Source organism: Tamandua tetradactyla, chromosome 14 (genome assembly GCF_023851605.1).
Source record: "Tamandua tetradactyla isolate mTamTet1 chromosome 14, mTamTet1.pri, whole genome shotgun sequence".
Taxonomy (NCBI): Eukaryota; Metazoa; Chordata; class Mammalia; order Pilosa; family Myrmecophagidae; genus Tamandua; species Tamandua tetradactyla.
In genome coordinates this window covers 31,747,583-31,888,677 of record NC_135340.1, presented here as the reverse complement: position 1 = coordinate 31,888,677, position 141,095 = coordinate 31,747,583, and the positions used below count along the sequence as shown (strand labels likewise).

At 46.2% G+C, this 141,095-nt stretch overlaps 8 protein-coding genes across 10 annotated transcripts; 2 read left to right on the top strand and 6 right to left on the bottom strand.

The window, feature by feature from the left end:
- Nucleotides 1-2,344: 2,344 nt before the first annotated feature.
- On the bottom strand, nt 2,345-6,332 carry PSMB5 (proteasome 20S subunit beta 5). Its single transcript, XM_077127196.1, has 3 exons — nt 6,098-6,332; nt 5,096-5,402; nt 2,345-2,840 (listed from the first exon to the last, which is right to left on the bottom strand). The coding sequence occupies exons 1-3, from the start codon at nt 6,293-6,295 to the stop codon at nt 2,554-2,556; spliced, it is 792 nt and encodes a 263-aa protein (XP_076983311.1). The 5' UTR covers nt 6,296-6,332; the 3' UTR covers nt 2,345-2,553.
- A 5,141-nt stretch (nt 6,333-11,473) lies between these two features.
- On the top strand, nt 11,474-12,265 carry PSMB11 (proteasome subunit beta 11). The gene has a single exon (XM_077126523.1). The coding sequence runs from the start codon at nt 11,474-11,476 to the stop codon at nt 12,263-12,265; it is 792 nt and encodes a 263-aa protein (XP_076982638.1).
- Nucleotides 12,266-16,055: 3,790 nt separating this feature from the next.
- On the bottom strand, nt 16,056-24,948 carry CDH24 (cadherin 24). Its single transcript, XM_077127195.1, is given in 15 exon segments — nt 16,056-16,337; nt 16,441-17,476; nt 18,013-18,261; nt 18,528-18,639; nt 18,721-18,842; nt 21,287-21,423; nt 22,369-22,622; nt 23,013-23,200; nt 23,379-23,546; nt 23,620-23,739; nt 23,884-24,178; nt 24,366-24,421; nt 24,424-24,441; nt 24,444-24,685; nt 24,870-24,948. Coding segments are annotated over 13 exon segments (2,340 nt in total). The 5' UTR covers nt 24,565-24,685; nt 24,870-24,948; the 3' UTR covers nt 16,056-16,337; nt 16,441-16,976.
- A 2,934-nt stretch (nt 24,949-27,882) lies between these two features.
- Nucleotides 27,883-60,486, bottom strand: ACIN1 (apoptotic chromatin condensation inducer 1). The gene is given in 39 exon segments (XM_077127199.1): nt 27,883-27,942; nt 27,945-28,016; nt 28,019-28,156; nt 28,159-28,228; nt 28,942-28,979; nt 28,982-29,013; nt 29,015-29,039; nt 29,143-29,195; nt 29,197-29,263; nt 29,266-29,298; nt 29,301-29,354; nt 29,357-29,398; nt 29,401-29,460; nt 29,683-29,806; nt 29,936-29,977; nt 29,980-30,045; nt 30,436-30,481; nt 30,483-30,513; nt 30,516-30,579; nt 30,937-30,988; nt 30,990-31,075; nt 31,610-31,646; nt 31,648-31,689; nt 31,691-31,714; nt 31,716-31,743; nt 31,834-31,880; nt 31,882-31,969; nt 32,837-32,879; nt 36,131-36,200; nt 36,202-36,270; nt 43,811-43,926; nt 44,439-44,657; nt 45,090-46,358; nt 47,018-47,106; nt 54,147-54,266; nt 54,678-54,789; nt 58,680-58,745; nt 60,174-60,332; nt 60,334-60,486. Coding segments are annotated over 39 exon segments (3,981 nt in total). The 3' UTR covers nt 27,883-27,907.
- Nucleotides 60,101-63,639, top strand: C14H14orf119 (chromosome 14 C14orf119 homolog). The gene is made up of 2 exons (XM_077127198.1): nt 60,101-60,820; nt 62,493-63,639. Exon 2 carries the CDS (start codon nt 62,494-62,496, stop codon nt 62,920-62,922), a length of 429 nt encoding a protein of 142 aa, XP_076983313.1. The 5' UTR covers nt 60,101-60,820; nt 62,493; the 3' UTR covers nt 62,923-63,639.
- Nucleotides 63,640-63,798: 159 nt separating this feature from the next.
- CIROP (ciliated left-right organizer metallopeptidase) lies at nt 63,799-68,525 on the bottom strand. Its single transcript, XM_077126680.1, has 14 exons — nt 68,228-68,525; nt 68,009-68,102; nt 67,866-67,917; nt 67,429-67,572; nt 66,989-67,114; nt 66,690-66,774; nt 66,403-66,548; nt 66,148-66,319; nt 65,883-65,952; nt 65,712-65,808; nt 65,332-65,604; nt 64,890-65,119; nt 64,529-64,708; nt 63,799-64,006 (listed from the first exon to the last, which is right to left on the bottom strand). Exons 1-14 carry the CDS (start codon nt 68,523-68,525, stop codon nt 63,799-63,801), a joined length of 2,175 nt encoding a protein of 724 aa, XP_076982795.1.
- Nucleotides 68,526-80,827: 12,302 nt separating this feature from the next.
- On the bottom strand, nt 80,828-82,510 carry CEBPE (CCAAT enhancer binding protein epsilon). The gene is made up of 2 exons (XM_077126522.1): nt 81,858-82,510; nt 80,828-81,237 (listed from the first exon to the last, which is right to left on the bottom strand). Exons 1-2 carry the CDS (start codon nt 82,365-82,367, stop codon nt 80,902-80,904), a joined length of 846 nt encoding a protein of 281 aa, XP_076982637.1. The 5' UTR covers nt 82,368-82,510; the 3' UTR covers nt 80,828-80,901.
- Nucleotides 82,511-92,962: 10,452 nt separating this feature from the next.
- SLC7A8 (solute carrier family 7 member 8) lies at nt 92,963-140,847 on the bottom strand. Of its 3 annotated transcripts, XM_077127192.1 has the most exons (11): nt 139,916-140,847; nt 124,837-125,041; nt 123,717-123,868; nt 105,533-105,658; nt 104,025-104,178; nt 103,367-103,490; nt 101,688-101,791; nt 96,870-96,966; nt 95,181-95,330; nt 94,751-94,928; nt 92,963-94,202 (listed from the first exon to the last, which is right to left on the bottom strand). In XM_077127192.1, the coding sequence occupies exons 1-11, from the start codon at nt 140,064-140,066 to the stop codon at nt 94,036-94,038; spliced, it is 1,608 nt and encodes a 535-aa protein (XP_076983307.1). In that variant the 5' UTR covers nt 140,067-140,847; the 3' UTR covers nt 92,963-94,035. The 3 variants fall into 3 exon arrangements, with proteins under 3 accessions (XP_076983307.1, XP_076983309.1, XP_076983308.1); XM_077127194.1 differs by lacking the exons at nt 123,717-123,868; nt 124,837-125,041; nt 139,916-140,847 and adding an exon at nt 112,948-113,467; XM_077127193.1 differs by lacking the exons at nt 123,717-123,868; nt 124,837-125,041; nt 139,916-140,847 and adding an exon at nt 112,875-112,973.
- Between the last annotated feature and the right edge of the window lie 248 nt (nt 140,848-141,095).

Genomic DNA, 141,095 nt, shown 5'->3' with positions numbered 1-141,095 from the left:
TGGTGACCACCACTGACTGGGCCTAGAAACTTGCAGTTTTCTCCTACCTTTGCTCTAATTTCTTTCCAGAAAAGCTTCCACAAATAGATCTCTTCCATTAAATGAGTCTTTCTTCTCCCCAAGACTCAGGGAGGCAGAGAAACAGGGATACGCCTGGACAGAACCCAGGACTGCAGGTTATGCATTTTCTAGCCTGAAATATCAGGACCCTGCCCACGTAGAATGTGTTTAAACATTTAGAACACTGCCTGTGAGGCAGAAACAGGGAAAGGGGTAGAATTTCTAGATCATCTCTCTTGCACAGGCTGAGAGTAGGGGGATGTTCTAGTTTGCTAGCTGCCAGAATGTGACATACTAGGAACAGAAAGGCTTTTAAAAGGGGGAATTTAGTAAATTGCAAGTTTACAGTTCTAAGTCCGTGAAAATGTCTAATTTAGAGCAAGTCTATAAAAATGTCCAAATTAAGGCACTAAAAGGTTACTTCCACTCAAGAAAGGCCGATGAAGTTCAGGATTTCTTCCTCAACTGGAAAAGCACATGAATATGGCGACGTCTGCTGGCTCTCTCTCCAGGCTCCAAGGGTCTCTGGCTGTGTGGGTTCTTGTGGCTCTGAAGCTTTTTGCAAAATGACTCCTCTTTTAAAGGATTCCAGTAAACTAATAAAGACCCACCTGGAATGGGTGGAGTCACATCTCCAGCTAATCAAAGGTTAATACCCACAACTGGGTGAGTCACATCTCTGTGGAGATAATCTAATTAAGTTTCCAACCTATAGTACTGAATAGGGTTTTCACAAGATGGATCAGGATTAAAACACGGCTTTTCTAGGGCACATAATCCTTTCAAACCAACACAGGGGTCTTATACTCTCTGGGGTCATGCAAAGGAATTCCAAATTTGAATTCTCTCTACCCAGGATTTCCCAGGGCATTGGTTTTCAAGTTAGGGCTCTAAGGAGGTGCAGGGAACACGTATGCATCTGTGGGGAGGCTGAGAGGCAGTGTTGCACGGAGTGGCAGAAGGGGAAAACTCAGTGATTGAGGCTCTTGACCCCTCAACTGTGAACTCTGATTCAATTTCTTTCAGTTGGACTTTGTCCTAAGAGTTTTTTTTTTTTTTTTAAGAAGATCTGTGTCTTACATGAGAGGAAGATGACTGTACTTGTGCCTCTCACTCAGCTAACAATTTACTAAAGGTCTCAACAGAGAGAGATGCAGCACAGCTCCTGCCTGGTGGAACTGAGTCCACACTAGCAACTCCCTGACTCACTGTAGGGGGTCCTGAGGCACTTTTCAGCAAAATCAATCTCCTTAGGCTCGAAGGTCATTTGTTTTCCAAACTACCTTTTCCAATCTAATTCCCAATTTCCCTGCCTTTGGTAAATGCAATTAACAAGCCTCAATCAGCTCCTGGCCGACAGACCTTATCAATCAATAGAGATTGAACAAGGCTTAGAGGGAAGAAACCATAGCCATAGTGCAGAGAAGAGACTTTACCCCCCTCTATTTCTCTGTATGACCCCTCTCCACCCCTCAGTCTCAAAACATAACACTGCCTTGACACCCTCACCCACTACTTTATTCCTTTTTGCTAACTAAATAAGTGGTGCTGTTTATGTTCTTTTCTCTCATTTTTTAAAAAGGTTTCTCTCAACCACCTCCTCTATCTCCCCTCAATCTTTTCTTTAACAGAAGACCTTGCCACCTGCAGCCACCATAACTTGGGAAACAAACTGCTCTACTGGGTATGATAAACCAGAAATTTCTGCTCTCAGCAGGGCCTCTTTCCCAACCCACAAGTTCCAGTGACAACTTTGTGCTGATTTCTGCCCAGGAGGCTAAGAGCCCACTATCACCTCCCTCTGTCCCACACATACAGGGACTGGAAAACCAAAAGGACAAGGATCACCAGGCTGTGGTTACTACTTTCTGACTCACGTCTTCATCCTCTCTCTTTCCAGGGCCCATGCCTTCCCTTCCCAATTGGTTTCAGATTCAAGACTTACCCTCTTCCCTTTTCTGCTCTGCCAGTAGCATAAGCCTTCCCTCCCTCACCAGGATGAGAGCTTTTTCCTCTGCAGCCTTGCTTGGTATAACTGTGTGCATCTTTCCACCTCATCAACCTTTTATCTCTTTGCAAACTGAATCAGGAAGTCTCTCCCTCCTCCCTGACTCTCTCCTTCTCCTTTTTTATTAGCCTCATGAGTGGGGACCCATGTATGCTAGACAATGTCTTCTCAGCACTGTTTCCTATAATTACAGTCGCTTCTCTCCCACTGTCTTGGCTTATTTGACTGTAAAGTGCTTGGAGGAGCGACAGCGTGGACAAAAGACGCTACACAGGCTAAGGTTGAGTAGTGTAATGTTAACAGCAAAGAAAGTAAAACAAATAGTTACCTCTGCAGCAACTTATTAACAACTGATAAACAGAGGTCAACATACGAAAGCTAAAAAAAGTACAATCAGGGACCCTTCCATCAGAAGATGGGATGTTGCACCCATATTACCAATAAGAATCACCCTAAGAAATGCAAGCAGCCACATCAACCCTCCTTCAGTGGGTAGACTGATTATATTTGTCATGTAGATCAGCTACATTGTCACTGGAGACTCGGATCCAGCCATCCTCCCGGACATGGTAGAGGTTTACTACACCTCCTGAGTAGGCATCTCTGTAGGTAGCTTGGTAGATGGCTCGACGGGCCAGATCATAGGCCTGTTCCACTTCCAGATCATAGGAGTAGCCCCGATCCATGACGCCATAGGCATACACAGAACCAGAACCTACGGAGAAGGTGACCCCTGAGATCCGGTTCCCTTCACTGTCCACATAGTAGAGGCCTGGAAAGAGAGAGCAGTTAGCAGTTAAAAAAAAATGACCATTTTCTTTTGCCATCTAATTCAATGTCTGAGGCAGTAGTTCTCCAACTCTCCTGAAACCCAGGGGAGACCAACAAAAATACAGAAAATAGACTTCTATAAAATTACCTTAAGAAAAAAATTAAGACTCCAGGATTCTACAATAAAATAACCAACTAATTAAAAAACAAACAAAAACAAAAACAAAAAAATAACCCACTAATTTTGTACAACCAAAAAGTACAATCCAAATAATTTGTTTCCAGCACAGAGCTAGGCACCATGGGAAATAATGTTTAAAACATAACCCTAGCCCTCAAAGAGTTTATGTGGATCAGTGCATATATCAGACAGTAAGAGAATAAAGCCTCAAGTTCTTCACTGTACTGTAAAGGCCTACACTGTCCAACATGGTAGCCATTAGCCATATGTGGCTCTTGAGCATTTAAAATGAAACTAATATGGGTTAAAATGATAATATTTTGGATATACTGGGTTAAATAAATTATTAAAATTAATTTCCCCTTTTTATGACTTCTGAAAATATGGCTACTATAAAATCTAAAATTACACGTATAATTTGTATTCTATTATACAAACAGGTCAGCCCAGGCCAACTACTTATTTTTATAAATAAACTGTTATTAGAACACAGGCGCATCTATTTACTTATCTATGGCTGCTTTTGTTCAGAGTAAAGTAGTTGGGACAAAGGCCACATGGCCAGCAAGCCTGAAATATTCACAATTTATCCCTTTAAGAAAAAGTTTGCCAAACTCTTGAATATACTATATGGGTTGTGAAAACTCAGAAAAAGGAGTTCAATAAAATTTTTATCAATTACAACTGCTGAGACCACTGCAGATGGATCCTTTTCTCGAAGCCCAGATTCAAAATTCATAAATCTGAATCCCATCCTCATACATTTGCAAAGGATTCTCAATTACCCAGTAAGTTCATCTCTCTCTGTGCCTCATCAACCCCATACTTCCTCGTGTTCTCAAATTGGGCCAATGGAATCACCAATATTCTTCCTATTTCAGAGGTTCTCAACCCTCACCGTTCATCAGAATCACTTAAGGAGGCTTTTTAAAAAGTGCGAATCTGCTTCATCTGGCTTGGGGTAGGGGACAAGCACGAGCTGATTTTTTAACATCTTTATGTAATTTCAATGCAAGCCAGGTGGAACACCATTTTTGCTGTTTTCAAGTTCAGATGATTCTAATGTCTGCTCCAAATCCATCTCTACCCTCTTCTCAGTTCCACTGCCACTGTCTTCCCTAGCTGGCTTATCTTGTTCTAATTTACCATTGTGGTTTCCGGCTCACTACTTCCCTTCATATACCCTTAGCTCTGATTAAACTGGACTTGCAGCTATACCCCCACAATTTTATGCTTCTTCCTTCCTCCCTTTGCTCACTATGTTTCCTTTCCCCTTTCTTTTCACATCCAGGATAGCTACCAAATATCCATGAAATCTTCCCTAATTCTTTCCACCAGAAGTAATCTCCTTCAGTATTTTATTGGTTCTTTTTAGCTGACTGGATTTGCCTTCCTAACCAGTCTCTGTGTATGTTACATTTTTCCCATCACTGTAACAAATCCAATAATTAAATGTGTATTGGTTTGAATTTTTCAAAGCAACAAATGCTTCCCTGGACCAAGAAAGTTTTATGGAACTGTTCTCTCACCCCTTTCAAAGACAAAAGTGTCTCGGTTTTCAAAGTAACAACTGTGCTCTTTTCTCACATCCAATTTTTACTCTTTTCATTCACCCTCCATTAAGTAGTGAAATTGATCCCCTTAGGCCTCTTCCTATCTTCACTCCAAAGCTGGTGAAAAAGTGGTAGGTATTCTACAGGGTAACTGGGCATTTAGTAAATAGGTATATGAATGAGGAGGAGGAAAAGTTAAGTATTTTAAAGCACATGGAAGGGAAAATTACACAGAAAGTGTCTGAAATTACATGTGCCTCTAGGGCTGGCTAGAGTTTTTCACATGTATTCTCCAATTCAATTCTCCAAGGCAGCTTGGTAGGTCTTATCATTTAATGAAGATGGATGTGCCAGACACTGAGCTAGATACTTTTCCAAAACTCTTTTCTTTAAAAAAGAGAAAGCAGGGCTAGGAACCTAATTACCCTCAGCACTGGCACAAAGCCCTTTCATTCATTTGTTTATTCATCTCCATCTCTCTGTACTGGCAGCCAAAGGACCATGTGGTCCAGATGAACTCACCAGGGCCTCTCTTATCCCAGCCACAGATCATGGTGCCCATGGACAGCCCCATGCCTTTATACTGATACACCATGTTAGCAAGCAGTTTGGAAGCAGCTGCTACTGAGATGCGTTCCTTGTTACGAAGCTCGTAGATTCGACATTGCCGGGCCAACAGTCTCTCCCAGAAGCTGCAATCTGCTGCACCACCAGCCATGGTGCCCAGGAGGTAGGGGTTGATCTCTATCACCTTCTTCACCGTCTGGGAAGCAATGTAGGCACCCGCTGTGGCCCGGGAGTCCACTGCAACAACGACTCCATGACGAAACTGTTAAGATCAAAGCAACACACAAAGCAGATCACAACAGCCCACAACAACACATCTCTGACACTTCTTTTTGTACCAATGCAAACGCAGTACATCTTTCTCTAGCGTTTTATACTTCACGTATATTTTTCTACAAATTAATGTCGCTTGAGCCTCATATCAATTGCTTGGGCATAACAGCCCTCTGGGCATAACCAATATTCTTGTCCTTCTTTTACAGATGAGAAAACAGGTGCGTTGAGAATGAATGACTTGCCCCAGATTGTAAGACTAGTTATTGGCGAGCCAATCCGGGAAACCCCAATTGCCTGACTCTTGGGCCAGTGTTCCCTTGACTTCACTACCCTACGTTTGTCCCTCATGACGCAGCATTTAGGTTACCCTCGCCTCCAGGGGCAAGCCTGGTTTCCAAAAGGAATGTTTTCAACAGCTTCCCCTCTGTCAGTGCTAACTGCTGCTGCGGCTTCCCCTTTCCCGGTTGAGAACGCCTAGACACGAGCAACCTAGGGCCCAGGAAACAACCCCAGCAGTGTGGGCTACTCCCCCCACATCCCCCTGCCCCACCGCCTCCGTCCCAGGCCACAGACGGCACCGAGGTCCCCCAAGGCAGTTAGACAGCGAAACCAGTCGGGCTGGGAGGCCGGGTAAGAAACCGGCGCGCAGCATTCTGCCCGGCGCGGCGGCTGGATCTGCACCTTGAAGGCCAGGGTCGTGGTTCCGTGAAGCATTTCGATTCCAGGCTCGTCTGGGACATCCCAGTTCGGTACGGTCAGACTCAGCCCATCACTGGGACGTCCTGGACCCAGGTCCAGCAGATCCGCGCGACCCCCAAATCCGAAAAAGCCGTGTCGGTTCACAGATAGCGGCTGCTCCAACACACTGGCCAGCGCCATGTCTACTGAGGGCAAACGGAAGTAAGTCCGAAGACGCCTAGGAAAGAATGGCCGGGCAACGCCTCACCGTTACAGCTTCACTTCCTAGTAAAACTATACCAGCGAGGAGCCATTTTGACTCCTGGCAGCCACGCCTCCAAAAACGAGAGCCTGACGTAAGGGACCATTTTCACCGGGGCGGGGGTGGTGGGTGAGAAATGGCTTGGGAAAAAAAATAATAAGTAGCTTCACTACCCTTAAATTCTAAAACGATATGGCTGCCATCTTGATTTCGGCCATCCAAGTAGTAGTGGGTAAGGTTAACTTCAAATTCATAGGCGTTGGAAACGTCCATGTTGAGCGAGGGAGCTGAGGCCCGCCATCTTTGAGAAGGGCGTGACTCGTTGAAAATTAGTTCTGAATCTTTAGCGGAGAGTCCTACCGGTCCGCCGCTTCCACCCCAGCCTGCTGTCCAGGAAACCTTTTACATCCCTACAGCTGCAGCCCCCTATCCACGGGACTTAGGTTATCATTTTGTTTAAGGGCATTTCTTAACTGGGTAAAATAATGATCTACCCTGAGGATGTTTTCCTGTGAAATTAAACCACAGTAGTTTGTGTTTGTTTTTTTTTTTTAAGCCAACAAAATAAAACCTTCAGTAAGTGCCAAACTTCTTGTTTGATAGCATTAATCGCCACACCGCTCCCCCCTTTTTAAAGTAATCGATTTTTAAGATTCAGTAATCTCTTTACTCCTACCCTCTGGTGAAAATTATAATAAGTAATACATTCCCAAAAGGAGATAGAAGAATAAAGAAGGAAAAGCAAAGGACCCAGGTAATCCACAAGCTAGTTTATCAATTCAGCACCTGAAAAATTGACTCAGTAGTAATTACTGGCTCAGAGCCTAGGGGAGAGTTCCAGGACTCCACGAAGATGTACTAAGAGATTCTCTAATTTAAGCCTCTTAAAACGAGCTCTTTATCCAGGAATGTGCTATATTTCATTGCCTCCCTCTTCTTCAACCCACTTTTATTTTTCTACCTTTTGTGAACCATAATGAAGCAAAGAAATGGGGATAGGTATGAAATGTTGCTTCCTGCTTTATGATTGTACGAAGTCAGTGTCTGGCCTCCTTTGTTGCGTTCCAAGGACAACATTCATCAACATACAAAATTCCAGTTTCTTCTGATGCCCAACTCAGCACTACACCCCACCACACCCCCACTCAATAAATGCTGCATTGTGTTCTATTTATTAATTAATTTATTTTTTAACATAGGCAGGCACCCGGAATCGAACCCGGGTCTCCAGCATGGCAGGCGAGAATTCTGCCACTGAGCCACCATCGCACTGCCCTGTGTTGTATTTTTAATGCTAATTTTCCCAAGCCCAAACATCAGAATATAATTAAGCAGAAGATCTTTCTCTCTTTCTCACACTTGGATAGTATGAGAAATGCAAAGTGCCTCTGTTAATTGAACACATATTCGGCAATCACCCCTGCAATAATCCAACCAAAACTCCTGCTGACTTCTCTGAGTGGTTCTTTCACTCCACCACCAGTAGCATTTGTACCTCTCTTAAGTCACTTTTCACATTTTTCCTGCTTATAAGTGTACATTTATCTCTCCTACTGGATTGTGAGCTTTTAAAGACAGGTATTTCTCTATTATTCTTCTCTGTTCCTCACTCTGTGCTTAATACTTGTTTGCCCAATGAGTAAATGAAAGAGTAACTCTTTTCTTCCTATTTCAGAAGCTCAAAACCTTTAATCATCTCTGACAATTTCCCTTCCTTTTCCCCAAATCCAGTAAGTTGTCAAGTCCTGTTTCTTCCTCGGCAGTGTTTCGCACATTCTTTTCCACCACTTTTGTCTTCTTCTTATCACTCACTCCTGACTTACTGAAATATTCTCCTAACCCGCTTTCTGTGCCCCAACTATCCATCCTACAGAGCATCCGGTTGATTTTCCTAAAAGCACCATCTTGATCTTGCTGCTGGCCTGCTTAAAAAAATTTCTGTAAAGTTCAAGCTTCTCAGGATGACATTCAAGGCCTTCTGTAATCTGTCCTTAACCTACTTTATATTCGTGTTATGTTTCAAGGTCTCTACTCATGAGGATCTCACAAATGAGAGGTAAAAGTAATAGGTGCTGTAGTTCAGAGGTGGGAAAGGTGGTCACTGTAGGATGGAGTGAGATGGGGGACCAGAAGGGATTTGACGATGGAGTCTGGATTCATTTCTTTAAATATTCACTTGCATCCCAACACTCCTTAAACTCAAGTCTCTCCTCTCTCAGCCACTACCTAGAAAGTCTTTTCAGAATAGGTGGGACTTAAACCAGACATTCAGTTAGGTGAATGGGGAGGTGAGAGATGTATTAGGCATAGAAAGAGGTTGAGGTGGATGGACTTCGATGGGGCCTTAGTGGGCCTTAAATGCCAGCTTGGAGTGGAGGGAGTGGTTTGCATTTAATCTTACAGCTCTTGAAGGAATTCAACTTACTGGATCTGGGGGAAATGAAAGGAAATTGTCAAAGATGGTCATTTAGGAAATTATGTTTGGGTAGAAGATACATCAGAGGGGAAGAGATTGGAAGGTGGCCAATTAGGAGGCTATTTAATAGTCTACACTTGACTTTAACAATGGCTTGAACCAGGGAGGGGTGGTAATCCACATACACATATATATAAAGAGTCTAAGATGTAGTCTCTAGAAAGTTCCTTAGAAAAAGGAGACATTTTTATCTCTCCAGTTGTATTCTCACATTCTCCTACCCAAAGGAAGGGAGAAGGACTGTTTGGACCTTATCATGCCCTCTTGGTTTCCTGAGTCTTCCTCTGACATATTTACACTCACCCTGAGTACTGAGACTCCAGGAAATACCACCATTTGTGATGCCGAGAGGGTCTTTCCTTTGCATGTGGTTCTATTAGGTAAACCCATCCTCACAGCATCCCCTTGAGCTGAAATTTTTATTTTTTTTTATTTTTTTATTTTTATTTTTTTTTGCAATGAAATTGTTTTTTTATTAATTAAAAAAAGAATTAACAAAACAATTAGAAATCATTCCAATCTACATGTACAATCAGTAATTCTTAATAACATCACATAGTTGCATATTCATCATTTCTTAGTACATTTGCATCGATTTAGAAAAAGAAATAAAAAGACAACAGAATAAGAATTAAAACAATAATAGAAAGAAAAAAAAACAAAAAACAAAAAACAAAAAACCTATACCTCACATGCAGCTTCATTCAGTGTTTTAACATAATTGCATTACAATTGGGTAGTATTGTGCTGTCCATTTCTGAGTTTTTATATCCAGTCCCGTTGTACAGTCTGTATCCCTTCAGCTCCAATTATCCCTTCTCTTTTTTTTTTTTTTTGTAGTTAACGGAAAAAAAGAAATTAACCCAACATTTAGAGATCATACCATTCTACATATGCAATCATTAATTCTTAACATCATCACATAGATGCATGATCATCATTTCTTAGTACATATGCATTGGTTTAGAAGAACTAGCAGAAGCATCCTTTTTTTTTTTTTTTTTTTTTCCACATGGGCAGGCACCAGGAATCGAACCCGGGTCCTCTGGCATGGCAGGCAAGCATCCTTGCCTGATGAGCCACCATGGCACGAGCTGAAATTTTTAATAAAGCACACTCTGTATGTGCTAGAAGTTGCAGCCTGCCACTCTGCCCCCATCTGCCTCAACTTTCTTTCGGGTCTACCAACCCCACCCCTGGCATCCAGAGTGTCCTGGTTAGGCTAAGACTTAGCCTCTAAGTTAATTGTTTCTTCCACCCTGGGACTACAAATCTCCCTCTTACAACTGTGAACTAACTACTGAACAGAAGAGGGACCAGGAGACAGAGGGCCATCTGATCCTTTCAGCTGTATCACCAGGATTTTTTTTCTCTTTTGTTTAAAATTTTTTTATTCATTTATTAATTAAAAAAATTAACAACAAACAAAACATTAAGATATCATTCCATTCTACATATATAATCAGTAATTCTTAATATCATCACATAGTTGCATATTCATCATTTCTTAGAACATTTGCATCAGTTCAGAAAAAGAAATAAAAGACAACAGAAAAAGAAATAAAATGATAACAGAGAAAAAAAAAGATTATACATACCATACCCCTTACCCCTCACGTTCATTTATCACTAGCATTTCAAACTAAATTTATTTTAACATTTGTTCCCCCTATTATTTATTTTTATTCCATTTGTTTTACTTGTCTGTTGATAAGGTAGATAAAAGGAGCATCAGACACAAGGTTTTCACAATCACAGTGTCACATTGTATCACCGGGATTTTAACACCAGTCAGAGGAGCTATCCCACTACAGAACTGCCAGAAATGCTTCTCTGAATGCAGATAAAAGGACATCTTCCTTCCTGGGATGAATTCCCCAAAACAGAGGAGAAGTGCTCCAGTTATGTTTCCTTTTACCCTCACCTCGAAGTAACATGCCTTTTAAAGAGATATTTGAGCCTCTTTCCCCTTTCCCTCCCATACAAGGCTCTCTTGCTCTTTTCCCTTTTTGTCCTTGTCTCAGTCCATTTCTTTTTTCCCATCTTGGTCTTGAGTTAAAAGTATGGACTGAGTTTCAGAGTTTCCTGGTCTCAAACCTCTGAAAAGAGTCCCCCACATCAAGTTCTTCTGCCTCAGTGGGCCCAGAGCACTCTATTCTGACTACCTGCTCCTTGGCTCGGGGCTCTTTCAGGGCAGCGATGGGGCCTTATTTGGCCTTGTCTGCCAATGCCTTGCACAGAAAAAGCAAGGGAAGCCAGTTTTTCTCCTTCCACTTGTGCCCCCTCTTCTTTGCAACCACCCAAACCCCCAACTCTAGGTTGCTGCAAGATGACAGACAGGTGACTCCCCGGGGGACTCTAAGATGCGTCACGGGCAGCAGAAGGTGAAGGACTGACTGACTGACGGGACAGCGTCTTCTCAGCGCTGGAGGCTCCACGCTGGCCTCATCCTGCCTCAGCAGCTCTCCATCAACCAATCCCAAAGCCTGATGTGGGGTAAGGGGGAAGCGAAGCATCAGATCACATGCCTTCCTCACTGATGCTGGCTGCAGCTCAGCTTCTCCTTGGCGTCCCTCTTCCCCCACCTGACCAAGCCCACAAACCCTGACCTGCTCCTTCCAACCTTCATTCAGCCCCAGGGATGGCTCTGCAGGACGTGTGTAACTGGCAGGCCCCTGAAGCCCAGGGACCATCACCTCACCTGCCACAGGCCGGTGGCTGGGCTGTGCCTCGGGGCTGCGACCCGCAAGCTTTCCTGCAGATCCACGGCCCCCAGCTGGCCCATGGCACCACCACCCTGGCCTTCCGCTTCTGTCATGGGGTCATTGCTGCAGCTGACACACGTTCCTCCTGTGGCAACTATGTGGCCTGTCCAGCTTCTCGCAAGGTCATTCCTGTACACCGGTACCTCCTGGGCACCACCTCTGGCACCTCTGCCGACTGTGCCGTCTGGTACCGGGTGCTTCAGCGGGAGCTGAGGCTGAGAACCCTGAGGGAGGGTCAGCTGCCTAGTGTGGCCAGCGCCGCCAAACTCTTGTCAGCCATGATGTCTCGCTACCGGGGACTGGATCTGTGTGTGGCCACTGCCTTGTGTGGCTGGGACCGCTCCGGCCCTGCCCTCTTCTATGTCTACAGCGACGGCACCCGCCTGCAGGGGGACATCTTTTCGGTGGGCTCCGGCTCTCCCTACGCCTACGGCGTGCTAGACAGGGGCTACCGCTACGACATGACCACCCGGGAAGCGTATGCTCTGGCTCGCCGGGCCGTGGCCCACGCCACCCACCGGGATGCCTACTCGGGGGGTTCTGTGGACCTTTTCCACGTGCGGGCAAGTGGGTGGGAGTATGTGTCCCGCAACGATGCCTGTGTACTGTATGCCGAGCTGCGGGAGCCCGGGGCGCCCGAGGAAGAGCCCGGAAGGGCCGCGTCCTGAGCCTGCTACTCCCAGGAGCTGCGGGAGCTGGAGAACTGTGCGTGGGCCGGCGGGCTCCGGGAGGCCAGCGCAGACGCGGCGACGCGTACGCGGCAGGGCCTGGGGGCGGGCGGGGGCCGGGGCCCGCGGGGGGTGGCAGCACCTCCTCCGGCTCCGGCGTTTGCGGGTTGCCGGCTTGTTGGTTCCAAGTCTCCATCTCTTTCTGCCTGCCGGAGCTACGGATGGCTCTGTCCCACACCTCCCCATTGACGCCCAATAGATCGGTCCAGCCTCCTTCACAGCATGCAGTCCTTCTTTCGGCAAATCCGAACCGCGTGCCTCCTGCACGCCAGACACTGTGCTAGGAGGTGCTAGACCCTCCTTCTTGCCATTCTCTTCTAGGCTTTCCCCCCATCCCATCCCCTGTCTCTGCTTTCCTCCCGTTTTGGCCTTCTATCTCGTTTTCAAAGTCTTTATCTCTTTCTCCTGGTCAATTTCTCTCCCTGGTGAGGTGGGGCTGCTGGGAGGGGCGTAGCTGCTCTCCGAGTAGGTGCAGTTCTGCAGCAGCAGAGCGGTGCTGTGGCCAGCCCGGGGGGTGGTGCTGAGCCCCTCCCCACACCTGCTCTCCTTTCCTGCCCCTTCCCCATCGTGACTATAATGATAGAGCGATTACTCCGTTACTAAATCCAGTTCTCATGCTATTTTTAAGGTAAATATTATCCTCCCTTTATAGATGAGGAAACAGGGCATTAGGGTTATTATGTGACTTGTCCAAGGTCCCATGATAAGTGGCGGAGATGAAGCTTGAACCCCACCCTCCAGAGCCCAGGTTCTTTTGGCACTGCTCTTCCTCCCACCTCCTCTTCCCCCCATTTCTTTTTGCCCACCCGGGCACAGCAGAGAGCCCCGCAGCCTTCCAGGCGGTGATGTGGAGGGAGAGAGCAGCTGGACCAAGACCTGCCCCGAGCCTGGAGGAGTCCCAGCGCCTGGAGGGGGAGCTCCAGAAGCCCATCCTCACCAAGCAGCCTCTGGCACAGCTGCCAAGGCCAGGAGCCCGGGCTCCCCGCAGCCCCATCCTTGCTCTCTAGCCCTTCAAGCCTGTCAGGGCCTTTGCCAGGCTTCCCCTCCTCCTCTCTTTCCTCCGCCTCCCTCCGCTTCCTGCAGCTCCCCGTGGGGAATGAAAGAAAGAGGGAGGTGATGGTGCCAGTGGGGACTGTCAGGTTAGCACACCCTCTCCTGTCCTCCCCCTGCCAGCCCTCTCCCTGTAAATCCTGACTTGGAGATCCAAGTGGACAGCTCCAGGAGGGACAAGCCCCACTCTCTGGGCCAAGGGAGAGAAAGGATGGTTGGACCTAGGGATGAGGCCTGGCCGTGACCGCCCCCCCCCCCCCCCCCCCCAGGTCACAGAACCTTTTTGCCCATCCTGTCCCTTAAACCTTCAGTCCTAAGAATAATAGCCACTTTTGTTCCCTCCTGATGGGAGCAGGCGTGTGCCTGCTCCCATCCTCCAGCCAGAGCCCTGAGTCCTAGCCCAGCATTCCAGGCTAAGAAAACCTTCAGGTAGGAGCTGACCAGAGAGAAGGAGGAGCCCTCCAACTGTGACCCCAAAGGGATGACTGCTGGGGAGGAGGGAGAAAAGGTCAGGGAGCCCCAGGAAGGAAAGCCGTGGAGATAGAGCGGGAAGGAAATTGTGGTGGTCAGAGGGGCTTCAGGAAGGTGCCCAAAGCACTGGGGAACTCGTCTTCAAGCCAGGGTCAAGGAATCTGGCCAGTGACCTCCCTAGCAATGCTTCTCAGCCCATTGCCTGATCCCCAGCCTCGGAGCGGGGGTGGGGGGGGATGGGGTGTCTCTGGGAATGTTCAATGAAGTCAGGGACCCCTGTGACAGCCTAGTCCTGGGGAGCCCACGGGGGAAGGCGGCTTTGGCATGGGTTTGACTTAGGCGTGAGAGGGAGCACATTCATGTCCACAGATGCGTGTGGGTCCCGCGTCTGGGTGTGAGTGAATGATTCTGACATGCTTTCAGGATGGGTTTGTGCAGGTGGGTGGGGCAGGTAGGTACGTGTGGTTCCTGTGTGCAAGGACAGACACTGGAAACAGATGGGAAGAGAAAGAGCAGACCTGGATGTGGAGAGCAGCCCCTTCTCCAGGGAGAATGCGGGGCCTTGCACTGCTTTTGGGAAAATATTCCAGGGTGAAGAAGAGGTGGAGGCAGGGCTCACTCCACCAGCTCACCCCTCCCCAACCGTCAACCCTACCCTGAAGCCCTTAGGGGGAGGAAACAAGTCCAGAAGGGAGCAAGGCTGCGGGTCTAGAGTCTAGCCAATGGCGGTTCACTACCCCCAAGACATTCTCCATTCTTCCACCTCCCATAACCTGGGAAGGTTTGAACCCAGAAAGAGAGAGCAGGAACAGGAGGGGGAAGTCCCCCTTCTTACTCTCATCTCTTTCTCCCATTGCCTCTGCCCATCCCTCTCCTCTCTTTTCCTTCCACGTGCATGCTCTTCACTCCCTTTGGCAGATTCTTTCCTCCCAGATGATGTACTTGAGACCGGAGATAAGCCTGAGGGTCTTGCTGACAATCCTGTTTCTCCATGCCCTCAGCCCCCACCCCTCTCCCGCCCTGCTCCCATCCTCCCAACTCCCCACACCCAACAGCTGTTTTTATAATGATTTGAAGGAAGACTTTTGGTGGGTGTCAGGGAGGTCAAGGAAAGCAGGCCAAGGATCTCATCCCACCCCAATGCACTCCTCACCACCTAGGAGTGGTCCCTGGGTCGGTTCTTCCTTTTCTTCAGTTATTTCTGGAGGTTTGATACTGGTGTCAGGGTGAGACCAAAGGGGCAGAGATCTTTCCCTCCCGGCCGCAACTGCAAGACCTTGCCCCCTCTGCTGCCTGGCCTGGGGTAATGCCTCCTGACACTAGCCCCAGGCCTTCACGGGCTAAACAGTCTGTTCTCACACAGGCCCTTGGGCGGTCAGGTTTCCAGGGTTCCAGCCTTCGGCAGAGTAAATTCACGTACAGCCCTGGGGCCAGGGGCCTTGTTCTCCCAACACCTGGCTGCTCTAACCAAGCAGGCATAGGTGGAGAGGAGGCAGCGTCTCCTTGAAGCAGCTGTCCCTGATTGCCAGCATCCCAGGTTTAGAAGGCAGATGTGCTGTCCCACCTACTGGGGACAGTTCCCACTCAGCCCCTACCCCAATTGACTGTCCTGGACAGAACAGCCTGCCCTCCCTGGCCCTCCCCCTCCTTCTTTGTGCCTGGGAAAAAGTAAGACCACGGACTGGGAAGGGTTAAAGGTGGGGCAGTGTGACTGTACCATCTCATCCCTGCCTGCCCTTTCCTCTGTGGACATTACAGGCCCAGGAGAGGCTGGCTTACGCCTTTCTCTGCCAACCATCCAAAATTTCTCTCTGGTTTTGGATCCCCTTTCTCCTCCTGATATTTTATTCTCACCTCCTCTCTCCTCAGTAGCTCTTACCCTCTATTTCTCCTTCTCACCTTCTCTTCTGGCAAATCCCCACGCCTTAATTTCCTTGGGCAGTTTGATATTAACAGGGAATGCAGAGAGTTGATGGTGGTGCTGGTGGGGAGGCAGAGCCATTATCTTCTTACCCCCCATATGAAATGAACCCAAACCATCCCCTATCTAGGGGACTTAAAGTGGATTTGCCCCCAAGGAGAGAGGAGAATAAGCCAGGAGGGGAATAAGTTTAGTCCTCTCCTGTCCTTCAGCACAGTGAAGATCTGTATAGAAGCCTGAGTGCAGAAACAGAAGCAGGACTCCAGTTTTACAAAATAAAGTGTTTGTTTATTATGAAATTAGAGATGGAGGCCCCTCCCCTTCCTCCCTCTTTCCCCCTCCCCCCTTTCCTCCCTTTCCCTTCCTCTTGGGGCCTGGGAAGCACACAAGACAATGCCCAGAGCTGGGATGCCCAGGGCAGGCTCCAGCTGGGCAGGCTCCAGGGAGGTGGCCACCTGGAGGGCTGGAGCTCTCGCCCTGGGAGGTGGGGCTGGCTCCCTCTCTCCGTGGCTGGAGGCTGGTGGAGCCAAGATGAGGCCGTGAGTGATGGATGGAACCATGCGGGCAGGTCTGTAGGGACAGGAGCGCAGGATTGGAGGTAGTGGTGAGGGAGGGGCTTTGGTTCCCCCCCACTCCCCGCCCCCCATGCCTCACACAGTGGAGGGGCACTGACCTGGGGCAGAGCGTCCCCTGCAGGAGGGTGGGCAGCAGTGGCTGGAAGTTTCTCTTGCTTTTGGGATGGACAACAGAAAAAAAAAACAAACAAAAACCAAAAAGCCAGTCACAGGGACCCGGAAGAACGACGGGGAATGTGGGCAGGAGACAGACACAGACCATGTGTGCGGGCAAGGGAGACAGAGTGTATGAGAGACAAAAACGAGTGCCGGCAGGAGAGATCACAGTGAGAGGACAGAGAGGTTCAGACCAGAGCCAGACAGAGTGTGGGGCCATCAGAGGGAAAGTGTGTCACAGACAGGGCCAGAGAGAGGCCAGACACACGCAGAGACAGAGCCCTGGAGAGAGACACAGAGAGAACTCAGGAGAAGGAGGTAAGGGCCAGGTTGTCTGGGGGTGTGGGGGTGGAGGGCAACAGGGTAGAGTGAGGTCTGGGGTTCCCGGGGCTGCTGCCGCCTGCCTGGACGCTGTGGGGCTCACTCAGAGGGCCTGTGCGGGCTGCCCCACTGTGGCGGGCAGGGCCAGGGCCGGCTCTCAGGGGGCAGGGGGCTCTTTGGCCCCATAGAGCTCGGCCAGGGTGCGGAAGAGGGGGCCCCAATCGTCCAGCGGCTCGGCGGGGCCCGGGGGCCCTCCGGCCTCGCTGCTGGAGCCGAGGGAGCTGAGGGAGCCGCAGGAGGAGCCGCGGCCCTCGTAGCCGTACACCTGCACCGAGTCGTAGGGCGGCACGCTGGGGTCCTCGTCCGCCTCGCGGAGCCGCAGCGCCAGGAGCTGAGCCACGTCGGCGGGGCCTGGAGGCCGGGGCTGGCGCGACGCCCGGGCCCGGGGCAGCACGTCGCGGCGCAGGGGCGGCCCGGGGACCGGCGGGGCCGCCCCGTCGGGGTTCTGCAGGGCGGCGATGTCGAAGGCCTCGGTGTCCTCCTCGCCGCCGCCCTCGTCATCGTAGGTGATGATGTTCTCGCGGACGTCCTCCTCCTCCAGCACCATCAGGGCTTCCTGCTTCTGCCGCCGCAGGGCCACGAAGAGGACCAGCAGCGCTACGGCGACAGGCGCACAGGCGGCTCAGGGGGCGGAGGGCCGGGGGGCCGTGTCCACACCGAAGGGCGGGCGGCGTAGGGGCTAAAGGGGGTGGGCCTGACACCTGGGAGGCCTCAGTTTAATCCTGCCTTTACCACTTACTGCCTGTGTGACCCTGTAAAGTTGCTTAACTTCTCTGAACCTCTCTGACCCTCCGCTTACTCGTGTGTGAAACAGGAAAACCATATTCACCTCACAGGGTTATTGAAAGGAGGAAATGAAATACCCTAGTGCTATGCCCAGAGCAGTACTTGGCAGAAATTAGGGGCTCAATAAACAACTTTTATGGCTTGTTACTTGTCATTACGGGTTGGCAGGTTAGAGAGATGAGGCCAGAGCTTTTCCCTTGGACACACACATCAGACAGTGGGGAAATCCAGGCCTGAGGGTTTCTTCAAGTGCTAGGGTAGATTTCTCCCTGTCCAGGGACCTGGCTTCTTCCACACTCCTTGGGGGCCTGGACCTTGCATCTGCATCCCACTGAGGCCTGACTTACCAAGCAGGGTGCCCACACAGGTGACGATGGCAAGCAGGGCCCCAGTGCTGAGCCCAGCGGGTGAGAGCTGAGCCTCAGGCCGGCAGGATGCCACAGAGCCGTCGGGCCGGCAGCGGCACACACTGACTGTCACTGTGGCAGTGCTGCTCAGTGCTGGCTGTCCCCAGTCCCACAGTTCTATGGGAACTAGGTAGGGTGCCTGGCGAGGTGGAGCAGGGCGGGCAGGCAGCAGCAGGCTGGCAGAGCCATCTGTAGGAAAGGGAGGGGTTGGGGCACCTCTTGGGACACCTTCCTGTTATGGTCAGTCCAGCCCATGGAGACAGCTTCCCACGGGCAAGGTAGGTGATGGCTGCTCTTGAAAGAGCAGTAGCAAAATAGTGCAATTCCGTGCCTACCTTCTGTTAGGTGGAGGGCACAGAGAGGAGGGGCAGGAGCCAGGCAGGCTGGGCTGGGGGTGGTAGTAGAGGAGGATGGAGGGAGGCAGGCATAGGTGTGTCTGTACCCAGGCCACCTACCTCGGTTGTCCCGGACTGTGAAGTTCGCCTCCGGGCCCAGAGGGCCTTGGATGGAGACCCGGCTGCTGTTGCCGACCTCGTCCCTGTCCAGGGCCCGGATGACTTGAATCAGCTGGGAGGAAGAAGAGAGGGCTTACAAGGAGTGGGCAGCTGTGGACCTTGAGGCCCCAAGCCCTCTGCCACAGCTACTCACCTGGCCAGGGGCTGCAGAGTCACATACAAAGGTGTCGTAAGGCTCAGCCAGCTGGGGGGCATTGTCATTCTCATCCAGGGTCTGCACAGCCACGTGCACTCGGGAGGCCTGTGCGGAGCTGTCTGAAGCCAGAACGGGACACATACACTCCACACACACGCCACACATGCAACAGTTTACACGCAATGCACATGGTGTACAGACATGGATGCCACATACAGCACATAGCATCAGGCGCAACACATGAAACGTGCATGCAACATACAAGCAGCATACAAGTTGTGAAGCGAATGGAACGATACCAGGTGCATACGACATTCACGTAGTACCCAAGGCATGTGCAGCACACAATATACATCCAACAGGAATGCCATCCCCGTGGTACACATATGCAACAGGCCAAACATAGGGTGCATTAAGCGTCAATGAAAGGTATACAGAGGGTGCATACGGTTGTACATAAACAGCCATGAAATATGACACATTCATACCATATAGCCAATGCAACAGTCAGCATTAAAAACACATGCAACAGACACGAAATGGATGTTCAATATACAGTGGATGCAGCATCATCCAATGCACATCCAGGGTCCAGAGAAGGCATTTCATGCATAAAAACCATGCACAGCACCGGTGGGATGGACACACACACAAAGACACACATAGACACACACAGGCACACACACACACACATCCCATCAGTCTGCGAGGCTGTGGTGCAGAATGAATATAGTTTAGAGTTGACCTTGGGGAGGGAGGAGCTGCATGTCTAGAAGGGGCAGAGCCCAGGCCAGCCTGGGCACCACAGCCAGACACAAAGGTCTCCTCCTGACCCATCCCTTCATCAGGTGGCTCCGCACCATTACCCTAACTTGCTCCTCCCTGCCAGTGCCATCCAAGAGAAGGGGGAAAGGTGTATCTCTGCCCAGGCTGGTACTCACCATTCCAAGGCCGAGCCCCCCATTTCCTTTAGTTTTTCCCCGGCTAGGGGGAGAGCTGGCTGGGCCTGAGGATCTAACCTGTGCAGGGGAGGCTAAGTGGACGGCCTGGCTAAAGGGTCTGAGGATGGCTCAGAGACAGGGTGGGCATGGGGTCTACTCCTCGACTGCAGGAAGGGCCCAGGGCCATCTTGTGACTATCAGGGTGGAGGGAGGAACAGTATTTGGCAGGACGGTGAGAGGACAGTGAGGGAACCACACATACACGCAGACACAGAGCTATGCGAACATAAACAGCCACAAACACACCGTATCTATCTACACACGTACATATCCACATAGGGACACTCACACGGACACACATAACCACAGACACACACACTGCCATACAACACAGTTGCACATACGCAGACATAAACCTATACATATACAGTGTAATCCATTTGCGAGGCAGTGTGCGGGAGGTGATAGCAGTTCAGACTGTGCAGGCTGGCTGGGTTGGAAGGCTCCACCACCTCATCTCTGCGTGACCTTGGAAAGTTGCTTCACTTCTCTTTGCCTGAGTTTCCTCATTTTAAATTGGGAAATAATAGTATCTATCTCATAAAGTTGTGGTGATAATTAGATGAATTAATCCATATTTGGTTTCTAGAACAGTGCCTGATATATTATACGTAATCAATAAATTATCTGTCCACAAACACAAAACAATATATACAAACAACTACCTATACACATCACTAATACATATCCAATTGCACATACACACAAATACTATAAATACAACTCCATATATGAACACTCAGCTATGTACATATACTCACAAATATGTTGTGTATGAATATATATATGTTTCATGCATACGGAATTAAACACATACACAAAGACGCATCTATGTGTTCACATACGTTTAACTGGACGTACCCATGTATGCACATCTCTTCACCGTCTATACACACAGCCACACACAATGGCAACTTCTATGGACAAGACACATGCAGCAGGGTGTGGGAGACCCTCAGGCTTCCCCGGGGAGCCTGAGCTGGGGTGATGAGGAATCGGTTTACAGAAGGGAAGGAGGTCTCCTGCCTCCGTGGCCCAGGGGGCTATTCAGAACCCCCATCCCGGCTCCTCAGCCCCTGCCCCGTGCCCAGAGGCAGCCTCACCATCCTGCTGCTGAGTGACTGGTAGGGGAGAGTGAGCACATGGAGCCAACCCCTCTCCCCTAGGTTGGGGCTCCCCAGCAGGGCTTCTCCAGGAGGGGGTGCTGGAGCCCTCTCATTGCCTAGCGGTATCTTCCTTCTCAGGCTCCAGAGGAGATGCCCAGCTCTCCCCTGGCCCCCAGCTCCCAGACTGAAGCAGCAGGGTGGGCGGGGCAGAGCCTGCCAGGTCACAGATCAGGGATCTCTAGGGGTCGGGCTAGTCAAGGTCTGGCCTGCTTCTGGGTTGGGGAATGTCGGGTCAGAAGTAATTTCAGGGTCAGTGTGGACTCACTGTGCTCGGCCAAGCCCAGCCCAGGAGACCGGGATGCCTGCCCTGTGGTGAGGATCCAGGATTGGGACCCAGCGCCCACCCTGCCGGACCACCCCTCCTGCGGGAGCCTGCTGCCTCCTCCCAGGCCTCACCAAGCTCCGTGGCCAGCACGGTGAGGTTGTGCCAGACGTGAGCCTCGCGGTCCAGGGGCGCCGTTGTGTGGATCGTGCCATCTTCCGGCTCAATAGAGAAGCAACGCTCAGAGTCCGAGTGGGGAAGGATGGAGTACCTGGGGAGGAGACCCCAGGCTGGGGCTGATCTGGGCGCAGGACCAGAGCTCGAGGGCAGCTCTCCCTCCGGCTGCCTCTCTGGGCCTCTCACGGCTCATCTGGGCGGGGGCTGGAGCAGAGCCTGCACCTCGCACCCAGAACCACTTTGGGTGGGACCCCCTGAAGAGGCAATATCCCTGGGAGGCCGCAAGTGTTTACGACTCCCGTCCTAAGACGCAGAGGGATGGGCTTCCATGGGGTGGGGGGAAGAGACAGAAAACAAAGAAGCAGAAGAGGGGTAACCACTGCCTGTCTTCCAGACGTCCATGCTCCGTGCTGGGGCCCCAGCGGCCTGTGTTCTAGCCCCTGCTCTGCCTCTGACCTTGGGCAGATTGTTTAACCTCTGTTTCCTCACTCAACTGCAAAACAGGAACAACCCCAGCGCCTCTTGCTCAGAGCCATGGTGGGGATGCTGGCTGGTGAGGTGGGCAGAGTGGCTGTTCGCGGCAGACAAATCTGGGTTTGAATCCCACTTACTAACTGTGACCTTGGGCCAGTTACTTAAGCCTCTCACAGCCTCACCTCTAAAACGACTGGCCGTGATAACAACTAATTCACCGAGCTGCCATGAGAATGAAGTATCAGCAAGAAGTAAACCGTGTAGCACCAAGAGAGTGATCAGTTGCAATGGCCAACACATGCATAAAATGAGACCCCTTCCGCTCGCACTGTCGCTGGGAGGTGCCAGCATGACCCACCCAGAGGATGGGTGGAGGGGTGGGGGTCAGTTTAGTCAGGTTCCCGGAACCTCGCCTACCCCCTAGGCCTGTACCTAGCAAGCCTCCCCGGGCCTGGCGCCCTGGAGTGGGACCTCTGTGTGTGTGTGGGGGGGGGGTGAGAGTGACTTGCTGTCGAGGGGGCACCTCCCTGAGACCCTACTCCTCCCGCACCTGCATCCAGCTCACCTGATGGGGCTGGCCGGGGAGTCCAGGTCAGCGGCTGAGACCTGGCCCACCAGAGTGCCGGGAGCCTTGTTCTCAGGCACGGCCAGGAGGTAAGCCGCCTGGGAGAAGGCGGGTGGCTCCGGGGCGTCCTGCACGGTCACACGCACTGAGGCCACGTCCTTGAAGGGCCCTCGCCGCAGGTAGGCTGGGTCGATGAGCGTGTTGGTAGCCTCCACACGGAAGGAGTAGAAGCGCCGGGTCTCAAAGTCTAGGGGCTGTGGCGAGGGGAGACGGACAGAGGGTGAGGGCACGTGGCAACCACGCAGGCCCCAGGCCCATGGAAGGTGAATGTCCAGGGCTCAGTCTGCTGCGGGGACAGGTGGACATCGCAGGGCCAGTGGCCCCAGCAGCGGGGTGGGGGCTGGCAGGTTGCTTAGTCGGCAACTCCAGGTCTTTCCCCAGCTCAGACTTGTGCGTGACCTTGAGCCAGTCACACGACTCTCGGGCCTCAGGCCACCCTCTGCGAGGCGGGAGATGGCTGTGGTTTGTAGGCTCACACGCAAGGGCCCCAAGCCTGCTCCAGGAGAGCAGGGAGCCATGTGCCCAGTGCGCAGCCAGGAAACAGGTATAAGTGGGTCTGCAGGGGTCGGCAGACAGTAGCTAACCTTGCGGGTGGTGAGGAGCCCATCGCGGCCCTGGGAGTCGGTGCTGATGCTGAAGGCCTCGGACCCCTCCCCATCCAGGATGCTGTATGCCATGAGGGCGTTGTCGCCCAGGTCTGGGTCCTGGGCCTGCAGCCGGCCCACCAGGGTGCCTGGACCAGCCGTCTCCACCACAGAGAACTGGTACAGGCCTTGGAGGGGAATGGAAGGGAGACCCATGCTCAGAGAGGTCCACAGCCCTCCTCTCAACCCCCCGCACGTCCCCCTCCCCAGGCCTGGCTGGGGTGGAGCAGGGGCAGGAACGCTTCTCCAGAGGCTGCTGGGGTCGAGGGTGAAAAGACAGCCCAGGTGGCAGCACCAGCCCCTTACTCTGAGGGAACTTGGGGGGGTTGTCGTTGACGTCGCTGAGGGTGACTGTCACCGTCGTGCTGCCCGACAGCCCCCCCATGTGGCCGCCCATGTCCTTGGCCTGGATGACCACCAGGAACTCCTCCTGTGTCTCCCGGTCCATGTTGGGGATGGCCGTACGCACCACTCCTGGGGAGAGACAGTGGTTCAGGCGGCATCTGTGCCCATGGCTGCCCCACCAGGACCCCAGACCTGTCCTCACCGGTCTGGGGGTCCACAGAGAAGAAAGGCAGCCCATCCAGCACGGTGTACACCAGCTTGGCACTGTTCCCGTAGCTGGGGTCATCGGCATCGTAAGCAGTCACCTGGATCACTGACGTCCCTGTGGGGGACCCCAGCACCCCACTCAGCAGGGCGAGGGGCCCCGGGGGGTGGGGAGAACAAAGGGGGTAGGCTCTGGGGCAGGCAGAATGGAGGAAGAAGACCCCAGAAGAAGGGAACTGGGAAGTTGAGACGGGGCACTCACCGACATTGGACATCTCGGGCACCGTGGCATGGTAGGGCCCGAGGGGGAAGACAGGCGGGTTGTCATTGATGTCCTGCACCTTGATGATGAACTCTGATGGGGGCTCCAGGGGCCGGTTGGAGGCTCGGTCCACAGCCTGGGCCAGCAGCACATACTGTGCCTTCTCCTCCCGGTCCAGGCTCTTGGTGACATGGATGTTCCCAGTGGCCTCATCGATCACAAAGACGGTGCCTGCCCCCTCCCCGGTCAGCAGGTACTTGGTGCGGCCTTCACCCCGGTCCACATCTGAATGCAGCTGTAGGAGTCGAGGAAGAATGGCAGACTGCTCACCCCAAGGGTAGGGGCAGAGGGTTAAGGAGCCTAGGTTTGGGTGGAGCGTTGGGACTCCTGGGGGCCCAAGGCCACTACAAAAGTGAATTTTCAAAGCAGAGGTCCGTGGGTCTGAAGAGTTCAGGGTAGACATGGGGAGTGTGGATCCTTACCTTGCCAATGAGGACGGGCTCTGGACCGGCATATTCCTCAATGACAAAGAACTGGTCCAAACCCAGCTCCTTCGGTCCGCAGCAGTCCAGGCCCTGGCCCACCCCGGGATCCTGCCCAGGCCCAGGCTGGGGCTGCCAGGCGTCCCACGCAGCCCCAGCCACCCAGCCAGGCCAGGAGGAGCCTCACCAGGCTCCACATGTTTGGGCTCTGGCCAGGCTCTGTTCACCAGCCCTGGTGTTGAGGCTGGGCCAGGCTGGGCGGCCCATGAGCAGGCTGGGTGGAGGGGCAGATGTGCTGGGGCTACCCCATGGATCCACACCTGCAGGACAGGTAGCTGCTCAGGGTCAAGGAAACACTTACAACCCCCCTCACTCCTACCCCTCTAATTTAGATACTGAGGACCAGACTTCCAAGGAACCAGACACCCCACTGACCAGAACCCAGACAAGACAGACAGCAGAGAGTCCTATCATTCCCTCTACTCAGGCTCTGCCTGTATTCACCTCCAGCCCTCCAAGCAATAAATCTTCATCAGTCAACTCTGAGCAGGATGCTGGAGAAGGATGCTGTGGAAGAGAACAGAGCATGCTGGAAGGGCTGGAACTCCAAATCTGAGCCCTGTCCTCCCAGGTGGGCTTGCAGCCAGCTGGCCAGAGGAGGTGGGAAAAGGCTTAAAATCAAGGGATTGGAATTAGTGGAGGTGTCCTTAAGTATCTAAGGTCAGGATGAGAAATGACAAGGAGTGCAGCCTAAGGCACGAATGAAAGCCTGAGAAAGAGCCTCTCTCCCAGGGGATCCCTAGCTCTGCAACCCTGCCCCACCCACCTCCCGCCCACTCTGGCCTGCAGTCCCTCAAGAGCAAGAGAGGGCCAGAGCTGAAGAGGGGACAGCATGGGTGTAGGGCAAGGAGACTGAGGTGTTGGGAGGGAGAGGTAACCCAAAACCAAAGAAACAGCATGATGAGGAGAGTAAGATGCAGGAACTGTCCGGCAAATAAGAAGTCTGGATGAAGAGACAAATGGCAGAAGAGACAGAATGAAAAAAGCCTAGAGGCTGAAAGGCAGAGCAAATTCATGATACCACCAGGCTTGGGAATAGGTCACCAGGGGCAAGAGAGTCTTTCCCTTGTGTATCAGGCAAGGAGGGCAGCCCTTGGTTGTGAGGCAGACCAGCCCTGGGAACTTCATTCTCCCAGCACGAGCAGCCAGGAGGGTTGAGGTCGGGAGAGGCTGCAGAAGGAGCTAGAAAAGACTCTTTCCACTGCCCTCTCTCCTTCCCGCCTTCTCCTCGAGGACCCTTCAGGTAGCTGCCGCTGCCGCCCCTCCTTCTTCCCCAGCGCAGGCACACACCTGGCAGTCTTTCCCTCCTGGGGAAGAGGAAGCCCGAGCAAGCCCGGGTCCAGAGAAGGAGGCGGGATGAGGAGTAGAGAAGGAAGGGCGACAGGGAATGGACAGGATAGTGGGAGGGAAAGAGAACGGGAGGGAAACATGGGAGGAAAATAGCGGGAGAAGGAAAGAGAAAACAGAAAGAAAGAAAGGCAGAGGAAGAAAAGGCAGAGAAGAGATGGAAAAAGACAGGCAAGACGGTGAGACAAGGGATGGGGAGACAGAGACAGGAAAGGGTAGAAAGCAAACAGCAGAAAGAAGGAAAGTGAAAAAAATAGAGGAGAGGAAAATGGGAAAAAAGAGGAGAGAGGTGCGAAAGAAAAGGCAGAGAGAGCGCGAGCACGGAATCGCATGGGCTCCACCGCGGAGCGCACCGCCGGAAGACACCCAGCAGGCTGTGGGGCCCCCCGCTGCCCCTTCGCGTTCCCGACTCCTGGCTACCCCCGGCAGGCGCTCTTACCTGGCAATCCGAGGGCCCACCTGCAAGAGCGCCCCCGCCCCTCATCGCGGGGTCCCGGGGGCGAAGCCCGGAGCCATTGAGCCGGCCGCGCTCCGCTGCAGTCTGAGCCCCCCGGAAGAACAAGGGAGCGAGACGGAGGGGCGGGGGAAGAGGCTCCGCCTGCGGAGGAACGAGGCGGCTCCGCGCCGCGCGGGAGAAGAGCCCAGCCCCGACCCTCCCCGGCCAGACCCGGCCCCGCGCGGCGGGCGGGGCGCGCTTCGAACCCGCCCCCCGACGCTCCCGGCTGCCCGGTGCATACCGATGCGGCGCCCTCCCCACCTGGACCCGGCCTGCAGAGCCCCGCCGGCACTCCGACAGAAGACGCCCAGCCAGGGCGCCAGTCGTTTTCCGAACAGGCGGGAAGGGTGCACGGGAGTGCGCGAAGCGGCCTGCACGCCCCCCCAGCTGGGCTAAGAGCGAGTGCGCCTAGAGGCGGGATTTAGGAGCCCAATGCGGAGAGGCCCGGCTCCTCGCGCCGGACCTGCCTTTGGAACTGGTGAGACCCCAGCTTCCAGGCGGCTGCGTTTGGGGAGCCCGCTCTGCCTTCTTCTGAACAATCTGTAGCCACACAGGTGCGCTTGAGGACGACAGAAGGGCCCAGGATGTCAGCCGGCTGTGGGTCAGCCCAAGGAAGGAGGCGCGACATCGGGGCGGGGGTGTCAGAGACGGAGATTGGGAGTGGAGCCTTTTTTTGGAAGCTCTTTTGAGCGACTACTGGGAAAGGCGCTGCCGCCCCCTGTGGCACTCTGGAAAGCACCTCGGAGCGAGCAGGTGACCAAACGCAGTGACCTAGAGCAGACTTTGAACACGGAAACAGCCTGGCCCTCTTAGCCTTGTTGGGTGCCGCCACGGACAGCAATGACGCTCCACTGCCATTTCTATGGGGGGTCTTCCTCTCCACCTCAGTGAAGAAGAGCTACAACTTTGGGCTGGTTAGAGCCTAGGAAAGGATGGAGGGCGGTGGGAAGTTCCTGCTCCAGATGCAACCAGGGCTGCAGGCACGGTCTCAATTCACTTGGGTCTCACTCAGACCCTGCCCAATGAAAGCCATTCACACACTAGTTAAAACTAAGTCAGATTTTTCCATAGACCACATCATTTAATAATAAAAAAAATAAAAATAAAAATTGAACAAAAGGAAAAAGGTGGATATAAAGTGGAACCGTGGGCTTGAGGCAGGGGCTGCAGGACAGATGAGACTGGGAACTGCAGGGGCCCGGGGACTCAGGAAGATGCTATTCAGCTCATAGGTGACCCAGTCCTGGCCCCGGCTGTTCCAAGAGGCTCTGAGACCCAAGGGGGGTAGTGATCAGGATCTGGAGGAAAACTGCAAGAGGTATGGGGCACTTGGGGGTTCCCCAACCCTGTGCCAACCACCTCTGCCCCTAGCTTCACTCTTCCCTCTCTTCTCATAGACTTAATGGGACATGAGAGGGAGGAGAGGGCTAAGTGCCAAGAGATAGGCTATGGGATGGGGGGTGGCAGATGGCCACTGCCCCACTTGCTTTGTGGGAACAGGTGGCAGCCATTTTCAGCACTGGGCAAATGGTGTGAAAACCCTTGGTTCAAGGGTGGTGGAGATTGTACCTAACCCTCCATGGCCTTACCCCCTTGGGCAGGGTGGCTATGCCTGCAGCTCTCTCTAGTGTTTCTGCAGCTAGCGGCGCCCACCCCGGTCCCGTACAGGTGTGCTCGACTCCGGCTCCTGCTGTGGCGCTTGGTGTCTCGCCGATCCCTTTCCCGGCCTCGTTCTCGGTCCCTCTCTCATCCCGATCTCGATCGCCCCTATCACGCTCCCTTTCTCTCTCTCTCCCTGTCCCTCTCCCGGCTGTTTCCCGACGTTTTTTCCCGTTCCACTGTCGGGTCCGTTCCCGCTCAGCTTCCTTCTCACGTTCTTTCTGCTCTCTTCTTCCTGCTCCTTTCGCCGCTTCTCCCGCTCCTTGGCACGTTCAGCCCGCTCTGCCTCCTTCTGAACAATCTGTAGCCAGATAGGAGAACAGAAGTAGCAGGCATATTAGCCCTACCCACAACAGTCCACTTTGCCCCCGCTCTGTGTTTGGAGCTTTGCATTAGCTCAGGGTCACTGTGAGCTTTGCTGCTGCCTCTGTGTTAAAAACAAAATGTAACTTAAGCAGGAGGGAGGAGGCTCAGCAGTCACATTTGTCCCATCTCAGAGCATCCCCTCCCTCCAAGATACAACTCTAATACCGCCACAGTGCTGGCACAATCTGTACCAAGACTCTGGTTTATTTCCCTTAATACTTTCAACCCAGAGGCCCACAAATTTCTTTTCTCTTTAATTCACACCTTAGGCCTAAGATTCTCAAAAGGCCCATCACTAAGAAACTAAATTTAACAAGTAAAAACTCAAGAATTAAAAAGCAAAGAATGGGTAAGTTTATAAAACACAGATTTCTTAGTTGACTAAAACCAAGCTCCAAATAGCTTGGCAAGCACACCAGCTTCCCAGGACAACAAACTTCAGTTCCTGTTTTTGCAGTCATCTTTGCACCTCAATTTGCTTTTCCTATGGTACACCCGTCAACTGGTTCTTAAAACTGCCTCTTTCTGTGATGCTCAGTTTCCTCCCTTATTACCTAAGCGCACTCACCTCACAGTCATGCAAACCTGCCCCTCGCACTGACCCCAAGCCTCAATGCCACTGTGAGCAGGGCGAAGGGCAGCACTCACCTGGCTGTCCGTCAGTGGGAGCCAATAGATGCAGGGGCTGCCTTGGTCTTACGGAAAAGGTCATCTAGCACTGGCAGGTGGTTCTTCCTGGGCTTTCTCTGAGGTGGAAGAAGGTGAATCAGATTCAACACAAATGACCCTGTGTCCCATCCCATTTGGGTCCCTTTCCCTCCTACTAGTGGATATGTGGCCCCCACATACCTTTCTTCTCACTCTTCTTTTCTTTAGATTTTGCACGTTCCTTGCGGCGGCGTCACGGATCGTGATCGGGAACGGGGCCCTTCTCGAACTTTGTCCCGATCCCACTCGCGCTCTGATCGATTCGCTCCCGCCGCTCCATTTCCCGTTCCCGCTCTGCCACTGCTCCCGCACCGCCCGCTCCTGCTCCCGCTGTTCTGCCCGGGGATGCTGAGTGGCTGGGCTGGGGCGGGGGTGGGGGGGTGCAGGGGCCGTGGACTCCCTGCTCCTCTTAAGTTATTTCAGAGGGACGGTCCACCAAGAGGCCTCGGTGATATCCAGCTGTGGGTAGAGGAGGGACAAGGATAGTCAGGCGCAGATCACATCACTCTCCCTGCAGGAGCCCGGGAGGTAGCAGGTGCAGATTTTGAAGCCCCATGCCATAAAGGAACCAAAAGGGAGGGAGAAGAGGAAGAACAGACTCTCCTTCAATGACTGCAGGTTTGGCCAGGAACATGGCTGGGTGCAATAACGGTTCTCCCCATGCCCCTCCCTCCACAGCACCTTCCTTTCCCCAGGTTCTTACCTCATCTTGCTCAGCATAGTCAGCACAAAGGAATTTGGTGGACTGGGGCCATTTGACCCCATGCAGGGCTGTGCGATGGCAACGGCTTCTTCTACTGTAAAACTGGTAGAGGAAGGGAGAGGGGCAGAACATTCGCCATCCCTCCCACTTACCATGATGCCCTTCACCTGCCCGCACTGGGTCACAAAGGAAATGTATGCTATAACCTAGAGAATCACTTTTTGCCCTCACCGTTACAAAGCAATGAGATTTGATCTTGTCAATCCAGAAGGCTCTTCCACTACCAAGGTTCCTGTTCGTCCCAACAATTCCTTCAGTTGGCCTAAAGTGAAGGGACGGACCTGTCAAAGAGAATGGAGTTTCAGGGTCTTTGAAGAAGGCCAAAAATATCCATGTAACCAGCCTCAGATTTCCCAAGCTGCTGTCACAAGTGTTGGGGTGAGGGTTCAAAGGGAGAAGGATGTGTGAGGGTAGAGATATAAGGTACTCTCTAGTATGTGCCAACCCCTCCATTAAGCTTTACATATATTCTCACATTAAATCCTCAAAAACAATCTTACAAGGTGATGCTCTTTTAATCCTCTTTTTTGTTTCTCAGATGAGGTAACGACCGAAATAAGTACCTCGCTCAAATCAGCAAGTAACTGGCTGATGAGAACCGAACCTAGGAACCTGAGTCCAAAGTTTCAAACTCATTAAATAAGGCAAGAACGTAGGAAACAATGACTTACCAAATTGGAGATGTGGACAATGTTACTGATCTTGCCACGGGGTGGAGGGCACCTGAGCAGTTCGGACAGGGTCATCATTGTAATGGAAACTCCAGACTTCTGCTGGCTAATGGAACGTCGGGTTAAAGTATCTCCTAAAAGTCACTATCAAAAGAGAGCACACAAAAGACGTTTAGTAAGGAGCAATGCTGGCACTTTCACACTCTAATAGGATTCTCACAGCTCACTTTCTTTTACTCCCTACCAATTATTCTTCTATCTAAATGGGCTGAGCACCTATAAAGCAAAGTTCTCTACTAGGCTAATCTCTCATTGTTCAGATTCAAAGATTTAAAAGATTCAAACTCAGCCTAAGCAGCTTAATGTCTAGGAAGGGCAAATAAGACAGATACATAAAAATACTGTAACACAAGGAAGAAAACCCTAAATATCTTACAAGAAGGGCAGAGGCTCTGGGAATTCAGTGGGCTGCATTATGTTTTACTCATAATGTATCACCACCTTTCTTACGTCTCGACATGAGGCAAGAGGTGGGCGCTAATCTACTGAAACCTGGAGCTACAAGGTTCTGCTTCAGCTCCTTCTCTCTCTTTTCTCTCTCGCTTCCATTCTTCCTGCCCTCCGCAGGTACACCGTAAAGGTATCATTTAAAGGGGGTCTGTTAAACCCAACTGGCATACCTCTCAGCTTCAGGTTCCCTGTAAGAGAGCGTAATAAAAACAACCTAGCAATTTCCTTCCATGGGGGTCAGGGTATTCAACCCGCCACCAGACACTGAGATTGTTATGCTCCAACTTTGCCACTAAAGAACACTAAGGCTAGGTCAGCAAACATTTTCTGTAAGGGCAAGATATAAATATTGTAAATTTCTGAGCTATATAGTATGTCAACTACTCAACTCTGTATGCTGTAATGCAAAACAGCCCTAGACAAAATAAATGAATTGGCGTGGCTATGTTTCAATAAAACTTTAATTTGCACAACAGCCACAAACTGATTTGAATCCACTGACCCTGAACTATGCAGGCATGAAACGTAACAAGTCAAAGCTGCTACAGCCAAACTTCTGCCTGGTAAAGATGGAACAACGTTTATTTCTAGAACTCTATCTTAGCTCCTTATTTGCCTCCACAGCCCCCTCTCTCCTTAAATTGCCATGAAAAGCTTACCTGATGACTGTCCGGCATATCTTCATTCTCCTTTCTGTCCCTCATCACCATTCGCTCCGTCTCATCCTCGGAGATGCGGGAGTCACACGTGAAGATCCACAACAGCCTCCCCCCGCCAGGGGTTTGATGTCGGGAGGCTCTGGACACAGATACCCCCCCACCCCTTACACTGGCCCATGTCTATTCCCACCTTAACATGCCTCATCCTCCCTTTCCCCGCGCCTCCCACCACCACCTGATGATTCAGTGGTGATACTGATGGAAGGTTCTTCTGTGTGGTGCGGTGCTGGCTCCCCAACGCCGTTTCCGACCAGGCTGGCCCCCCTCTGTATCACTGTTTCCAGCTGGTACCCCCTTGGTAGCTGCTGTCCCCAAGAAATAGTACCCAACAGTTAGACGGCCTCAGTCCCCTGCTGGTTCACACCAGGTGCCTTTGGCTGGAGTTTCAATAAAGATTAACTTAAGCAAATTGTATTCGGGGACTGGGCAAACTAAACAAAAGGACGGTGCCACTTCCTGACAGTAGAAGCTACCTCTCTGAAGGCAACAGGGAGGGATGACTAGTTTAAAGCTTTAGAGGTTAAGTAGAACTATCTAAAGTAGTGGGGAAGAAAGACTGAAAAATTCATGGGAATACAAAGAGACAAGATAACTATGTGATTACTAAAAGCCAGTTAATGTAATTGAAGACAATGAGGGGATATGGTCATCCTTTAGATTAATTTTCACATTACAGATAGATTTTTCAAGTTATAAAGATCTGTTGTGCTTTCCTCAATCTAAAATTAATTCTTCATTGGGAAAATGTTATAAATGTTACTGTTTGAAGTATGGGGTGCTCTCATTTTCTCAGATAATCTTTTAGAATAAAACGTGAACTAGTAAAATCCCCACTATTATAAAGGAGTCCCTCAACCCACTCCTGACTTTTAGGGTCCAGAAGGCTGAAAGAACAAATACATCAAGGATTACAATGGGAAATAAATGTGAAATATCTTAAGGTGTACCTTGTTAAAATAAGGTAGGAATACGACGAGAAAATGACATTGTGTAAAGTTTAAATCTTAAAAATATATAGAACTTTTGATATGTCAAGAAGATATAGATCTGCTGGAGGGAGGATGGGTCAGGGAGAACCCAAGCATGCTGAAAGAAAGGGAATCTATTTTCCCCAGGAACCCTGATTTTTATAGCCTTCTCTGACCTTTTTCAGGATTTGGGGCTAGACTTACAGACAACGGAGATCTTCCTCTTGAATGATTTGGGCAGCGAACTCTGTATAGAGAAGAAAGGGGGGAAAAAAAGAGACACACCCCACGAAAGGGGGGAGAGGTTAGATGGGGCAGTCTTAGCATAGGCTCCAAAGACACAGAGAGAAAGAGACACAGAGACAGAGACCAAAACAGAAGCGGCAAACGCAAAAACGAAGCGAATCAACGCAAGTTAGAGAAAAAAAAAATAAAACCAAACATCAGAGCAGGAAAAAAGTCATCTAGTCCATACAACACCTGTGTGTTAGCTAACCAGAAATAAGCTAGAATGGAATTATTCAGTAGCCTCCCAGCCTCAAAGATTTTGGTAATGCCCTCTTTCACTGTCTCTGTGGGTTGACAGGCCAAGCCTAACACTCTGCCCAGAATTGGGAAATCAAGTCATCTTCCTGGACCCTTCCTTGCTAACTTGAGGAAAACAAGGAAACAAGGAAGAGCAACTTTGGAATAGTAACCCTTCCCTTCTTAATGGCTAGCCTGACCTACTGAAAATGGCTTTAAGTCACTTGGAGAGCGGACTGTCAAGACTGCCCCCCACCACCCACCCCATGGAACAGGTAGTACTAGACCCACTAGAGATAGGCCATGAGCCAAGTGCCAGTAGAAAGGATTTAAAGGTCTGTAAAGGAAGATTTCTATCAAGGGCAACTGTCCCCAGGGAGATTCTCAGATCTTTCAACCTAGCAGAGCCTTACTGATTCCTCTCCACTCAGGACTCAAGCCTTAGGGGCTCTGCCAACTACCAGAAGGCAGCAGGGCGAGCCCCCACCCCAAACACTCCATGGAGAAAGAAAGAATATGGACAGATCAAAAAAAGGAGACAGAAAAGGGCAACAGAAAACTTTTACATGTAAATGCTTATTTCTGAAAAACTAAGACCACCCTAACACCCTTCTAAAGAGAGCAGAACCTCTTGATGAAATTCCCTTTTCCCATCCACCCCCAGCCCCTTTGTTTTGTCGTCTAACCAAGTCTCCTTGGTCTCCGTTAAGGGCCAACCTGACCCTAGCCAGCCGCTCTCGGTGTAAGTTAGTGAGAAAAAAAAGGTCTTAATTAAAACAGAAAAAAATGAACCAAATAAATAAATAAATCCAACAAAAAATCAGAAAAATAAAGAATAAAAAAAAAAGATTAAAAAAAAAAGAGAGAAGATAGAGAAGAAAAAATAAAGAAGAAAATAAACTAGGAATATGACAATTTCCAGTACCATCTCACACCTGGGATCTTCAGTTCAGCCAATCGCACCTCACTGTACGTATCTATCAACCGCCGTCCAATCAAATGACCCTCCCTGCTAGGCGCGTGCAATTGGTGGGGTTGGTTGGCAAAAAAGGTGGGCGCACGGCGTGGTAGTCAGCACGGCACTGCCAGAGTCCTCCCAGGGGCGCAGGGGGGCGGGAGGGAAACGTGTGGGGGGGACGCTGCTCATTTCCATGATGTCAAGACAGTTCACTGGATCCAGGCTCAGCGAGGGGTAAGGGGAAAAGGGGAGTGACATCAGTCCCGCCCTGTAGGGCGTCATCTTGCAGTCCCTGATGAATGGCCTGTGAGTACAGCCCACCTTTTATTGTGAAGGCAGGACTCTATGTCCACCAGTGCAAACTGCCAACCCACCACCTGATACTCAAATCCCAGTGATGACGCCAGAGTCCCTTTCTCCTCTGCCTGTAATGAACTGGAGGGTCCTCTCTTCGAGTGGGATCATGGAGCCGCTGCGATGATGAACCTGGGGGTACAGTAGGTACCCCAGACTTGGCACATAATCACAGCAAGGTCAGTATACTTTCTTCTGAGAGTTGTAGGCAGCATTTCCTCAGGGAACTCCAGTTGAGATAGTGGTTCCAGTCACGTGATGGTGAGCCCCTGGCCTCCAGATGGAGGAAATTGGAGCAACCAACATGCTGCCCCTTCACCATGGACAACAGGGACCAAAGAAAAGTCCATCGATGACAAGAGTGATACATGGGCTTGGGGCACATCAGCATTAAATCCCTGGGCTCAACCCTAGACTCCTCTGCAGGGTAGTCCTAGTCGTCACAGCTTAAGCCAGGGCCCCACTCGGAATTTTACAGCATTGCATGGTGATCACAACATTGACTCTTTAGGAGGTCATGGTCCCTAATGGGGATCCCAACAGTCTGTAGCAAACAACAACCCACAGTCCTCAAAAGGGCAAGTGGGCACGCCCCAGCACTGATACAAGCTCTTCTTGGGGTTTCCCAAGTAGGAGATGATTCAAGTCCACCCCTTTCCGAATGCTTTTGTTTTCTCCAACAAGTCTCTCCAGAACATGCTCTTCTTGGCCCCCTGATGTAAGCAAGACAGGGAGGCAAAAGGGGCCAACACAGAAGCCCATATACCTGCCCCCCTCTGGCCAAGACACCTGGATAGCAGACTCAGCTCTGATTGGGCAGCCAGTAGCAGCGGGTGGGTCCAGAGGAAGAGGCGCAATCACGATTGCCAGTTGGGCAGGCTATATTTTAACGGCGATTACCAGTACATGAGGTACGTGGACAAAGTTTTACAGGGAAGAAGGACCTTGTAATAAATAATATTCTGCACATCAAATCACTTTCACCGCCCCCACCCCCGCAACACACACCAGAGAAAGCTACACACACAACAACCCTCCCACCCATTACCCCACTTCCAAACCCAGCTAATCTTTCTATTACTAGAAAGCCAAGAAGACTTTGCTACTCTGATAGGGAAGCCCCATGAATTGGGTGCAGGATACAACGTATATGCCAAAAAAGGAGTTAAGTGTTACAGATACGAGAAGGGGCCTTATGGATTGATCACCCAGATCCCAGCTTCTAAGCTGGTATTTTTTCTGCCATGAGACCACTGGGGGGCAGATGAGAAACAAAAATTCCTCAGCATGCTGTCTGGGGAAGTGACCAGAGCCCACTAGATGCGCTGAGCCCCATCAGGCTCTTAAAAAAGGAAAGCTAAAGGAGTTACCCAAAGAAGCTTGTGAAGACAGAAGGAAAAGCTGAGCCTAGATGTTAGATAAAGGACCAGTAACTGACTTTCCAGTTAGCTACAAAATTCCCGGGGTCTGGACTGTACTAACGCCCCAAATAAGGAAAGAGGAATGAGTAAGCCCTGCCACCATCATAAGCGTGGCCCTATTCTTGATGCAGTCCCTTCTTTAACTTATCCCGCTATGTAAGAGGGATCACCAGAATGGCCTACTCTTTCCCCTAGGTCCACCCCAGCCCGCCCACCCCAACAGGTGGCTGGGATATTTACCTCTTTCTTCTCCTCATCTTCGGCACTGCCCTCAGGGCGGTCATCATTGCTGACTTGATCGGCAAGAGCATGGGGGCTCTGGAACCTCATTTTCAGGTCTGCTTTCAGTTGTGTCCATGGTCACTTCCTCCTTCTCCTCACTGACAGCATGGGGAGAGGTTGGGGGGAAGGGTAGGAAAGAATCAAGGAGGAGAGAGCAAGACGTTAGCTTTTGAGTCAGGAAACTCGGATGCCTCATCACCTGGGTGGGTTAGAGGGCGATGCTTTTAAGACCGGTCCAGAGAACTTCCCAGAGGAAAACTGCAAAACCATTCTCCTTGGGCAAACAGCATGTATCACAGCAAACACATCCACCCACTGCCCAGATGGGATAAAGCTGTTATGTGTGGGGTTAGGACTCCAACTGTTCTGAGGTGACTCACCAGAAAATTCTTATTACGAGTAGAAACTTCCCTCTCTGAAAACAGTCCCTCAAAAGTGACTATGATTTGACCACAAGCCTGTGGCCTTCCAATCCCCTGGTCCCAGGCCCCCATTTCTGGCTAAACTGCATTAGAAACTAAGGGAAGCCTGACTCTTAAAAAGAAGAGAAAGTATGGCGATGGTTGTGGCTGTAGCAAATAATCCTGACCCTGTGTTTAATCAACTTAATAAGCAAAGGCCAGCTGACCCATAAGATCTAGAGGCAACGAATGGGGAAAACGGTAGGGGTGGAAGCAGTAAGAAGAAAAGAAAAAACTAAAGCTTAAGAGTACGAAAGCTCAGAAAATAACCAGGACACTTTTTACTTGTTCAAAGTGTAGGAACCATTCTTACATTGAGTTTCCACCCGTTTCTTACACTCACTCCCTCATTCCAACTTCCAAGTGATAGGGAGAGCAGGCCTTCCAAATCAGGACACATCCTCCCCCCACAAACATTGAACCCACCCCCGACTCTTAATAACAAATGTTATCTTTCGTTGCAGGCAAAGAATCCCAGAGATTGATTTCAGATAAACTATCTTCCCATCTTTTTCTGACTTCATCCCCAACTTCTAACTCTAATTTCACACCCACCCCTAAATACCAGGGCTAAAAATCAAATCAAGATGACCAGGGGCCTAACTCTCCGAAGAGGGGAAACCAAGCCTCCCAAGACATATCACCACCACCAGAAAATTCACCATTCTGGATAGGCTGACACTCAGAGGTCAAAACATTCTCCCTAAAGCAGCGAGGGAAAGATGCATGGGAAGGGGGGAGGGGAAATCGGAACTGTATCCCCCAAAACAGGCCCCTACAGAAACACACGATTCAACTGCCTACATCTAGAAAAAAGGCTTTTCCAAAAAATACCTTTTTCCCACAGAGAGAGGGCAAGAGGAGCCAATTAGAAATTGTGCAGGAAGGACAAAGGGGGGAAAGCAGAATGACTGAAAACAAACCAAAATGAAAGACGGAATGAAAGCCATGGGAATGAGATGGAAAATGAAGGAGGCTAGAGCGATGGGGAAAAGGGATACGTGGAAATGTGAAGCTCTCACCCTTCTTTGCTTTCTGATAACATGATTTTTTTTTCTCCCCCTGGAAGTGCTGTTTATCCCTTTCTGGAATGGAAGAAATAACAAAACCAAACAAAAAAAAATGCTAAAAAATTAAAAAAAAAAACCTTCCTTGTCCCAAGATCCCACCACCTCTTCCCCAGCCACCCGATCCAGACAGAAAATTGAGATGCACCAACTGGGGATCCAAAAAATGGTAAATGGAAGGGGAGGTGGTGGTGGTGAGGGGAGGCTAAAAGAGATCTGGCTTTTAAGAGATAAGCGTTAGGTCCTCACGGCAAACCCCGAGTTCAGCTGGATTGATCTCTCTGGAGGAGGAGGAGGAAGAGAATCAGGCTGCTGGTAGTGGCTGGCTCTATTGTATTGGCGGAGCGGCAGCGATCAGCCGGAGACATGCAGGGGAGCCATCTTGCCACTTACCCAGCAGCCCGTGTGTGCGGATGGGGGAGGGCCCTGCAGCAGGGAGGGGAAAGAAAAGAGGGAGGGAGCTGAGTGAGCAAGGCTCTTATCCACTGGCAGGCCACAGGGAGCTGACTGCTGGCTCAATAGGCCTGGCCTTTTTCCTTTTCTCAGGTTACAACAGCTACCAAGGCCTAACCACACAGGGAGAGGGTGCGCTCTCCTTGTCTTCCCAGGGTGCGGGGGAGGGGGCTGGGTAAAAAGGACATACAAAGTTACAGCTGCTTGCTTCGAAGATTCCAGAGTGGAAGAAAGGAATGCAGCAGAGCTGAGTGAAAAATGGATTAAAGAAAAAAAAAATGGCTTAAAGGAGGAAAAGAACAAAGCCAAAGTTGAAAGAGACATGGAAGGTGGGGTCATGAGCAGTTTTTTTTTTTATGGCCCACCACCCTCAACCCAGGAAGCCAGGCATGGAACACTGAAACCAGATGAGCCAGTCAGATACTCACGGTGGGGAGATGGGATGGGAATTGGCACTATGCAATCAGTATAATAACTGGCTGCACACCCCTGGCAATGACCAGGTGCTACCACGCCAATCTAATTTTTCTCCAGAAATGGTAAAATTCTCCCTAAGCAGGGAGAATTCCTTTTCAGAGTACCAGAAGGGGTGGGATGGATGGTGGTGGTCTCTGAAGAGATGACAGACAACTTTGTTTCACAGAGTCTTTAATAAGGTTGCTCTGCCCCAGGGTCCACTGGAGCCAGAAAGGAAAAGGAGAAATAGGGCAAGGGGACCTTGGGTAGCTGAAGCATGAAGGCCACTTCTTGGAGCATAAGTTCCAAGGTGAGGGCTCTGAAGTAGATAAGACAGAAGGACTCATGAAGACACCGAAGTAAGAGCTTTGTTATGTGGGGCGCAGAGAGGGGTGAGGCATCTGTTATGCTAAAAACATTAATTATGGGTATCTTCATTAGACCAAATGTGAAGTGGGAAGCAGATCCCAATCATTTAAAAAAAAGTATTCTGAAATTAATAGATGGTTATTTGCTTACTGCTAAGGCAACCTTCTGCATCTTAGCAGCAGATGCTTAAACTAAAACAAGCTTCTGAGAACTTAACCAAAAGCTTGGTAGCTCATTTGTTAATATAAGAGCTTTTAGCTAGAAATGAAATTTCCTCCTGGCTGCTTAAAATTCTAAACCTATATGCCAACCACATGTTAAAGTGGTCATGTTTATACCTTACTTTAAAAATTCTTTCACATAATGCACAATGATCCCTGTGTTTTCAGAGGTAATGTGGCAGTCAAGAGTGAGAGCTCTGAAGTCAGACTCATTAAGGTTCCAATCTTAGCCCTGGCTCCACTCCTTTAGAAGTTTGTGATACCTGACAAGTTCCTGACCCTCTCCTCTCTCTCTGTATATCTGTTTCTTAATCTGTAAAGTGGGGATAACAACAACTGCTATCTCATGGAGCCATGCCAAGCATATGGTATGTATTAGTAAATGCTGGCTCTTAAAGAGTCTGGCTTGGAGGCCCTCAAGTCAAGGATATGCTTAATAAACTTTATACACCTAATGGGCAATTATCTCATTTGATGCCAGCTCTGGAGCTTTTTGTTTGTTTCCTCAAGGAGTAGACTGCCGTTAATGCTGGTGCAAAGGCATTCAGTGATTGGCGTGAGTTTTTCAGCAATGCCCTTATCACTGTGTTTAAGAAACACTGGTTTACTTTCCACCCAGTTCTACCCCGCAGAGCTCTTCAAAGGCAGGGACTGCACCCCTTGGTCCCTAGCCATAGACTGACACAAAGAATAGTTCAATAAATATTTCCCAATTTGGGTGTCATTATGATTACAAAGTGGACACTCAGTAAATCCTTATACAACTAAGAGTTTTCTTCCTAAAAAAAATTGGGGGGATAGATCCTCCAAAGAGAGCGTTACCTTTGAAAACCTTCCCCTACCACCACTGTCCTAAAATGCCTGCAGCTGGTAATATGCCTCCTGGAAGTAGCTTCACTTGAGGAAGAATTTTCTGTTACTGGAAATTCTCACTCTCTTTTTTTCAAGAATAATTTTACTATGTTCTCCTTGCCCTTCTTAAGACACACCAGGTTTGTGCTTTCTATTTTCCCACAATCAATTCTGTTGAGATGCAAGAATTCTCAAGACTTTATTTTCAGAAAATGAGGGATCCTTGAAATGACCTTAAAAGGGAACTCATAACTACTTGTCAGGCCAGTCCCAAAGTGTCAAGAGCTCCATATAACTTTTCTTTGTAGTCCCTTTTAGCCAAAAGCATCTCCCTTATTCCTTATTTAAGTTATTGTACAAATGTTCTCAATACCTTGGAAAAATGTATGAAATTGCACCACATGGGGATAGGGGAGGCTCTAGAGAACTATAATTAAATAGCATACAAAGCATTTGTAACCCAAAAAGAAAAGGACTGAACAAGTTGAAGGCTAATAACATCACATTATAGTTCATATTTGAATATGAATGAGATCAGAGAAGCTAATGGAAAAGGAAACTTATGCAGATAAATGTTTGAATTTTAGTTATTTTAGGAAATTCATGAGGAGCTGAGAACTTTTGTTACTAGAGTGATATTAATGTCATAAATTCAGTTAGGTAGCGTTCCTTTTTCCTCAACTTTTTGGAAGAGTTTGAGCAGGACTTGATGTGAAAATTTAGTAAGAAATAGTGAGACATGACTGCCCTTGTGCAGTAAATTTAAATACAGAATAACCTCAGGACCATACCAATTCTAAGATAACCAAAAACAGTATGTATGATGTTGAGGGTATATCCTTAGATACCTTTTTTTCAGTGAGCAAACTCCATAATGACAACAAATTCTACTTCCTCAATATGATCATTTGGGATAGTAGCACTGTAGGTCCCCTGGGAGAGTATCAATTATACTGGGAGAGTATATCAATTATATGTCATATTGGCTTAAAGAACCATTCCCTTCCTCCAACACAGGCAAAAGACAAATATACATAGTGTCAAGAACCTAACGTTGCTACTGCCTGTTAGGTTTGTGTACAGAGGAAGAATGCATTTAGACAAATACAGGTTTTGAATCAACTACTGCCGAGTGACAGACGATATAGTTGCTGACACCAAGTTCTTTTTTTTCCTTCTCCTTTTCCCCTTATTTTTTTAATGTAAAAAAACAGAACTATTATATTCTGCTATATGAGGACATTTCTGTTACATCAATAGCAGGCAGAAGATCGGCTTTTGGATCAGAGTTAACTGAAATTGGACTAAGGGTTCACAAACTCCTGCTCCAAACATTGAAAAAGACAACCCTTCCTCAGGGTACAATCAGAGTCAGGATGGATTTAACCAAGCATAGCAAAAAAGTTAGACAACCTCTTCAAAATAGTCAGAGATCCCTGAGGTAAAGTCTATTTTTTTAATACTTCCCTAAATCAAATCAGTAAGCCCCAACTTTCTTTTTAAAATTATGCGACTTCATGTTAAAACAGAAAGGAAAACCAAGGTTAAGCCACAAATGGTCTTTTCCAATTAGTACTGTTAATGTCACTTTAGAAAATGTCCACGGCTCCAGAGGGCCACCAGGCTGAACATTAGGACTCTAAAGATGTCAAAAACCGGAGGTATGTTGTGAACAAGCTGTAGCAGGGTTTCCAGAAATGTAGGCAAACTTCTCAAACTTCATTTATCAAACCCAATGCCAGAACAGCTGATGGAGTCAGGCCTTTGGGTGTGTATATATATATATAGTATATACATATATTTTTTAGGCTGCTGTATAGAAAACCTGGCAGGCAGGCAGAAGGAAAACAAGCAAGAGAAATTTGTGTGAGTTACTCCTGGGCTCAGATTGCATTTCTGTGTGTGAGCTACTCCTGAGCTCAGATTGCATTTCTAATCTACAGGCTGCTCCACTGAAGCTCGCCTGAGCAACCATGGACAATCTCAATATTTGCCCAATCACTGCCACTTGCCTACCACCTTGTCAGAATCAATGTGACTAGATTTATGACTTCAGTCATAAAATGAAGTTCAAAGTCACCTTTACCTGGGGAGAAAAACGCTTCATAGGATTCCAAACTTCTTTGACCCTGGGGACTTGTATGGGAACATCCAGAAATAAAGGTGCTCCAAAATAGCATAAAGAACCTTTCTGTCACTAGGATTTCATAGGCCCACAGAACAGAAAGGAGCTTTTCAGAAAATTACTTGCTTCTGAAGGTGTACAGGAGGCAGCTCCTCAGGCCCAATCAGTAGCAGGTTATCAACATCTACTATGAAATTGAATTACACAAAGGGCATGTTCTACCTCCATGGCAGGGGGAAGGAAGGGGAGGGCAGAGCATGTATTATCTCTGGTTGATGTATATGGAAGGAAAGATGTCACCCCATTTCCTCATCGATGGTGTAGCTGGGAATCCTGAACACCTTCCAGAGTCCGCTGAGTTTTCACTTTATGCTCCTGGAAGAAAAACCCCTTTCCAAGAAATAATGTACCCATCCCCAAAGGGAAAAACAAAAGCTTTTTAAAGGAAGTAAAGTAAACTCCTGGCTTTAAAACAAAAAATGTAATGGCCACAAGATGGCAGCAGAGGAAAGAATATCAGAATGGACGGTAGCAAGGGTATATATCCCAGGACAAAAGCATAGTAAGAAGCATAAAACTATTATTAAAGTCAAAGGGAAATGAAATAATAAATCATACCTCCTGTCCACCACCGTCCAAAAACCAGTGTAAAAAAAAAATAGCCTGAGGTTCCCCAGAAGATAATGTAAAATATTAGACTATTACATATAGGAAAAATTATACTCGGTAGCATTAGTGTTAAAATGACATGAAATACAGAGAGAACAATTTTAGGCCGACTATCTACCCAAGACATTCTCCAAAGCAGCTCAGGATTCCTGATGTTTAAAAGCTAAACACTCTTGTTTCTACAATGTTTTACCTTTCATATCCCATGGGAAGCCTCACTAGAAGACTGTGAAGGTTTGGACTGTGGTAGTGGCATCTTAACATTGCTTAGAGTAACTGTTTAATACTGCTCAAAATAATGAATGACATACCTGTTTAATGACAAATTTAACAGGACTAGGAATATTTCTCTGGGCTGAACACAAAGATTAAAAGGACAGGTAGGGGAGGGCCACGGTGGCTCAGCAGGCAGAGTTCTTGCCTGCCATGCTGGAGACCCGGGTTCAAGTCCCGGTGCCTGCCCATGAAAAAAAAATAAAGCTTACATAAAAAAAAAAAAAAGGACAGGTAGTAATATGGGAAAACGCAGAAAGTAAAAAAAAAAACAAAAACCTACTGTGTTTTTCTTTACACACCCTCAATATCCTTTATTAAACTGCTTTCCCAGGTTTAAATATAGGTAATATATAGCTACAGGTAAGATATAGCTGGTAGTGAGCTAAGATACCTTAAGTCAATCCCCTTACACTGCCTGAGTTTGGAAACAGAAACCTGATATTTGCTCCTTAAAGGAGTTGTTTTGGTTAAATGATCCCAGATGTGGGAATCCTTATGCCCTCACCACTTTTACATTACCTTAAGTTTCTGGCAGTAGCTCCCAATGTAGTAACAGAAGTCTAGCCTTTGTCCAGATAAAGCTTTGCCTTGTTTTAAAAAGGAAACTAGGACTGCTTACTTAAAGAACCCTAGGGAGCAAAGAATTATCCCACACTCAATGTTATACCCCAGTGAAGTATTTCACTTACACAGTGTGCTGAATCCTTTCTGATTCTGATAGCTGAGAGGGCTGAGCCTCTGAGGTTTGGGGCTGGGTGGTAGCTGGTGGATCTGTCTCTTCAGCATCACACTTCTTTGGGCTCCCCTGTAAGGAGACAGCAAAAACAAAGAGCAAAGTACTCAAGCTTGCTCAGTTTCTTTTCGTTAACACAAAGCTGGAAAAAAGACAAAGTAAGACATACACAGTACCAGCTCTACACACAGCCCTATACATCTTCATCATTTCATTTTAGAAAACAGAATGGAAAAAAATATGGATTAAAGATTGCCACATCAAGAATTTCTGTGCAAGTAATCGTTTCATTAGAATTTTTTTTTCAGTGAACTAAGAAAGGGTTTCCTTTTAGGCAGAAAAAGGAGTCCTTTTGAAGAAGGACTGACCCTCTCTAACTCCTTGAGATAAGGATCTTGTTGCTCAGCATCTTGTAGAATATTCATAAACCAGGAAAATGGAAATAACCGGAATCTAACAGGTATCCCCAACCTTCTATATTTCTATTAAACCTTGCCCAAACTGGCTTTTTAGTTTTGGAGCTAAGACAAAGGAAAATCATGTAATCCCCTGTATCCCTCTGGGGAGGGAGCATAATAGCCTACCCGCTCAGGCTGAAACTTCGGGGACCCACGCTTTTCAGCTGGGTCAGGCTGGCTCATATGCCTCACTTGGACAGAGGATGAGGAGGTGGCAGTCCTCTCCTTTGGTTCAAGGACCTGCTGTTGCGGCACTGGTGGAGTTGCAACCTCCTGACCAGAAGGGGGATCTTTGGTTTCAGTGTAGCTGGTGCTGCTGTCCCTGGAGACTCCAGGGCTCAGAGACTGAAGAAGTGAAACACATAAGGCAAATTATTTCACATGGTATAAATTCAGCATATCACTAAGATTTCCAACTTTTAATACTCTGGATCTTTTCGTCCCTATGTTTATTTCTGATTGAGTTAGTGATCTCCCTGATTTTCTGGATTATTCAACAAATATTTATTGAGTCTTAATTAGGTGCTGGGCACTAGGAAACACATGTAAAAAGACATGTCAATACTCTTACAAAGTTTACAGTCTAGTGAATAGACAAATGGATTCAACTTTTCTCAGAGTCAAAAGAACTCAGAATGAAAAGAACCCCAGCTAACTGAAAATTAGATTCTGAAAATGAAGGGAACATAATCAGGGATCTGGGGACTATAGGAGACTTTCCCTTGGGTTGAAAAACACAGGAGAACAGCAATGCCCCCAGGGTTCTCCCACACTCACTTTTCTGCTGTTGCTTGATGCTGAACGTGAACGAGAATGGGAACGTGACCTGGACTCTGATGTTGATCTGGAGCCCATCTTGGGTCTATCACCACGAGGGTTGGAGTGGGAATGTGCCCGGGATACATCTTTCTGCTTGGATCTTAGAGGTGAATGAGACTGAGAGCTTGAGCTGTCAGGAGAACGAGACCTTGATCTAGAACTGGAGGACGAAGATGAAGAGGACCGGCTAGAGGATGAGGAGTCAGCTGATTGTTTCAAACTGTGGCTTGGGAGAAGGGTATGTGAAGCTCTTCTACCATCCTTCTGTTCTAAAGATGGTTGTTTCAGAGATTCCTCAGTGATTCTTCTCGCTGGTGCTAATGCTTCGATTTTTACTGGGAGCGGCTGAACAGATTTTTCTGACTCAGTTTCAAGACCCTTCTGAGTTGAGGAATCAGCCAGTGTGCTTTTCTGAACTAGAGGGAGGACACTCTCCTCCGGCACTTTCTCTGCTGGAGATTCTGCTTTGGTGTCTGCAGGACTTGACATAGGGGACAGGCTTCCCACCAACTGGACAGTATGCTGAGATATAAATAGCTCTCTGGCCTCAGCATCTGTATTAGGAGGAGATAACTGAATGAGGACAGGGGGGGCTGGTCCTTCCATGGGCTCTATTTCTTCTTCACTTGGGAGCTGTGTATTAGGTGATGGGGAAGATGCTTCCTTGGTAAGTAAAGGTGGAGGAGTCTCCTCCTCACTGGCAGTTTGCTCCGGTTGTAGCACAAGAGGGACTTTCACCAGATCTTCAGTCAATCGAGGAGGGGAAGGGGACTTTGATTTTTCCTCCAAGCCTTTTGAAGATTTTATTTGTTTTTCTTCCTCCTCAACAGAACAAACTACTTTCATGTCTTTCTCCTGCTGATGTCTGACCAGATGACTTCTTCTAGCTTCTTCCTGAGACCTTGTCACTCTCCCTCCTCTCTCTAACCCCTCCTGTTCTTGGGATCTTACGACTTTGGGTCTTTCATCCATCACCAACTCCGGTTTTGCTTTGGACATCTCCATCTCTTCCTCCTCAAATTGTTTCAGGATTGGTGCCTCTCTAGATTTTTGTCCTTCGTCTTCCTCTTCCTCCTCCTCTTCCTCTTCTTCTTCTTCCTCCTCCTCCTCTTCTTCCTCTGTTTTCAAATTTCGATCTGCTCTGATCCTCAGATTTCTGGAAGGAGTTTCTTGATCTTCTTCCTCCTCGGCAGCCTGGCTGCACTCAGAGAGTTTAGCTGCTCTTGCCTGAAAGAAAACATATCAAATCGTTCCAAATGTACTCACCACAATCAACAAAGGAGAAAAACTAGCTCACAAGACACACCTAGGAAGGAGAAACTTGATACACACTTTTAACAACAGAGAAACAGGTGTGATAATAGACAATCATAACTAATATGGGCCTTTTGGGGAATCAAAATAGAACAAACAAAAGGAATACAATAATGAAGGTGCAACAAGTTCAAATAGAACATCTAGAAAACAGAGGGAAAAAACTGACCTCCTCTCACTTAATATAATTATTTTTATCATTTTGGTATATTTCTTTTCATTTTTTTTTCCTGTCGTATCTTTCGCATTGCCATAATTACACTATACATACATTTCTGTATTCTGCTCACTTAACATATCATACGGCTTTAAGGATTACTGGCAAAATTAATAATGTCATATCTTTCTTAATAATGTACTTTAGAATATAGACCATTCTGCTAAATTTCACAAGAAACTGAAGGCTGGACAGATTTAAATTTTAAATTTAAAAAAGAAGAAAAAGGTGACAAAAAGGAGAAAAATGACTGTAAAGAAATATAGATACAATTCTGAAACAAATCTGAGAAAGAAGAGAAGAAGGAGGAGATGCCAAAAGAGGTGATGGATACTTTAAGAGGTATCTGAATTACCTGTCTGACCCTAGATGATCGTCTTTCTCCTTTCCGTGGTCTCTCATCATCAGATTCACCTTTCTCTTCAGAAACAGAGGAACCTTTTCCTATCAAATAAAAAAAAATCAAGCCATAATCATGACGTGAACATTCAGGCACAGTTGCTTTCTAAATGCATATGAGCTGGTCAATGCATATCTACTATCAATTTAATTTCTACACTGAACAAAAGAATGTATAAAGGCCTAAGGTTAAAATCTTACTCCTAATTCCTACTGCGCACATCTAGAATATTTTTAATACTTCAAAGCTAATTCATCTATCATAAATAACTTCTAGGGGTTTCAAATTGTTTAGCAAAGATGTATAAATAAAAAGGCACTTCTTATTTCTATAAAGTGTTCTGGTAATCTGAATCAAAGCTCAAGACATCACTATCTTTTGTGTTCATTTTTGTTTTGTTTTTAGACTGCCTATTGCTACTACTTGCTAGTTTTAACCAATTATTATGATTAATATATCTGTAAATTTGTAAAACTACAATCTCATAAAATACTTAGATCAATGGTTTTCAGGACCCTAAAGTTCCCAGAAATCACATCAAGCTTCTCAATTGTGTTTTATATAGATTACAGTACGAGGTAAGAATTGTACTCTTAAAAGAAAGCTTGAGAATCACCCACCTAAGTCAACTTGAATAACAACTCCATGTCAAATTGGAAAAAAGCTTTCACTCACATTCTATGAAAAGGTGACTATGGGTAAGCCACTTAACTAATTCAGGTTTCAGTGTCCTGACTGAGAAAAAGGAAGGGCTAGATTAGAAGACCAGTAAGTTCCCTATCAGTATTAAAATATCAGAGTAGCAACGCAAATAATGGTGGGACAAATTTAGAAAATATCCTAAAGATAATCATATTCCAGATTCTTACTTAGCCAGACTGGGCTCAATTTTAATACAGGGCAGAAGGTTTAAATAATCCACAAAACCATGTTTTACAATAACAGTATTTAAACTAGTGCAAATAAAGCAGATGGTATAAACTCCAATCCAAGATCTTCTCCTTTCTTATTCTTATATCCTGACAATCTAAAATGCACTAGTTTTTATTTTTATAATTAAAACAATCACTACAAATGAAATGAAACAAAATCAAATAGAAGATTACACAGTTATAAAACTTTACTCTATGATTACTTGAGATTAATAGAATCTTTGATTATACACCATTTCACAACTGAGTAAGTGAATAAAGACTTGCAATCTCATTACAGGTATGTGTATAAGACTATAGTTAGAAAGTATGGTGACAGGCCAGACTGCAGCAAAAATTTGAAGAATAATCTGTAAGAGATCAACAGTGCAGTGGATATGACAATCAATAATAATTTCATAACTCAGCGACCTGGAATAGTCAAATTAAAAAATTAGTAAAATCAAAAAGCAAAGACATTTTCTATGAATTTTAGGCAAAGCACCTTTGCAACTCTTAGGGAAGGAAGCTGATGTATCCCTGTTTTTATTTGAATTTTTTTTAAAGGAAAAAAAGTATGTATAATGTTGGCCAGAGATAAATGATTTAAACAAGGACAAGTTAGAGTTTTAGAGCTGTGATTTTAAAATTAGGTTTGCATAAGCAAATCACCTTTTCTCCACCTATTATAAATTATGCACTATTTTACTGCATTACAAAGTTATTCTGACATTGTAAAACTGCAGAAATAGGATTCTAAACTAATCCTTTTGAAGCATTTGAGAAATAAGTAATCAGATAGAACTAGGAAAATGACCAGAGCTATTCAGAAAGCATTGGTCATCACTGTTTTGCAAAAAACCATGAGAACTGGAGGGGATGTTCAGACATGATATGAGAACTTAGTAAAGCAATGATATAAGGAAAAGACGAGGAATCTCTCTCTAGCTCCTTTGAAGGAACTGACATAATGCATATAAGCTCTTGGGAAAGCTGACATGTTTTATTATGAGCACATGGCCAAAAGAGCAACACACAGATAGTATGCATTGATACCTTAGTAACATGAAGAAACTGAGCTTCAGCTAAGGGTGGAGCCAATACTGATAATGGACTAGTGGATTTCAGGAGGTGAAAAACAAACAGGTGAATTTAAGATTTCCAAGATTCCAAAGCCAAAGGCCTTCAGAGAAAGGAAAAGGTGACTGCTAGACAGTGCAGGACGTATTAAAGTGAATAATGTTTAAGAGACATGGAAAAGCAGTTTCTTCATCCTAGAAACCAGGGACCTAAGGCAGGATTTGCAGAACCCAGGTAAAGTAGATAGAGAGCGCAGCAAAGTCTATGATCAGAAGGTATCCATGGGTGAGAAGTAGGAATTAAGAGAACTGAGATCTGACAAGCACGCCAAACCTAAATCTGGCTCATGTTAGCGGCATAATTAATGTATTTAGCATTTCTCTAGAATCTCAACATACAAATTTGATATAAGAAAAAGGAATGAAATTTACATATTCTGTAAATCAAGGATTGGCTTAAAACACTTGTGGCTATTCGTGCATTAAGGAATCTGTTTTTCTGCCTGGAAATGTAGAGCTGTGTTCCAGTAGCCATGTTTCTTGAAGACGACTGTATAATGATATAGCTTTTGCAATGTGACTGTGATTGTGAAAACCTTGTGTCTGATGCTCCTTTTATCTACCTTCTCAACAGATGAGAGGAACATATGGAATAAAAATAAATAATAGGGGTAACAAATGTTAAAATAGATTTAGTTTGAAATGCTAGTGATCAATCAAAGGGATCAGTAAGGGGTATGGCCTGTAAAATTTTTTTTTCTGTTTGTTATATTTTTCTGTTGTCTTTTTATTTCTTTTTCTGAATTGATGCTAATGTTCTGGGAAATGATCATGATGATGAATATGCAACTATGTGATGATATTGTGAACTGCTGAGCATATGTGTTGGGAATGTTTGTTTCTTGTAATTTTTTTTAATTAATAAAAAATTAAAAAAATAGATTTAGTAGATTGAAATGCTAGTGATCATTTAAAGGGAGGGGTAACGGGTATGGTATGTATGAATTTTTTCTGTTTTCTTTTTATTTCTTTTTCTGAATTGATGCAAATGTTGTAAGAAATGATGATGATGAATATACAACTATGTGATGAAAAAAAAAGTCATTCTGTATGTTGCTTTTATTAATAAAAATAAAAAGTTTTTGAACATTTATCCATTTTTCAATGCTTCTGCAGCTCCCTTATTTTCCTAAATTGATCACCATGATTATTTTTAGAACATTTGCATCACTCCAGAAAAAGAAATAAAAAGAAAAAACTCATACATCCCATTATCCCTCCCTCTCACCGACCACTAGTATTTCAATATACCCAATTTATTTCATCCCTGATCCTCCCTATTATTTATCAATATTTTTTTAATTCATCTGTCCATACCATGGATAAAAGGAACATCAGACACAAGGTTTCCAGTCACATGGTCACACTGCAAAAGTCATACTGTTATATAATCATTCTCATGAATCAAGGCCCCCAGAATACAGCTCAACAGTCTCAGGTACTTCCTTCCAGCCACACCAATACACCATAAACTAAAAAGGGGTATCTATATAATGCATAGGAAAAACATCCAGGATACCTCTTGAACTCTTTGAAATCTTTCAGCCACTGAAACTTCATTTTGTCTCATTTCTCTCTTCCCCTTTTTATCTCAATCCCATGATGCTGGGTCCTGGCGAATCCGGAGAGTTCTGTACCATATTGCCAGGAAGAGTTACACCCTGGGAGTCATGTCCCACATAAGGGGAGGGGGGACGGCAGTGAGTTCACCAGCTGAGCTGGCTTAGAGAGAGAGGCCACATCTGAGCAAAAAAATAGGTTCTCTCTGGGGGTGACTCTAAGGCATCATTTTAAGTAGGCTTAGCCTATCCTTTGCAGGAACAAGTTTCTTAGGGGTGAACCCCAAGATCGAGGGCTCAGTCTATTGATGTGGATGTCCCCACTACTGGTTAGAATATCAGAAATTCTCCAAATGGGAAGTTGAGTATTTCCTCCTTTCTCCCCAGTCCTCCAAGGGGACTTTGCAAATACTTGTTTATGCAATGCCCAAATTAGTCTGGGATATATCAGGGCATCACACTAACCTGGACCAAATCAGCAAGATCTCATGCTCTATTCAAGATTTCATGTACTTATGGTATTCAACTAAGCTGACCATATAAGTTAAATCAGGTAATAATATAAATAATAGAAATTTTACATCTCAATTGAGCTCTTTTTGAAAAAAAGGCAGTAAGGATTTTTGTATATCTAGTCATGAAACAGAAAGGAATCCAGTCATCTTCTGCCTATGGGGGACAGATATTGGCTCCCAATACCTTAGTAAAATCTGAAGAAGGTGGTGGAGAGACAAGAAGTCAAGAGGGAGAGTAAAGAGGAATTTTATAGATCAATTCTTCCATCCTATACATAAATGGGAAGCTGTTGGAATATAAGACAAAGATCTTGATGCAATGTGATACTGAAAAACTAATTTTTTTCAGTTAGTCATTCATAAATCAAATTGATCAACGGAACCTCTAGGGGACAGAAACTGATTTGATCAATGAAACCACTGGGGGCATAAACTGAACTGGTCAATGGAGTCTGAGGATACACATTCCCAGAAATTGTTGGAGTAGGAATACTAAAAAAAAAAAATCCTCAGGTGCCACTGATGATCAGCAAAATATATTACCAGGAACCTTACTCTAATTAAGTCTTGGTATTAAAGAGAAAATCCTTAAAGACTCATCAAGAGCATCCAAAGTCAAAATATAAGCCGCCATCACAATAATTTATTTGCCTATGGTAGGCTAACAGTTTACATATGAGCAAATCTAATTTCTGGGTAAACACCAGGCATTAACACTGGTTCAACTAGGTGCCGCTAAAACTTCAAACTACAGCTTCATTTAGGACTGTGACCAAATGTGCCAGATTTATAATGAGACTCACATTCTAGTCAAGGTATGATAGAAAAGTTTATGGCATATAACACACTAAAAAATACTTGTCAGATGCACTCTACAACTTAAATGATTCCTAATACATATTTTCACTTCTCTATTTCCTTTTACCTCTGCTTTTTATTTTTTTCTATCAAATGCTGCCTTGAGCAAAGTTTCACCGATAAGATAAAACACTGAAGAGACTGCCCCCAGCCAATGCTAAATCTTAACTTGCTTTTAAAAAAGCCTTATTTCTATTTCAGGATCCATTCCTCATTTTCATTTCAAATTACATTTAGAACTGAGATAAGCCTCTCTTTTTCTCTTGAAAGAAAGGTCCTTATAATAGTATGATCCTCAAGAATTTTTAATGGTTCCCCCCCATTACATACTGAATAAAAAAAATCTTAAATAGGCTTTCAAAGCCCTCATCCCCATCTACCTTTTTTTTTAATTGTTTCTGACTCTTCTAAAATATGAAAAAAATATTTTACTCTGGCTAGATTAGCTTATACTTTCCTTTAGAAATATCACATATATCCCCATTTCTATGCCTCCGTTCCTTCCTAAAAGCCTTTCTTTTCTCTGCCAATTCAATCTTACCTATTTCTAAGGCTCAGCTCAAATCCCAGGCCTCGTTCATGAGACTCTCTCTAATCACTCTGGTCCTAAGAGATCTTTCACTCCTTCGAATTCCCACGATACATGTGCCTGTACCATTCATATGTCACTTAATCACATATGGACTTATACTGCTGGTTTTATGTGCAATTGTTTTCTCTCTCCCTAAAAAGACTTTTACAATGCTACAGTACTAACTTCTTGCATACTCTATCACAGAAATATGAATACAGCCCAAATTCAATAAATATTTTTGACTAGATTATTATTTTGAGAAGAAATACTGACAGTTGATAGAAGGGCTTTCCACTCATCTTGGTTTTACAATTAGGGAAAAAGGAATACTAAGAGCAAAGTGGACCAACTGAAGGTTGACTATTATATTTGAGAAGGAAAAAAGGTCTCTAAAAGAACTTAATGATTCCAAGGTATTATTAATAATTTCAAAATATTAATTTATTAAAAGATTTCTATAACTTTTCCTGTGTATCTAAGACTGGGATCAAGAAAAATATTCATTGAGCGGCCTATGACCTTAAAATTAGAGTCAAATGCCCTCCATTGTTCCTAATCTTTTAAGAAATTTCTCTTCTACTATTAAATATCTCTGAAAAATCTATTTCCATGAAGAAATTCTAGAAAAGCTAGCAACCTCCATACATTCTAAAAGTATTAAAGATGGAATGATACTACCACTAACACTATTGCCACCACCACACGACTCAAAATACTTGTCAGTTCACACATTGGTTTAATATTATCTACCTACTGTCTGTATGACTTATGTTCTCCTGAAAATATAGTCTTAAACAGCTGGTTCTGAAGATAAAGGCGGCATTTACAGACTCTAGCTTCAGATACTATGCAAAACAGGTGCTTAATAGTATTTATCAAGTAGAAAATTAATCTTGCCTAACCAACCCCACAGTTTAAAGCTCCCTGTAATACGCTCTTATGATACTCTACATCGCCTCTCATAGCACCTAGCACAACTGTAATTTAAAAAAAAAATGTAACCTTTAAAAATTAATTATGTAATTAAACAAAATGTCCCTCTCCTCCCTAGACTTTTAAGTTTCAATAGGATAAAGACTTGTCATTTTCTCTACTATATTACTGATGCCTTGCATGTGCCTGGTATACAACAGGCACTCAGTAAAATCTAACTGTATTAATAAACTGAGGCAAATGGCCCTTTAGGGGGATGACTGGATGTGCAACATATAATACATACAACAGGTGAAGAGATGAAAAAGAATTGCTGTGACTGTTGCCAAATTCAAAGGTAGAGGAGGCTAAAGAGGTACAGATGAGAAGAATAATTATACTGCTTCATAAAACATTTTGAACAAGTTACACAATGTAGGGGTGAAGGCTGACTTCAAAAAGGACATAATTTCCATGAAAACAGATGTCAAACGTCAATGTCACCGTGTTTTCCTGTGACTTTCATGAAGGCTTAGCATGAAAGGAGGCGTAACTACCTCCCCCCACCAACTACGCAGGGCTGACAAAACAGCGCAGTGGGGAGGGAGATACGTACTCGGCGAATGTCTGCTGAGCTCCAGCTCTGGTCTCTCCAGGCTGCTCTGAAAGTCAGGAGGCAACAGGGAAGCCACTCCCTCAGGATGGATCATCTCGTCCTCTGACTCAGCTGAAGCTTCTGCAAAGTACAGATTGGGTCGGGGCAGGGAGGGAGTGAAGGGCTCAGCATGTGGGAATATGTAGCAGAGTGAAGGAGGTCAGGCAAAGTCACAGATACACAAATACCAAAAAAACACTGTACACACGGAAAAAAGTCCTTAAGATTACGCTCTACCTCATCTAGATGGTAGCTTAATTACTTATATCTCTTCCTGTACAGAGGAACCCTTCCCTAACAAGGCAGTCAAATTAAGTGTCCTCTTCTCTGACAGAAGGTAAATGATAATTCATTTGGCTCCATAAACTACAAAAACAAGTAAGTAGCAGTGCCATCCTTAATCCTGAGATTGCCTACCTAGACAAATCTATTTACCTAGAGACAGGAATAAGAATGAAGGACTCCTTGTAAGAAGTCAGAGTCTGGACTTACCTTCAAGTTCTGCAGCTTCTCGAGCCTCCCTTTCTAGGCGCTGCCTAAGTAGCTCCTGCTGCTTTTCCAGATACTGCTTGATGAAACTGTTCTGGCTCATTTCCTCACCAATCTGCATTAAAGAAATGGAAAAAGAAAGTCTAGGAAAGCAAACCAGGAAAATGCAAGGAAGAAAATTTCTTGGATCTAAGGCCTACCTTTTATATTTGGCCCCAACAAAAATAATAAAAACATTTCCTAAGCTATTCCTATATAGAGGATCAAAATAATTAAGTACATGAGTCACAAAAGGAGACAAAAAAAGGAGCTGCACATAATTTTTTATTTTAAATACTCAGTTTCCAACCAAAGAGTGACACTGGTGCACAATTTTAAAAGAAATAAAAATTCCTACAATTATGTTTTTTAATCAAACAATCTAAATTTTTCTTTCAGTAGTATCAAAACCAAAAGAAAAAAAATACTAACTAGTTCTCCTCAAAGATCAATCTCCACTTATTCAAGGAACATTCTGTCAATAATGGACAAGAGTTAACGTCTCCAAAATTCAAATACAATATTTAAAAGTATGAAATTTAGAGACTAAAAAAGAGATGTCCACTCAGCATGTATATGGATTTATAACTCCATTTCCTTTGGGTGAGAAGAAATTGTTGGTAACAATATTTAAAATCCAGGTGATTATTCCTTTTCCCACTTTCTGCAACACCGATTCTCAGGTCGTTCTATTTTCCTCAGCTTTACTTCCCTCAGCTTTCTCTTCAGAAGTCCTCTTTGCTTAGCAACTCCTATTAGAATTCCAGAAAAAGGAAAAACTGGAACACTTCTTATGTTATTGGTCATCTCTCCTATGAATAGTAAATTTTTATTTTCTAAGTCAGCAATGAATTTCTTGGTACTGAATGGGCATTCATTAAGTACAGGTGCATGTATCAGAGAATTTATGTTAGTTTAAAAAATCCCAAGTTAATGAAAGTAAAACTTCAAAGACTAAACTGCAATGAGCAAAAGAAATGCAGTAGTATAAACTGATCAACTCATGCAATTTCTTATGCTTGTTGAAAAGTACTAAGCTAACTCTCTACAAGCTGACTAGATTATGATACAGCTTAATGAGGTGACAATAAGGGAGTAGGGAGGGCCTCTCTTGTTTTTCCACAGTATCCTGGGACTTCACCTAGGCCTGGAGCTGCACACCACTTTGCTAACAAAGACCTGAATTTTTCCTTTAACTATGTGACACATCATGAATAAGGAGACTTTGAAAGATGAGAGGAAACTTAAGAAATCATCCAGTCCATTACATTTTGATTTTCTAACTATGGAATGATTTCTTCAAAAGAAATCTTAATCTTATACGGAAACTCAATATATAAAGCAGATAAAAGTAGATTTAATCTAGTTTAAGAGGGGTGTATGAACCCTGTTCCCTCGAGAAGGCTTCCCTAGGAAGTCCCCAAAATAGCCCCACAGAATGCCAGCAGAAACAGAGAGAAAGAAGTGCCAGAAAAAATGTGGAGAAAGAGATGTACCAATCAGTGTGGGTAAGGAAGCTGAAAGGTATAGCCCCTGTGAAGGGCAATGTGCTGGTACTACAGGAGGTTAGGGGTGGGGTTGTCACATGATCCTGCAATCCCTGTTGCTAGGTATATACCTGGAGGAACTGAAAGTAGGGACACAAACAGACATTAGCACAGTGGTGTTTATGGCAGCAGTGTTCATGATTTGCAATGGATGGAGGGGGCCTAAGGGGACAATGACTGAGGAATGGAAGGGGGAACTGTGGTGTATATATACAATGGATTACTGAGTAGCTGCTAGAAGGAATCAAGTTGTGAGGCATGCAACTAGGTGAATGAACCTTGAGGACAATATGTTGAATGAAATGTTAGAAACAAAAAGACTATTATCACATCTCACCCATATGGACTAATATAATATACAAACTCAGAGAACTGAAGTCAAGAACATGGGTTATCAGGATGGGGCCTATTGTAAAGTTCTCAGATTGTAAACTCTTACAGTATTCATATATATTCAGGAGTTGGAACTGTTATTTCTAAATCCTGGGATACTGAGCTATTTGTGAATAACCTGGTACAAAATTTCTATTTTGGGTAGCACATTATCTAATGTAACTTGCATGGTCAGTTTATTCGAACACCATAACAACATGGAATATAGAATATAGAGTGAGATCTTGTTCGTCTGCATAAGTGTATGATGCCCAAATACATCCCAGAGTAATTTGGGCAAAATAAAAAAGTATTTGCAAAGTCCTCTTGGGGGACTGGGGAGAAAGCAGGAAATACTCAACTTCCCCATCTGGGGAATTCCCGATATTCTTACAAGCAGTGTCGACAATCAAATGAATACACTGTGCCCTCAATCTTGAGGTTCACCCATAAGAAACTTACTCCTGTAAAGGAGAAGCTAAGCTTACTTATAATTATGCCTAAGATTCACCCCCACAGAACCTCTTTTGTTGCCCAGCTGTGGCCTCTCTCTCTCTGAGCCAATTTGGCAGGTGAACTTACTGCCCTCCCCTGTATGGGGAACATGACTTCCAGGGGTATAAATCGCCCTGGCAATGTGGGACAGGACTACTGGGATGAGCCGGGACCTGGCATCATGAGAATGAGAAACCTTCTTGACAAACACAGGGAAGAGAGAAATGAGACAAAACAAAGTTTCAGTGGCTGAGAGATTTCAGAGAATTGAGAGGTTATCCTGGAGGTTATTCTTACGCATTGTATAGATACCCCTCTTTAGTTTATGGTGTATTGGAGCGGCTAGAGGGAAGTACACAAAACTGTTCAACTGTATTCTAGTAGCCTTTAATCTTGAAGACAAGTGTATTAACTATACAGATTTTAAAATGCAACCATGTGACTGAGAAAACCTTGTGTCTGATGCTTCTTTTATCCAGAGTATGGACAATGAGTAAAAAAAATAAGGAAATAAATAATGATGGGGGAGGGGGGATAAGCAGTAAAAAAAAAATTGGGCAGATTGAAATGTGGTCAATGAGAGGGAGGGGTAAGGGGTATGGGATGTAAGAATTTTTTCTTTTTATTTCTTGTTCTGGAGTGATAGAAATGTTCTAAAAATGATTATGGTGACAAATACATGACTATGTAATATTGTGAGCCACTGGTTGTATACTTCGGATGAACTGTATAGGTGGAAGATATTTCAATAAAAATATTCAAAACAAAACAAAACAAAAACGCCAACAGAGTAGTTATAAAACTATGGATCTTGTTCAATCCATTTTCACATTACAGATAAGTAAACTGAGGAAATCAAGTCCTCCAGAGGTTAAGTTTCTTGCCCTAAGTAACAGAACTATGTTTAAGAGTAACTGCATAAGGGGAAGGGGGAGTTATTGTTTAATAGTGCGGGTTTATGTCGGTCTGAGTTGATGTAATGGATATTGGTAATGGTAGCAAAATAGTGTGACTTATATACTTAAAAGTGGTTAAAGTGTGAAATTTGGAGTTGTATATACGTTACTACAAGTTAAAAAGGAAAAAGGGTAATGACAAAGTTAATAGTTAACATTAGTAATGGTGGGTGACACACAAAAGGCAGAAATCTCAGAAAATCCAAGTGAAAAAAGATTTCTTCTTAGTTAGCAAGTATTTTCCTATACTGCACTATATAGTCTACCTCGTATCTTTGAACTACATTCAAAGATATCAACAACCTTTCTCAAATCAATGGCAAACGGTTTCAGATCTGAGCCAGGCCTTTTGCATATACCTTTTCAAGTCTTAGAAATTAACTAATAACTCCTTTGATTCTGTTCTTGTTCTCTAGGTCCTTGTGTACAAATGGGCTTGACTGAAATTCAACTGTCCTGGTATGCAATTATTTTAGACCAAGGGAAGTAAGGAAAATATTAGAGAGGAATTAAGCATCAAATATAAAACATCTTATCATTCTAATGTGTACGTATACTCAAACAGTTCACCCCATTTAATGAATCTTCTTTCTTACCTGTGAATTTGGCTGGAATGCAGCATGGGGTGTTGAGTGTTTCTGTAAATTTTCTAGCATTAGAGCCTGGTACAAAGAAAGGCAAAAGTCAGAAACCAGTAAAAAACAAAAAAACAACAAACAAAACACCTCTTCCCCAACCTCTCCATTAGCTACAATAACCAACCACACACACTTAAACTACTCATTTTCCAGGGACCTAAAAAGCCCTTTCCTGACAATGTACTCATTCATATTCAGAAGACCCTTAAAGGTAGCCATGTACAGATGTAAAATGCAGGTACAGAAGAGAATCAGTGACCTGGCTATGTCATAAAATCAGTGACTGACAGAATCAGTACTAGAATCCCTATATCGTCTGTACTTTTGACTACTCTGCTTTCTAAATCTGGTCGAACACATAAAAATCTCTTCCATACAAAACCAACATGGGGAAAAACGACAACAACAAAAAAACCCAACCAACACGGGGCTCCTGGCTTTGGATTTTACTAAATTACTTGGTGAAACAGATACCCCGGACTAGAACTACTGGAAGGCACTTGTACAGCTTCCAGCAGAGTGGCATACAGATTTATCAAATTTATAAAAATTTCAAAGAGAAGGACAGAACAAATAAGCACAGGCCCTGTAAGCTGTGGTCTGACTCAATTCACACACACAAAAAGAAACCGTCAGTCTCTTTAAAGCAACGGTCTGCCAGCTCGATCCTTGAGCCAACCCAACCCTAATCTGAACTACCTGCCACGTATCCGAATTAATCCCAATTAAAACCCGGACATACTCATCTTCCCTCCAAACCTACACCTAACAATCCACTTATCTACCTCAGGACAACCCGACCCTAAACTACTCAAGCAGATTCAAAACCCCAACGTATACCAACCTGCCTCACTTCTGACACCAATATTCACCAAACTCTTATCCACTCAAACTGCTTCTGGATCCCCTATAAATTACATACCCATCCCTAACCAAGCGCCTTCACATCAAGGTTTCTCTTCATCTCACCTCCTAACCTAATCCAGCAGACATTTTACTCTACCCTAATCCTATTCTTCCGGACAAAATATCAACCCCATCGACCCCTGCGCCCGACTCAATTCCTAACTCCCACCAAGCTCAACCCGCCCCCCCTCAGGCCAACAACGCCGGTGGTTGTACTGGGATTTAACTCTTTCTGCAGCGCATGCGCCGAAACCACAGACACAAACAAGGAGGGGGTGGGGGGAAAAGGAAGGAGCTTAAGACACTCCGAGAGAGTAGCGCGCACCCTCCCATTTTGGGCTCGCGCCACTGCCGTTAAGGCGGGAACCGGCGCGATCTCTGTTCCAGCGTGAGCCTCACCAACCACCGTGCGCGCGGATCCCGAGGCTCGCGCTGGCGGCCTGAGCGAGCTCGCGCGGAGCCCGGGCACTGCGCCTGCGCCGCGGCAGAGACTCGTCTCTACCGGGTCCGCTCCCCTCCGACACTCCGGCAACGCCGTCTCCTCACCCCTTTAAGCCGCTTGACCAGGGCACTCTTCTGCCCGCTCTTGGCTAGGCCTCGCTGCTCCAGTGCGGCCTTCAGGTCGGTCACCCGCAGCGCCTGAAGAGGCTTCCCGTCCAGAGTCACCTCCTCCAGCTCCGCCATCTTGCGTGAGGTACTCGGGTCCCGTCCCGACGGCTTCGGGCATCTTCGGTAATTTCCGCCAACGCCCTTCGACCGTACCGAGCGGACCCCGCCCACTGCCATAGTCAACTCCTCGCTTACCACTCAAAATTCCCCGGGTTCCTCCGGAACTTCTCGGCTATTTCCGTTTCCACATCGGCACCAATCGGTTCTTTCTATCCTCCCAGCATCTCCCCCCTCCCTTACACAGCCTTCTGGGCTCGGTTATCTTCGCCTGACCGAGACTTGAGTCGAATCTATTCGGAAGCCCTCGACTCTACATAACCAAAATCGGAGATATTCGGCTATCTCCGGTCTTCGGGCGGAGACGCTGAGGCCCTTGGGTGTTTCGGGCTGATCAGGGACCGGAAGTGCGTGGGCTGCCCGGCTGGACCTACTTAGGGTTTTCTGGAAATATGGAAGCGGCGGTGGTAGTTGGAGTCTAAGGACTCTTGTGACGATCTCCGGGTGTCCTCTGAGAGAGACAGGAGGTAAGCCGAGTAGAAGCTTCTCTCTGGGTCGGGTCTGACTCAGAGTTGGCAGGTTACCCGAATAGCGCAAGCTTTCTCTTCCCTTAATGGCAACAGCTGCCGCGCCCCGGTCCTCTGAGCCCCCGCCACTCCCATCTAAGGCTGTATTGCTCTTTGGGGGTCTCGGAATTCCAGGGCCCGTGGCCTTACAAGTGGGCAAGAAGCAGTACCGGTCTGTGGACTCAAGTGTTTGAACATCAGTTAGCTACCTACGTTAGCTAAGCGAAAGCGAATATAAACCTCGTCCACGTCTTCTAAGGGCAAACGCTTCTGCACTAAAGTAAATTAAGTGTGTACTGAAGTCTGTCAAATGGGCAGGAGCAGAAGCGACGAGATAACTAATTTTGGAACTCACACTAACTGTGAAATAATTTATTATCACTGAACTTAAGTTTTGCCGTGAAAGTCGTGTGGCAAGACTTTGGAAGCGTTCTCACTTTCCTTGAATAAGAGAATAAAATTCTTTTCGGAGGAACTGCTCCTTATAGGGTCACTGTGAAAAAGGCAACCGCCCTGGACTATTTTGGTACTGATGTAGGGTTCCCTTTCTTTGTCCTTACATATCATCCAACTTGGAGGAGAAAAAACACAAACAGTAATAACGTAAGTTGTAGATTATTAGATTCAAACCATGGGACCTGAAAACCATTCAAGTCCAAGTTGGCCAACTTTCCATTTGCTTTAGTGACCCAAAATCAGTGGCATCACTGATGCACTGATCACTGATGTTTAATATAATAAACATCACTGATGTTTAATATAATATCAGGGATGCACTGATGTTTAATATAATACCTATTTATCCCCTGGCAGGGATAAATAGGTATTATATTAAATATAAGAGAAAATTGTTCAAAGGCATTAATTGTCATACATAAATACAACATTATAATACACTTGTCTGATCCCTAGGCCACCAGACTAACCAAACTGATTTTTCAGAGTCCTGAATAAACATCTGAGTTCTTGTTTTCTTACGAGGTTACTTTATTTTGGGTGAGGCCCTTACTGTGCTCTTTAATTACAAGAAATATAAGGAGATAGTGGATGTTATGAAGTTCTTGCCTCATTTTAGAGGCTATATGCACATTGCAAAGAAGATTCTTTGATCACACGTGATTTTTTTTTCTTTCTTTCTTTTTTTTTTCACTGTCTATAGCTCCCGAATGATTAGGATCTAGGCACTAATGTAGTATAAACTAGATTTAAAATGGGTACCTTTTTGCACTTTGGATCAACGTTAATAATTGTTTCTTTTTCTTCTTTTTTTTTCTTTACTCAGCCTGGAACATAGAAGTATGAGGGAGAGAAGGAGCAAAAACTATGTTGGTTATCTTTAGAGTCTTTAAAAGAATGGCTGAGAAAGGCAGTGATAAGGGAGAGTAATGGATTTGATAAAAAGAGAAAGGTTGGCAAGTAGGACATGATGTTTTTCTTGGGTGACTTCTCTAAGGTAGTTGGATAATAACCTAAAGAGAAAGGACCCATTTTGCTGTAAATTGGATTGATGAAAAGTAATTTTCTCAGTAGCACTGCTGACTGAATGTCCGGCTAGATTCAGCTCCCTGTTACTGGGAAGTGGTATTTTGGTTACTTTATCCAGATTGTGTGTAACAGTGCTTTTATGTTTCAGGATGCCAGTGGACTCATCTTCCTCTTCGCTGCTGCTATCCTTGCCCTCTCCCTTACCCTCAGTACCAGACAGTATCACTAACACTTCCCCTCTCCCAATGTCTTACATCACTTCCCAGGAGATTAAGTGTATTCTGCACTGGTTTGCCAGTTGGTCAGGTCCCCAGCGTGAACGTTTCCTACAGGACTTGGTAGCTAAGGCAGTGCCAGGAAAATTACAGCCTCTGCTGGATGGTCTGGAGCAACTTAGTGTGTCTGGGGCAAACCGACCACCTTGTATCTTTGAGTGCCAGTTACGTCTTTGGGATCAGTGGTTTCGAGGTTGGGCTGAGGAGGAGCGCAATGAATTTGTCAAGCAACTGGAGATCAGTGAACCAGAATTTGTGGCAAAGTTTTACCAAGCAGTGGCTGCTACAGCTGGGAAGGACTGATAGGCATTAAAATCAGAGAAGACAACCACAGCTGATGGAGTTGAGGCCATGACCTTACAATGAGAACACAGTTCAAGTTGTGCCATTTAAAGATTTGGATATGTAACCTGATAATCTGACTGAACTCGCTCAACAACATGAGCATGGTTATTTTAAAGTTAATAGCAAATCAGCTAAACTCCTATTGTACATGTTTTCCATCTAAGAAAATCTAGATCATCAGTGTGCCTCTAAGCTTGCTGCTTTCCAAGAAATGTCAAACACCCAAAAATTTGATGGCGGCTTTTGCAACGCTAAGTAACAGTAGTATTGTAATGCAAGTTTTGCCCTGCCACAGGCGCATGAGAGATATAAAGTAGAACCCTTCTATCCCAGCAATGAGAGAATAAGGGTAATAAGAAATATCGTAATTTTATAGTTTAGCTTGATTCAGATGGCTGGTTTCACCACCCTTACCAGATTCTGGCATAACTATGTGACATCACAACCATTAGCATTCCCAGTGATGATTTATTAAAATTATGGAAAATCAGGAGATAATTAGTTACTGTTCCATTGATGTTTGTTTGAATCCAAATAGTAACTCTTTTTCTAAAACATGATATCCTTGGTGTTCTTATTCTCTGACTTTGCCCTATAATAAAATGAAAACCTCTTTATGGACTGGAGTTATATTGTTTTTTTTGTACCAAAATAAATAGATTTTCAGAACTGTAAGTGTCTACCTTTTTTTCTTGAAAGACTAGTAGAAAGTTATTTGGGAAAAAAGGTATTCAGAGGAAAGTTGAACTTAAAAATGTAGTCATTAGATAGACTTCCCACCCAGTTGTTAAGAAATAATCCTCTATCCTAACCCTTGTCATGTTCTGGGTGACATCAAACCTCCCTTATTCCTCCAGCTGAGCCTCTTCTGCCTTGGAGCACTTGCGAATGATAAGAGGGAGATGGTCCCACCTGAAGGGTAGCTCGTTTCTGATAGGCCACAGTTCCCAGTACATACACAGAGATAAGCATCAATAGGCAGAGTCCTGCAGGCAGACTTAGATGCATCCTGGAGAGATTAGGGTCCGGGGTAGCCAGCAACCTATAAACGTAGAAGGTATTATTTGACCTGAAATAGTGCTTAGGCTTAGGAGGTAGAGGCCTTTACCTTTTTTATAAATATGTAGAACTCATGAAACCCTGCATCATTCAAGCATTCAGCTGAACAAATCATTAAGAGGGACTCTAGAACTTGAAAGTAGAAACAAGACCAAAATCCAAGTCTTATAGCCACAAATTGGGGAAAGGAGACCTAACTTGGCAGGAAAGGAAGTAGTTTAAGGGAAGAGTCAGACTATGGGGCCTAACTAGGTAGACAAGATGTCTGGGTAGTGCTTAAGAAAGGGAACTCTTGGATCCCTACGGTCTAGGGTGGGGGAACTCCATCATGGGATGGGGGTGGGAAGGCTGTCACAGTGATGGACTTGAGGTCAATCATGTTAGGCATTTTGATTATTTTCTGAAATGCACAGACCTGTCTAGGACAATGTACACATGAATAAGTGCAATTTCAAATAGCTGGGTTCAGGGATTTGAAAGAAAACCACTTGGGGTATTATCTTACTTGCCATATTCTGTGGTAAAGCTGACTCCTCCATAATATACTTCTATGGGCTTCTCTTGGAGAGTCAATGTCAAGGCCCTGTGCAGCATACCAACCGAAGGCCCTTGGCAGCCAGGGGACTTCCACATATGCACAGTGAACATCAGATTGGCGGTAATCGATGGGCTGTGGAAATAGCACCTAAATGGACATTTGATCTCTTAGTAGAGAATAGACCTGGAAGACTGTAGCTCATGAAACAAGTACAGGCTTAGGAGTGGGATGAACATAAAATCTCTTCAGAGGAGTGTTATGAAGAAAAGAACTCAGGTTTATTTTCCCTGATTCATTGTATAGATAATCAGCTGGAACCATCCTTTACCTGCTAGTGCCTGCTCTGCTCCCCAGAGCCTGCAGTACTACTTCTATCAGCTCCTCTCTCTGTTCTGTCTCCAGGGTATATCCTCGGGGTGCAGCTAATCCTAAAGCCAGCTGGAATAACAGGCCTTGGGTTGAAAGACTCACAGGTGGGGAAGTAACAGCATTGGCACTTTCATTAGTCTGACATAACCGACCCCAGGGACAGAAGAGAAGACCAGAGTATCCAGGTACCTGCACACAAATATGTAGTAGGGTTTAAAGTATCCTTCAATTACCTGCCCAAGCCCTCCCTCTAAGGAAAATATATTCTGGATCAGAATCGTGAACTTGAAAGATACTTTTTAAAATATGATTGAACATCAAGACAAGTTGACAGCACTACTGTATAAGCATTTTCAAGCTGTTTGCCTATCTCCCACAGCTACCCCACTTATGATACCCACCTGAATACTCTTTCCTGGCAGACATGGAACCCAGGGTGATCCCTTCACCTGCACCTTGTATGCTCCCCTATCTGTGCATTGATGTAAGTAGCAGCGACCAGTAAGTTCCTCTTCCTTGAGGGATGGGTTCTGAGAGAGATGGCTGGTCTTGTCCCCAGGGAGCAGTTGTGGAGTGAGGTTGGCAAGGAAGCAACGACTCTGAGAATGGTAGATCTCTCCATGGGGATTTTCAGCCCCAGGTGGGAATCCATTTTCCTTCTTCCAACATTCACTCTGAAGGGCAGGAAGAGGGTAAGAGAATAATGTGTGTCTAGATGCCTTAGAAATTGACGTCTCTCCAGGCCCACTCAGTTTCATTCTCTGCCCTCTAGTCTGCTTACCCCTTTTGCTAAGGGCTTGTACATGCGGCAGCCATCCAGCATGGGGTCTGAAGAGCAGCGTCCTTTGTCCAGGTGCAAGTAGTGGCAGCCCAGCCCACTGTGTGGAAGGGTTGGAAGAGTGACACCACAGTGACTGACAGATGGTGAGTCCCCACCCCTCAGCACACACACCTGCCAGTACAGAAGAAGTCTGAGGAGTCAGTCCCACATGTGGTCACTAACCCAAATTCCAGGCCAGATTCTGCTTGAGTGATAAGGAAACAAAGAGCCCTCAGCAAATGAAGTCCTGAACATTCCTCAGCACCAGCTATGTTTACAGCTTTAATTACACTTTAGCAGCCTAAGCAGATAATCCCTTCCAACCTCTCTCCCCCTTCCTCCTGAAAAGACTTGTGTCACATGTTCCCCTTTGCAATTCTATTCCCTTATATCTCACCCTGGCCCCACAGCAACTCCTCTGCAGCGCTGTGATTGACTTGATACCAGCCTGAGTCTTTGAAGGCAGCAAGAGTGATTGGGTCAAGTCTAGTGCGCTGGGCACCATCAAAGATAGCAGTCATTATAGAGCCCTGGAGTAGTCGGGCCTCCCAATGTGAGGACAGAGGGCCCTACCAGAGGAAATAGCAGATAGTGGGTTCCTATCTGCCTATTCCCTTCTTTCTTCCAATAGCCAGCGTGTTCTCATTCTCACCTCTTCCTCCAAGGGAACGCCCAGTGAAACTCCTAGTACTCCCAAATGTTTGGCCAGGCTATGGCTAACAGTTGGCGTGGTAAGAAGCAGCTGTCCCCACTCATCTCTCTTTGTCACTTGTTGCCTTGTAGAACAGTTCTCTCTAACTGAGTACAGAAATGGGAGAAGGCATTATGAAGAGAAAGAAACTTAGGAATCATGAAGTAGAATTGGAAGGAAGGAAGTCATGAGATAGTGATCCCTGCTGACTGATATGGAAAGGCCTCTCCCTCATTCCTTTCATTTACCGCTGGGTCCTGAGGGGCAATCCCGCCACTTCTTGAAGAGCTGTCCAGAGAATCCCAAGGTATGGAGCAATTCATGTAGCGTGGCCTAAGGACAAGCAACTACAAAGTGAGGAAAGGCTGGATTTATGGCAGGATTGACCATCCGCCTTATAGCTCCTCCACCCAACTAGCTCTTAGAGCTTGAGGCACTTTCTGTTTCATCCTCAGTAAATTCTTCCATTTCATGAGAAGCTGAGTGAACAGATTCCTCCCCATTCCCCAAACCTGTTTGCTTCTCCCTATTCATCATGCACAGTCACCATGACAATGTCACTATGGCTGAGGCTGGGGCTGGTGAGATGTTGGGCACAGTAGACAATGGTACCAGCAAGGGGCCTGTCTTCTGAGTCCAGCTGGCAGCAGGCAGCATAGGCTATGACAGAGGGCTGTAATGGGACATGACAAGGAAGGGAGAGGAAAGAAGGAAAGTGGAATAACACAGAGAGAAAAAATCTTATTGAAGATGGAGGACAAAGGTATTCTACAAAGCTCTGTAGGTGTGGGATAAAGGGATAGCTTGTGTTTCTTTTTCGTTTGTTTGTTTGTTTTGCCCCCACCCAAACTTCACCAGCATGACCCAGGTCATCCCAAATAAGCACAATTTAATAAAAACTGTGCTTTCTGTGTTCCCTACCTCTCCCCGTGAGATTTTGGATTAAGAGAGGCAGAGCAGGGAAAAGGTATTTGATTTGAACCTCACCTCCTGGTGGCACTTGGGAGTGTGGGCAACTCTCACATAGAGGAGAAAATCAGCATTTTGGACCCCGGGCCCATCTGGCTGGACCAGTTGTGGAGGACCCTGCTCTGGCCACAAGGCATAACCACGGAGATGGGCATCAGGGACCTGGCAGGGAAATGGAGCACCGAGCTTAGTAGATGGGCTGGAAGATAGGAAACTGAGTCCTATCTGGGTGTAGGGGGACAGTGAGTCTCTTTAGTCTGCCTTAGTATCATCTAGGCAGCTAATTAGAGTACATCTGTTCCTGTGTTTCATCTACTGAGTCTCTGATTTAATAAATTGAGGGGAGAGGAGTTTAAGAATGTGCATTGCTAAGAAGCCCATTAAATAATTCTGATGCTCATAGTCTTAGAGAGGTCTAAATTTTCAGTTTCCTAAGTCTGAGAAGTCATTTTCACCTTTGCTCCCAGGCAAGTCTCTCCTTTGTATCCTGGGTTCAAGAGGCTGCATCTGCCAAGAATGAATATCTGTAGGTGAGCTGGAGACATTTGTGGGTATCAGTGGAGAGGTATTGAATACATTCTCAATGACATGAACTCACCTGTGGTGGTTTGGGGTCTCTGGGTCTCCCCAGACAGCATGGCAGTACTGTGCAGGGTCTCGACTTAGAAGCAGGGGTCCTTGTACTGGAGGAACTTAAGTCAAGAGGTCAGTTTCACCTTAACATCTTAGAGTTGCATTTTGTTTTCTGTGTTGGTCTTCCTCCCCTGGTCTTCTCTGCCCTTTAGCCCTCCCTGACCCATTCTGTTCTCTCACTCACCAGCCAGAACACCCTGGAGTCGTTGAATGGCCACTTTCACTGCAGCCATTGCTCGGGCTTGCCTTCTTATCCCTTCTTCCTCAGGATCCCACACTCCTTCGGATCCAAGGTCTCCTATATAACAGGTTTGGATTCGAAGGGGTTGAGGATCGTGGTTTTCAGGGAGGGTGAGGAAGGAAGAGCGGAAGTTGGGGTAAAGTTGGGATGAAGGAGGCCTGAGAAGGCTCACAGACTTCTGTGTCTCATCATGTAGACATCTGCTCGCGGCGTCCCCCAGGAGCAGCAGCAGCAGCCACATCCTCCTTCAGTGTCTCCTTCCCCAGCCCTGAAGCCTGTCCTTTGCTCCCTTCTTCACTGGCTCACTTATTTCTGGCTTTCCTCTCTTTACTCTCCCTCTCTCCATGTGCCTCCTACCACTCTTGCTTATTTTTGTCAATATTTGAGTGTTGTTGACTGAATATACAGTTCCCTGCCAGGAGGTTGGATGTGAACTGCAAGGATGCCTGTGGTGGAGGGCTGGCAGGGAGGGGAAATGCTATTTCCGAGGCCTGGAGTGACCTTTCCAAAAGTGCCTGCCTCATCCACAATGGAAACCTCTCCTAACCCTCTTCCATCCCTCACCCTAATCCCCTTGACTTTTTTTAACGTGGGCAGGCACCGGGAATCGAACCCGGGTCCTCTGGCATGGCAGACAAGCGTCCTTGCCTGCCGAGCCAACGTGGCCTGCCCCCCCCCGCCCGCCCCCTTGACTTTTTGAGTGGAAAACCTTGGAAGCTTCCAGGAACTAAAAAACTGGTGTCAACATAATGTGTGTGTGTTGAGGGGCATTCTTTGCTTCATAGATGCCTGCCTACCTCCTCTGAAATGGACAAACAAGACTTTTGTACAATGCAGGCCCTGCTTATCTGGGCTGAATGGACTCTAACTAAATTGCAAGACTTGGAAGCATTTTCTCCATCTGTGTAGGGCACTGTGAGTGCTCAACAAATACATGGTGGTTGACTGACACTTCTTGTGGCATGCTGTTGTATAAGGTCTGTAGTGCCTCATAGAAAGCATGCTGGGAAGAAAAAGTATGCTCTAAAAATGTAGGTCAATAGATGTGCAAAGATGCAAAGATGTTCTTACAGAACCCTTGGAATTTTCTTTGTTTTCTTGGCACATGCTGTGCTTTCACATCCTGTTTCCCCTGCCTGGATATCCCTCCTTCTGTTTTCCTGGCTAATTCCTGCTCTTCCTGTAATTACTCTGGGGAGCCTTTTCTTTACACCTCATGCCCTAATTTTCACACCTGCCAGAGGGGAGGGGCACCAATCATCGAGGGGCTTCTCCCAGCTCCTAACAGAACCCTTGTCATCCTCTATTATAATCGTCAGCTTACTGGCTCTCCTTCCACCTCTTGAGCTGCTTAAAGGCGGGCCTGCTTCTGGTCTTTTATCCATAGTACTTGGCATGGCCCTTAGAGCCCAGTTTACAGTGTGTGGGTGAGGAGCAGAATCTAACCCCATAATCTAACTTTTGAAGAAGCAGGTCAGGGTGAAGTGACATGTCTCAAGGCAACATAGCTAATTAGTTAGAGAAACCATTGGTGTTTAGAGAAAGGCTGTTGACTTCCTAGGGAGGCTAAATCTTATAGCTTTAAGTCCCAGAGCTGTGGCTGGAACCCAAACTTCGGCAAAATGACTCTTTTACTTTGTAGCCATGCAATTGGCCAGGTGCCTTAGTTTCCCCATCTACAAAACGGGGATGATAATTACACTTGCTTGAAAAGGTTGTTCTTGTTTGATGAGGTCATTATGAGGAGTAAATGAATATTTGTAAAGCATTGATAACAGTTGCTGGCTCAAGGTAAATACTAAGTCAAGGAAAGAGTACGTATACATAAATTTTCAACTTGGTGGAAAACTGTTTATTTTATTATTATGTTTTTAATTTAAGGATGCAGATTTTATCACTTATAGAAAACACTAACAAGATAATGCAAGGAAGTTAAGAAATCCAACAGATGGAATAAATTTTAATATTAAATATTAAATTAACCAAAAAAGAGCCAAGAGAAGAACCAGAATTTCAAATTATATGACATAAAATGAAAATACTATATGGATAATGTTTTTAAATATAATTGGCCTATGTATCTCACTGAATAGTACTACAAATACGAATAATTTTTTGCATGAATCACTTTAAAGTTATGATCCTTGTACAAAGAGTCATTAAGAAAGGGTATGCTGGTTTGAAGCTATTATGTATCCCAGAAAAGCCATGTCCTTTAATCCTCATTTAATATTGCTGGGCAGGATCTTTTTTATTGTTTCCATGGAGATGTGACACCCCCCCCCAATTGTGGGTGATAACCTTTGATTAAATGTTTTCCATGGAGATGTGTCACCCCCATTCAAGGTGGGGTTGCTTACTGGAGCCCCTTATAAGGGAACCATTTTGGGAAAAGCTTTAGAAATCAACAGAGCCCACATAGCCTGAGATCTTTGGAGATGCAGAAGAATACCCTGAGGGAATCCTTATGAAATGAAAAACCTGGAGTAAAAGCTAGTAGACTTTGCCACATGCCTTTCCAGCCAGCAGGGGTATTCTCGACCCACTGGCCTTTCTTGAATCAAGGTGTCTTTCCCTGGTTGCCTTAGTTTGGACATTTTCATGGCCTTAGAACTGTAAACTTGCAAGTTAATAAGTTCCCATTTTTAAAAGCCAATATATATACATATATAATTGGCCTAAACATTCAAATAAAAGGCCTGTTAACTGACCCTGTTTTAAAGTAAGATGTGATTATACAAGAAATGGAGAATAGTAAAAGGATATTAAAATGCATATCTGTAAATATGAGATAAAATAAAATTGTGCAAAGTAGTAAATTTCAAAAGGTACCTTTCTATCCCAAAGATGTGAAGGAGAGTATAAACTATAATGAGACAATTTTTCAGAAAATCATAAAATTCTTTAACAGAGATTCAAAATGCATAAACATTAAGAAAATTCAAATAAGGAAAAGAATTTTAAAGAAAATGATGATACTGAATAATTGTCAGGGATAAAGTTCTAATTGTGTTGGTATGTAGAACAAATAGATAATTTTCCTGATCTTCTGACAATTTGTTTTTACTATTAGAGATGACATATTCGAGTTGTAGCAATAAAGATTCAGAAAAAAAGGGTAGTCATAATGTAAAATATTTTTTCTCTGACTATGTATTATTTGTAAATACATTTAATGACTATTAAAATGTATTTCAATGGTAGGAAGAAAAACTCCTTTATGGCAATTTTACAAGTAGTAATTAGACAATTGAGTTGGCATTGATGTAGAAAATCTTGAACCTGAAAGTCACCTGTTGTGAAATGAATTAATGCTGGACTTTTATTCTCAAAATAAGCTTTTCTCAGTATCATTGAATTTTTGATGAATTAAAGAATTGCACTTGGAATTTTCATCAAATAAATAATAAAGTAATTTGGAATTCTTTGATGCATGTGATAAAATTCCCTCCCGAAATTCTGCTAAATAAATAGTTTATCTTGTAGGAGTTGCTTCTAAATCTACATGGAAATTGACTTCATTATTGTTAAGTAATAAAAGATTCACAAGAATGCTTTTCACCTGGTATTACACAAAGGACATAAGCTTTTGGCCATGCAAATAATTAAAAACATTTACTCATCTCAGCATTAATTAAAAAAATTTTTAAAAATTAATTTTTAAATTAAAAAAATGACAAGAAAGAAACACAAACATTCTTAACATATGATCATTCCTTTCTACATATATAATCAGTAATTCACAATATCATCACATAGTTGCATATTCATCATCATGATCATTTCTTAGAACATTTGCATCAATTCAGAAAAAGAAATAAAAAGACAACAGAAAAAAATTCACACATACCATACCCCTTACCCCCCTTTCATTGATCACTAGCATTTCAATCTGCAAAATTTATTTTAACATTTGTTCCCCCTATTATTTATTTTTATTCCCTATGTTTTACTCGTCTGTTGATAAGGTAGATAAAAGGAGCATCAGACACAAGGTTTTCACAATCACACAGTCACATTGTTAAAGTATATCGTTATACAATCATCTTCAATAAACATGGCTACTGGAACACAACTCTACATTTTCAGGCAGTTCCCTCCAGCCTCTCCATAACATCTTGAATAACAAGGTGATATCTATTTAATGCGTAAGGATAACCTCTCAACTCTGGAATCTCTCAGCCATTGACACTTTACTTTGTCTCATTCTTCTCCCTTTTGGTGGAGAAGATTTTCTCAATCCCTTGATGGTGAGTCTCAGCTCATTCTAGGATTTATGTCCCACGTTGCCAGGAAGGTCCACACCCCTGGGAGTCATGTCCCACGTAGACAGGGGGAGGGCAGTGAGTTTGCTTGTTGTGTTGACTGGAGAGAGAGGCCACATCTGAACAACAAAAGAGATTCTCTTGGGGGTGACTCTTAGGCCTAATTTTAAGTAGGCTTGACCTATCCTTTGTGGGGTTAAGTTTCATATGAACAAACCCCAAGATTGGGGGCTCAGCCTATTGCTTTGGTTGTCTGCACTGCTTGTGAGAATATCAAGAATTCAACTCGGGGAAGTTGAATTTTCCCCCTTTCTCACCATTCCCCGAAGGGAACTTTCAGCACTAATTTTAAATCTTCTCTCATGTTTCTTTTAATATAATGAAAGACAATACACTAAATAAAAACCAACAAGTTTTCAAAGATTATTGTGGATGAATACACTATATCTGTTGTGTTGAGTTACTTGGTACTCCCAAACCCGACTGGAAGATTTCCACCTTGTTTACTTTGTTCTGCCTCAAAAGCACCCACTCCTCTACTAGTGCACACACCTGAATTCAAGGAAGGCGGATAGGTCCGGAACAGCGCTGTCAGCTGGGAAGTCACGTGGCTGGCATCTGCTGGTCCTGTGCTACTGGGCTCCATTGCTTTCGGCCTCTGTTCCTGTGGGGGTTCCTGACTTTGCTTCTCTGGGGCTGACTTTCATCTCTTGGCTTCCCTTGGCTCTCTCCAGGGCTGGCTTGCTTAACATTTCATGGTGACATCTGCTGGGCTCCAAGCATCTCCAAACATCTGTGTCTCTGTTCTCTGGCTCTCAGCTCTGCTCTGAAGATTCTGTTGGCTCTGTTTTTTCTCGGAAAACTGTTATTTTTTTTATCATCACGTGTACAGATCTTTAGAGGACTCTTGTTCTTTCTCTAAGAGAAACCCAGTCTTTTTCTCCAAGTGTCTGAAACCTTTTTTTCCAGAATTGGGCTGGCCCAGTCTGGGAAAAACTCCTGGTTAGGATTAGTGTTAGGTCTCCAAGGTCTGTTTGCCTCCCCTGAGGTTTTCTGGCCTCAGTCTGGCTCCTGCAGTTGGATGCCCCCTTGCGGCCACACTGATAGGGCACATCTGGGCCGAGGGGGCTGAACTTCACTGCATATTTGTGTACATGTAAATAAACACATTGTGTGGCTTCTGCCAGAACACCAACTTTCCTGACTTTGTCTGGCAAATTCTTCCTCATTTTTGAAGATCCAGATGAGAGGTTATCTGTTTGTTGAGACTTTTCTTTACTCCCATCCCCCCCACCCCCAGGGCAATGTTGGTTTGCTTATTCTCTATTTTTTAAATTCTTTTTTGTTTTATTTTTTTTAAATACCAAAAAAGAGAAAGCAAATGCAGACATTCCTATTTTATTCCGTTCTACATATATAATCAGTCATTCACAATATCATCACATAGTTGCATATTCATCATCATAATCATTTCTTGGAACATTTGTATCTATTCAGAAAAAGAAATAAAACGAAAACAGAAAAAAATTTTATACATACCATAATCCTTTATTTTTAAAAAACATTTCTTTGAAGTAACACTTATATGATTCTGGAATTTATTTTCATGCTTGTTTCCCCTGCTAGACTGTGGGCTGGGCCTGAGTTTTGCTCATCCCTGCCTTTCTGAAGAGGGATGAACTAGGTACAGAGAGGTAATGGCGGCATGAGGATGAAGGTTAGGAAAAAAGAGAAAGGATGAGCAGAATAATCATTTTTTGAGCAGTTGTTTTACGGCCAAGCATTGTTCCAAGAACTTCATACACAGGAAGTCCTTTCAGCACCCTGAGCATATAGATCTTATTATTTTTATTAACCTCACAGTTTTATAACTGAGGCCCAGCAAAATTAGGCAACTTGCCTAAAACGGCAGTGTGGGATTTGAACCCAAGTAGTCAGGCTCCAGAGCACAGGCTTTAACTCACTATGCAATACTGCTTCCCAAGTGTACAGGGTGGGGGAGAGGAAATAAAGTTGTGGTGAGAGGAACAGGATGAGAAGATGAGGGTGAGGCAAAAAGGCAGAGACAGAAGAGAGAATGGGGATAAGGAGAGAGGGTGAAGTTGATGACGAAGGAATGGAAATGAGAGAGGTTGGGGCTGAAGAGGATGTGGAAGTCGGGAAATCAGATAGGGGTGAGAAGAGTGGATGTTGACGAGGTGAAAGAAAGGCTATGTGGGTGTGGAGAGAGGATGGGGGTGGAGGCAGTCCTCCGGAGTCATCATCCATATGGGTGCTCCACCCAGCATGCTCAGCTCCTAGCTCCTTCATCCCCTCAGTTTGAATGTTCTTCTCTTCTATTCCACCTTAGTGAGACCCTCCCAACCCTCCCTGAGCCTTGTCACACCAGAAACTGCAGCACCTATGCAATGACTGAATCGAATGTCCTCTCTCTGCTAGCATCTCCCTTCCCTAGCCTGTGTGCGCCAATGGGCTCACAGCGGCTGCTCTACAGGCTCACCAAGGGTCCACTGACCCTTCCACCTTTGCCATCATCCCCATTCTACCTTTGTGTCTCTCCTAAGCCACCTTAGGTCCCAGCCTCCCCACTATAACCCCTCCTTTGTAAACGCCTCCAATTTCCTTGCCTGTGTGTCCTTTCCATCCCTCCTGCGTTAAGCCCCAATCCTAGACAAGCCCAACCTTTGTCTTCTCTATACCTGCCCCCAAGCAGCCAAGGGACACTGAAGGAAATAATCCCAAAGGACAGACTGTTGTCATTCTAAAATGATCATCAGCAACTTCAATTGGGTTCTCCTGTGTCAGAAATCTCAGCAATCAGTTCCTTCTTCCACTCTCAGTGACTAGGATTTTTACACCTTCAAGTCTCCAGCCTCCCCTCCTGCTTAGTCACTTTTAGTTGCCTCTTCTTTCATGGAGAGTTAGAAGCCATTAGATAGGAACAACCTTAGCTGGTGACAAACCTAATTCTACCTGCTGCCATCTCTCCTCTTTCTTAAAAGAGAGCAAGTGCTCTCTTCCTTTGGAAGGCCAGTCTGCTCCGATGCTCTGAATCCCATCTGAGGCACATCTGTCTTCAGTCTTCTCTGACCTCATCCAGCATCTCTCTGTCCCCCTCTTCCCTTGTGTCACCATCACTGGCTAATCTGGTCGCCCTGTCCCAAGCATCCTGTCAGCCAGTGGAAAGGACCTGTCTCAGAGCCTTGGCATACGCTTCTCCCTGCTGAGAAGCCCTGCCTTTGCCGCAGTAACTCCTAAGACTGCCCTGGCCTCCCAATTTAAATCAGGTGACCTTGCTAATATCAGTCACCCCTTTACTTTTGCCATATGGCACTGCTCACAATTTAGAATCACATATTTATCTGTGGTATGATGTTTATCTACCCACCTTCCCCACCAGGGCAGTGACTGTCCTCCTGTTGCCCCTATGACAAGCACAGTGCCTGGCCCAGAGAAAGGTGTTTGAGGGTTTTTTTGTTCTTAGCAAATGAACGAATCAATGTAGTGAAAAGGCAGAAAGGCAGTGAAAGAGGAGGAAGGGTAAGGATAGAAGATGGAAGGTGAGGAGAGGGCTGGTGGGTGAGGGGAGAGGATGGTGGTGAAGATGGTGCAAAAGTCAGGCTAGAGACGGAGAGGAGTGAGGAGAGGACCCGGGAGAAGGCGTCTTAGCGCTGGACCTCAGTAAGACTTCCAGACTCTGTCTCTTGGGGCCATGCTGCTCGTGAGCTTTGAAGGCAGGGCCTGTGGGTGGGGCTAAACTTTATCTCCAGGGCACAGCCCTAACCCCAGATGGTGACAGAGCTGGAGCCAGCAAGGGTTTTGCAAACCGTCCCGATTGCAGCAGGCCAGCAGTCTAGCTCAGGACGGGCGGGTGGGGCCTGGGCTTATCTCCCTGGTACAGTCCTAACCTCAGATGGTGACAAAGCAGGAGCTAGCAGGCGTTTTGCAAACCGTCCCGATTGCAGCAGGGTTGGATGTCCTGGCTAGGGGTGACAGCGCTAGGTGTAAGGGGCAACAGGGGTTTGAACAGTTTGGGGCTTCAGGGGCAAATAGGGTGACAGCCTGTGGGATGTGTGTGTGGGGGGGTGTGGATCATTCTATGCACAGCTTGCCTTTAGCTACCTCAAGAGCTCTGTTTCTTTTTAAAAGAGAAGGATGACGCTAGGGTTCTGAGTAGGGCAGGTCTCTTCTTATTAGTAAGGCTTCCCTTTCCCAGGTCCTAGGACTCTTTGGCTCTTCCCTGAAGGCAGAATTGATGGCCAGTTGCAACCATTTTCCTCTGAAAATCTCTCCCCTCACCCCACTGGGTAGGTTCTGTGTGTTTTTCATGTGCCTTTGAGGTTTTTCTGAGGCTAGGACAAAAAGTTTGGACCAGTGGCTCGTTTGAGCAGCCTGCTGAGTTCTGGGAGGAGAGGTCTGTCTGCCGGGGGCACTAAAGGCGCTGGCTCTCTGCCAGCCCTGGCTATTGTTGCCTCAGCATCTCCTACATATCACTGCTCCATCCCATAGCCCCCTCACGGCGTGGAGCAGAGCAGGGGGCCCCTCTCCACCCCCACAACCCCAACCGGGATCTTGCAACACTGGGATGGGGGCCCTGGGGGCACAGGCATGTGGCAATTCATGGGGGTGGGGGGCGGGGAGGTGTGCACTGAGCAGGGGGAGCAGCTTTCACAAGCCGCCACCAGCGACTGACCTTGGCAGGCTCACCTTGGGCAGCTTCCGCCCTCTCCGTGGTCTCTCCCCGCAGCCTTCCCTCTTTTCTGCAGCTTCCCTGTGACCTGCAGGTCCTCTCAGCTCAGCACTCTCGTCCTTATCCCCAGTTCTGCTTAGGAAGGAAAGTGGGCCCGTGAGGTGGATTCCAAAGCAATAGTAATGCATGGTGTGTTGTCGGGAATCTTAATTTGCTGAAGTCCAAGAGACCCCAGTCCTCGCTCCTTTCCCCAGGCAGGAATTGGGCTAACTGCCCTTCCCCTGTCCTCTCTTTCTGTTGTATCCTTTCCCTGGGACAACTCTGCTGCCTGAAGTTGAGAGGAGGCCACTGGCCTGGGGTAGAGAAGGATGGAAGCAGACCCCAAGGGCAAAGAGAGGCTGAGGGAATGAAGAGGGTCATTTGCAGCTCTGTTCTGGAGCGATGGAGGGTATTTTTCTTGCTCACCCCTTTCCTCCTTTTTGTTCAGCCGCAACTACTTTGCTTCAGTTCTTTTCCTTGATCTCCTGGATTCCTCAGGACCTTTACACCTGCTCTGCTCTCTGCTCACCCTTTTTTACCTCCTCATTTCTAGGTTTCAACTGCATTGCCATCTCCTTAGAGAGGCCTTCCTTGACCACCGCAGCTAAAATAGCCTCCTTGACTGTTTGTTTTCCAGTGGGCATATGCAAAGGGGATAATGAGGAGACTGTAATGAAAGTACTTAATAAAGGCAGGAGGGTTCAAAGATAGCAAAAAGGTGCAGGGAAGCACCCTGAGCTAGCTGCGGCAGGGGAGCCTGTCCCGCAGGCTCCGAGCGCCCGGACCTTGAGCCGCGGGGAGGGTCTGTGTGGGCGGGGGCTGTGTGTTTGGGGGGGATGCGTAAGGTCTATTCCCCTCCTGCCTCCTGGCTCCTGCTGGGGTCCCCCTCCATCAGAAGCCTGTTGATGAGGGCAGCCTTCTGGGGCCAAAGAAGGGTGACAAAAGGTAGGAACACACCAAGTACACTTATTTATTGCCTTTTTCTTCCCACCTCTTCAGCTAAGAACTGGGCTTGTCTTGTTCACCACAGTGTTCTCAGCACCTAGGTAGGGCCCGGCACATAAAAGATGCCCCACAGATTCTTGTTAAATTAAGTTATTTTGGCCCAAACCAATTCCGGTCCAGTTAAAAGCCTGTATTTAGAAAGCATGACTTCAGGCTAGCTGTCAGCTCCCTGGGGGGTGAGGACCTGACAGAAGATGGACGTGCTGGCTGCTGTCCCTTACGCTGGGGTCTGGCCGTCCCCTTCAGTGGGGAAACGCCGCGGAAGACGGGCGGCTGGGGCACGGCTCTGCTCCAGACCCAGTGCTCCTTGGAGAGCATCGACCGAGCGCCCGCCCCAAGGAGCCGACAGAGGAGGGGGGCCTGGGGGAGGCCCAGTTCAGAACTGTGGGAAAGAAGCTTGGGGTTGATGCTGAAGCAACCCAGGTCCCACCACGTAGAACCTTGAAGATAAGTCAAGGGGCAGTGGTCTTGAGCTGAGAGGAGGAAATCCGGAGGTTGAGTCACTTACCATGTTCTGTACTAACCCCCCTTGTGCAACCCATCCCCCTGGGCTAAAAGGAAGGTGCAAGGATTCTTCCAGGCATCCAGAGACCTGCATCTTCCCCTCCTCACTCAGGCGGCTCCCATCAGTTTCTCAACTGGACTTAAGCAGGGGGAGAATAAACCTTTTAGAGAGGTTCGGATCTGTCCACTCAAAACAGACCTGGGGTGGGGTGGGGGGGGACCCAGGACACAGACGTCAGAAGGATGGGTGCCTGAGAGTCAGAAGGCGAGGCAGGAAAGGGACTGAGTCCTGAGTGAGGCCCGCGTGGCAAACAGGGGTGCCTGAGAGGCAGAGAGCTGAGATGTGGAAGGTTCTGACACCGGCGAAGAAGATGACAGAGAGAGAGAGAGAGAGAGAGAGAGCTTGGAAGGATCCAGGTACCAGTTTCTCTCCCTCTCAGAGACTCATTTCTTGATGTCTAACTCAGGCTTACCCAGCAGTGGCCTAGAAGTCACTGGTGGCCCAGGGGAGACTTTATTAGCTTTATTCTAGCTGCAGGTTTCTGACACTGCCACATATTTCACGATTGCTTATTGAGTGTGATTCATGGGCCACATCCTGGACTGTGTATCTCTGAGGGGAGGGCGTGCACACGGAGCAAGGGGCAGGTACCCTGTGCGGAACTGGTACTCAGCAAAAGGACTGAGCTGCAGGAGAATGTCTCTTATCCCCTCTGGCCCTCAATGGCTTTATCTAGGCAATGTGGCTCACCCTATCTTGCTTGTCTGAGGGCAAAGCCCACCAGATGATCTCTTGAGGTCTCTTCCAGCACCTCTCGAGATCTGTGATTTTATGGAGCTAATGTTGGTTCTGCCTCTAACCCACTTTGTAACTCTGGGTAAGTGCCTTGCCTTCTCTGAGGCCTCAGTTTCCTCACTTGCAAAATGAGAAGTTTAGATGAGATCTCTGAGGTCCGTTCAGTGCTAGCAAACTGGAATAATAACAAATAGTCATATAATGCTCACCACGTGCCGGACCCTGTTTATCTATGAGCTCATTTAATCCTCATAACAAAACTGTGAGATAGGCACTGCCATTTCTCCCATTTTGCAGATGAGGAAACAGAGAAGTGAAGTGACGGGCTCAAGGTCACACAGCTAGTGAGTAATAGAGGGAGAGTCAAACTGAGGCTTTTAATGACTGTACTGCCTCTTAGGTTGTAATTCTATGAAAAGGAAAAATGCTCTGAACTTGGGGTTTCACTGGCACAGGCAGATTCTCACCCTCCAGCTCAGTATTGATTGGCTCATATAGCCATCAGGTTCCAAGCTCTTTCCCACCTGATTTCTCCCCCAAGCTCTCAGATTCTTTAGCTTTAGGGAGCCCCACCCCAGGGGGTGAAGGGGAAATGGGAGTGGGTGGGAGCCATGGGTGGAGGAGATCAGTCTGGTAGAGCCTGATCATGTGGAACCCGAGAGCAGGGATGGATTCAGAGCTATGGATAATTATCTCAGAGCCATCTGGAATTTTCTTTTTGGCCACGGGGCAGGAGCTCCCAGACTTATAGTTTAAGTGAGGGAGGGCAGGGCCAGGGTCGGCAAGCCTGAGCATAGAGGGCTGTGTGGTGCTGCAACCTGACTGTCAGCCTTTGAAGCGCCCTCACCTAGGTCTGTTGCAAGAGTATCCAGAAGCTGCCCCAGGGCCTGTGGGGTGGCAGTGGGGGTCTTCGGCTTCCAAAAGAACAGAGTGGACCCCAGAGTAAGAAGAGCAGAGTGACAGACATGGCCTGGCCAATGGTGCATTAAAGGAAGGCTGTGGGCAGCACCTGTATTCCTGCACATTCACTTGGGCATGGAAACAAGAGGTATGCAGACCACGCATGAACATTTCCTGCTTCTGGGGACCCCCATGCCACACCCATACACACACACACACACATGCATACACCCACACACACAGCCACAGATTCAGCACCAGGTCACAGTGCAGTTTTATTCAGCCACAGAATCACTATCTCGGGGCCAACCCCGATGTCATTTGTCCATGGTCTGCGTCTCTTGCTGGGCCCATGAGGGCGGGGGACCCCAGGTCAGGCCGGGCCAGGAGGGCCGAGGCCCGCAGTCCAGCCTCAGGCTCAGCTGCAGCCCCCCACACCCTTGATGAGGTTGGCAGCCTCAGGGATCTGGCGGAAGAGGTTGCGAAGGGTGTCCAGCTCCTGGGTGAGCTGCTCCACGCGGCTGCGGAGGCGCTCGTTCTCTGCCATGTACTCCAGCACCTTCTGCTGCGTCTCCAGGATGCGCCGCTTGGCCTTGTCCCGGCTCTTGCGCACGGCGATGTTGTTGCGCTCGCGCCGCAGCCGGTACTCCAGGCTGTCCTTGTTCACCGCCTTCTTGCCCTTGTGTGAGGGGCCCGCGGGGGAGGGCGCCTTGAGGAGGGGGCTGCAGGGGGTCGCGGCAGCAGCCAGAGGGGCCTGGGTGGGGGGCACAGGGAGACAGACAGGTGAGGGCTGGCCGCGGAGGCAGAGGGACGGCAGGACCAGCATCCCGGCCACCAGGACACAGCCGGGGCACCAGAGGAATGTGGGGTTCGGAGCCAGCTCCTGCCCCCCAGTGCTCGGGCATCACCCTGCCCGGTGCACGGGGTCCTCCGCTTGAGACTAAAACTCCGTGTCATGTTCCCACACTCTCTGAGGACACTGGCCCTCCTCTGTCTTGAGTGTCTTGTTCTCTGATCAGCCGGCATTTCCTCTTCTAAAAGCAGGCGGCAGAGAACCAAGAGCAGGGGGCCTCTTGGGCAGCAGGAAAGCTGGTGGGGGACCTGAGACCAGGGCAGCTCAACTCGCCACAGGGGCTGCAGGCCATGTTGCGTTCCAGTCGCGTGGGGGTTGCTCAGAGTGGGAGGGAGTTCACGGAAGGGTGGTCATGGTCAGGTACTGAGTACAGAGGGCTTTGGGGTGAGTAATTTCACAAAGCGACACTAAATGCGGACTTGCTTGCATTAGCAGGGGGTAGGGTGCTCAAAGTTCCCCGCATTCGCAGCTGCCTCTCCCCAGCCCCTGGGTGGCAGGGTGAAGAATCAGCCTGCTCTTACCTTGAGGACACGGAGGGGCTGGCTGGGCGCCGCCAGGGCGGGGGGCAGGTGCACGGCCGTCTGTCCACAGTGTGCCACTTGGTACTGCAGGGGATTGTAGCTGCTACGGCTGGCGCCTCGGCTGCCCTCTGGCCCCCGAGGCTCCTCCTTCACGGCTATGGCCCTTGGGTCGTAGCTTCCCGGACTGCTGTAGATGCCAGGCCCCAACGCCTTCCTGTCCGGGCCGAAGGTGTGCGGGGGGTAGGCGAAGGGCCGAGGGTCAGGCGGCAGGTAGTGGGGGAAGGCAGGGGTGCCGGGGCCCTTAAGACCTCGGCTCTCAGGTCCTGGCTTCACGGCAAAGAGGTCAGAGAGGAGCTGCTCCTCGCCAGACTCGATGTAGGCAGAGAGGTCGATGGAGGCCTCGTGCTCGCACATGTCCCCCAGCTCCCCGGGCCCTGCTCGGCCCCCTGAGAACTCGAGTGGCTGCTGGCCGCCCCGGGGCTCACACTCGTAGTAGGTCCCGTGGGACATGGCCAGCCCGCCCCCTTGGTTCCCCGCCCCGTTGCCCTGCTCTTGAGCACCCTAGGGGATGCTTGGTCTGCCCTCTTGTGAACTCCTCCTGCCCCAGATCTGCCCCAGATCTGCCCTCTCCGGTCTCCTCTGCACCCACTCCTGTGTGGCCTTTCTCCTCCCTCCTCTTCTTTGCTTCCTTTTTCTTCCTCTGGGGTCAATGCCTCTTCCCTCCCCCCACCCCCTCCCTGGGGTGACTCAGGAAGGGGCAGGGCGCACCCCGGAGGGAGGGATGCAGGTCTTAGAGAAATGGGGCCCCTGACCTATTGAGCAGTTGGGGGGCACTCTTTGGTTTGAGTCCAATCCAGGCTTCTGGAGATGTTCAGGAGCTGAGGCTTCTGGGAATGTCTCCCCCTCTCCCTGCCGAGCCCAGGGGATTCCAGAGTCCTCCCTGCAGGCAACACTTCACTCTGAGTGTCCTCCTCCCTCTGACTTCCAAAGAGTTCCGTGCAGAATGAGGTGCCAAGTCCAAGTGAACAGAGAAAACCCTCTTCCAGTGCCGACCCCCAGTCCGATCTGAGCTCCTCCCTTGACACGCCTCCCTCTCCATTCCCCCCAGAACTGGGCTCCACCTACCCCCAGGGGCCGTCAGTTCCTTTTGTAGCCCCACCTCTCAGAGCATCCTCCTGGGTGCAGGCCAGGGGGTGTTGTTTGAGGGGCTCAGGAAGTAGCAACAGGTTCCAGGAAAAAGCGATACACAGGGTCTGTGTTGTGGCCCAGAGCATGCTCACTTGCTAGGTTTTTGCCCAGGGTCTGTGCAGTAGCCCCAACACTAATGTGTTTTCTGCCCTGGCCAGCTCTAGCAGCCTGGCACAGCACCCGACTGTCTGGGTTGGCTAAGGCGCCTGCTAAGGACTTAGGCCCCGCACCCCAGGCCTGGGCAGGTGCATGCCTGGGGAGCCTGGCAGCCACACTTTAGTGGCTGCGGGGCCTCTCTCTTCTAGCTCCCCTGCACTGCCAGAGGCTCAGCCTGGTGCTATGTCCCCCACTCCACATTGGAGGCTCTGCCTCCCATTTCCTGTGCCCAGGCTGCAGGGCTCAGGAGCTCACTGCAGTTCAATTTGCTGTCTTTCCTTCTGCATGTCCATTGTCAGGCCTCCGCCTCGTGTCTCTTGGGCCCACTTCCTCTTGTTAGGCTTGAGAAGCCTTCTCTTTAAAAAAAATTTTTTTGTTGTTACTAAAACAACATAAAAACATACGAACATTTTTAACATGCAAACATTCCATACATGGTATACAATCAATGGCTTACGATATCATCACATAGTTGTGTATTCATCACCATGATCATTTTTATGAACATTTGCATCTCTCCAGAAAAAGAAAAAAGAAAAAACTCATACATACCATGCCCCTCATCCTTCCCTGTCATTGACCACTAGTATTTCCATCTACCCAATTTATTTCAAGCTTTGTTCCCCTATTATTTGTTTATTTTTTATCCATATTTTTTATTCACCTGTCCATACCCTAGTTAAAAGGAGCATTAGACACAAGGTTTTCACAACCACACAGTCACATTGTAAAAGTTATATCATTATACGATCATCTTCAAGAAGATGGGCTCTATTTCCTTCTTAAATTTTTAAATTTTTAATTGATATGCATTATATATTCACAAACCATGTACTCATCCAAAGTGCACAATCGATGGTTCACAATATCATCATGCAGCTGTGCATTTATCATCACAATCAACTTTTTTCTTTTTTTGTGAAAACATATACACAAAAAAGCAATAAATTTCAAATAAAGTAGCTTGTTTTTTATTTAAATAAATTCGTGTTAAAAAAACACACCACAGTTAAAAAAAAAAAAGAAGAAGAAAATGGGCTCTTACGAGAGGAAAACTGCTATTGCGTGCTATGAGCTGTGTTCAAAAGGGAACCATCAGCACTACCACAGTAGTACAGAGTAACAGCAGAGGTAAATAATGGGGTGAGGGACAAGTAACAGCAGAGGTAAATAATGGGGTGAGGGACAAGAGTTAAGAGGAGGTTTAGATTTCCTATTTGGTGAGGGTGTGTTTATTGGTTTTCTTTCTCTTGGGAACAATGAAATTATCTACAATTGAGAATGTTGATGGACTGTGGCCTTTGGGTCCTCTACATGATGCCTGATGAATGCCAGTGGCTGAAGGATGCACTGACGGAGAGGTAGATTGGCGAACGATGGTGTATACTTATGAACGAAGGTTGTGCTGCTACAAAAAGGAACAAAGTTGTGAGGCATGCAATGATGTGAATGAACATGTGGGTCATTTGATGAGACAAAATAAGCCAGAAACAAAAGGACAACAATGGTATGGTCACCTTTAGAAAATGCTTGTAAGAAAACAGGGGCCTAGATTGTAAGCTTTTAAAGGACACACATTAAGTCTGGAGTGGTGATTATTATTTCTGGATTTTGAGAGGCTGTTTTATATATGTAACCAGATATTAAGAGATAAGAACGAAGCTGAACAGGTTGGGATTAAAGTAATTCAGAACATAGGGGTAAGGAAGACAGTGTTTATATTTTAGTACCACACATACTCTTTGAGACCAATGGAAGAAAGGTTTATTTATTCTGGAACTGAAATTTTCTGTAGCGCATAATCTGCAACCTATCTGTATAGCTCATTTGAACAATTGAAACACAGGAAGCACAGAATAAGAAAGAGGTCCTTTAATCCTGTATAGATTATTGTAATGCCTGGAAACATTCTAGAGTATATTAAGCAGATAATCAAAATGTATTGGCAAAGTCCCCTGAGGGAGGGGAGAAAGAATATGGAACTATTAAACCTTACCATCAAGGAATCCCCTGATACTGTGTCAAACTTTAGGGGCACCCAAATCAATAGCCATGCCCTCGATCATGAGGCTTTTTCTTGTGAAATTTATGTAGGTAGCGGAGAAGCTTAGACTACCCCTAGGCCTGTCTAAGAGTTACTTCTGGAGGACCTCTTTTGTTGCTCAGATGTGGCCTCAGTCTCTCTAAGCCCAATTCTGCAAGTGTAACCACTTGTTGAATAGTGCTCGGAAAACTATTGCTTTTTCATTTCTTTGCTTTGTATATATGTTACACCATAAAACAAGTTAAAAAAAAAAAAAAAGAAGATGGGATCTGTCTCCAGGATGCACGCAGATCTCCCCACGCCACATCAGGGCTTTTGGAGAAAGCATATCTGGCCATACTTCAAACCACAGCTCTACAGTTCAGGTACTTTCCTCCAGCCACTCCCAAACACCATAAACTAAAAAGGGGATATCTATATAATATGTAAGAATAACCTCCAGGATAACCTTTCCACTCTGTTTGAAATTTCTCAGCCACTGACACTTTATTTCATCTCATTTCTTTCTTCCCCCTTTTGGTGAAGAAGGTTTTCTTAATCCCTAGATGCCGGGTCCCATCTCATCCCGGGATTTCTGTCCCATATTGCCAGGGAGGTTTACACCCCTGGGAGTCATGTCCCATGTAGAGGGGAAGGGGAGAATTCACTTGCTGTGTCAGCTTAGAGAGAGAGGCCACACCTGAGCAACAAAAGAGGTTCTCTGGGGGTGACTCTTAGGCCTTATTTTAAGTAGGCCTAGCCTATTCTTTCAGGAATAAGTTTCATAGGGGTGACCCCAAGATCGAGAACTTGACCTATTGATTTGGTTGTCCCCACTGCTTGCTAGATTATCAGAAGTTCTCCAAATGGGGAAGTTGAATATTACCCCCTTTCTCCTCATTCCCCCAAGGGGACTTTGCAAATACTTCTTTATTCACCATCCAAATATCTCTGGCATTTATCAGGGCATCACACTAACCTGGTCAAACCAACAAGTTCTCCTGCCCTATTCAAGATTCCATGTACTAAAATCTTTATTTTGACTAGTACATTTCCTAATGTAACTAATGTAGAGAGCTTAATTGAACACCATAATTACATGGAACCTTGAGTAGGACATGAGATTCTGTTGGTTTGTCTAGAGTGATGCCCTGATAAATCCCAGAGTGATTTGAACAGTGAATAAATAGTATTTGCAAAGTCCCCTTCAGGGAATGGTGAGAACGGGGGAAAATTCAACTTCCCCAAGTTGAATTCTTGATATTCTCACAAGCACTGTGGACAACCAAAGTTATAGGCTGAGCCCCCAGTCTTGGGGTTTGTTCATATGAAACTTAACCCCACAAAGGATAGGTCAAGCCTACATAAAATGAAGCCTAAGAGTCACCCCCAAGAGAACATTTTTTGTTACTCAGATTGGCCTCTCTCTCCAGCCAACACAACAAGCAAATTCACCACCCTCCCCCTGTCTACGTGGGACATGACTCCCAGGAGTGTGGACCTTCTTGGCAATGTGGGACAGAAATCCTAGAATGAGCTGAGACTCAGAATCAAGGGATCGAGAAAACCTTCTCGACCAAAAGGGGGAAGAGTGAAACGAGACAAAACAAAATGTCAATGGCTGAGAGATTCCAAACAGAGTCGAGAGGTTATCCTGGAGGTTATTCTTACACATTAAATAGATATCATCTTGTTATTCAAGATGTAATGGAGAGGCTGTAGGGAACTGCCTGAAAAGGTAGAACTGTATTCCAGTAGCCATGTTTCTTGATGATGATTGTATAATGATATAGCTTTCACAATGCAGCTGTGTGATTGTGAAAACCTGTGTCTGATGCTCTTTTTATCTACCTTGTCAACAGATGAGTAGAACATGTGGAATAAAAATAAATAATAGGGGGAATAAATGTTAAAATAAATTTAGTTTGAAATGCTAGTGATCAATGAAAGGGAGGGTTAAGGGGTATGGTATGTATAAATTTTTTTTCTGTTTTCGTTTTATTTTCTTTTTCTGAATAGATGCAAATGTTCCAAGAAATGATCATGATGATGAATATGCAACTATGTGATGATATTGCGAATTACTGATTATATGTGTAGAGTGGAATGATCAAAATAGGATTGTTTGCGTTTGCTTGGTGTTTTTTTGGTATTTAAAAAAATAAAATTAAAAATTAAAAAAAAAGATTCCATGTACTTATGGTGTTAACTAAACTGATCATATAAATTAAGTTAGGAAATGCATTACCCAAAATATTGATTTTGTTCCAAATAAACATCTCTCCCTTCAGTGTCACACAGAAGTTGAAGTTTTAAAACATGGATGTCACTATCCTTTTACCCAGTCTTCTGATATACCTTAGACCTGTTCAGATCAGCTTCATTCATGTCTCTACTTGATATCTGATCACTTTTTCAACTTTTCCAAGAGTGGGGTAGTGCTGACATTCTTAGCTTCGGAGCTCTAATTTTGAGTCTCAGGTATCATGTAAACACCCGAAGTTTCTGGGAAAGGACATGTTATATACAAACAGCTCACTGTCTCAGAATTTACAATTAACAGTTACACTTCCTGAATATATGTGACTGCTGTGACAGCTTACAGTCAAGAACCCTTTACAATAGGCCCCAACCTGATAACCCATGCTGTCAACTGTAGTTCACCGAATTTTTATATTATACTTAGTCCATATGATTGAGGCATGATAATATTTGTCTTTTTGTTTCTGACATTTTATTCAATATGAGCTCTTAAAGTTCATTCATCTAGATGCATGCCTCACAACTTCATTCTTTCTCATGGCCACTTAGTCATCCATTGTATGTATACACCAGTTTCCCCTTCCAAAGCTTTCTCTTTTATCATTACCTCTTCCTGGGGCTCTGTTGCAGGCTCTCCGGGAGAAGCCCCAGGCTCTCTCTCTCTGCACTTCTTGGTTTCCTGCTGGGGCCCCTACCTTCCCTTTTCTCTTTCCTCCTGATAGAGGCACCTGCTGGGGCCCTGTTTTTACTTGTTGAATTTCACCTGTTGAATGGGGCTGTAGGTCCAGTGAAAAGAAAAGGACACATCGAACTATGCCACTGGATTTTTTTATCATCAGCAAATGCTGTGGCTGGGCAGGAGTCTTTACAAGTTAGATACCCCAAGGGTGGCTTGGTGAGTGGGCCAAGGTGGGACAAGTGTAGGGGGATCTGTGCGACTTTGAGTGCTGAAATGAAATATGTACATGAAAACAAGGCTGCCTACAAACTAAGCAAGTTATCTCTATAGTTGGAGCCCTTCTTTTCCCTCTCTCCCTCCAGCCTGCCTACCTACTCCAGGAGTTTTATCTGCATGGTTTGAGGTATGGCCAGATATGCTTTCTCCAAAAGCCCTGATGTGGCATGGGGACATCCAAGCACATCCTGGAGACAGATCCCAGCACCACATGGAGAGATTTCTACCTTCTCCCCATCTCAAAGGACCCTGTGCCAAATAGGTACCAAGGTTGAGCGACATGTGCTTGGTCGCAGTGCCTCTGTTGACCACCAGGCAGCAATGTTGGTCCAAAGTTCTGGGCTTGGTGGGGCTTCCGTGCTCCCTAAGCAGGTGGACGGCAGAGGGCAGCCTCCCACAGCCCTAGCGCTGAGCAGAGCCTTGCGGAGTGCCAGGGAGAAGGAAGGGGAAGCCTGGCCAGGATGGGGCCCTGCAGTGGGATTGCAGGGAGAGAAGGCGGGCGGGCAAGCTGGGAGGACTGGGCCAAGAATGAGGAGAAATTCTATTACCCCCTCTTCCCACTTCAAAGTAATGATAATAGTTAGACCTTGTGTTTTCCGGTAAGTTATGCTTTTTTTTTGGTCATTGAAACATACACTTTTCTGCACTGACCACTTATTTCCCTGTGAGTTAGGTAGGAGGGTAGGCAAGGCAGACAGTATTTCCATCCCTAATTTATGAGCAAGGGAAACAACGCTGAGAGGCTGAGCCTATCAACAGGGATGCCTCATTGATGTTGGGGGAAAGGGCTGTGGCCTTGTTCTTGAAATTGCCCAGGGCTGAAAGGCTGGGGAAAGGGGGAGCTGTGTGATTTGGAGACTCCTTTGCCCTCAGTCGCCCTGACAGGGAGATAGAGGGAAGGCTGCAGTTAGTGGGGAGTGAAATGGGCGCTGGAGGAAGCAGGGCGATGTGCAAATAGAGCCAGCAGGAAATGAGAAAGTCAGCAGCTTTGGCCAAGGGGAGATAAGCAATCCCAGGCTGGTGGGTGACGTTGCCACGTTGCCACGTGCTGACTTCAGTGTTTCCCAGTAACCAAGGGTTTGCTGGGCAGGCGGGTAGTAGCATCTCAGGGCAAGGGATGAGAAGCACAGGGCAGGAGTGGTGGCGGGGGGGAGGGGGGGAAGGTAGGGAGTCCCTGTCAGAGGCCGGGGGTCCTTGGCTGTGCAGAGTTACTCAGAAGGGGAAAGGAACCCTCCATCTTCAGTAGGATTGTTTTCCTTTGGCCACCGCAGTTGCTACTTGTTTGGATTAACTGATATAAAGCATGGGTATTATCTTAGTGACCCCGTAACAGGCCTCGCTGAAACACCACCTCCTTCACCAAGTATTTCTCAACAGGGAGGGGGCAGAGCTTGGCAGTGAAGTGCCAGAGAGGACCTGGCTCAAATCCGACCTCTGTCACTTACCAGCTCAGTGACCTTGGCAAAGTTACTTAATCTTATAAAATGGCAGGAGTAATGCCTACCTCATAGGGTTGTTTATACTTTGAGTAAGATAATGTTTCTAAAGCTACTGGTCTCGGTAGATGTCATCTCCTCCCTCCCTTCCTCTGAGCTCCATTACAACTCTATCTATGTCTCCTAAGCAGGCACGCTACATAATACTGCCTTGTGTATTCTTCAATTTGGCAAGCATTTTTGAGTACACAGGTACCAGGCACTATGCCGGCTGTAGGGATATCATAGGTTCAGCTCCTGCCTGCAGGGAGCTTTGGAGCCCAGCTGGGGAAGTCCACAGGCAGGTGGCTGCCATGCAGAGAGTGCTCAGTGGTGCCATAATGTGACACACGTGTGTGTATGTGCATTCGTTTCTTCCTCCTGGTAGACTATTTGCTCACGAGGGGAGGGATGGATACATCTTTTGGATCCCTTCGTCTATGGTGACCATATTTCCTGAATTAAAATTAAGGACAGGCGATTGGACAAAGAAGAATATACTTACGGGAACAATGGAACAAAATATTTGAAGTCTGTGCTGACTTGGAAAATTCAGGAATGCTTGCTCTTCCCACAGCGTACAGCAAATTCCTTGGACACAATGGTCACAAAAAGATTTGATGCATGACTGTATAAGCAACTATTATTTCAGTGACCTCTAAAAACCTCCAAAATTTCTAAGGTCATGGCATCTAAAATTCCTAGTATTAAAGACAGGTTAAAAAAATGCATGCCCCCCAGGAGCTGCCCATTTAAACAGGTTGAAAAGATCAGCAGGTGTCATTTTATGGAGAGAGGGGGTCCTCCCAAGAGACAAGTGTCTCCATGGAGTGAGTGGGGATTCGGGAGGGCTGGACTTGCCAGAATGGACAACACGGAAGAGACTTCTGGCAGCCAAGGAGAGGGGAGGTGGTGGGGGTCCCAGAGAGTGAGGGAGGCTTGAAGGAAAGACTCTTGCACAAAACTGGCCCCTGCCCAGTCTTGCCCTGGCTCTTCTGGGAGGGGCTGGCAATCTGAAGTCGGGAGATTGAGGAACCCTTTCAGATTTGGGTCAACCCTTTCATTTTTTTTTGCTCTAAAAATGCTTGACAGGCAAAGCAACTTACTCAAGGACACGCAGCTGTTTAGTGGCTGAGCTGGGACGAGGTGCCAAGTGTTGTCTGACCTCCCAGCTCAGTGCTTTTGCGGATGGAGGGCCTCCAGCTGCAGTCGGGAAGGAGGGCAGCCACATAGCAGGAGTGTTGGGGGCTGGCCAAGATGGGGAGCGGAGGTGTCTTGCCTGCCTGTGTCCTCATAGCGTCTCAGATGGTGAAGGGAGATGTCTTAACACCCGTCCCCGCCAAACCACCCCTCCCCTCCCTACATCTGTCAGAAATGAAAGATGTAGGCTCTGAAACAAAGCCACCAGGACAGTGCCCGCAGGGGGAGGAATCACAGAAGCAAGGGCTGGGTTTCATCCCATCAGCTTCCTCTAGCGATTAACCCAAAACACCAGGAGACACTTCCTTGTTCTCATTTAACAGTACTCCTATCTTCCACCAAGAAATCTTCCCTTCAAGTGGCCCTATAGAGTGCAATGGACAAAACGTCACATGCCTGATGCCTTATCGCCGACCCCCTTAGGGGTCCCTGGCCTCACCTCCCAGTTCTTCCCATCAAGTCCCTTGGACCCAGCTGGGTGCTCTCCTAATTCCCCGAGTCTCTCCACAGTCCCAGCTGGCCACTTCCTTTCCAGTTCAACCCAGGCTGTTCTGGTCTGAGAAGCCTTTGGTGACCCTGCCTTAGCTCGGTGGTATCTACCCTGCCTGTGTTCCCAGCTCTGCTACTGATGAGTGTCTTCCTCCCAGCTCATCTGCAGCTCTCAGTCCTGTGTACATCTCATGACTCGACAGAAGAAATGAGAGTGTTTGTGATTCCAAATGAGAGTTGCTACTTGAATGTCCTGGCACTGAGTCCTTGGGCAGTTCAATGTTAAGGACAGGGAGGGCCTTTGGGAATGCCATTCTGAAAGAAACCTGGCAACCAAAGATCTCCTAAGACAGGAAATGCCTGGTGACTATCTCAGAAGGCCATTTAGTCATCAACAGCACCAAATACTTTATTGCCATTTTAAATTTTATTACATCAAAAGAAAAAAATCCTCCACAAAACAAAACTCCAAAACCCAAACCAACTCAAAGACAGAAGATCATTACCCAAGTTCTAACAAATCCCACCTCCTCAAAACAACCTTATATATATATATATAAAAACAACAAAAAACCCCAAAAGAAATAGAAATGCCAGCTTCAAAAATATTTATCCCAAAAGTAAGGCATCCACTTTACAAAAAAAACAGTAACTGAAGGCGGGAGGAGGTTGGAGGAATGAGAGGAGAGCGGATAAGACGATGGCCCCCCACCCTCAGGGGCCAACCCCAGCCCACCTGCTGTCTACTGTGAAGGGACATAGTTCAGGCCAAACCCAGCATCTCACTGACAGTGAGTCAGGTAGGCTGGGGGGGCGGGAAGCTGGGAGACCCAACCTGGCCCAGGCAGGGTTCCCTGGGTGATTCCAGTTTAAGCCAAGGGAATGGGGAGGTGGGGGATGGGGTAACTCTGCTTTGGAATAAAAGGGTCCTATGTCCTTAGCACAATAAGTAAGGTTGGGGGGGTTAAAAGGTCCAGGGCCTTCCTTTGGAGCACAGGGAAAGGCAGTTTCCGCCCACAGGACAGCCAGAAGCCCACACGCCACAGGTGTCTCAGGGGCCCACGAAAAGGGACCAGAGAAAGGGACTTTTCTGGGGGTGTTCAAAGTGGGTGCCCTTTCGCCACTGCCTTCTCATTCTGCCCCAGAGGCTGTCCCAAAGTCAGGAAGGGTGTGGAGGCTGGGAAGGAGGGACAAGAGGAGCAGGCCTTCAGAAAACACTCTCTCCACACAGTCTCTGGGGTCTCTGGGGCACCTTTGGGGAGCTGGGGAAGTGCCCTCCCTCCTAGGGAAGGCATTTAATACCAGGTCTGTCCTGAGGGTTAGAAATAAGGGGTATTTTTAGGCCCAGTTCTTTTAGGCCCAGTTCTTGGATGGGAGGCGACTTAAGGCCGATTTAGCTCCAATTTCAGGCCTAAAGGGCTTGGGGACTCTTCACAGCGGGTCCTGGGGCCAAGGCCCAGGCAGGAGAAGGGCACGACCACCAGTGCCCAGCAGCGCTGCAGGGGGTTTGTGAGCTCTGCTGCAGGGAGAATCCGGCTACTGTGCCTTCCCATGGGTGTGTGGGAGGGGTGGGGTGGGGAGGAGGAGCTGAGCATTAGGAGACAAATGTCCACTACATTGAAAATAAATCTTTCTGGCTTCAGGAAGCTTTGGCACCAAGTTGAAGGCAGGATGCAGAAGGCAGGGGCAGGGCTGGATCTCTGCAATCTGAGCCTTTCCCAATATGCTCCACGGGCCTGGCCTGGAGTTAGGGGAAGAGGGCAGTACTCCTCCTAGGTCCTTAGCTCAGGGGGAGGTACTATCCTGAAAGTAACCTCCCTCTGGACAGGGAGCCCAGGTGGGGAGGAGTGGCGGGGGAAGGTGGGGAAGAGGGCAGAAGGGAAGCATCCCTTCTGATCTCTTAGGTCCCTGGTGAGGGGAGAAGGGACAGGTCTGTCCAGCTGACCTTTAATGGTGACAGATCTGCTTGAGTCGGCCCCTCCCCAAGCAGCTCATGGTTGCTCCCACATCTCTGTGAGCTGAGCCTTCCCTTGGGCTCAGGAACGGGAAGGTAAGGCAGGGAAGGCAGTATTGAACTCTGGTTCCTGAGGAGGCAACTGAGGGCCTGTGCCCAGCAGGGAGGGCTCTACAGGGCACTCCTGGCATTTCCCTCTCCTCTAACGGCTCAGAGCATGGACAACCCTCACAGGGGGCCTTGCACATAGGAAGGAGAAGCTGGTGCTTTGGGTACAAATGCCAGTGTCTTTGTTTACAGTTTCTCACCACCCACACCCAGGTCTTGTCCTGCCTGACAGGAGCTGAGGAGTGTGTGCGTGCGTAGTGTGTGTGTGTGTGTGTGTGTGTGTGTGTGTTGAGAGACCTGGGCAGAGAAGTAGGGCAGAAGGGGGGGATTAAGGAAGTAAGAGTCAGCCAGGAGGGGTGTGGCGGTTCTCAGGCCTGGGGCTGCTCTACTGCATCCTTCTCCTCGGTGGGAGTGTGCTGACAGATGGGCTGCTGCTGCTCCTCTATCCCCTCACTCATCTCCTCTGTCCCCGAGCTCCTCTCCAACTCAGGGTACACGACCACACACAGCTTCTGGCTCACCAAGGTTAGCAACTCTGCAGGACAAGAACATAGAGAAACGACATCAGTGCCGGAGTGTCTCTCCAACCCCGCCAGCTGGTCATGGCCTTTCCCATCTCTTTTGCTTTAGCTTTTGCCTCAGCCCCACAGGCAGGGTCTTTAGGAGACTTCCTCTCCAGGAGATGGGTGCCTCCCCTTGCCTCCAGAGTCCTCTGGGAAGCCGGTTTCTGCAGGCTGACCCTTGATCAACAGGGCCCCAGGCTTCCACCTTCCCTACTCCCTTTGATCTCTCATTCCAGCATCTCCATTATCTCTGCCCAGCCCCAGGCAGTTCCTTCAGGATAGCTAACTGGTTGCCTATCCTTGTAGGTCTAAGGTCCATGTGGAAAGGTTGCTCTTCTCTTCTCTCCTCAGAGGTCTCTGGGCAGACGCTTTCCGGCTCCTGGCTCCTTCTTCAGAGCTCTGTGGACCCAGACTCAGGTGACACTGGGCCTCCTGACCCTGGTGGGGCACCTGCCAGATGGCCACCCACTCTATCCCAGACCAGCAACCCCGTAGCCACCCAGAGCCTTCAACAACTCACCAATGAAATCATCGAAACACTGGGGCTTGTGTTGCCAGTAAACACCCAGGAAATAAACAGGCACTCCTGTCAGCATGATGGCCAAGCCAATGCCACACACCACTGGCTCTGACCATAAGCTAAAGACCAGCAGGAAGGCCCAGAACAGCAGGTAGACGACGGGGAACAGCAGGTTGATCTGTGATTGGAGCAGAGATACCGTTAGCTGTTGCGGTTACCATAGACCCCAGGATCAGGGCATCCGCAGGGGAGGATGGAAACAGCTGCCCCATTCACACAAATCCTTGCTTCCCAGGGTGTCTGCTACCACCAAAGAAATGATGATCTGAGGATAGCAGCCAGGAAGAGAGGTCGTTTATAAACCCAAGCTGCTAACCAGAACCAGTATAGGAGGAGGAAGGGAACCCCAAAAGGAGGCTCTCTCTCTCACCTTGATGGGGCGGGGCATGTCAGGTTTCTTCCAGCGAAGGACTATCTGTCCAGCAACTGTGACCCCATAGAAGAGGTAGTTGATGAAGCCCACGTAATTGATGAGTGTGTATATGTCACTGGTGACCAGCATCAGCAGGGTGGAGATGCACTGGAGGAAAGGAAGACGCTCATCAGTGACGGAGGGAGGAAGTGTTGACAGGCCAGGTAGCTGTTCCCCTGACTCCAGGCAGAAAATCCCATCTAATAATAGGTTATCTCATGGAGAATTTACAATCCCCCCCCCTCCCAGTAACCTTCATTACCAGGAAGTTCTTTCTTATTTTAGGAGTCATAATCAAAATATTGAATCACTGGTATGGCACGAACCTAACCAATCAGAACAGTCACTGGCTCTCAACAACTGGGTTGATCACACTGGCATCACCAGGTTTCATTTACATATCTCCCTTGGCCTGTAGCTCCAGTTAATTTCCTTTTTATCCCTTAGGGAACAGTGTTAACTGCAGATGAAAGCATTATTTTACCCTCATCCTCTTTCCTGGCTAAGTCATCTGATTTTTCTTCTTATCTCTCTTTATTCAACAAACAGTTACATAGCACTGACTAGGTATCAAGTCCTAGTCTTAGCATTCTATAAATATTAGTTCACTTAATCCTCATAGCCTCTTTATGAGGTTTTCTTAATAAGGAGCATTTTCCAACTTCAAAATCATCTCAGCAGCTCCCTTGGAACCATGTTCTTCCCCTTTGCTAATCTGTAAAGGCCAATAAAAGATTCACTTCTTTTGTGAGATCTGATTGTGAGGATGCTCGGGTGATTAGGCCAGATTCTTGTTGTACTTGCCTTGCAGTCATACTGCAAGTGGCTCAGACTGTTTGTGGCCCACTGGGAGTATCGAGTCTTCTCCAGCCACCTTTAACCAATCAAGATGACCTTCATCCCTGATCTGAACATTCTGAAGTTCTCCCTAAAATTGTACAATGTCCTTCACTCCAGAGAGCTCTGTTATCCTGGTTTCTAACTGCTTTGCTGTTAGACCAAAGTCATTTTCAATGTTTTATTCAGGATCCAGGAAGGAAATTTAAAAATCTCTAAAGACTCAGTGGAGATGTCTTTCTTCTTTCCTCTAGTTCTCTCTTAATGGTTCCTATTTTTACTCCTATTTTTCCCTCATCCCAAGTTTCCTCTACCTCATTTTCAGTTTCAGTCTTTCTTTCTTTAAGATTTTTGCTATTTGGTGAGCCTTGATGCACTGAATTTATTTCAGTGATATTGTCCAAGAGGCTGGAAGGGCCTCTTGGGGCATGGAGATTGATTGGGAGGTGGGGGGTGCTCGGTGATCAGCAGGGAGCCGAGCCCTTGTTGTACCCCTGTGGGTACAGAGAACAGCCAGGGGAAGAGGTTGCAGAACCTGGAGAGGTTGCAGAACCTGGAGAGAGTCACCATCTTGACAAAAGGGGAGGAAGGCATGGGGGCTGGCAGGAGATCATTGGGGTGTTTCAGAACTCAGGGTCTCTTGATATTAAGTCCATGCATATCATTTGCCAAATTATCTAAGATCCACTGAAACCCAGGAGCAGACCAGGAGGGTGATGGTGCATGAGCGGAAAGCATGAACTACCAGTTCAGAGCAGGCACAAAGAGAGGAAGGGTGTGTGCAGGGCTGGGAGCTAGAGGGGCCTTTACCGTGAAGAGGAGGGCTGGGATTGGGGTACAGCGCTTCACGTGGATCATGGCCAACACTCTGGGAAGGTGGCCCTCCCTGGCTCCAGCAAAAAACAACCTGGTAGGGAGAAAGGCAGGTCAGCCTGGGATAGCCCACGCACTCTCCTCCCCCAAAGGGATGCCCTCCCCAGCCCAGGCTCCCTCCTCCATGCCCACCTTCTGCCTGCAGGAGCATCTACCCTAGGACCAGGTCCCCACTTACATGTGTAAACCTCCAAGCCCACCAGTCACGGGACCCATGTTCACAAATGCAGAGGCAGGCAAACCAAAAGCAGCCAGTGGAGAGGTGGATGGACCTCGAGAGTGGTCAGTGGCACTGGGTTTCCAAGGATTATACTGCCACTTGGTCTGTGGCTTGCAAAGCTTGGAACATAGCTGGGGCAGCTTCACTCCTTGGCCTAAGGCCTTAATCTTTAAAAAAATGTGCTTCTCCTGCCCTCAAGGGAGACAGGTTTTCTGATAACACTGGGACTGTATTATGTACTGACAGCCTTAAAACATTCCTATCCTAGTGGTTGCCTCTGTGGAGGTGGGAAGGAAGTTGAAAGGGGCATGAGGACATTCAGGGGATATGTGAAAGTGTTCTACATCTTGCTTTGGGTGGTGGTTTCATTCTTTCTACAACTGTCAGAACTCATCACACTGTAATCAAATAGCCTTGATTCTTTTTTGTTTGTTTTGCTTTCTTTAAAACATTGATTGTAATCTCTATTATCTCTTTTTTTTTGGGGGGGAGGGTTAGGTACTTCCTTTAATTCTTTTTTTTTTTTTCTTTTTCTTGAGACATCTTCATGCACCATACGGACCATCTAAAGTATACAATTAGTGCCTCAAAATATCCTCACAAAGTTGTGTATTCATCACTGTGATCATTTTTAGAACATCTGCATCATCCCAGAAAAGGAAATAAAAAGAAAAAAGAAAAAACCATATATCCCATCCTCCTTGTCCCTCCTTCTCACTGACCACCAGCATTTCAATCAACCCATTTTTTTTACCCCTCATTGCTCCCTTTTATTTAATTTTTGTCCTTATTTTTTTCTCATCTGTCCATACCCTGGATAAAGGGAGCGTCAGACACAAGGTTTTCACAATCTCATGGTCACACTGTAAAAGCTATATAATTATACAATCATCTTCAAGCATCAAGGCTACTGGAACACAGTTCAACAGTTTCAGGTACTTCCCTCCAGCCACTCCAACACACCATAAACTAAAAAGGGATATCTATATAATGTGTAAGAATAACGTCCAGGATAAACTCTCAACTCTGTTTGAAATCTTTCAGCCACTGAAACTTTGTCTCATTTCTCTCTTCCCCCTTTTGGTCAAGAAGGGATTTTCTTAATCCCATGATGCCAGGTCCCAGTTCATCCATGGGATTAATGTCCCATGTTGCCAGGGAGATTTACACCTGTGGGAGTCATGTCCCATGTCGGGTAGAGGGCGATGGGTTCACCTGCTGAGCTGGCTCAGAGAGAGGCCACATTTGAGTAACAAAGAGGTTATCTGGGTGGGGGGCGGGGGTGTGTGCGCGTGACTCTTGGGCATAATTATAAGTAAGCTTAGCTTCTCCTTTGCAGGAATAAATTTCATAGGGGCAAGCCCCAAGACTGAAGGCTCCATCCATTGAACTAGTCGTCCCCAGTGCTTGTGAGAATATCATAGCCTTGATTCTTGAAGATGATTGAATAAGAGTTTTTAAGGTGACTGTGTGATTGTGAAAACCTTGAGACTTACATTCTCATTACTACTGTATGGACAAATGAGTAAGAAAAAAAGAAATAATGGGGTTATGGTATTACAGGATGTTTTGGGTGTTCTTTTTCACTTTTATTTTTAGTTTTTTGGAGTAATAAAAATGTTAAAAAAAACAATGTGATGATGAATGCACAGCTATATGAAACTATTGTAAACCACTGATTGTACAATTTGGATGATTAAAGGTTATGTGAATATATAATATCTCAACAAAACTGCATTAAAAAACTCATCACACAGAACACTTAGGAGCTGTGTATTTTATAGTATGTAAATTATACCTAAATACTTATATTCTTTGAGCTACTTATACTAATCCCAAGAAGCCATCCTAATGAAATGAACAGTTGGTCAAAATGTATATAGAAAGATATTCTGATAAGAAAAAACTGGAAATAACCTATATGCCTAGAAATAGGCATGTACTGGTTATACAAATTATGGTGTATCCAAAAGATGGAATATTTTGTAGCAATAAAAAGGATTTGGAAAAAATGTGATTATATGAGAACATACTCACAATATAATGTTAAATTATTAAAAAAGGAGAAAACACTGTATGGTTCTATACAGTATGAGTCCAGTCTTAAAATTATTTATAGGCATATGGAAAAACAGATTAAAATACTAACCAATTATCTCTGTGTGGTGGGTTTATGAATGATTTTAATTTTTCTTATACTCTGTAGCACATTTTTTAAAACTCTAAAATAGAACATTTATAATCAGAACAAAATTTTTTTTTTAAACTTTAGAAAAAATTAAAAATTTTAATCTTGAGGTAATTGTAGAGTCAGAGGCAGTGGTAAGAAATAATACTGAGAGGTCCTGTGTATCCTTTACCCAGTCTCTTCCAGCAGCAAGATCTTGTAAAACTACACTAATAACATCACAATCAGGATATTTAAGCTTTGTTCTGTTTTTTATTTATTTATTTATTTTACATGGGCAGGCACCAGGAATCGAACCTGGGTCCTCTGGCATGGCAGGCAAGCATTCTTGCCTGCTGAGCCACCATGGCCCACCCTTTGTTATTTTTAAAAAGAAAAATTTTAATATCAATAGCAGCCCTTCTTCCCTTTCCCTCTCTCAAGAGAAAAGAGAATACTAAATTTTAGCAAGAATTAGACCACTTTATCTTTTTTTCTAAGATTTTGTAGGGAAAGGAGCCATCTAAGTGGTGTGAGGAAGGGAATGGTATGAAGGGGACAGAAAGGCACCAAATCCACACACTGGGAGTTTTGAAGAGAACCATTTTTGATTTTTGCTTACACTGAATACTTATGTACTTGCCATCATCAGCTTCCAGGCCAGGGCCACTAGCTTCCTGCTGCCAGGCAGTGTCCCTGCCCTTCCCCCATGCCATCAGCCCTCTGCTGTGCAGATGAGGCGCCAGGCTGAGCCCCGCACCTCATCATGCACATAGTCAGGAGCCTGTGTTCCAGTCCCTCCTCCACCTGCAGCCAGGGCTAAGTGAAATTGTCCAGGCCCAGCAGCATGTGCAAGTGTCAAATTCACAAGAGACAATTCTTGCTTGCCCTACTAGCTGACAACGGAGGAGACAACGACATGAAGCCTAACACCCACCCACAAGCACTCCTATTTTTCAGGAAAGATCATCCTCTCTATTCCCCAAAATGCCAAAGAGAGAAGTAGAGAGAGAAGGAGGGAATGGGAAGGAAGGAAGGGACTGGAAAGGTGATCAGAGGAGGCCTGCATGCACACACAACTATACCACATGCACGCAGACCACGGCTGGGCCTGCCCGAGGGACAAATCCCACTCTAAAGTGACTGCAGCCAGTCACTCTCTTCCAATAGATCCCAGAGCGCCTCATGGGTCACTGTTCTTCCACTGCTTGCCCTTGGGCTGGGGCCTCCACGTGGCCACTGCTCCTGTGTAACACGCACACGAGGTTGCTGTGGGTGAGTGTCATAGGGCCCTGGGGTACAGGTGACACACATGCTACCTTTTCCCTGCCCTATGTCCTGAAAATACAGCATCTCCTCACTTCATGGGAACTCCTTTCTGATGTGACAGGTGGCTTGGGAAGCAGGTAAGAAGCTTAGGGGCTCGCTGCTTTCCCCAGCTCTTTGGGTAGGACTGTGCCCTGGGGCAGGGGGCTTTACAAGAGCCCTGGCAGGATCCCACCGAACTGCACAATTGGAAGTCACTTCACATCTGCTGGCTTAACAGTCCATCCTGGCCCTATCTCACATTCAGTTCAAGACACAGGAGACAGCAGGAGGGGACAGCAAGGTAGAGCCAGATCCCTGGATCTATGGAGGCAGGAGCTGGATTCTCCTGCACCCATTCATGCTTCTGATCTCCCAGAGAGCTTTGGGGTAGAGACTGTGGCTAAAGGGCAGGCCTTTCTTTGGACAAATATTCTCTTTCTCTCTTCCCCACCTTCCCCACTATACATTCTCCACCTGAGGCTCACTTAGGCCAGGCAAAGGCCTCCCACAGCTGCTGTCTGGAGAGCAGGGTGGAGCCCTGCATCCTCAAGAACATCCAGAGATGACTCAACCCCACCTACAGTTGGATACCATAACTTCCGTGGGAGGCCAGACCCAGAGGCCCCAGGCATAGCTCTCAATCTTGCTCCCTCTCAGAGCGGGTTCCTTTCTAGCCAGCAGCAACCTGTTTCTAGACAAGGTAAAAAAGGGCCTCTAGGACTGCAGCCAAGGGACTGTCCATCTCCCAAGCACAGCCCCCCACCTGAGTGCATCAGGCAGGCTGGGGACCTTCTCATTCCTGTGCTCCATTTGAAGCCATTAGAAGTGAAGCATCTAGAACTTGCGTGCCATGCACACTGTAGGCAGTCACGTGAGCAGCACATACCCCTGTGCATATACACTGACATATGGACACCCTCACGTGAGCACTCATCCCTCTGCAAGGCCAGCACCCAGCTGCCCACACAGACCCCCCTGTCGGAGACATACGGACACATACACAGAGCAATATGCACAGCGGAACGGGCCCCGGGCCAGGGAAGGCCCAGGTAGCACTCACCGGGAGGAGGTGAAGAGAGACCCATTGACTCCGCCAAAGGTGGACAGGGCCACGGAAATGGGCATGATCCAAGCCATGACCCCTAGGAGCTTCTCTCCAAAAGTCTGGGAGAAAAAAACAAGGGGAGCAGTTGACAGGGAGAGGTTATGTCTCAGGCTGAGCACTCATCCCAGTAGCAATGGCTGGCGTGCCTGCTGTTCTCCTTTTCACCCTCTCTGGGTTTCCCCACCCGCTGGCCCGCACTTCACTGCTGGGAATGGTTCTCTCCTATCTGCATCCTTACTGATTTTCTCCGGCCAAGTTCCTGGAGGAGAAGGATTTCTATAGTGCCCAGCCTCTGCCTCGTGTACCACCACTGCCCACCATAATAACTACACAGTGTGGAGTCAATTAATGTCTTTGGCTGATTGACCAAAGGAGACAGTATATAGTAATAATAATAAATAACCAACATGTATTATCCCCATTTTATGGATGAGGAAATTGAGGCACAAATTGACGAAGTCGTTTTCCTAAGAACACACACTCAGGAAGGGGAGGGGTCTGGACTAGAACTCAGCCCTCACCTGCATTACACTCTTCCTCCCACACAGTGAGAGGCAGGGGCTTCTGAGGCACACAGATCTGGGTTCAAATTCGAGCCCTCCAGTCAGGAGCTGTGAGACCTCGCATGAGGTGCGTAACTTTTGAGCCTCAGTTTCCCAGTTATAGTGATGAATAGTGATGAATCCCAACTTGTGGTATGGTTGTGAGGGTTGAAAAAGATAATGTCACAGGAAAAAAATGTAAGAATAAGCTGCTGTTTAAGCTGAGAAAGAGCAGTTTGTGAAACTCATTTTTTTGTGAACTGAAGGAATATAAAATATAGGGTGATCAGTCTTATTTTCAGAGCCAGCCACACCTGATGATAGTACATTCTGAGGGGAGAGGACAGTGATGTTGGTGGCAGGAGGGGTTGTCAGACTTGAGGATCTGCTGGGGAAGGCTGCTGGTCATGGGAATAAGCTCCCATGAAGACAGGAGAGCCTCCTTCAGAGTCTTTGGAAACAGGACAAATGGTGACCCCGTTTGGTGGGGTGGGGACATGGCCCAGCCTAAAGCCAGGTGAGGAAGCAAAATGGCCCCCAGCCCGTGGACCTGAATCAGCTTTTTCTCCAAAAAGCACAAATCGCTCCCACTCCATAATTCTTTACCTGACACACTTTGCTGTGATGAGGGAAGGAAATAAGTTTGCATACTTTGCAGGAAACAGAGACAGAAATGGTGTGTCTGGTACGAGATGATACTTTCTGAGGAGGAGCCGGTCTCCTTGGTACAATTATTAAGTTTAGATTTAATGACCCCAGATAAGGGGTCAGCAATCGTTTTCTGTAAAGAGTCAGATAGTAAATATTTTCCACTTTGGTAAGCCATACAGTCTGTCACAGCTATTCAATTCTGCCGGGGTAGCTGTTCTAGGCACAACTCAGGTGTCAGTTTGCTTGCTCCTGGGCACTTGGAGATGGCCCAGGGAGGACCGAGTGTGGTCTCTGCCCTAAGGACCTGTAATGATTTCCACTCTGAGGATTTGTAGTATGTCCAGTTCCACAAGGCATGTGATCAGGGAAAAGTAAGTGGGGCTAAGCAGTCATGTCTATTTCAACACTCCTGATTTGAGAGACTGAAGTTTGATTTCTTACCACAGCAACTGCATTGGATGCCAGCAGCTCCTGGGGGGACATTGCAGTGACATAAGCGACGTTGGCAAAGACATACACAAATGTGACCAGTGGGATGGAGATGAAGATGGCTCTGGGAAGGTTCCTGTAGAGGGAGAGCAGATGAGAGAGGAAATTGGCACCCAGGGTCCAGCTGCCTCCCCATGGGGTCCAAGGGGTACCTTCTGTTTCTGTGCATGAGTCTAACCTTACAGCCTCTGTGATACTCCCTCTGCGAATTTTGTCTCAACACAGGCAGGATAACTTGAAGGGAGTGAAATAGTTTATGCAGGATACATCCTTCAAACCTGCTGATTTCTTCTCGACTGGAATCCCTACAATGTACCCCTTTCTCTTGCCTCAAGGTACAAAGTCTGGACTGTCTTGAGATAAATGAGTATGATGCCTGGGAGCGTCTTGCGGGCAGTGGTGCTATCTTAGCAGAGTTTTCAGCTTTTCACCTGCTCTGTGACAGTAACTGGATCATTGTTCTGGCCCTCACCGAGTGACAGATGGTTAAAATTCCTTAGAAATGAGCTATTTTTTCAGAACAGACCAGAGCGGAGAGAAGTAGGCAGTGGACACCTGGCTTCCTCCTTTCAGGAAGGGAGCGGGGAAGAGCTGGGCCATTTCAACTTACCTGTAGGGATCAACAAGCTCCTCAGTCACATAATTAAGAAAGTTCCAGCCCCCATAGGCAAAGGAGCCCTGAAGGAAAGCCAGTGCGATGAGGCCAATGTCGGGCTCCTGGAAATTCTCAAATGCATTCTCTGGCTCTAGCCAGAAGTATTTTCCTGTGAACACAATAGGCAGAGGCTGTTCAGAGACATGGGTCAGAAGTACCAGCATCCCTTGGTCTAGCTGGTACATTCTGTGCCTCTCTCTGAGGCAACGAGGTTGAATCTTTGCCCTTCTTCCAGTGAATTCAATCTAGTAAAGAAGTGTGGCTAAAATGAGCAGGGAGCTACAGATCTAGAACGTGTCAGAGCATGGTAACCAGAAACTCAAATGGGGTTTCAGGTTCAAAGACAATTCTGAATGTTTCTCTTTTATAAGGGAAAGTTACTTGGAAGGAAGGCCAGGGGAGGTCACTGGGCAGGGGAGGGTAAATTAGGAGACTGGTGGCCCAGGGAGCTTGCTTGGTTGCAGAGATTCAGGACTGGAGCCACTGGGCAGTCTCCTGAGCACCGTGAGTCTGTACATTTTCATGAAGAAAGCATCAAGTACAGCCAACTCTCAAACTTCAACTTTCAAAGGTTACTGACTGATGTCATGAGATACAGTAAGTGATCATATGTTACTTATTTGTCTGTAATCCATCATTCAGCAAGGAAATGATGAGATTAGAGTGGTCAGAAGAAGGGATTGAGACCAGATTAGCAGGGACTCACTATCTTTGAACAAACAGCACAGTAATTTCCTTAAATCTAAATTCCTAGAAATAAGAAAAACTGCTCAAGAACTTAATCCAACCGATTAAAATAATTACACATGCTATATAGCAGAAACTTAATTAGGTTTCCTGGAGTAAAAAATCCAGGCTCCCCACACGGCCTTTAGGACTTGCAGGCAGGTGGGAGGGCTCCCTGTTTGTCATCTGACTTTCTCCATAAGGCAGTGATGCTGGGCAAAGCCTAGTGGTGCCACGGGTCCCATGGAAACCAAATACAGACTCAGGCTGGGAAAGGACCAAATCCATTGGGGAATGTTGGCAAGGGCCCCGGGAATGCAGAGCTCTCTCTTGTAGAGATTATGAGTAATTCTGGAACATATAAAGATCTGCTCTCCTGTCCTCCATTTTAAGATATATACAAAATATGCTAAAATGTAGATAGAGTGCTTCCTTGGAGTTAGGGCAAGAGGACAGGAGGGGTCTAGAAACCTGGGGTGTTCTCCTCACTGAGTTAGGGCCATGAAGTGAGCAGAGAAGATGGGCCACTGCAAACCAGGAAGAGCATTCCCTACTTCCAACCATCCCGGGGAAATGAATGTCTCTCCTGCTCTGTCAAGTAAGTGAAGAAGAGAAGTGACTCAAGGTCAGAGTTGGGAAATCTCAGGGTGTGCACACATCTGAAGATGACATGAAGGGGTGTGTACAGGCAGGAGGTGGAAAGTCAGGAGTGACCCTGTTGCCCCAATAACACTCACCTTTGCAGATCTGTACGATCCCCATGATAATGATCAGGGCCAGGGCCAGGAGCTTCCCAGCTGTGAAGATATCCTGAACCCGGGTGGCCCATCGCACGCTGGCACAGTTGACCCATGTGAGGAGCACTGAAATGACAGACCCCAAACATACTCTTCAGGGGCCCAAGTGAGGCTACGCGATGTCCCCTACACAGACGCAGAAACACTCCTTGTTTCCAATGACGGGATTACAACAGGCGAGCCAAACATTCTGCAAACTCAGCCCAGTGACCAGAAATTTTGGCTGGGTTAATGGGTTACAAATAGGGATTATATGCCCCAAATTAGAGCTTGGTCAGAGCGTGCCCTGCCCACGGCTGGAAGCCAGAAGTGAGCAGGGAAGTGTGGGCACCGGCATTGGGGTGGGGGTGGGGGAATCAGTGACTGATCAAGGCAGGAGTGTGGACTTTGCCTTCAAGCCCCTATATGTTTAAGGGGAGCCCTGAGCAGCTGGTGGGATCCTGTCACTTTGCTGAGCCAGATTTTGGGGCCATGGAGGTCTCAGGGAATCAAGACCTGGATTTTGTTTGTATGTTAGGTTTATCAAGGTACAATTTATAGAGTAAAATTCACATTTTCTTGCATACAGTTTGATAAGATTTGACTTTTACTTATCCCTGACAATGTGCCTGCAAGGTAGGCTATATCAGCCATACTTTATAGATAAGAAGCAAAGAGTCTTCCTCCCCTCTACTCCCAAACCACTTTATTTATGTCTTATTCTGGCAGTTTAATTTTTTTTTTTTATTCTGATGATCTGTTTCTTGTTCTTTCTCTCTGGGTTAAGAAGACATGTGTTTAACCCCAGGGCATGTCATTGATGCCTGCAAATAGTAGTTACTCAACAAATATTTAATAAATGAGTAGAGAAAATGTCACAATTCTCTAGCCCTCCCCTCTTATCTTAGTCTGCACATTCCACAATACACACCAATCTCCCCTGCTCCCCATGAATCTTATCACAAAAAGACACAATCCCCAGTTGACTTCACAGGACCAAAACCACAACTGCCATCTTGACTTCAAGAGCAGAAACTCTCAACCTGCCATGGAGAAGCTGTTGTCCAAGATGGTGTCATGTAAGGAGAATCAAAACATGTTGTCAGAGGAAGGATTTCAAGTTCCCGAACAGGGAGAACATTTTGTAAATACTCGAATGTTCCAGATGGACTGAGACATCCTGGTAAATACACAGTTGGTTTATCTTACTCAATTCAATAAGGATTTCAGGATCATGTGCCTGGTGACAATCCAACCCAAATCACTCTAAACAACTGAGTCTGTGATCTCAGCTTCTCCCTGGGGCCCTGAGGCACGCTGGGTACAAGGCAGGGCCCCTCCTACCCAGGAATTCAGGCAGACACAAGCAATAATGGCAAAAGGATAAAGGAGACTGTCTTATAAAAGGAAGAAAGATTAGAAAACAAAACCCAAGTGGCTCAAGAATAGGTGAGGATTACAGAATAAGGGACCAGATCCTTATCTCAGAGAAGAAAATGATCTTCCACCAGGGCCAGAACTGACAAGAAAGAACATGGAAGAAAATAAGGGCAGAGGAAGACAATTCAAAAGAGTTTCCTCTTCCCCTAACAGGAAGGGGCATGTGGCTACCTCCCCGTGTGCTCGGATGGAGCATAATACCACCTCCTTACGAGACAGACCTTGTCAAGACAAAGAGAAAGACTCCTGTAAACTGTCAGTTCCAGGGTATTCCTGGGGGGTGACTGGAGATGTCTGAAGGACAGGGACACTTTGTCAAATAAATGCTGTAGGTGTCTTCTATCCTTCCTGACCTTATCTCCACAGTATCACCAGAACACAGCCCTTGACTAATATTTAACCCTTCACCTTTACAGGGATCTTTCAGAAATAAGAGAAATACTGGGAATGAGTGGAGAGGCAGGCTGCCTGTGACACCTAATCTCCTTGGAACAATGGCTACAGGACCCAGGTCTGACGCTTGACCCTGTAGAAGGGAGACACAGCATGTGACTGAGGGGAAAGAGGGTACTTTCAGGTCTCCTGGTACCACAGGACTGCTTCCCTCACAGCAGGCTGAAACCTGAGCCTCCTTCCAGAGAAGAAAGGTCAGAGGGAAGGCAACCGCTCACCAGGAGCCTGCCAAGCCCTGCCTTGCTCAGGAAGTCTGCCTCTGCCCCGCTGCTACCCAGTGCCCTTTTCTGTTGCTGATGACTGTGTCCTCTCGCTCTTCTCAGCTAGACCCTGAATTCTGCATGCTTGAATTACAGTGACCTCAGGAGAGTCACACGTAGATGGGGACCAGTGGCCACTGTAGCTTGAGACATGAGGGTTCTCATCCATCCAACCATCCACCCAACCATCAGCTCCAAACGTGCTAGGCGCTCTGATTGGTGGGGGGGTTATAAATAAGATACAAGTTCCCACCCCCAGGAAGCTGACAATGTAACAGGGAAGAAGGGTGGGCTAAAAGATGACTGCAAAACAATGCGGGTATGACAGAGCGGGCTATTGATGAAAAATTAGTAGGTGTGCATGAGGAAGCCTTATTTCAACCCAGGGGAGTCAGAGATGTTTCCTAGAGGTTGTGGTGACCCTAGCAACATGGAGAATTTCAGAATTTTGGACGGCATGGACAAAAACCCATAGACTCTGATTTCTGTACATTACAGTCTGGCAGTGATGGGTGGCCGCTGCTTCTCTAGAAGCCTCCATCGAATCCCAGGCTTATTTGTATCTCTTGGGCATTTTGTCTTCTATTTCTCTTCAGTTTCCTGGCTATAAAAGGTGAAAAAACTACCAAGTTGCCGAATTTTCAAGAAGATGCTGAAGTCATGGTTTTGTTACTTAATCTACCCCTTTTGGAAAACTGGATATCAAGATAACAGGAGAGATACAAAGAACAAAGCAGGGAGAAGGAGGGAAGCACAGAGCCTGGCAATCTAATGCCCTGATAAGGGCCCAAGGCCTCTCAATTGCCAAAGCAGAAGAGTGGGCTCAATGTTTCCTGCTTATGGGAAAACCACCAGGCAGTTGCAGGGATGCAGAGTCTATCTCAGACAGATGACAATGCAGATCCTGTCACCTACCTGGGACTTGCTTACCATGAAGAGCTGGTGGGTATGGGCAAACTCCTACTACCTGCAGAGAAGGCGTCCCCAGGCCCATCCCTGCCCTGGCCCTCAGAGGGGTCAAAGCTTCTCCTTCTTTCTCATGACAATGGTATCAGATCTCATAGGATCTGTGGTAGGCAGAACAGTGGCCCCAAAGATATCTGCATCCTAATCTACAAAACCCCTGAATATGTTAGCTTCCATGGCAAAAGGGACTTTGCAAATGTGATTAAGTTAAAGATTTTGAGATGGGGAGATTATCCTGGATTATCCAGTAGGGCCCACTGAAATCACAAGGGATTTTATAAGAAGGAGGTAGGAGGATGAGAACTAGAAAAGGAGATGTGATGACAAATGCAGACATGATTAAATAGATGGATATAGACGAATAGATAAAGATTTGAAGATGCTATGATGCTGGGTCTGAAAATGGAAGAAGGGGCCAAGAGTCAAGAAATACAGGCAGCTTCTAGAATCTGAGAAAAGCGAGGAAACAATTCTCCTCTAGACCCTTCAGAAGGAAAGCAGTTGGTAGATATCATGATTTTAGGACTTCTGATTTACAAGACTGTAAGACAGTAAATATGCATTGTTTTAGGCTACTAAATTTGTGGTAATTTGTTACAGCAGCAATAGGAAACTAATGCAGGGCCTGATGCTGTGCAGAAAAACCAGAAAAGAGAAAAACCTTAAAGAGAAAAGTTTTTAAAGAGCAGCCGGTAGCACATATCAGTGACCCCAAAAGAGTGTCTGCCCACAGGCCTTGAGGATACCAGGCAGAGAGGTAGAGAAAAAAAGTGGTTTGGCTCTCCAGATGAGAGCAGTGAATGTGAGGTCACCAATGACCATAGATGACCTACATGATAGCACTCAACTTTCATGCATGGCCAGAATCCTACTTCTTCTTTCTTCCCCTGGTAATTCAAATACAGTTGCAAACAGGCTTGCCCTGTAATAACTCAAGCTTCGCATTTCTTTGCTCCTTCTTCTTTTAGAGAAATTCAGGGCAGAAGAAACTCACAATATCCATCCTTCATCTAATGCAAGGTTTTCCTCCAGTTTCCTTCATATTCCATGCAACTTCAGGTCCACAAATGCAACCCAGACATAAACACAAACACAGGCTCAAGAGTCACAAACTTTTTACAATGCAAGTGGAGTGCCAAGAGGTCCACAGACGTGATTCCTTTGCTTTTGTCCCACAGCTTTGTCAGTCTCCTAATTTTACTGACAAGAGGCTAAAATAAAGGAAGTCAGATGGAAATCCAAAAGGTGAACTCAAGAGTCTTGAGCCTGTGTTCATTCCTTGAGGTGGAGGCTAAAGAGCCATACCAGGTATTGTCTTGGAGTGGATGACACCAAACATGCAATGGCAGAGACCAGTCTGTGATTTTTCTAGGCTGAGTCAATCCAACCTGATTCAGTAGGAGGTGAGGCACAAGAGGTGAAGCCATTAAGAGATTATACATTTTGAAGGGAAGCAATTAATATATTATAGACTTATAGATTAAAAAGAGGTTATTTAAAATTAATCTCTTTAGCCCATTTTAAAGTAGAACATCCGTGAATTATTAGCACAAAGACATAAATCTTCACTTAGAAAGTTCTGCAGATGGATTTTGGGACTGTGGGGCTAGTTTTACGTCCCTACAACCACCACAGTGCCAGAGCAGAATCTTCCCACTCCTTCCCTGGCTCTACCTAGTAGCATCTGATGAATGAAGGACCATGTGGGTTTCTGTGTCTTTTTTGAGTGGAGAACAGCAAGGAGAGCACAGAGTAGTCAGTGGGAAGAATAAGGTTGGGGGAGTTAAAGGCTTAGAGACAAGGAGGCTGAGATGGCTTCCCTCAGAGGCACCTGACAGCCTGCTCTGACTCCAAGATTTACAGACCTTTAGAACATGAAGAGGCCCCAATGGCCATGGTTCCCTTCCCGGCTTCACCACTTACTCTCAGGGTGCCTGGATACATCGGTTAACCATTATGTGCCTCCCTTTCCCTTTCTGGGGGTGTGTTCCACATTAATCTCATAAGGGTACTGGGTATCCTGTATATTGCTGTAGAAAATGCCCAGTGGTCCTTATTATTCATGGACTAAGAAACTGGAACTCAAAAAGAGGATGTGACTTGTTTGGCATCATGCTGATAATTGGAGGTAAAGCAGAGGGACTGGCAGAGGAGCTGGTTTGGAGGCTCATCAGGCCATATCTTATACTGTTCCATTACTTCTCCTTTGTTGCTTCTTCCTCTACCCCTGATCCTTCTTGATTTCTAATCTGTTTCACCACTTTCTCGAGAGGATGCCCTTCTACAAATTACCTGCTCTGGAGCCCTTCAACCAAAGCATCTGGAAGGTCAGGGGTCACAGGCACGAGGACGGATCGGGGCTGCAGAGCTGGTATGCATAAAGCTAAGGCACTGAACCAGAAGCCCAAGGTCCTTGCTCAGGCAAGTCCCTACAGCTTGGTTTCCCCCTTTACTAAGTGGGAACTACAATAACCATTATAAATCAAGTGCCTCTGGTTGCTTGGAAGGAATGCCCTGCAGAAAGCCAAGACGCTGTGCTGCTCAACTCCCCAGGCTCAGTGGTGATGAAACGTCCCCGCTCTTTCTGCAGCTAGTAGTATACACGGCATCACCAACACCCTGCTGGCCAGCTGAAATCCTGGAACACTGCATACGGTAGGTGCTAAAGCATACTGAATGAGGATGGATATATGGATGCAGAAACTATCAAGTAGGGTGCATAGGGGCCATTGCGCTGCCCTAGGGGTTAACACCAGGGTTTTCTTCATCATGGGACAGCAGGCAAGTGCCCGGGATGACAGATGAGGGTGGGGGTGGGTGGGTGGGTGGCAGAGGGTGCATATCGTGGCTGCATCTCCTCCCCATGAGAAAGCTCACAAAGCACAGTTTATCCCCAAAGGCCATGTAACAACAGTCCTCAAGATGCTCCCTGCTTTTGGATATAGGATTTTACCCTCTTGCTGAGCTAAGTCAGCAAAGGGTCATTTTGTACCTCGAGAAGGTCAATGAACACCTTCCCATATGGATCCCCAAATCAATTGCATTTCTTTTGCCAAGCTAGCTGCAGCTCCATGAATCACGCTGTTCTGCTCTGAAGGGGTAGAAATTGTGACGGAGCCATTTGAAAAGGGGTCTGGATTGGTTATTATGAGAAAAAGAGTGCCCAGAACAGCAAACCAGCTGGAGCTTTCCTTGCAGACACCAGGGGCAGAAGCTCAAGGCCTAGGACCTCCTACATGAGAGGAATGTTTCCAGTCCCATGGTCTACCAGAGCCAGAGATGACCTTAAAGGAGACCCAGAACTTTGTTTTATATGTAAGTGAAGTACAGTCCCAGCTAACTAGTGGCAAAAGCAAGACTAGACATGCCTCTTGCTTCCCAATTGCTTACTCCACCACCAGCCAGCCCTCCTTCCATCATGGACACGTTGCTCTCCCTTTCCTTTGCCCACTCCCACATTCTCTCTCTTGGCTGCTCCCGTTAGTAGTACCGGTAGCTGCTAACTCAGGGACACTGAGTCTGTCAATTGAAGATCATGGGCTGTCCCAAACCAGATTGCTTTCCGGGCAGTAGGAAGATCCCAGTATGGCAAAAGGGGGAGACTAAGATGGCTATTCCAAAAGAGTTGTGTTTATCTACCCCAGGGCTTCAGAAAATCATCCACCCCCCCCCACCTTGTTTCTTGCCTTGGAGGCTGTACTCTCCTCCCACTGACCCCCTTGTCAAGGTCACCATCGCATGTTCCCTTTGAACTCTGGGAACTCCACTTGGATTTCTTGGTCTCGTTGGCTCATACATTTCTTAGGAATGGGCTGGAGGTGGCTTGGAAAGGCTTGTTATCCTCCAGCATTTCCAAACCCAGGCCTCTCCTCCTTGTCTTTTCAGATAAGTAAAAACAGGCAGAAGAAAGGGGAAAAAAATAATTAAGCAGACTTGCCAAAGCCCTTAAAGACAGATGGTGAAGAAGGGAGGGATAGAGCTTAAGAAAAACAACGGGGAGGAAGGAAGCGGAGGGACAATACAAATCATTTTGAGAGAGAGAAAGAGAGCTTGAGAGAATCAGGACAGAGAAAAAAAGAAAAGATGGAATGTACTAAGCAGACAGCTGTTTAAACGGAAGCTAGTGACGCCACTTTGCAGAAAACAGAACACCCTGTTCCTCTCCAGAACTTCAAAATAAGCACCTTTCTGGGATGGAGCTCTCCAGCTCTCTGAAACAGCCATCCACTTCACCTGAGCCTTGGGCCCCAGTCTCACCTTTTGATGGGGTATGGACTTCTCTTCTTCTGTCACACCACCGGCCCCTGGCTCCCTCTCTTCTGGAGCCGGAGCAAAATGGGTAAGATGACGCCCCGCAGAGCAGCCTCTGGGTGCTCCATACTGGAGCAGCGGGCGAGCACCCAGCCCACAAGAGGAGGTGTGGCAACGATGGGCTCCCTGATAGGCTGGACAGGACTCCTTGGCTGTCTCCTTTGCTCTTGGAAGGAACTGGGCACGTGTTTCTAATTGTGGAAAAACTGCTTTGGCTTGGCCTGTTTTTAACCTCAGCCCTTTCCAGATCTAGGAGGTAACCAGTGTCAGCTGCCAAAAGGCACTGATAGGCAAAGAAAACACCAAGCCCTGTTTGAGTTCTAACGCACACAACCTGGGGCTGTGATAAGGTCCCAGTTCTGCCTGTGTCCCTGGAGTGTATGTTAAATGTGGGGAGACACAGAGCCAGCTTCCCAGGACCCTCACCCAGGGCATCACTCTCTGCCGGCCTGGAGCCGAGACATTTTTCATTTGGAGTAAGGAGTCACTTTATAAAGAGTCTCCAGGCACTCTGCCTACCTAAAACAAAGCTTCGTATTACTGTATGTGTAAATAACTTGACTGGTGGAAGACAAAGAAAGATATCAAAACAACATCAACTAAAAAAAAAATCAAAGCATCCCTTCCTCATAAACCAAGTTTTGATCCCAGCTTTAATAAGGTACACAATGGGGAGTTTGGTTTTTAGATGAATCTTGCCAACCACAATACAGCAACCATTTGCTCGCCTCTGCCTTTTCATCTCAAAGCCTTGACAACATATTAGAAATCTTGGAAACCCCTTCAAAGAGAGGAGGTACTCTGAGTCTTCCGGAAGGGCCTCCTTCTCCAAGGACACACCAGCAGGGGAGAAGGGGCACAGAGGAGCCATGGCGTGTTTCTGGAGGCCCTGAACACACACAGCTTTTCCTGGTTACGTTTAGCTAAGCTTCTGCCCACGCTGCCCCACCCCCTCCCTGTTTCCCCTCTTGGCTCCCTCTCTTCCTCTTCCTTATTCTCCCATCCCCTCCGTGTCAGTTGCTGGACCTGTACTTTCTGCTGAATCACCATCCAGTACTTGGTTTAGCCAAGCAGCCTGAACACCAGCTCAGCATTTTCCAAGGGCTGAGTAGTTCTCTCTCTTTCAGCATTAGCTAAACATGACTTCTGAGCTGGGGGTGGGGGAGAAGAGAAAAACTAAAGAACTGGAAGGCCAGGGGAGACAGATTCAGTGTGCCATGCCATACAAGTATCTTGAGGAGACCCCTACTCGTTACTTTTCCAACCTAGGCCTGAGAAAAATTCCTGTTATCTCGCCTCAATTCTCAAGGCCAGGGCCATAGTGACACAAGGCAAGGATAATTGGGGCTGATTAGATAGGGTCGGTCCTGAGCTCGGGAGGGCTAGTCAACTCCCTCAGACTCAATCTTGGAGGAAAGGGTCCTAGGCGGTCTGGGTGCTTCTCAGATTGGAATTTTTATGGGCTCTGAAGTGTGCAGTGAAATCTATAAGCCCGGACCCAGGTTGTAAGATTCCCAACTGCTTCAGTTACAACCAAATTCTGAGGGTAGGTGGTACTCAAATTTGCTAAACCCTCAAAACAATTCTACCCTTTGCCCTTCTTTCACCCAAAGCTTCCATTACCACTAGACTTCACTCTGAAGTCTATATCACATCCTTGGGTATGTGATATAAATTTCGTTTGTCACATTAACCCTTAAAAATTCACATAAACATTTAATGGGTGATTTCATAAACCACAGGTACTGGGGCCTCTGCATTTTTGAGAGTCAACATCAAAAAGCCAGGGGAATGATTTCTAAATGTTGTGTTAGTTCATTTTTTTAATTAATAAAAAAAAAAACCAGGGGAGAACTGAGGCTACTAGGTTAGTTAGAGAAAATTACTTACTTAGGTGGAAGCTGGACTTGAAGAAAAACTGAAATGTTTCAGGGACTCTCGGTCTTTATTTTTCCAGGATGGGGTGGACAAGGCCCCGGAAGCAAGGCCCTGAAACCCCTAATTTCCAGGGCTTGGGCCATGGAGGTACATACTACAAACAGCAGAACTCAGTACAGTCTGAGAGTAAAAGTTGGAGACCAGAAGAGACACCAAGAAAAGCCAGAGACATCTGGGCCAGGAAAGGAAGCAAATTGCAACAAAAAAGATGACCCTGACTTCTCAGTAGCCAGGGGGTGAGGGCAGGGGTGGAGATAGAGAAACTGGTCCAAGAATAACAAGATTTAGACCAACGGACCAAAGGGTCCACACCAATGGACCTCTAGAGAACAAGACCCATAAAACTCTTGCATTCTCTATAATATAGGTAATTGCTTACATACCATGATATGTGAACTGTACCAGTAATAGTGGTTCTTCCTATTGGAACTCAAGACTGAGCTGCTGTCATGGAATTGTAAAATGAAGATAATGGAGATAGTTTCATTCCCAGGGTGACAGCCACAAGAAATACTTCAGAGTCCTTCTAGGGCAAAGAGTTGGTGAAATGGCACCAAAGAATGGGCATTTACTCTGCCATTGCAGGTGTGAAGTCCAAAAGCACAGAGGATGCCCTCCTCTGGGCCCAGCAACAGATCTTAAATATTGGAGAGTGAACAGGAAGGAGAGCAAAAACAGAGGTGCCACTCAACCCCGTCTGAAACATACCAGTGAGGAGACATGAAAATATGATCCAGTGTTGTCAATTTATTTTGACCCTATTCCCCACAATATGTCCACATTTCATCCTTGACTCCTTCACCCTTCATCATCAAGTCCTGCCGATTCTAACTCCTACGTGCCTGATAATATTTCTCTTCTTTACTCCTGCCGCCCCATCCCTGGTTCACTTCACTGTCAACTCTAACCTGGATTACTGTAACTGCATTCTAACTGGTCTCTTTGCCTTTGACATTACTCTCCTCTCCAGTTCATCCTTTACCCTTGGAGTCAACATGCTTCTTTATGATAATGTCACCCTCCTGTTGGAAACCCTCGAATGCCTTCCCATCGCTCTGAGGGTAAAGCCCAATCTCTTTAGCATGGCGTTTCAGACCCCTGATGATGGGGTTCCTGCTTCTCTTTTCATCACCCACCTCCCAGTCCATGCTGAGGCTCTACTGAACTACCTGTGGTCCCCACACAGGTTGTGTTCTTTCCTGCCCCCACAACATTCTCCCCACCCATCCCACTCCACCCTGTCTCCAAGCTGGACACTGCTTATCTTCAACTGGCCCTTCAGCCTTAATTTACATGTCACTTTCCCCGAGGCTTTCTTCAAACCCAGTCCCCTGCCCTCATTTCTCTTGAACCAATATCCAGCTAGCTCCCTGGATGTTATCCTCTTGTGATACCACTTTGAACTGAAATTTCCTATATATTGCTGGAGTCATCCACTGGACTGTGAATTCCTTAGTATCAGAACTAAGTATCTCCAGACCCAGCACAGTGCCTGGAGCAGAAGAGACATACAAATATTTGTCGGTGATTGAATTTATAAAGGAAAAACTAATGGATTCAATTGGTACTCATTAAGAGAGTAGGCTTGATTTCCTGCTGCTGCTGCTTCTAATGAGAAAAAGTGTTTTGGGATTCACTGCTGAATTCCATATCAAGATTAGTACCTGGGGTGACCATCCTGAGGAAGATTTCTAGCCAGAGACCACTCAGCTTGCCTCAGGACTGGGGGGCAGGGAGGGGACATGGAAGGCAGAATCAGAGAGAACACACCCTTATGCGCATCAAAACACTGGAGCCAGTTAAGTGGAAACATTGCATTTTGATCATAGACAAATTAGAATCCCATCCCCCACCCCACTTAGCAGCCAATCAATCAACATATCTGGATGACTCTGCTCCGAAATCTTTCTTGTTTTTGTCCCTTTTCCATCCTTGTTACTTCTTTTATAGTTTAGGCTACCACCTCTCAGGGCTGGACAAAGTCTTAGCCTACTAACCAGTCCCCCTGCTTCAGGTTTCACTGTCTTTTCTTTACCCAGTGCAAAGCTAATTAAGTCATTCCACTGCTCAAAAGCCTTCAATGGCTCCCGGTTCCTTGGCTAACATCAGCTCTTTTCTGCAGGGTATCTGAGATCCTCCCAGATCTGGCTCCCACTCACCTGGTCAGATCCATTTCCTGTCTCCCTTCCAGGCCCCACCCACACAAAACAGGCAGTTTCTATCTAGACTCCAAATCTTGCCTGTGTCCTTCCCTCTACCTGGATCCCCTTCTACTTTATGCCCAATTGGAGCCTTCTTACTTTCCTTTAAAGATTTAGCTCAATCGGGAAACCCTTCCCAACACTTCTCCTACCAACTCTGACATCTGTCTCTGTGTTACACACACTTCTTTTCATCACACTGTACTATAAGAATGTGTTTCTACACCAATCTCTTTACTAGACTTTAATCTCTCTCAAGTCTCTGTAAAACTAATGCCATATTGCCACTCAAACTAGGAGCTCAGAGTGGTGATTAACTGATAGATTTCCATTTTCTTTTTTTCCCCCAGAAAATTCACTTACAGAATAGTTTTAGTTTTAATGCACCATAAAAATGAAAATTGAGATTTTGTTCAAAATCACCAATGAGTCAAAACAACACATTTTCAATATGTTTATATTTTAAATGCTGGATAGTCAGAGGATGTACAGAGAGAAAAGGGGAACTGGATGTATGAGAATCAAATCTAGGCCAGTATATAAACACACACACACATTCATGCATAAATACAAGGGTGATCAGACAGCCAAAGAGCTCTTTTTTTTTTTTTGCATGCTGTATGGCGGGGTCCCATTTTGTTATTTTTCCATGTGAGTATCCCTTTATTGCAGCACAATTTGTTGAATTTTTGTTTGCTCATTTTTTGATTGTTTGTTTTTTGGGAAGTGCACGGACCAGGAACTGAACCCCGTCTCCCGCGTGTCAGGTGAGAATTCTACCACTGAACTACCCCTGCACCCCTCAAAGAACTCTTTAGCAGGAAAGGGCAAGAAGTCAGCAGAGCCTAGGTATCTGAGCTAATAGATTTAGTGAAGAATGAAATGTTTGGGGCTAGAGAATATGGAGCCTCAAGGGAAAATGAACTGAGATTAAGGGGGTTAGATGCTAGGAAAGATTGTTGAACTCTTTGATGTCATGGGATTAATTTGGAAGGGTTTTGCAAAACAACACACAGCATCCTGCCTCTAGCATCTGTAGACTTTCTGTAGAAGAATTCCAGAGTAACTTGAGGTTAGAAGAAATGTATAAAGTGAATCCTTTCCCTTCCAAATAGCTTAAGGAAAGGGAAGAAGGAGAAACCTGAAGCCCTGGAAAACTAGCCTTTTAGGAATCTTTGTAGAAAGATAGAAAACAAGATAAGAAGCATTTTTTTTTATCTTGTGAAATGCATGCAGGGTTCCACCCCACCTCTTTTCCATACCCCCCTCAGGGCAAGCAAAGAGAAGGACTTTCTTTAAAGACGTTCAGGGAGAAGAGGAAGACAGGACTAGAAAAAATAGTTCTACTTCAGATGCTAGATGAGACCCCAGTCTAGAAAGAGAAGATGCCAGGAGCTGCCTGAATGAAAGGTGGCCCAGTACCCAAAGACGGAGGGACAGGCATATCCCAAAGGAGAGCCAGAGTTAGGAAGCAAGACGCACAGATTAGGGACTAGGAAAGGGCATCCTCAAGGACAGCTGACTTGCCCTCTGTATCTCTATGGCCCCTTTTTAAATAATAAGAAACCAAAATATGTGATAGCCAAAGTATGTGATTATAAGATAAAAAGGCAAACTGCAAAACCCTAACTAATACACAGCCTATCAATATATATACTTGTATACTCAGATGTATCCATATGTAACTGAGAAATTAGGATTTAAGGGATGATTATGGTTGCTGAATCATTGTATAAATATTACTTATTGCTTTCTGGTATATTGGAGTAGACAGAAGGAAATACCTGAAATTTCTAAATTGTAATCCAGCTGCCAGGATCTCTGATAATGGTTGCATAGCCTTTATCTTCTGCCCCAGTGATTGTAAAAACCTTGTGACTAACCTTCATTTGTACCCAGTTATCCAGTTTTTCAACTTTAGAATCTTGCTATCACTAGACAGCCGCTGATGTTTATTAATGAAGGGTTTGGGTCAGCTCAGAACCAACCCACCTCAAGTCCAAAGTTATCTTGATAATTGAAACTGGATCTAACCAAAGTGGGCCCACTTGACATGCACAGTAACTTAGATTTTAACCTACAAGTCACCTACACCTTATTATAAAATTAAAAATCACCCTCATCATCATATTAAGGCTGCTATTTTCTTACCTACATTCTGACTAAGCATGTAATATCTGCGCATGCTCAATAAATAGATCACTTTTAATTACATCATCTGGGGCCACTGTGCTCCTTATCCTAAACCGTGCCCATCTTTTTCTCTAATAAAACTACCTGAATTCCTGCAGTTTGGGGGAGACAGATTTTGGGCCACTAGGCCATCTGCTCTCCTACTAGGCACCTAGTAATAAACTTTTTCTCTCTTTGAAACTCCAGTGTCTCAGGAATTGGTCATTTGAGTGCATCTGGCAAAAAAAATCCACCATCTTTGTCTGGTACCATATAGATGGATGCAATTTATTTAGAATTATAAGGGTATCTATCCACTATTGCTGTGGCTACTTAACAGATAAGGGGGTGAAGATAAGTGGAGGTTTGCATGGTTGACTCTCTTTATATTTTACTTGAATCTTTTACATAGAGACTATAGCCTTTTACTTCTCATGAAGTAATTCAAAAAAAAAAAAAAGAAAGAAAAGAAAAATATTCAAGCAAATCACAAAAGAAGACACCAACACTGGGAGTTCTTTCACCTCCCAGTCCTTTCTTTCCTAACTCCCTCCTCCCACACGCTTGCTCTAAGAAGGGGGAAAGGCTTTTCATTTAATTAAAATGTAAAATGCTTTCTTTTTTTTTTTTACTGCCTGGTGGCTAGGGATATTCTGCTGACTCAGCAGAGAATAATCAGCTTTGACCTAAATAATAAAACAGCTCAAAGTGGCAGCTGCAGTTGCATAAGCGTGATCCAAATCTGCAGTTCCTTCTTCCTCTCTCCCTCTCCTCTTCACTCCCTCCAGGCTTCGCGCAGGCAAGCCAGTTACAGCAGGTTCCTTCTGCCTCTCCTCTCCTCTCCACCATCATTTTTCATCTGATCTATTCCAAAAACGGTTCCTCCCAGGAATCAGACTTGACCTCATCTCCTCCCCACCCAACAGCAAATCCCAGCCCGAGGCTCTGCCCCACGGTCGCTCCCCGCAGGGCTCTGCTTCCAGCTCCCTAGACCTGAGGTTTTCCATCGTACCCCCGTGACCTCTCCGCAGAGGGGTGGCCTTTCCCTCCAGACCTCTAATGCCAAAGCCGATGGAGCCCATCCTCAGCATGCCCACGCGAGAGAGCAGAAAGCAGCATTTCACATGTAAATTCATCTGTATCATACCCAAGCTCTCTGCTGCTTTTCTGGAGAAAATGGCTAGATCTCACTCCTGGCTCTAACTTTAAAGTATACTGGGTCTGTCTGACCTGATAGACCTTTTAGCACCTGCTAAAAGGATGGGACGGGGGGTGGATGATGGTAGGGGCAGTTGGAGGAGTGTGAGGGGTGCTAGAATAAATGACAGCAGCACCCCCTAAGGCTTCCTGCGGCCTGGTTCTTGTTTTACTAGATATTTGAAGGGATGATTTGAGGGGGCCTTTAAAAGCATGGTAAAGGGTCGCGGTGGCTCAGCAGGTAAGAATGCTCGCTCGCCATGCCAGAGGACCTGGGTTCAATTCCTGGTGCCTGCCCATGTAAAAGAATAAATAAATAAAATAAAAGGTAATTGGGATCATAAGACTTGCTTCTAAGAAAAAGGAAAAGGAGAGGTTTTTTTTTTTAAAAAAAAGTATAGTAAAAAAAAAAAAAAATACCAAAAACCAAGCCTAATTATTAGACCAGAAAACAGAATCTTTGTACACAGACTCAACGCAGGTGGGAGCATCTGGTCTAAAGAAGAGAGAAAGCAGGTGTCCAGTTTTATCATTTACATACAGGTGCCAGGGGGAAGGAGGGGAGCTGGGGGCTCCACGGGGAAAATGCAGAGCGTGGGGAGAGGAGCTGTTTTTGGTTTCTTCTAAAAGAAATTATGAGGACTAAGCTTGGGAGGCAGCAGGGCTTAGGAACATTTTTCTGCTTATGAAGCTGGAAAGATACTTGAATATACATCTCAAGGAAATTGAAAAATTCCTGATTTTGGAGGACTAGACTGGTGACTGTTAAGTTGGAGATAATTTCCTTGCAATTCTGTGCAGGAAACAAAGCACAGACAAGGTATATTTGACAGCTGGAATCAGAAGAGGGGAGGGTCTCGTCATTTTTGTCATCAGCCAGAATTTCTGAGTCCTCTTCAGCTTGCTGCTAGCTGTGTCCAGGCCTAGGGCTGGCTGTGGCGGGAGCCTGTGTGCAACCTGTCTCTATAGAGCTGGGCTCCGGGCAGAAGGGATTCTTGCGTGCTGGTGGTTGGAGCCAGGGGGTGGGGGCAGCTCATGGACTACACTACTCCAGGGCGTCTTCAGACAAGGACTGACCTATCCTTGGTAGGTTGATAAATGCAAAGGAAGCCACAGAGTCCAGCAGCCCAGGAAACTGGGGCCTGGCTCCTCTCCCCGCGGGGGATGGACTGGGCAGCTTCAGGGTTTTTGCTTTCCAGTTGGAGGGTAAGGGTGGCCTCTTGTCTGAGACATTTTGGCAGCGTCAGCAGGAAATAGGAAGCCGTGTCTGCACGAGACGCTGAAATAGCAGTCGCCAGCCCTCATGTGGTTCCCCCTCCCCCTGTCCCCCTGCCCCCCCCCCCCCCCCCCCGCATAAACCTGCCTGATGGCAGACACAGCAATTCTTCCTGCATTCCCATGCCCCCTCGCCCCCAGCTTGGGATCCAGCTCACAAACAGGGGTGAAGCAGCCCCAGAAGCTTGATTCCCCAGCACAATCTCAGCGAACACCTTCCCCAGGGCCTCGCATTCACCATCGCATGCAATCCTTCCAACACTCTCCGGGGACATGCAGGGTTACTCTCTCCATCTCACAGTGTGGCTAGGTAACTTGCCAAGATTCCCCACGGTTAGAAAGTGGAGCAGACAATGTGACTGTATGATGGTGAAAACCTTGCATCTAATGCTCCTTTTATCTAGGGTATGGACAGATGAGTAAAAAAATATGGATAAAGAATAAATAAGAGAGGGGGTAAGGGGCAAAATAAAATTGGGCAGATTGAAATACTAGTGGTCAATGAGAGGGAGGGGTAAGGGGTATGGGATGTATGAGTTTTTTTCTTTTTTCTTTTTATTTCTTTTTCTGGAGTGATGCAAATGTTCTAAAAAAACGATCATGGTGATGAATACACAACTATGTGATGATATTGTGAGTCACTGATTGTATACCATGTATGGGATGTATGTGTGTGAAGATTTATCAATAAAAAAGTTAAAAAAAGAAAGAAAAGAAAAGAAAGTGGAGCAGAGATGCAGGCTCAGGCAGCCTGGCTCTGAAGGGCACATTTCTCTGCCTCCAAACCTATGAGAACTGACAGAGCACAAGGAATATGCCCCAAGCAATGGCTCCACAGCGCCCCTCGCCTGGACTGTGGGGTCTGTCCCAGGACTGAACACCCGTACTGAAGAGGTCACACTTGCCAAGGAGACCACGTCATGGGTCCTAGCTATTGGGGTGGGGGATCCCTCCATCCCCATCCCCACCAGCATGACAGAAGGAAAATGTCAGGGCCTGGGAAAGGTCTCCCCTGTCTCACAGCAGGGAGAAGGAGCTGGGAAGGGGTGTGGCCAGGATGCTCACTCCCTTTAGCCAAGCATGTGCGCATAGGAAGGTGGGGGAAGGAAGGCACTGAACTAACTTTAGAAGTGGAGCTTCTGAAACATATCCCATTATTTACATTAGTGGTTAGTTTTTGACCGAAAGATGTAAAATACCACACTCTATTGGGATCCCTGATATCAGAGATTAAACATTGAGACTTCTTAGGAATACAGCTTTGCAGAATTTCTTTAAGCTATTCACAGAGCTCTCTTTCCTTTCTCTGAATTTTTACTACAGCTGCAATCCCAACCACAGGATCTGTATATATGGCTTTTCTTCCCAGCTAGACAATGAACACATTAAGGGCAGTGACCATGAACCATGCATCTTTTTTATCCCCAACTCTCCTCCCAAAGAGTTTAAAAAGTGTGCACTGGCAGGATGAGGTAGGGATACACATGAATCTACTGCCATCAAGCCGGAAATATCTTTCCACAAGCAGCCAGGTGTAGCCGGCGTGGCAAGGTGTGGTGTCAAGAGAAGGAATCAGGAGACCTTGGGTCCCCTCAAGGGCCCACCACTTCAGGTAAGTCACTTCCCTGACTGTGTTTCCTTGTCTGCTCTATGGAAATCTTAATACTGGTCCAGCCTAGCTGAAGAGGCTCAAATCCGATACTATAGGTGAAAGCGCTTCGTACAAAGAATCCCACCAGTGAAAATGACGGTACCTCTGAGCAAGTCCTTTAGCTGTGTGTGTGTGTTTGAAACACCAGACAATTGTACGCATGATCCGAAGACACTTGCAGGAGGAGGGGGAGGGCAGGAAAGACAAAGGACAGGGAAGGGGAATCAGGAGGTCGAAGGGGCTGACCCGAGAGCGAGGAGCGAGGCCCTGATGAGACGTACCTAAGCAGATGGCAGCCAGGAGTCGAAGGCCAGACTCTGGGGCGAAGCAGGTGGGGAAGAGTGGCTGCAGCACGTAGTTGGAGAAGGTGAGGGCGATGACAGCTTGGTTGGTGGGGTAGATCACCAGCACCGCGATCCACAGCCTCAGAAAGCTGACGGGGAGCAGGACAGGACTTGTCGCAGGCCAGCCACGGAGACCCCCACCCCCCACCGAGACGCCCGGCAGGATTCAGGCTTCCTCAGGGGAAAGTCTGGGCAGGTCAGGGAGCGGCCTTTAGGAGAGGGCGGGGGTTAAATGGGTGCATTTCCTTTTCTGTTTTCAGGGGTGCTGAGGAGCCCGGACACCCTCAAATGAAACACCCAATCCTCTGAAATGGCAATAAAGTTGTTTAATAGTGAAGAGCTAAGTTTAGACTCGTACTGACAAAAGACTTAGCATTCCTCCCCTCCCCTCGCCCCACCTCCTTTCATCACCTCTTCCCTACCACTCTGGCCCCCAGCATGCAATGATGGAAAAATACATTTTGCAATCTCAATTTTGACAGCCAGGATATGCCGAAGGTGTGGGTCCTTAAGCAACTGCCAGGGGAGGCATAAGATGGATGGATTGGGGGGCAGCATTCTCCACCCCCCGGGGCCCTTTGGGGAAGACCGAGGTCTTCCATAGCAGGGCTGCAGAAGGTGGGGACACTGAAGAACAGGGCCTGGCTCCAGAGGGAGGCCATTGCCCTCGGGGATGTGAGAAGAGGTTCTTCAATATTTCAGGCTATCAATCTCATTAATTGAGATGCAGGGACTTCACATTTGTGACGTGCTTTCTCTGGGAGTCTATGGTCAGGATTGTCTCATAGTTCTGTCCACTTCCATTCACAAAAACTTGTCCACCAAGATCAACCTAGAGATTAAAACTACAAACCAGATCCCTCTGCCACTCTCAGGAACATCAAGGGGACACAGCACTACACTAGCACGGCAATGAGGAGGCAAGAGAGAAATCCTATTCTCTAGTTCTGTCACCTTGGCAATTGGAGACCATGGCCTAAACTTCCTCCAGTCTGACCTCTTTGCATACAATCCTTCTTTCCCTCTAGCCCACTCAGGCACCAGCAGATCCCCTTACCCGGCCAGTCCTCCGAAGATGTCCTTGACGTAGGAGTAGTCGCCTCCAGATTTGGGGATGGTGACCCCCAGCTCAGCGTAACACAGAGCTCCCACTGCTGTGATGAAACCTGTCACAATCCAGACAATGAGCGCGAGGCCCACGGAGCCGGCGTTCTCCAGCACACCCTTTGGGGAGACGAAGATTCCGGAGCCGATGATGTTCCCTGCACGAGGAACAGAGAGCAAGGAGGAGAGTCAGCCCAGTGGGCAGGACTGGCATCTGCAGGGAGGTTCTCTGATCTGCTCGTGAAGTGCCTTAGGATGTGTAAATCCTTTTCAGGCAGATGTTTCTAGAAATAACTCTCCCTAGAAGTCGGGTAAAGGGGAGAGAATAACCGACAAGTATTAACCAGGAAACAGCTCAGGTACTTTACATGTCTTGTTTGCTTCTTAGAAAAACCCTCTGGAGCCAGATAGTATTTCTCCCATTTTAGAGCAGAGTCTCAGAGATACCAAGTGAGTTGTCCAACCCACATAGCAGTAAGTGGTGGAGCAAGTACTGAATCTCAGAACCCACCGACTGGGCTATACACACAACCAAGATGTCAAGGGTCACAAGATTGACTGAAAATGGGAGAGCTGGAAGAGTGCTGCTCTCAGACACAAGCTTCAAAATGAGCCGAAGGGCAGTATCTTTGGAACAGATTGTGGACACACCCCATGACAAGGGATTTTCAAGGCCTGTGAGCTTAGACAGGATTCCCTAGAAGCGACAGCCCACCCCTCGTGAAGAACACAAAATGACCCTATAAAAACAGTCATTAGAGTTTGGAAGTGGTTTGTAGGGTGCAATACATGCAAAGCCTCAGGACTACATTCTTCCGAAGGTCTTCCCCTTCTGCTGTTCCCTTCACAACAAGCTGATGGAATTTAGCTAGAGGAGAAAGGGGAGGTATTTTTGCCTCTATTTTACAAACCCAGAGACCAAGACACAGAAGGGTTAAGTGGCTTCCTCCAAATTCCACAGCTACTGAGGGTAAAATTGGATCTAGAAACCAAGTCTCCTGACACTTAATCCAGTGCTCTGTCCACCAATCCACTTCTGTCTCTGTCCTCAAAGAGCTGGTTTTCTCTTGGGAGGCGAGGCAGCAGGCAGCGGGTGCTGAGTGTGCTGGGTGGGTTGTGTGTGTTGGGCAGGGGAGGAGTAGAAGTGTGGGGGACAGTTCCTGCCATGCTTCTTCCCAAATTTTCCTTTGTTCATTCCTTGAGATAAAAGGTGGAGATCACCCCAAAGAGAGGTATGAAAGATCAAAGGTGATGGTAGAATTATACATAGAAGATAGGACTTAACAAATGAATATGAATACTGGTTCATTAAATTGATATCTCTTTTAGTCTCTAGGATTTTAGAGCAGCTAGACACAAAAACCTAAAATTATGAAATTGTAACCCATGTCAAAGTCTAAAATATGTTCTAAAATTAATTGTGGTGCTGTGCTTGGAAATATATAGTTTTTTTGTATATATGTTATTGTTTGAGAAAAAAAAGTCGATTTTGATGATAAAAAAGTATTTAAGCCATCTGGCCTCCTATATTCTGGAGCAGCTAGAAGGAAAAATATGAGAAGATTTTATGGTAGCCCATGACAAACTCTGGGACCTATCCCGTAACCACTTTTTGAAGAGGGCTTTGAAAAATAATGCTTTTTTATTTCTTTGCTTTGTATATACGTTATACTATACAATAAAAAAAGTTAAGAAAAAAAAAAAGGTGGAGATCAGGGTTCTTTGGATGGATGCTTTAAAAGGAAAAAGCATGCCTGCCCAGCTGTACCACTAACTGTCTAAAGGAAGAAGCAGAGACTAACTAGATCTAGATAGAAATGCAGAGTTGGAGTATTATGAGGCCAGTTGGATTTCTGTTTCTGAAGACATCTCAGATCCCCACCATCTTTCTTTAGCAGTTTGGAACCAATTCTGGGATGAAAGAGGTAGAAAGTATAGGAGTCTACATTCAATGTTCAGAAACTGACTTTCAGCTCTCAACCACAGCTCAACCTCAATCCAGTCCCAGAGCTTTCCCTTCTAAACCAAAATTCAATTTTTTTTCCTCACAGTAAACAGCTGGATTTTTCCCAATTGTGATAGAAAAACATTGGAGGATTTTGAGCAGGGAGTGATACGATTGAATTTATGCCTCAGATATGGATGGATATGTATTCATATTTTATTGCTACCATTTCAACCAAAAACATTAGAAGCTTAAAACATCACACAAGTATTATCTTACAGTTCTGTAGGTCACAAGTTCAGGTACAACATGTCTCATCTGTTTCCTCTGCTTAAAAAGTTTCACAGGAATGAAATCTAGGTTCTCTTCTGAAGGTTCTAAGAGTTACTGAACAAAAGTCTGTCAACTCAAAATCTGTCTCCCTGAACTGCAGTAATTCTGATAGTTTTATAGAATTGAAAGATGGGCAGGTTTTAAGATAATGAGCACAGTGGGCCCAGATGACATAACTAGAGGTGATCTAATTATTGAGCATACGCAGTTTGGTTACATACTTAGTTACAGAATGTATGTAAGATAATGGCAGAGAATACGATGATGGGTGTGATTTTTACTAGTATGATGAGGTAAAGGTGACTTGTAGATTAAAGTCTAAGCTACTGCATATGTCAGACAGGCCCATTTTTATTAGATCCACTCTCAGTTATCAAGATAACTTTGGACTTGGGGTGGGTTAGCTCTGGGCTGACCCAAGGCCCTTCGTTAATAAACATTATGGGCTGTCTTTAGTGATTACAAGGCTTCAACATTGAAAAACTGGATAAATTGTACAAATGAAGGTGTGTTGGTTTGAAACTGTTGTGTATCCCAGAAAAGCCAAGTTCTTTAATCTTCATTCAACATGCTGGGGTGGGAGCTTTCTGATTGTTTCCATGGAGATGTGACCCACCCAATTGTGGGTGGTAACTTTTGATTAGATGGTTTCCATGGAAATGCATCTCCATCCATTCAAGGTGGGGTTACTTACTGGAATCCTTTTAAGAGGGAACTAACAAAACACAATTTTTAATCCTAGGCAATGTGTCTAGTTATTGCAGTCACACAGGAAGAGAAGAGACTATACACATTGTCAAAGGAATAATTTTCTATTCCTCTGGGATGCAGAATAAGCTTCCCCTTTTAAAACTGAGAAATTGCAGTGTGCAGTGAATAACAGTAGAGGGAAGGGGTTCATAAAAGCAGCAATAATCAATGAGACTGAAATACTGAATCAGAGGGCATGGGATCAAAGCTAGATACAGATGAAAGGAAGCACATTTCTCTCTTAGATAGGCCTTTTTTTCTCTTGGTGCTAATAGTCTATCCAAGCAGAACAGAGCTGCTTATAGAAATTCAGCTAAAAGAAGAAATGATGCTTGCTCTTCAAATTTGCTATTTAAATATCAGAGAGAGAGAAGACAGAAAGAGGAGTGGATGGGTGTCACCAGTTCTTAAAGGTTTTTCCTTTTCTGTAGTATCCCAGACTCAGGATATGTTCATTTGCCAAATGAACTCTTCACTGGCCCAAACTACACATGATGCTGTTCCTTGGAAGACAACAAGTGCTGGGAGGTGAGAGAATTGGAGAAGAGATTGCGAATATTGCTGAAAGACGATAGTAAACTCCTTGCCTAGCAGGTATTTATCAAAAGAGTGATCCACAGGGCATTTTAAAGCCAGCCAAGAAGAAAGCAATAGAACGAGGGCTATAAAACTAGCTCAAAGGGTTGGAAAAACAATACTGCTGAAAAACAAGGTTTGACTTTGACCTTTAAGGTGCTGAAAGGGAGGGCAGAAGAGCTAGGTATTTCCCTGAGCTAGGAATGGCTGTCTCAAGGAGGAAAGTGGGGGTGGATGTTATTTAAAAGATCCGATCTTCTCAGGAATGACCTGTCAATGTTCCACGATGGGTTCGTGAAAAACAAACACTGTAATAGAGGTCAGTAAGAAGGTCTTTTTTCCTGTTTTTCCTCTGACATTTCCAGAGAATGTGCGCTCTCTCCCTCATTCTCGGCCGTCAGAGCCACCAGAACAGAATATTCAACAACAAGAGTCCTTTGAGGGTTTCACCTACTTCCTCCACTTATTCTTGGATGACATAACTTCCATTGAGCTACTGCAGTGATTGTTACAATCATAGTATGTTGATATTGGAACAAGAGTCCTCATTATATAAAACCTGGGTTCTCCTGCCAAACAATCTTAATTTTGACAAAATTTAAATTACAAACATAAAACCTAAAAAAAAAAAAAAAAAAAAAAAGGAGATATGCTATCCAAAACTGAGCATTAGGGAACAGGAAGGAGGGGAGACTCTCCCTGATTCTAGGAAGCCGCTACCTAGAAAACCGGAATCAGATGACGTTTCTTCCACGTTAGCAGCCTCTAGAAATTCAGCAGTGGGGAGGAATCTCGCTCACAGCAGCACTGTGCTCTGGAGCAGAAAGAAGGGTCATTAACTCAAAAGTAAGAACCATATACTATCTTCAGTGTGATTATTTGCCCCATTAGACTATAAGCTCTACGAGAGCAGGAACTGCGTTGCGTTGCCTCACCTATGAAATGCCACACGGTAGGCACTTCAGAAGTGTTTACTGAATGAAGTGATAGCGGTCATCAATCCAGAACTTGTTTCCACAAAGCAATTTCATATAGTTGTTTCTTTGGGACCTCCAAATCCTGTGAAGGGTGTTGAATGTGTATGGTAGGCAAATGAGGAAAGTAACCCACTTCTTTCACTGCTGAGGAAAGAAGATTGGCTGTGATTACCATTCCCAATACATAGGGGAACAGAATAGGTCAACGATTATTCCCATTTTCCAAATGGGAAAAAATGAGGGAGGTCTTATTATCATCCCTATTTTATGGATGAAGAAATTGAGACCCAGAAAGGTACTTTGCCTAAATCACAACATTAAGTAGTAGTAGCTGGATTAGAACCTAAATTTTTTGTCAGAGCCTCAAGCTTCTCTCTGAAGATATAAGACCTTCCTACATCAATTGGAGTCCTTTTCATATGCTCTGCCCTGTAGGCAATGGGAGTGGTTCATACAGGGCACTTATTAAAGAGTTGGAACACAGATCTGACTCCTTCCTGCTATTGCTATACCACCTTCAATGCTGAGTTACAGAACGTTCATGTCCATTACTTTCCGTGATTCTCACTTTCTTAGGTGTGCTGGGTGGATCTCTCATCCCTATTTTACCTTTGTGAAAACTGAGCCTCAGGGTGACCAAGAGACTTGATCAAAGTCACACATGTCTTAAGTAGCAGGGCCTGGACAAGAAGCAGGATCCTTGGACTACTGGCCCAGGGTTTTCTCCACTATTCCATGCTACCTCTCCTATAGAAATTGCATAACAGCCATTTTAACTGCAGAGCTTTAAACTTGGACCCTCTCCGAACGAGACTTTGCTGAAATATCTTTGAAAAAGAAGAACTGGAAAAAGGCTTTTCTATGGCTTTCTTGCAGCGATGGAGGAACAAAGTTGATTACAGTGGGGATTTTTTTTCTCCATTGTTTTACTTTTAGGCTTATAACCATAAAACCATTTAAGAATGAGATGCACAACTATCTGCTATTGCCAAGGTACTTGAGGTCAGTTTCAGTCCTCCCTTCTGTCCACCCCAATTAATAATTGTCTTATCGCGTAGATCTCCTTTAGTGAAAAATAGATTCTAAGATGCCAGGACAATGAGGACCAGCTTGGCTTGTTCTGTTAAAGAAAAGCCAAGTAAACCACTCCATTAAAAGGGAGCCAGGTTGTATTAGTCGGCAAGTCTTTACAAGAAAAATTGCCGGAATTGAGAAAATTCCATATTTGCCATGAATAATAACTAACTTCTCCACCTGTAGGCCAATATGCATGTGACTCTCTATTAAGGTATTACTCATATCCAGGCCTGTCCACACTAGAATGCTGGAGCCATCAAATAATTTCCTAGGGCATGGAATTATAGACTTTTAACGTCCAACAGACCCTCAGACCCAAAAAATTTTGGCCTTCCTTATTATCTCCTGCAAGTCCTGAAACCTAGCCAGAGCTTCCTCCTGGGGCTTGAAGGTAAAAATTCTTTGTGCTTCTCCCATAAAGTGGCCACAAGGAATTCAGAGCCCTTAAGGACAGAGAGAGCAGTGTCGAAACAGGATCCGGTGTGTGGAGACAAGGGTCTTAAATCTTCAGGGCAGGTCTGGAAGCCCACCGTGCCACTTACCTTCTACACACTTTCCTATCAGGACTGTGCAAGCAGCTCCCTCAGGGGTGGGGGCAGGTCAAGACTCAGCCACATGCCCTGTGGAGCTGCTACTTCCTGGGGAAAAGAGATGTGGAAGGTGCTGCAGAACTCTGCTGCCCAGGATTCCTTACTGCAACAGTGGAAAGGGCACCAGACTTACAGTGAGAGGAACCCTTGAGTCCTTGCTTCATCACCTGCAAGCGTGGGATGTGAATTTTTATGGGAGCTACTTCCTTCATCTGCAGAATGGACATAATTGTTCCCGCCCTATTCACCTCACAGGATGGTTGTGGGGATCAAAGGGGATCATAAATGGGGGATACTTTATAATCTGTGAAATGCTAACAGATAAAAGGAATTACTAGGCTCTGTAGCTGTAGGGATGAAGACCTGCCCTGGAGGAATCTGATGGGCTTGCTTTGGAGGCCTTGGCTCTGAAATAGCACTATACAGCCAGGACCATGAAGCATTCTCTGAGTCATTTGTGTAGGTATAATTTTTAGATGCCGCAGGTGGGCGGGCAGCAGGTAATTGCATCTCAAAAGGTATTTATTGAGCACCCACTCTGTACGTGCTTGCTTTAGAAGGTAATTGGAAAGCACTTGTTCACACACGGACTTTTAGTAAAATAGTTGGAGCCAACCACCAGCCACCAGCCACTGAAAGACAGACATCATGTCCTGGGGGGCTGAGAGAGTTGAACCTTCAAATATGTGCATTAAGGATACATATCTGGCCCCTAGCATCTCCCTGCCTAGCTGGGGAACCAGACACCAGCATTGAGAGTCTTTGTCTACCTCAATGGTTCTCACATGGGAGCAGTTTCCCCCCCCCCCAGGGGATGTCTGGTAATGTCTGGAATTATCTTGGGGGAGGGGGCAGTATTACATTTGATGAATAGAAGCCAGTGATTCTGCTAAACATTCTACAATGGACAATACAGCCCTCCCCACCCCACCCCCAGATAATTTTCTGGTTCAAAAAGTCAACAGTGCCAGGGTTGAGAAACCACACTTTATCTTCCTGCCTCATCATCTGGTTAATCCCTAAAGGACCTGCCCTCAGGGAATGGTGTGGAGAACAGAAAACTCCTGCAACTGGATGCAGAATTAACCACAGGGATGGAAAAGGTCACTGGCTGTGCTGTGCAGAGAAGACTCCCTGGGAGAAGGGAAGTATGATATGATGCCGGTAGGCAAGCAAGCAGACTCAAATCAACAGAGAGAAAAGGAAAAGCCATTAACTGTTTGCTAAGCAAGTGTCTTTGATAAAATCGGTTAGTTATTCTCATCACTCCATCAGCTCAATTTAAATTTCTGAGCCGGAATTAGTGAATGTGGGGGGTGGACAGCTGGGGAGGGGGTGAAGGTTAAGTTCAAGTAGAGAAAGAAACTAATATTCATTGAACAAGTAAAACAGGCTAAGCGCTTAATTTCTTAATTTTAATATTCCACCAGAAACTCCCACTTTACTGGTAAGTAAACTAAGTAACTTGTTCAAGATTACAAAGTTTGTAAATAGGAAAACAGTTTGCAAACCCAAGACTATTTCCAAAGCTCATCCTCTTCTGCTATATCATATGTCTTCCCTTTTCACAAAACACCGATGCAGACCATGGAGAAATCCATTCCAAGCTTTCCACTTCCAGCAGCAAGACCCCTTAACAAATGCCTACTTATCCCTAAGGCAATCCAACCTGCCTATATCAGGGGCTTCCCAAACATGTTATACAGAACTGTGTGCTCTACAGAAGCAGCTAGAGCATTTACGCATTCTGTAGATGTACAGTAAGCACCTTAATATATGTATAAATATACAAGAGATAAGCGCATTAGTAACTCTGCAGCTATGTACTGACTCTGGTAGTCTGCCTTTGAGACCTGCAGCTCAGAGTGAGGTTGCCAGTATGTCTTCAGGTTGTGAAACCCTCTCCCTAGAAGTGACATCACTTCTCATGCCGAGGATATTTAAAGCAGGGAGCAAGCCAATGGGAAGACTGCGTCTGTGACAAAGGATGAAGGATAAGATAGGATCAATAAAGCTTTTTCAGTTCACACGTCACTCGTTCTATAAATAAGACAGCTTAAAATAGACTTGAGGGATTATTTTGCTTCTTAGAACTAAAATTCACCAGGGCCTAGCATACAACGTGCTCAGTGAGTGTTTGTGGAATGTTTAAATATGGAATGACCCCGAATCCTGTGAGCAGCAGCCCCACCCGACCCGCAGCCCAGGAGCAGTCTGTGGTTTGCCATTTCTGGATCTTCAGTGACAAGGGGTTCAGGGGCCATCTCTGGAGGTGTGTCCTGGGAGGAGAACAAGGCATGGGCCTTGCCCTGTGTGCCCAGTAGGGAGGTGTGAGTTTGGAAGGGAATAGTTCCTAGCCTCCCTGGTTTCCTGAACCGTGGTTGTTTTCTATAGTTCAGAAATCATTTGCTCGTGCCCATTTTTCTAGACACTCCCCAACCCCCGCTACCACCACCAACACAATAACGGCAGCAACAACAGAAATTCCTGAGACATTTTTTCCTAGGCAGTGGTGCTGCTGGGTTATCTCTCAGAGGAACAGCAGAAAACCTCGCTAGCCTGGCAACTTTGAAAAACCTCACCCCACTTCAATAAGCTGGTTTAATTTTAAAAGTTGTATATATGGTCCCTCTCTGAGAAGGTCATTTGATTTGGGTACAGCGTGTTTTTGGTTCTTCTAAATGGGCTGTTTGGTTCTGTCTCTGGGATGCTTTTTTTCTCCCCCCAACCTGCCAGGTTCCTATTTTCTTTCTCCACACCCCTAAGCGTCTCCTGCTAGTCAACCTTTCTGTATACCTTTGTTCTTGGAGGGTATGTACAGTATCTGCCAGCCATAAGCAGTACCAAACTGCTCTTTGAACTCCCTGGTTCCTGGAGGTGGGAAGTATGCCCTAGGATCCTTGCTCCCCAGCCACCCTGCGTGCCAGGTTGTGGAGATTCTGGTTAAGCAAGTGGCTTACGGTTCAATACCTGGGCGGGAATCCTGGCTCTCCCATCTCCCAGCTACCTACCCATCTGAACACTCTCTTTCTATAATGGTACTTATTTCACGGGATTCAGTGAGAATGCTCATAAAGCACTGATCAGGTATCATACACCAGGTACATAGTAAGTGCTCAACAAATGGTGGTTACTTATTATTACTATTATTACATTGACTTTCTCTCCACACCACAATATATTTGTTTTGACAAGCCTCATAGCTGGCTTCTGTCTCAGAGTTTTCTTTGAGAACGATGAAAGTTTTAGTTTAAACATGTTTTTGCTCTGAATGAATCAAATCCTAATCCCTTCAGGTTTAAAAATATTTTTTTTGAAGTAGAAACATAAGAAGCAATTTTTATACTCTCTTCTCCTGGTCAATGTCACTTTTCCAGTGACAGTGATTTCATACCTGTAGGGGGTCTTACAGGTCTGGGTAAAATTCCATAAATACCAAAAAAGTGATCTTATTTCAATGTATTTTTTTTGGGTTGTGAAACTGGAAACTTTATGACATTGGAAATTACCAGCTATTTTTTCTGCCAGCTGTTTTTTCTGAATGTAAACTGTGAAAACACAGAACAGTATTTTGATCTATTCGAACATTTTGGGGTTTTTTTTGAAGAATTAATGGAGCACATATAGAAAAACTGGCAGCTTGAATACTGCATTTACTTGTACTCTTCCAGCATATCAAGATTCCTGTATATTTTAGAGTACAATAAAACACAGATGTGAGTTGTAAAAAAAATCTGGGGATTGAAAACTAATACATCATATTAGAGACTGGAATATAAAATTTTCTGAAGTGGAATGGAAAACACAGGCCTGAAAATCTTTGGTACCTAAAGTTTTTCCAAGTTAGGACACTGTCATTTCAGTATAGTACACTTACACATTTCTGTTGGCAGATATCCTAAAAGGGAAAAAAAAAGTTTTCCCAAACTTTTTCAATATCAAACATTCATGGTCTTTCTAGACTCCAAGCTCAGGATTACCTTTCTCCGTGGCCCCAGTTGCCCGTGACAAACACACACACCAGGCTCTGGCTATGGAGTCAGACTGCGTGGCTCTGGGAAAATTACTTACCTCTGTGACTCAATTCAAATGTAGATAACTGTAATATCTACTTCCATAGAACTGTGGTCAGGATTAAATAACAAGATAGTAAAGTGCTTATAACACAGGAATTGGCATTTGGAAAAAGCTCAATAAATGCTACTTCAAAAAATTCTGTTAGTTGGGGACAGTGATTTAGATTCAAAGCAGCCAGACCTGCATTCACTGTTGCCCTGCAGCAAATATACCCAGTCTTTCCTTGAGCATACATTGTACTAAAGACAAAATGGTCAGACAAATTATGAACATTTTTCTTCAGACTCTGTAGTTATCTGCTTGCTTTCAGGCCTAGATTCTGGGTATAAAGAGACTTAAATATCCAAGAAGTCTGTGGATATCTCTAACATACACGGCTGGGAAAAAGCTCTGGTTCAAAAGAGAAGGTGTGCACATGGAAGAGTTGATGGGAATGTGCTGGCCAGAACCTCCGGTAGCTGAGCCAACGCACCTCGGGCTCACCCCAAATCTTCCTGCAACTGCACCAGGAATATCATCTTCTCCCACTCCCAGTTGACTGCTCAGCAATCCAACACCAGGGCATGTCCTCACTGGGAACAAAACCCTAATTGCTTCACCTATAAAATCAAATAAGGATCTCGGCCCAGGTTCTAAAGAAAAACAGAGGACTTATAGAACATAAAAAAAGAGACAGTAGAGAATAATGTTCAAGAGCTTGATTCAGGATTCAGATAAGCTCTGGGATTGAATTCTGATTCTAATACTTCCTAGCTGTGTGACCTTCAGCAAGTTGTTTATCCTTCTGAGCCTCTACTTCCTTAACTGGAGGGAGGGATGATAAGTGCATAGCACACAGGATTATTGTGAGGAATAAATAAAATAATGTATGTTAGGTGACCAGATTAGTGCCTGACATAAAGCGAGTGTTTAATAGTGGCAGCTATTAACAGTAGATTTAGTATTATTAAATGATGAATCTTGTTGCTCCTTCAAACTCTTTTCAGTGGTGGTGGTGGGGGGGCTCTATATTCATGAGAAATCTAAGTTCACCTGCTGCCAACAAATTTTTGGATTTCCTTAGCCAAATACATCGAGTTAACAGTCTAATTAGGTTGGGCAAGGGCAATATTAAAAAAATAAAACAGACCAATCTAATTGTCAGGTTGATGAAATTATCCCTAGTTTAAGGATTTTTAAGCCAGGTTCTCAAAAGCCCTTCAGATAAATGCTTATTAATACCATCTTGAGTTTCTTGTCTGAGTCCATTAAATTCCACAAGCATTTGAATAATGATTGTGGAATTTCACAATTGCAATATTGTGATTATACTGTTCCAAGGCAGATACTCTGGTAAGCAACAAAGACTGAGAGATATGTTAGATGCAGCTATGCTCAAGGAAATATGTTTAGTTATAATCCTTTTACCTACAAAATCATGTTCTCCACTTCCTCTTTCCCCACATCCTTCAAGATCCTTCTGAGTCTGATTCTTGATGGGACCCTCTCTTTCTTTCTTTGTGTTTCCCACCATTTCACCTCACTTTGCCCTCCTTCATCTCTTACACAAGTACATTATTGATTTTCTATGTTTTCTGTTTATTGCATAGGAAACTCATTTACCCAATCAGATTATGAGTAACTCTAGGGCATGAATCCTTTTTTGAAAAATTTTATTGATAAAACCAAACAACATACAAACATGAACATTCTTAATATGTGAACATTCCACACTTGGTGTGCAATCAATGGCTGACAATATCATCACATAGTTGTATATTCATCACCATGATCATTTCTTAGAACAACTGCATCAGTCCAGAAAACGAAATAAAAAGAAAAATACATACCATACCCCTTACCCCCCTCATTGACCACTAGTATTTCCCTCTACCCAATTTATTTTAATATTTGTTCCCCCTATTATTTATTTACTTTTAATCCATATTTTTTACTCATCTGTCCATACCGTAGATAAAAGGAGCATCAGAACAAGGTTTTCACAATCACACAGTCACATTGCAAAAACTATATTATTACACAATCATCTTAAAGAAAAATGGCTACTGGAACACAGCTCTACAGTTTCAGGCAATTCCCTATGGCCTCTCTAATACACCTTAAACTAAACAGGGGATATTCATATAATGCGTTAAGAATAACCTCCAGGATGGCGTCTCAATCTAGGGCATGAATCCTTTACTAGTTAGTTTTATATTCCTATAACACCTGTCATTCTGCAATTCTTACTTTAGATAATCAATGATGACTGCGAATGAATGAATCTGAAACTCTTTGAACTTGTGTGAAACATACAGTTCAGCTTATCCTTCTAAGTCATATGTGTGCAAGATAGATTAGTGGCAAATGCTATTTTCCTATATTTCATCATCTGACTCACTCGGGAAATTTCCTTTTCTTTTTGCCTTTTAATTCTCTTTCTTCCATAGTGTCGATGTTGAACCTCACATCACTTAACTACAAAGAAAATGCTCTTCTATTTTTGTATTTGGTCTTGAGAAAACTTGAATCACTATTATCCACTCAGAAACCCCTCTAGAAGAGAACAGGGCAGCTGAGAACAAGCAGGCATATCTGCAACTCAACAGTCAGGCAGGAGGGAAAGTGGAAAGGATTTTGCCCTCATATCATCCTAGAAGATAAATTTGTGTCTTTTCCTACCTTAACTGGTGGCAGTATAGTGCCTACTAAGCTCACAAGTCTCACACTCAGGACAAATATCCTGATTTCTCTGAAATGGCATATTTAGGATCTCTTTTCACCATACAATACCAGAGTTGTTATTCTTTTACTGTAATGACACCTTGGGGAGCTTGAGGCCTGTTCTCAGAATGAACCATCTTCCATGAAGTTTCGGACAAATCAGTAGTAACATCCACCCAACTGAAATTGTACTTATTGTACCTGAACAGTCCCACTTTCTCATAATCTTAGAAAAACATAAAAGGAAGAGACAAAACAACCTCAGCATGTAGGAAAATGCCCTTACCCTTGAATTCCTGGACATATATATATGGATGGGTGAGCAAAACTGAGGCAGGAGGAGGGAGATCTGAGTGTGTTTGTGTGCATGTGGGCGTGCACATCTGTGTATGAATCGGAATCTTCTCACAGGGAGGAAACTGCTTAATCCTATCAGTCAAAATGGTGAAAGAGGTAACAGGCTCTAGGGTTATTTACAGACCATAAATTGGAATGTGTTGTACATACTGAGTACTCTGCTGATCTCATTTTTGAAAGAGCAATGGAGATAAATTAAAAGAGAGACAAAGACAAGCTAAAGAGATTCAGATCATGACTACAATTTTTTTTAAAAATATCATTGCCTGTCGATGCCTGGAAAACCTCCTAGATTCAGAGAATTAGAAAAAATGGGAATTCATTTGGAAAACGGAATGCAAGAGCATGATCACTGAAGTCTGGGCGTAAAGGTGAAGAGGATTATCTGAATGCTGTCCTGATTTTATTTGATTTCAAGTGTGTTCTCCAGTGTCATTATTGCTCAGGTGCCAAAAATGACTCTCTTCTGCTGCCTGGAACCTGGGGGCACCCAAAGAAACTGGTTCGTGGGCACCAGGACAGAATAAGCCTTCACAAGGGAACCCAGAAATCTCTCTGGGCCTGACAAGTCCTGCCCTCCTTTCTCTGGAAAGAAAGTAAAGCCCTTTAGCAAAGACAGTAGGAGAAACTCTCACACTGCTGGCTTCTTCCTGTGAATTGCAAGCAGTAATGAGCCATTACCTGCCATCCATCTCCAGGGTCTCTCTGGAAAGAGGAGGATGTGCTGCCTAATTTAGAAACCTACCCTGGAAAATGCAGACAGAGGGTCAGATTGACCTGCTCTGGCCCTCCCCAGGACACCCAGACTGCCCAGCTTCAGAGCCTCCCGGCCAGAACACACATTTAATCCATCAGTTCCTCCTCAACTCCACATTCTACTTACACCTCATTTCCTCTGAGACCTTCACAGGGACCCCCATGGTGTTAAGGGAAAGGTTCATTCCATTAGGCAACCCAAGAAACTGCCAATTATACATTTATAGGAAGGTACACTCTTGCTGCTCTTTTCTTCTACAATTTACTCATCTGTGAAATGGGCACAACAGCCCTGTCACATGTACTTCACAGAGCAAAAGTGCTGCCTAAGATGGAAAAAGCTATAGAAGTGCAAGGCATTATTATTGCTGTGGTTGCTTTTATTATTATTACACACTCTCTAGTACCACAGTGTCATAGAACAGAAACAAGAAGATAGCTACTAGATACCTCTCGAAAGCCAGTTCACAGACAGCTGAGGAGATGGCGACCTAAGTGCTCGTTCAAAATTTAGGCCCCCCAGTCCCACCTTAAGTCTACTGAATCAGAGCCTCCAAGGGTGGGGCCCAGAGATCTTCCTTTTTAGCAAAGTCTTGGGGATGCTGACCACCAGCCAGAGTGGGGACCCATATCTGCTCCATTCTCTGAACACTGGACAAAACAGATAAGCCTGGCTTGGATGAAGAGATCCACGACACAGTTCATCTGCTCATCCCTATACCTTTCAAACTTGACCATTGGGACTGGGTTATAGCAAAGTGACTGACAATCCTTTCCTAAGAGAGTAGGAAGCCAAAATAGTGCCTTAGAGTGTCATGGTTCCGCAAGAGGCGCACCAAACGTGCATGGGGGGAGGTAAGGATGGTCGGTGGGACAAGGAATTGGACTCACCCACGATGATACCGCAAGCACTGACCAATCCGATCTCCTTCTTCAGGGCCACTCCGCCCCCTCCGGAACCGTCGTCTGGGCTGGCCTCCGGCTCGCCCCCACCCGGGCGCTTTTTCTCAGTGCTGCCGCGGTGCCTGGCGCCTTTTTCCATCTTTCTTAGGAGAATTTCAACCTCCACAAGGTACCTCTCTTTCTAAACGTGTGTGTGCGTGTGTGAAAGTTGTCTAAAGAGAGTCTTTCAAATGAAAATGTCCTTTTCCGAAATAAGGACCACTCCTACCCTCTTAAAAAGACACAAGCAGATCAAAGAGGGACTCGAAAATATTCCTATTCTGGACTGACACGTCCTTGTCACTCGTGCTTACGGACAAGAAAAGTATTGTTAAAAAGGAAAAAAAAAAGAGACATACATATTTAAATATAAAGGTGGAACTGTACCAACTACTCCCTCTGGAATTTTCCTGAAAGGGATGTAGATCTTCAGAAACCAGGATTCTGTGTACCCGGCTGTGGCTTATTTCAGATGTACCAAAAAAAAAAAAAAAATCTAGATTTCCCTTCAGCTCTCCACCCAGTAAGGCAGACTGTCTTTACTTCCCCTTAGCCTTTTCTTTTATAATGAGGATATAAGTAGTTGTCATAAACTAAAGGAAAAAAGAAAAGGCAATCTTCAGGTACTTTCTTCTCTTTCAGGAAAACAAATTGTGGAGCCGACCGGTTTGGTCTAGATCTTGTTTCCACCTGACGTGGATTTCTCTTCCCCTCCCCTTCTCTGCCTTGTGCTTTTGCCTGATGTCGTCTAATTTCTTGCCTGTCTTCTCGTCTCTGTTTTCCTTCTTCCGACCTCGGTCCTTACGGCACACACAGCCCCATCTCTCTGGGTCGCGGAAGAGAGGCTCCTGCACACGTGAACCGGCTCGCGTTTTTGCCAGCGCTTTTATTTGCTGATCGAGGCTCCGCCCCCCCTCGGTCCCTCTCCATCCCGAGTCCTGTCTCCTCCCTCCTCTTTGATTTCAATATCGGCACGCAGCCCCCAAAGAGCTCTGAAAAAATGGATTAAAATATTTCTGCTTGTAATCGTCTCTCTCCATCTTTTGCCTTGTAGCGGAGTGAAAGCAAAATACTTCCACGTCCACTGTTCCGGGAGAGCTCAGTGGCCAGTATAACGTTACAGGTCAGA

Bases quoted from the DNA above. Each gene is read 5' to 3' on its own strand.
- PSMB5 (XM_077127196.1), bottom strand. From the start codon at position 6,295: ATGGCGCTGGCCAGTGTGTTGGAGCAGCCGCTATCTGTGAACCGACAC. The intron at 5,403-6,097 runs GTGCAGATCCAG...TGATCTTAACAG, and splicing joins CCACGACCCTGGCCTTCAAG to TTTCGTCATGGAGTCGTTGT. The intron at 2,841-5,095 runs GTGAGTTCATCT...CTCTCTTTCCAG, and splicing joins CTGGGATAAGAGAGGCCCTG to GCCTCTACTATGTGGACAGT.
- PSMB11 (XM_077126523.1), top strand. From the start codon at position 11,474: ATGGCTCTGCAGGACGTGTGTAACTGGCAGGCCCCTGAAGCCCAGGGA.
- C14H14orf119 (XM_077127198.1), top strand. From the start codon at position 62,494: ATGCCAGTGGACTCATCTTCCTCTTCGCTGCTGCTATCCTTGCCCTCT.
- CIROP (XM_077126680.1), bottom strand. From the start codon at position 68,525: ATGTGGCTGCTGCTGCTGCTCCTGGGGGACGCCGCGAGCAGATGTCTA. The intron at 67,115-67,428 runs GTGAGGTTCAAA...GTCCCATTACAG, and splicing joins CTCCCAAGTGCCACCAGGAG to CCCTCTGTCATAGCCTATGC. The intron at 66,775-66,988 runs GTGACTGTGCAT...GCTTGTCCTTAG, and splicing joins GCCATAGTGACATTGTCATG to GCCACGCTACATGAATTGCT.
- CEBPE (XM_077126522.1), bottom strand. From the start codon at position 82,367: ATGTCCCACGGGACCTACTACGAGTGTGAGCCCCGGGGCGGCCAGCAG. The intron at 81,238-81,857 runs GTAAGAGCAGGC...CCCCCCACCCAG, and splicing joins AGCCCCTCCGTGTCCTCAAG to GCCCCTCTGGCTGCTGCCGC.
- SLC7A8 (XM_077127192.1), bottom strand. From the start codon at position 140,066: ATGGAAAAAGGCGCCAGGCACCGCGGCAGCACTGAGAAAAAGCGCCCG. The intron at 105,659-123,716 runs GTACGTCTCATC...CTGTCATTTCAG, and splicing joins CCTGGCTGCCATCTGCTTAG to TGCTCCTCACATGGGTCAAC. The intron at 95,331-96,869 runs GTAAAGGCCCCT...CCTTTCCTCCAG, and splicing joins TCCCAGCCCTCCTCTTCACG to TGCATCTCCACCCTGCTGAT.